The sequence below is a fragment of the Amblyomma maculatum genome, chromosome 4 (genome assembly GCF_055883805.1).
Source record: "Amblyomma maculatum isolate TAMU_Amacu chromosome 4, ASM5588380v1, whole genome shotgun sequence".
NCBI classification, from domain to species: domain Eukaryota; kingdom Metazoa; phylum Arthropoda; class Arachnida; order Ixodida; family Ixodidae; genus Amblyomma; species Amblyomma maculatum.
In genome coordinates this window covers 141,808,202-141,952,380 of record NC_139347.1, presented here as the reverse complement: position 1 = coordinate 141,952,380, position 144,179 = coordinate 141,808,202, and the positions used below count along the sequence as shown (strand labels likewise).

The following is a 144,179-nucleotide window of genomic DNA, read 5'->3' as shown; positions in this document are numbered from 1 at the left end:
TCGTAACCCTTCGCGCTTCGCACGGACGTATCCCCCATAAGACTGGCCGTAATAGCATCTTACATCAATTTGCGCACGCTAGTTGCAATCTGCTGCCCTGAGAAACACGCTATTCCAACTGTAAACGAGAATACGTAGCTCTTCTGTAGGCGGTGCAGAAGTTTCACATTTATGTGTATGGCAAATATTTCACCATCGAGTCTGTTCACCAACCACTCCAATACCTGCAATCCGCGAAGCATATGAACAATCGAGTGTTGCTGTGGAGGTTAGTTCTCCAAGAATAAATCTTCAACGCAGACTGCATCAAAGGGAGCGGTAACGTCGGTGCTTGTTACCTGAGCCGCGTGTGAAATGTGTAGTTGTGTGCTTCTAGTGTCTGAAGAGTCCTTTTAAAAGCACGAATTGCTGTGTTTGTGCGGGAACAAACGTTTTGTGTGGTATCTCAAAATAGCAGCTTGAATGGCAAGCTGGTGCTGCATAGTACCCAGAAAGTGGCGCAATAAACACAATCACATGCGAAGAAACACAACACAGGCGCACACTACCAACTGTAATATGTATCTGAACACACACCTCCTCTTCACCCCTCCTCCTTTTCTACACCCCTGTACATCTCATCATCCTCTTCTGTGCCAAATAGATAGTAGCACTTTCTTCCGTGCAGAACATAAACATCATCCAAGCATGAAAGTCACCAGTTCTACACTCAAGTCCATTTTCACACAACGCTTCTTTGCCCAGCAGCTAATACCACAATCATCCCAGTGTACCACAACCATCATCCAAGCTGGACGGTCACAAAGTCCACCACATAGTCACACACAAGCAAACGACCACCAAACATGTGCAGTAAGACATGTCCATCCAAAACACATCACTTGTGTAGCCCCTATGTAAAAAAACTAACCTGGCCAGCATGTCTCTTATAAATGTCTACGAAGCAACGAAGTACATGTACTTGAGGGACAGGAGGATCAATAAACAAACATGGCCACAGTACACGAGAGGTGTCTAAGCATAACAGGTTTAGGGCCGATAATAAACTCAATTCGTTTCGTTACTCAAGAAGATTCCTCAATAAAAGTAGATTCTTTCCTACGTAAACTCAGCGAGGCTTCACTAACACATATGTCTTCTTTCTTCTGTATCCAGAACGCCTCCAAAATTTCGCGCGTCCCATCTTATCACGACTCTTCCCTAAAATATTAAGCCTGCTAAACAATGGCTCACACTTGTACCTCTGACAGTGCGGGGGGAAATTTGACCCCTTCCCATTTACTATGGACTTCTCATGTTCCCTTATTCTATCATTTATACATCTTCCAGTCAGCCCTATATATACTTTACCGCATGTCAGTGGAATCTCGTAAATCACTCCCACCACACATCCAATAAAACTCTTTACATGCTTCTTATCACATTGTGCTTTCTTTCTCCTCCCTATTAATGCACACACCCCACTCAGTTTTTTTGGTGTAGTTTTATTTTCCCTCCGCCACGCCTTCCCCGGCGCCAGAACAATTGCAAGAAACTGTCTTGAAACAGGGGAAGGTTGTGATGATGGTGATCTAGAGTGCGAGTGCGCGGGTGGCTAGTAAAAAAGAAGGAAAGTGCGGTTGCGTGCGGGCCGAGCAAGTGCGCGTGCGTTCGTTGAAAGCAGGGGAATAGGATCGACGTTCTCGAGTGTCGCTAGGCGGTTTTCTTCACCGTTCTGGGCCTAGCGTTAGAGGCCGGCTCGCCAGCACCTGCCGGACACCTGGTCCGGGGTCTGGTACCGCACAACGTTCCGTCATCCTTCGGACTACCCCCGGAAGCCGCTCGCCTGCATCATCGCACCTGACTGCCGCACTTGTCACGCTACAGCACCTGGGTGTGACACGCCTCAGTACGCGTGGCACTGCGACGTCTGTGTCTGACCCGCCGCAGTACCGAGCATTAGGACGCCTGGGTCTTACCCGTCGCAGCACCGAGCACTGGGAGCCGCGCTACCTTGTACTTGGACGCCTGAATGTGAAAGGCTAGCATCATATCCCGGCTGCCGATCTCTAGGAACCAGATCCAGGGCCCGGTTCCTACACGGCGTAGCATGAAATGAAACTTCTTCCGTTGGTCAGCCACCGCCTCAACCGGACTACAGGGCAGCGTCGGCCTCGCCTGCTCCGGCATCTGGCCGCGAAACAGTAGGACGTTGTTTGGACATCTCCCATTAGATATTAGGGGTTCCCTAGTGAAAAATCGTATCTCGCCAAACGGGTCTTAACCGATCCTGTATTATCCCTATAAATTTCATACCGGTGTGACCAGTCCTGTATTAAACTTAAACAGGTTTATATTGAACAGGTCATGTCCGTATGAATCTCAATCCTGACGGTCCCGTCCGGTACGGAGCTAATAATGGACAGACCATTCCAGTATATATCTTAAACAGCCTAACCCAGTCCTGCATCGAGATAATACCGGACAGACCATTTACAGTATACATCTCAAGCAGGACATCTCAGTCAGGTATGTAAATAAAACTGGGCGGACCAATCCTGTATGCAGCTCACATGCAAGAGAGGTCATACTCGGTTCAACTGAAACCGGACAAGGCCGTCATGAATCGAACTGATACGGGAGAGTATTTCTGCTTCTCAACACAAGCCGAGCGGATCGTGAAGCTGAACCAGAATGACCACATCGGAACATGCCTGCACGCTAAATTATCCTGAAGCCATGCATATTTTACGTTACAACTTTTATGTATATGTGGAGTACGCGTTGTTTCACAAATACCTGGAAGATATGAAGCTGTGGACGTGCACTAGCAAGTACATACGCGTATCGCGTTGCTTTTGAGCGTGCAACAGTCGCTGCAGCTTGAACGATCCTGCGGTGCATCTTCATATCTGCGCCTGACAATCTGCCGCCTTCAACGCGAAAGTGCAAGCAAGAACGTAGTGTTTTGTTAGCGAGGATAAAATAATGCTCGAGAATAAATGGAACACCTCGCTGACCATCGAAATATGTACAGATTAGCCCGATATCGGGTGTCGTTTCCTCGAATGTTTACTAAATACAAACACTTCGTCGGAAGGGAATTCTTTGACGTCGCTGCTCCGCTGGCAGCAGGTGAAGCTAAAACAAGCATCATTACAAATGTTTTGCACCGCATATCTCCGTATGTAGCAAAAGAATACATGGCTTCGAAGACAATGACAAACACATGAGTACTAGTAAATTGCGACATTCTGAGGTTTGTTTGCAAAAAAGCGATGCATTGTAAAGATTTGGGACAAAGATAACCTTTTGTGATAGCCAGGAAAAAGACGCGTGTTTGAAGGGCGATCGGTGAATTACCACCACAAATTCTACAACCCACAAAAATGCACTAAGTACGAAAGAGCCAGGTTGGCTACATAGACAGAAACATAATCGTCACAACCATATCCCGTTGTGGTGTAGTGGTTAGAGTGTGTGCCTGTTGATCCTGAAAACCGCAGCTCGAATTGCGACTTGCCGTAAGTCTTCAGTGTTTTGCTTTTAGTTATTTCTTTTATTTTTCAAATGTAGTCGTGTTATTGTATAGCTCTACATGGTTTCTCCAGCCTGGCGTCGAGTTTTCAATCTTGTTTTTCAGAAACGAGGGCCATGAACCATACAGGAAATTTCGGAATCAGAGCTCCGCGCGTTTTCATGCCGGTTCAGCTTGTATCAGTTAACCAAAAACCGGACGAACCCGTCATTTCTGGTACTTAAAGCGGGCAGAGCGCATTTCCGCTTCTGAACTGAAGCCGGGCCGTTCTATGAAGCTCAACCAGAGTGTCTTGCCGGAGCACGCCAGAGCTCTATATAAGCATGAAACTGAACATATTATACCACTATTCTGTAATAAAGAGCACGCGTCGTTTCACGAATACCTCGAAAATACGAAACCGTCGAAGTGTGCGCTAGCAAGTATGTACATACGCGCATCGCTTCGTTTTTGCGCGTGCAACAGTCGCTGCAGCTCGTACGATCTTGCGGTGAATCTTCATATCTGCGACTGCGTATCTGCCACCTTCAATGCGCGAAAGTGCAAGCAAGGACGTATCGTTTCGCTAGCGAGAAAAGAAATATGCTTGAGAAAAAATTAAAAAAAAAAACATCGCCGACCTTCGAAAGATGCACAGATAGCCGCATACCGGGCGACGCTTTCTCGAATTTTTGCATATTGAAACCACTTAGTTAGAAGTGTGGTCATTGAAGTTCCTGCTCCGCTGGCAGCACGTGAAGCTAAAACATGGAGAAAACTTTGAAAGTTCTTGAAAACAATTGCAAAGAAAAATCAGCAATAGTAAGTTATGATACCTTTTGGTATGCCTGCAATAAAGCGATGCATTATAAAGATTCGGAACATTGGTGACCCCTCGTTATAGCCTGGAAAAAGGTTCAGTGTGTTTAAAGGAAAATCGGTGAATTAGGGCCACAAAAATACACAGCCAAGAAAAATATACAACATGCGAAAGACCAAAATTAGTGACATGAAAAAAATATATATAACCACCGTAACCACAACCTGCCGTGAAAGTACAAAGGAAGGAAGGCAGCCGTAAAAAAATTCTGTTTCAAACTACACACAGCGGCGTTGCCTGTCAAGACAATTCTTCATGATAAGGAGATGTTTGTGCCCTGGACGGTGAATTGCCATCTCTGTAACGTGTCTGAGACAATTGATCATTGCTTTATTCTGTGCCGTGATGCTATGTTTTTTTGTTTTTTTTTTTTTTTTTGGGGGGGGGGGACATACTACAAGGACCTCTTATAAAGGACATTGAAATTACGCCCTCTACTATTAGATGTTTCCGTCTTGACAAAAACTCTGTCGTGTCTTATGATCTATTGGTGTTTACGGACTGTTCAGTCTTTGGATAAGCCGTATGACGGACAGGCATGCCGAGCCACCAATATCGTCTAAACCCGTGTTTCAGTAGCAGTGTGCTTTGGTAAGGAGTGTATATGCGGCACGCGAAGAACCTCCAACCTGGATGTCGTACCTAGACGAATGTGTGTGCCTCCCAGAATTCAGATGCTTTGATAATGATGCAATGTCGGGCTAGGGGTATGGTGGACTCCTATAAAGCAGACCGGTAACTTCAGACATGGACAAGTTTATTAGTGGAGTTTTTCCTCTTTCACGGATGCTTTCCTATGCCATAAAGAAAAAAATCTGCCATGGAGTAGTGTTTAAAGCGTCCGCCTCATTAGCGCGAAGATAAATATTCGAATACCGACTTGGCGCCGTAGGTTTTTTTATATTTTCTCATTATTTCTATTTTTTTAAATGTAGTGGTGTTGGTTTATATTATTGCATGCTTTTTCCAGCCAGGCGACGCGTTTTTTCTGCTAACGAGGGTCATAACCATACAGGAAATTTTGGTATCAGAGCTCCGCGCGGTTTCAGTCCGGACATTCCTGTAATATTCTGTAATACTCCACAATCCTCTATCCCAGATCCTTTACAATAAATCTGTATGCAACTCCCTTTATGGATTTTATGCAAGATTTTTCAGTAGGGTTAGACTGTATACGTGTTGTGATGGTTGTTTACCGGTCAAGAAAAGAAAAAAGTGCGCGTGGCCGTGAGCCTGTTCTGATACCTGCCCAGAGCTCCTAAACATCTGGGTCCAAAACATCGCAGTCACCTTACTCTGACACAGTTTCGCAAAAAAAAAAAATATCTCTGTACGATTACATACTGAAAAGGTTCTGTCAATGGAGGGAAAATAAAAATCACACAGCATTTTATAGCGATGGTTCCAACAGAGCTTCCTATGTTGGTAGTGGTATTCTATAAAACAACCACTGCAAAACGGTTAGGCTGCCTGAATTTCCATCGTGTTCAGTGCTGTATATTGTACCATGTCTTTAGCTGTAGAAAATATAAGAATTTGTTGGAGGCACTCAGATACCCCTTAAGAGTAGTAAGGCATTAGCCCTTATGCGACTCTTTGTACTTCTTAGCCGCGTTACTACTCATTTGTCGCTTCTTTTTGTAGGACATGACGTCCCCATCCACGTTTCTGCGTTTCTGACCGATATTTATCCCAAATAAACGACCTTCACTGAATTGAAATATTTATTACGCCTAATTACATGTGTTTGATCTAATTTGACACAAATCAAGCGTTTTTTACTCATTTTGTGAGATCTCGCACAATATTGAAAACAGTGCAATCTGTACCGACTCCATATGCGTAATCACAGCACTACGCTCCAAACATGCAGCAGAACCCTAAGTGAGATATGTATTAAATAGCATAACAGCCAAAACACAAGGTAACAAATTTAAATTCTCTGGGTACAAAGCCATGTTGGAATCATAGGTAACGAGACAGCTAATGCATAGGCGGCAGCTGCCCGCAATGCAAGAATAGAAAAAGTAAATGTACTGCATAAAGATGTTTTAGAAATAATACAAAGAAACCCCAGAGAAAAATTCAAGGCTTTGTTGAACAATGAACTAAACAACAAACTATACATCCCGAAACCAGTCACTGAAGAATGGAAACCATGCACTAATAAGAAACGCTTCATCGAAGTAACGTTATGTTCTTGCAGTGGACATGTCACATATAACTGCATTATTCAAAATGATGGTAAACTATTATTGGAAGGTTGCACAGATGAACTTACGATAATTGCCACTTTTTTATTATCTAGACAGAAAACTTGAGTCAGAAACACTTTAAACGACTTTACATCGAACATGAACTAATCCATCCTGCATTGCTAATATGACAGAAAACTTGTCGATATGTAATGCATTTGTTATTTCTTAGAATAAGCACTGCATCTAAACAAGCTATGATACTGCCGCGAAACCTTCAAACAGTATTTGTTGTTTTTTAACAGCCGCCGGAATACAGGCTTATCACTCTGATTCTGGACCGCGTATCAGTTCCGTAATCGTTGTTTGTTAATGCTCGATGTCGCAAGTCACACCTTTATCAGTTTTGTTGTAGCGAAAGATGCACCGAGATCTGTCTCGAAGGTTCCGGCCACTCGGGTGTCTTTCCACAATGTTCCAGCCCGTGCTGATAGCTGTTTGCGACGTTATCTAGATTGTTCTGTGCAGCCTTTAAATTGAGCGTTGCCGAGTGTGACGGGCATTCTTTGTTCGACGATCGACGAGCACGTTTGTTTCTATCGCCGCCGCCGAGTTGCTTAGCTCTTTTGCGGGCGCAAGTCAGCCCAAATAAACAGTTTCTTTAGTGCAATCATCGACCCCTTCATTTTTGTCGTCGACCTCGTCACCACTACGTGACAATACGTTCATGTCTAAATCTTCCACAAAGAAAACACGACACGCGTCGTGTTTGGCGCATGATAGCATGACCTACGTATGCGCCATAAAGCCAAACACAAACTCTTTCTTCGTGCGTGTCGCATTTGTCGTGCTGATTGTGAAGAGGTTCGTGCATTTCTACTTTCCGCCAAGCGACATCATGCTACCATGTAATGGTGGTTTCTTCTTCGCTTATCAGACTATTGTTCAGTCCTACAAAACCTTTGTATGGGGCGTTGGCTCTGAACCACTTCCTATCTTGTTTTGAACATGTGTACTTCTATGAAAGTTAAACAATTTACATTCCACTCTCGGATAGTACAAAAATGTCTGACGAATTAAAAGACGCCTACTGGTTTAAGGCTCCTGATGCTTTGAAAACGTATTTGACTTTTCGAGAGTTAGCAATTTTGAAATTGGTGAATAATTTGTAGACCGTGGAGCTCGTGTACGGCGTGTGACAAGATACCGCCATTGATGCGCGACTGGCGGATAGTAGAAATGCAGGAACGTGACGAAGAGCAACTTTAATGCGCTGTCGATAGTTTTTGTTTTATACCGCAGTGTGATGAGGCTCCCGTTCTCATGAAAATCCGGCCCATAGGTCTTGACGCCGCGTCAAGAAAATATCGGTTGAGCATGTCGTGATGTCGCACAGAACTGAAAGCAATTAAAACGCCTCACAGAATTGATAATAGTCCATCTTTAGCAGTTTCTGGTAACCTTCCTGCACAGATACAACTATGTTCAGATAAGGACCTCTTTCGCGTAGCATTCAGGGTTGTATTGCTGGGCGCAATAGAAGGCATAGTCAGCACATCAGCCCCGTTACACAGGTTTCAAAGATGCTACAGCGTACATCTTGAAGCTTTAGTATTATAACGTGCAGATAGAAATCACAGCCGGAAGCAAACCCTGTGCACAGCGGAAAGCCCAGGCAGCCCAAGCCTGTTTTAGTCTTCCGTTTATCTTGTGCTGTGCTACAACAACACGATTTCAGCGACCAGGTTCTCCACAGAATTCTTCGCTGTTCAGCGTCGCAGCGCAGCTCGTGGTGCGGTTACAAATTCCACTACCGGGGCGCATCCTACTTGAAAGGTAAGTCATCGCTTGTACACTTCTGACATTTTCTGCACTTGTAAATGATTTAAGTTGAGCGATAATGATATGGGACGAGCGCATCGGCGGCCACTTTCCAGGCCTGCCTGTCGTACAGTCGTCAACATGCTCGTTTAAAGGACTGGACGGTTGTGTAGCGGTACAAACTGTGGAACCTTGCCTCGGGTGTTAACTGGTATCTCTCACAGAGCAAAGTCCAAGGCCGAACCGTACGTTCGTGCTTATTCAGTTCAGTGCAAGTTTTTGTCTATCCTAATTCGTGCTAGAAGAAGTCACTTCCCTTTGTGCGAAAGAGCGATATTCAAGCGCTCTGGACAAGCGTGTTGGCGCCTGCAGTTACATTTCTCGAAGACAAGCTGCCTCGACGAGCACTGTACCGTGGACGGTTGGCGTTGACTAGTTGCGTTACCTATTCACACCTAGAATGGGACTTAAAAAAACAATACTAGTGGAGCTTTGTGCTTACTGCTAGGAAGTTTTGCACGACCTTTACAACTATTCTAGAGGCGATACTACTGCGCTAACCTAGTTGACTGGAAATTACTACACGTAAAAGTGATTATGATTTGTGTACGAATTAGTGTTTGAAAAAGCAAACGATGCTTAACTGCATACCTCGCTATGATCTGAACGTTACATTTTCTAAGCAGCATCGAAATAGCTCGAATCATTGTTCCTTTGCGGCCTAGAAGCTATCACAATTATATGGGTTCAAGAATACGTTTTGCAGTTTTTATCGGGTTTGGAAGCTGCTTCATACATTGAAGATGCGAGGAAAAAGATTTTGTGGGCCATGATTGTTATGCTCGCGAACTTTACCGAGCAAATGGTGCTTGTTTGCCACTCCATCAGTGTAAAATATAAGGGATAGGCCGAACAATCCTGGTAAGTTCCGGCGCTCCAGTTGTTAGTACGTTACGCTTTAGAGGCACCATGCTTTTCGCAGCACGCATTATGCGATACACACAGTGTTGCGCCAACGGTAAAAAAGCGCTATCGAGAGATAGTAAATCTACTACGCCGCCTCGTACCGTATGCACAATCCAGAGTTCACTTTTTGCTGTTTCGCGATGCGCTGAGAAATAAGCAGTTCAAGACCTAAGGGGTAGCGAGTTCAATAAGTGTTTCTTGAGTATCACATCCGTCCACAGACTTAACACGAATGACAGAACGCGTGACGTGGACTGTCGTCAGCGCCAAGAAGCGGTAGTCACCGGTGCGAAATAATGCTGCTGGTATGTTTAGGGTGGCTGACGATAGCTGCCGTGCAGCTCTTTGACTGCTTTTTCTTTACCTTATTGCCGCGTAGACAGCGTGGACGTCACGGGGCGTCTCTACACTATTTTGTTCCCGAGGCGGCCTCCAAGGCCTCGACAACGCTCTTAACGGTTTTCTTATCGCGGGAGCGAAACATTGCACGATTAACTGCCGCAGCACACGCCGCTAGAGAGTTTGATACAAATGCTGGCGGCGCAACAAAATGTTTTCGGTTGTGTGATGTGCTTCCAAGTAAAGCCCTTATGCACCGAAACCTATATTAAAGGGACACATATTGACGTCGAGGCAAGGGTTTGGCAACTGCACCTGTATTATGGCAATGTTATTCGGGAAGCCTTGCGCCCCTCAAGCCGTTTGTATTGGAATGCGATCGTGTTGAAAATGGAGCAAGTCTTCGGGAAACTGCCCATCCAACATATAAGGCATCAAGATATTCTCCAGGATCTCGATGTGTGCCTCCCATGTCATCCTGCCTTGAATCCTGTGGGTGGGTCCCTTGCCCTGGTAGCTCACGGGCCCCCATTGGTTCCCTGCTGTGCGCTCGCTCGACCACACGTCAAAGATATACCGTTCCTCGCAACTGAAAAAAAGCGAGCATTTCGTTCCACTTAACTGTTATAAAAGTATGCATCAAAAGTCCACCGGTAGTTTTCAGGACGCCAAACGTTCTAGCGCTGGCCCCATTGTGTGCACAAAGTTGAGTCCTCTTTCGACACGACGTACCTCCAGCCTTCTGGCGTTCATTCTTCGTGGGCCTCTGCCATGGAGGAAGGAAAGAACTTAGGAGAGGCCCTGACGTCACATTTTTGAAGCCGGCATGGCCGCGCGGCCGCGCCGCGACCGGACGCTGCAATGCCTCTCCTCCTCCTCTACCCTCCGCATTTTCTATTTCTGCGACGCTCGCATACCTCGGACCCTTAGCAACGCTGTTGCTAGTGGCCCGAGTTTTCATAGCAGCAGCGATGCCGTTGCTAATGGCCCGGCTTGGCTAACTCTAAATTTTGACGTCACTTCCGCCACACTTTCTCCAATGCATTGGGAATGGCAAGGGCCTCTCCTAAGTTGTTTCCTTCTTCCATGGCCTCTGCGAACTCCATTCGCTGGCGGCGGTGCGCAATGTCAAGTCGCCGCTGAGCGGCTTCGAATTCCGTCATGGAGAATTCTGCGCATGGTTTCCTCACTGACGTGTAGGCTGAGCTCGTTGCGCGTTTCTTGCGTCATGAGGAATGAATAAACTCAAGCCATGACATTAAGATCGTCGGGCGTTGGTGCGCGATCCAGAACTCCACATGGAGCGTCTTCCAATCTCCCTGCGTCTTTAAACGCCTGAATATGGCAGTTGATCGTAGAAACCGGCCTTCCCATTATTGGTGCTATTTCACTTTGGCTTATCGTCTGTTGGCTCACCTGTTGGCTCTCTTCGAGGAATCTAACGAAAATTATCATGAAACGCATGGTTCCTGATTACTTAAGGTCAGGCACCACCCGCTAATATTGTTTTTGTTGCCTGCCAATACCGCTTTCATGGCGCATAATGCCAAGCTGGTTTTTTTGTAAGTTGTTTGAAAGAGAGCAAAAGATCGCGTACTTTATTGATTCACTACCGCGCGGTGTAACTGTCAAGGTTGTTTAATGTAGGAGGCTCTGAATCTTACCCTTGGTTTTCTCCCGCCAGGAATTCCAAACGCAAGCAGCGTCATCGTAACCCGTTTTTCCTTGTCGCCCGTCCGCTGCGCGAGTGTAACTCTCGTCTAAGACTACCGGGTAACCCATATCAGTCAAGACTTCTGTATTACGAAGCCTGTGTCGCTATGGGACAATAGCCCCCATATACCGTTCACAAAGCTCCGTGCGTATATTGTATAGCACGCATACGTGTCATTTTTTAAACATGATTTGAATATTGCCCGCGAACGACTGTGTCATTGTAGTAAAAACTTAAAAAGTGCAATAGCCGCTGGCATAGGGCAGCAGACTCCTTCGGAATTTATCCTTATACACTTTGCTCTGAGAGCGAATGCGAATATGTACAGTCTTTGTCAAATATATACGGCCCAAGGGGTTCGTTTCTAAGCACTAAGCGTTTCTAAGCCCCTGGAAGCAATACTGGAATATATAGGCAAGCATAGAGAATAATGGGAACTAGATTTGTCGTCTACTGGATCTCGAACGGTGCAGATGCGTACTGAGCTCCGTTACGGGACTTGGAAGCAAAACCCTTGGGCTGTATATTTTTTGACAAATACTGTACCTAGTTAGCTTAAACAGCGTGCTTATAATTTTTTTCAGTCACAAGTTACCGCTTTTCTGTACTACGACGTCGCATTATTATTTAAATTCATTGCACCCATATGTTTCCAAGCTCAGGAAATGCGCAACTCTTCTCCATGCATTGTCGGAATATATAATTTTAAAAATTTACCCCGCCGTGGTGGCGCAGTGGTACGGCGCTCGACTACTGTTCCCAAGGACGCGGGATCAAATCCCGGCCTCGGCGGCAGCTTTTCGATGGAGGCGAAAAGCAAGGCGCCCGTGTGCTGTGCGATGTCAGTGCACGTTAAAGAACCCCAGGAGTTCGAAATTTCCGGAGTCCTCCACTACGGCGTCTCTCATAGCCTGAGTTGCTTCGGGACGTTAAACCATACAAACCAAACCAAAGCAATTTTAAAAGCGCAATATAAAAGGCTGGACAGCTAAATTGCTCTTCAAGAGCAAACCGACGCGCAGTTTCAAAAAGTGCGAAAATGAAGAAGAATTGGCATAATTTCATGCGGCAAATTTGTTTCCTGCCAAACATTACTGGCTGGACCAGGTAGTTTTCGCCCTGCTGCTTCGTTTTGGTGTTCTTTGTACGACAGATTACCCGTGACCTTATGTGGAAATAATTTATAAGACCATCGAACTTCTCACACAAATATCGTGGGAGAATATAGATGTGAAAAATATAAGTGTCAGAATATACGTGTGAAAATAATGTCCCAAGCATTTGGACCAAACTCCTAAGGGCGCCAATTTCGGCAACGTAGCGTGCAATTTCTCGTTCTCGCGATAAGAAAACTGCAACGATCGTTGCTCGGCATGGGAGTACGCATCGACGTGCAAACAGAGCGGAACACCCCCGTAACGAGCATCCTGTCCACGCAGCGAAAAGACAACATAAAAAGCAGTCAAAGCGATCTGTGCACCACCTATCGCCAGCCGCTGTAAACTACCCCAGAGCATTATCTCGCCCCGGTGACTGCCACTTGGGCGCGCTGACGGCAGACCAGGCCACGTGTTCCGCCATTCATGTTAAAAATATATGGGCGGCTGTACCTACCTTTGAGGCCTTCTAAATCTCTACGCGCAACATTATTACATTCCTTAATTCAGTATATTCATCGGACGACTCGGCTATACCTAGATATGCATTTTAGCCCGCGAATAAGCCCGTACGTTTCTTTCAGCTGTCGATATCTTCTCCATTTGCCACTTGGCTGAAGGGGCCTCCAAGAAGACACGCAACGCAACCTTGTCCGCTATTATTCGAGACTGTGTTTCACTTTAGCAATACGACAAGTGGACCACTCGCGTTGGCCGAGGTAAAGCTAATGCCATTCAGTCTTCTTTACGTAAGGACGCTCCGCGGACACTGGATGTGAAGTGCTACCAATGGCAATGCTAGCAAATGCTTTGCATGGCATCAGTTAAGTCGTGTCCGACTCTTCGCGACCCTATGGACCATATCACGCCACGCTTTCCGGTCTCTCACTATCTTCCTAACACCACATAACTTCATCTGCAGCGCCTCGAGGATGCCATCTAACCATCGCGTTCGCTGCCCACCCCTTCTCTAGTGACCCTCAACCTTCCCCAACATCATATCTTTATCCAGCGACTCCTCTATTCTCATCCGATGACCAAAGTAGCTGAGCTTTAACTTCAGAATTTGACCTTCCAATGAGCAGTCACGGTTTATGGTCGACAATATCGACTGATTTGATCTTCTGGCCGTCCAAGGAACTCTCAAGATTCTCCGCCAGCACCACAATTCAAACGCGTCAATTCTTTGGTGGTCAGCCTTCTTCACAGTCAAACTCTCGCATCCATACATCACAACTTGAAAGACCATAGCACGAGTTATACGGATCTTGGTTGGCAGACTAATGTCTCTGCTCTTTACTAGGCGGTCAAGGCTAGCCATGGCTCTCTTTCCCAGAAGTAGGCGTCTCCTAATTTCATGGCTGCAGTCTCCTTCCGGGGTAATCTTGGAGCCCAAGAAGAGAAATCCGTCACAGTTTCCACTTCTTGTGTCTTGATGATCCAGGACTTGATAGGGCAAGCCGCCATGATCTTTGTATTTTTAATGTTCAGTTTAAAGAGCCACTGTTCAGGGAAGGCCCTTTTAAGAAAAGGAGCCCAGTGTGTCGATCAGGTACCGTAGATAGTCTGTGCAAAATTCTACAGCGACACGCGCGCCGCGAAGCATCGAAAATACAATTCAAAGCTCCCTCATGCTCTCCTTTGAGAAGTTAGCTTCACCGTTTCCTGCGCTGGCCCGACGGGCTCCGATAATGACGTACGTACCGCGAACGACGTCCATTGGTCCGTCTCGCTGACTGGCGGGAGAAGGATGGGTGTCTACCGCTCGCAGCGCGCTTTTCCCTCCCCACGGCCAGACTGATTCCAGCGGCGCGCGCTCCCTCGACCGTTTTCTTTTTTCGCGCTCGCGGAGAGCCACGCCCCACATCCCGCCAAACGCGGAGGAGGAAGGGGAATTTGTATTGCGGAGGCTAGACGACCTCGGGCAGGAGAGTGAAACACCTTTGCGAGGGAACGGAAGGAGAGAGACAGGGTAGAATCGGGTGATTGCGGTGGCTGAAGCTGCGTTATTAGTTACTCTTTTCAAAAATATTTTGCGGCCTTGCGTTCCATTGGCGAAGTCTCACAGTCGCTGGGGAAGAAAATATTTTCTACCGGAGGGTGGACAGTGGGCCTTTAAGCCCAAACTTCTTACTCTCTACTTGTACGCTCATCAGAAATCTCTTGAGTTCCACTTCACTTTCTGCCATTAAAGTGGTATCATACGCATATCTAAGGTTGTTGATACGTTTTCCAGCAATGTTCACTCTAGCTGAACACTCGTCCAGCCCGTCTTCCTCATGATGCACTCAGCAAATAGGTTAAATAGGCAGGGCGACCGTATGCAGCCTTGTCTCACTCCTTTCTTAATCGGGAACTAATCAGTAAGACCATTATCAGTTCTGACTGTGGCCTCCTGCCCTTCATACAGGTTCCTGAGGAGACAGATGAGGTGAATTGGAACTCTCATCTCTTGGAGAGCTTGCCACAATCTGCTGTGATGTACGCAGTCAAACGCTTTCGCATAATCAGTAAAACAGAAATAGATGGGTTTCTGGAACTCTCTTGTGTTTTCCATGATCCAGCGAAGGTTGCCAATCTGGTCTCTGGTTCCTCTTTTCTTGAGAAACCCATCTTGCACTTCCGGAAGCTCCTGATCCACAGGCTGCCGCAGCCTACCTTGGAGGAGTTTCAGCATCACCTTGCTAGCATGCGAAATAAGCGCGATCGTGCGGTAGGTGGAACAATCTTTGCCACTGCCTTTCTTTGGAATGGGGATGTAAACTGACCTCCAAACCTGTGGCCACTGCAGGGTTGTCCAAATTTGCTGACATAAGTTATACAGAACGTTAACAGCGTCATCGTTAAGGTTTTAAAGCAACGCAGCTGGAATGCCATTAATTCTGTTAGCTTTGTTCTTATCATGGCTGGCTAAGGCCAGTTCAACTTCTCTTCAGGATGCCCCACTCGAGAGCAGTGATCACAATCGCCTTATGTTGGGTTTGCACATCCGGGTCCTTCTTGTACAGTTCTGTGTATTCTCGCCACCTCTTTATCTCTGACGCTTCAGTGAGGTCCAAGCTGCCTCCTTTATCCCGCCCAGCTTAGCACAGAAGCTTCCTTTGATATCTTGGATTGCCTTATACAGAGCTCTTGTGTTGCTCCATTGGCTGTTGTCCTCAACTGCTTCGCACTGTTTGTTCAGAAAGGCATTCTTATCTCTCCTTGCTATTATCTGAAAATCCGCATTGAGAACCTTGTATCTTTCTCTGTAACCCATAACGTTTGACATCATCCTTTCTTCAGCTATCTGAAAAGCCTCTTCAGACAACCAGTTTGCTTTCTTGCATTTCTTTTCCTTTGGAACTACCTTAGTAGCAACTTCATGTATTATATCGCGAACATCAGTCCACAACTCTTCAGGCTCTCTGTCTTCTAGATCTAATTCTTGAAATCGATTCCTCACTTCCACAGTATATTCTGATGAAATGTGATCCAGATCATACCTGAAAGGCCTTCTAGTTTTCTACGTTTTCCTCAATCTAAGCTTAAATTTGGCAACAAGAAGCTGATGATCGGTGCCACAATCGGCCCCAGGCCTTGTTTTTACTGCTTGTATAGCTCTTCTCCATCTCTGCCGGCAAAGAATATAATCAATCCGATTCCTGTACATACCGTCCGGTGAAGTCCATGTGTACAGGCGCCTCTTGTGCTGTTGAACATGAGTATTCGCTATTACCAGGTTGTTTTCTTTACAAAACTCTACTAGCCTCTGCCCAGCTTCATTTGAATCGCCAAGACCGAACTTGCCTGTAATTCCGGATATTTCTTCACTGCCCACCTTAGAAGTCCAGTCTCCTATGAGAAAAAGGACGTCTGATGATGAAGTGCGGTCTAAAAGGCATTGCAGGTCAGCATAAAATCTCTGAACATCAGCTTCTTCCGCATAGACTTGGATAAAGGGTGACCTTGGTTCCGAAGTGAAATCATTCGGTCGTTTTTGAGGTTGTACCCTTGCACTGCTTTGCCCATTCTCTTTACTATAAGAGCGACTCCATTCCTTCTGGATTCGTACCCACAATAAAAAACAATGGTTGCCGGAATGAAATTCTCCCATTCCGGTCCAGTTGAGCTCGCTGATACCTAAGATATCAATGTTCAATCTGTCCATTTCTCGCTTGACAATATCCAGTTTACCTTGCGTCATAGATCTTACATTCCATGTTGCTATGTGATATATCTCCTTGCAACATCAGACTTTCCGGTCGCTTCCCGGCACGTCCACAGCTGAGCGTCCTTTTGGCTTTAGCCCAGCCGCTTCATTCGTCCTGGAGCTACTAGGAATCGCCCTTTATTCATCCCCAGTAACACGTGAGCCGCCTTCCAAACTGGGGGGCTCATCCCCAGTAACACGTGAGCCGCCTTTCAAACTGGGGGGCTCATCTTCCGGCGCCCTATCATTAATGCTGTTGTGACTGGCCATAGGTCCATGCACATTTGCTTGGCATGAACCCCATATAATGCTACGCTACTCTGTTGCTTTATACCTGGATATGTAGCAAACTTATCCATCAACTGAGAAGTACATCTCCACTTCGGTGATATATTCAGTGCAATCAGAAGTAGTCTATGAGAGTATAAGGCAGGGTGCACATCTATGTATAACCGAAGACACTTGGCACGAACAAAGGCGTAGAAACCACTGCGCAAAGCGTTCATCGTCGCCAGCCTTCGACGCGCCTGAATATTCTTGCAGCATTATTGTGAATACTTTGTCTCTCTTCTATGAGCAGTCGCGCACAGGAAGCACTTTGAGAAAAGCACAATCTTTAAGTTTATTAACGAACCTCCATTCTTATCAAACCCCGTCAAGGATTACATGAACGGAAGCGAGTTGTACCCCGCCGAGGTGGCTTAGCGATTATGGCGTTCGATTGAATAGCCTGGAGACGTGGGTTCGATCCCGGTCTCAGTGGTCGCGTCTCAGTAGAAGCGATGTGCAATGAGCCCGTGTACTGGTCGTTATCATTGCGCCAAAAAGATTCCCAGAAGGCAGACATTACCATATATATAGGGGGATAGTGCCTGCTGTGACTGAACGCTGTGCTATTTCGCACAATAACGGCCGATCACTCATGACAGCCGTCAGTGTGTTGTACAGTCTGCAAGTGCGTGCGTAGTGAACAGTTTGGACGCAGAGCTATTGCGGAGGCCCGCCCGATGTGCCGAGTGCTCAGTGACCTAATTCATTTGCGGGTGGGCCTAAAGCAAACTACAGTATATTGTTCTATAGTGTATATATTTCTTTTAATTTTACCTACCCTTTTCTTTCTCCCTATCGCTCACCTCCTTGATTTCCTCTACTTTTTCCTCGCTATCCCTTTATTTCCGCCGCCCCTGCAGTTAAGGTGCTTCAGATATCAGATAGCAGATACCGGGGCTGACAAACATCTTTTCTTTCCATTTGTATATACAATAAATAACCACTACCACCACCACTTTGGACCGCTTATGTGCGATGAGGCGGAAGCCTTTATTGCGTGGTGGTCCGCAGCCCTCCGAAACGGCGGCTCTTCTTTCACTACCACCTTCCTCCTTTTCCTCACGCCTCGGTTAAGGTCCCCGCGGAGCATTTACGGAGAATTGTGACAGATACTGCGCCTTTTCTTTCCTGTAAACCAATTTGAAAAGCCGCTGGTAACTACTGTACTGCGTCTGCTTCCATATACTGTGGGGTGTGGCGTTTCAGGAAGCGCCAAGTAAAAGGCGCCGCAATGACGACTGGATCGCGCGCTTGGCTGGGTCATCTTGGTATATGCGTGAATCTCCTGGTGACGTCATAGGTACTCATCTGTCATTATCATCACTTTCCCCATCATTAACTACCACTATCGTTATCACTCACTGGCACTAATTAGCGGGGGCGGTTCCCATGGCGACGGCGCTGGAATGACAATAGACGAGGAGAACAAAGATACGTTTCTCACGTGCCCGGTGTGGCTCTTAGTATGATTGACTGCTATAGTGTGACAGAAAACCGGCAGTATGAGCCATGAAAGGCTTTAGCCCTAATGTTTCAGTGCGACAACCATGCGATATCTTTTTGGGAAGATAAACTGTATATTCTATAGCGTACACGCACCTCAAATCAAATGTAGCAGGGGAATGTTTATGGGGGACTTGGCTTCAACACAGTGTGTTGCGACTGAGCTTCATTTTTCTTTGAAAGAAGAAAGGGGGAATTGTGAGAATTGCAGTGAGGTCTGACGGCGTATTTGTAAGCATCCAGTAGTGCGCTGCCAAAATGTTGATATAGAGAATATTTTTACGTGGTGGCTTGACAAGCGATTAAACACGGCGACACAACAGAAACAGAACGGCGTGATGACATGACGATGAAATCTGCCTTAATGGCCAGCGGGCCTAGCGCGAGCACTCCGCCCTGCGCCACTGCCTGCTTCGTCGTCTTCGTCGCATGACCTGGGGCCACCGAGCGATTGTCCCGATCCAATGCATGATGTGACAAATGAACACAGGCGGAGGACTTGGAGATGAAATGCTTGCCACTACAATGAATGCGAAGGCGCTCGCACTGGACGGGACCCTCTTGTCGTGGCGACGTTCGGTGCGGTACCTGGGGGTGAACATAGACCAGCGCCATTCCTTCCGTCCCGTGGCGACCGAGGCCTGCGTGCAGATGAAGGAAACCACCGTCGCCATACACAAGCTCACAGCTCGGTGTCATGAATGCTTGCCCCGGAGAACCAGGTCCAATGTTCACCGTTTGCGGTAGGCCAAGGCCCCTGGACACGCCGGGCGGGTTGGGCGGGAGTGTGTTTTTCGCTCGAGTGGTCGTGAGGTCGCTTCGTCGTGGTGTCGGTCGGTTCGACTTTGGGCTTTTCCTGGTCTTCGTGTGTTGTAGTCATGGCTGGGGACGGGGCTAGGGAGAGTGGCTGGTCAGGTCTGAGCAGAAAGGGCTGGGGCAGAGCTGTGCACCGGTCTGCACGGATTTTTAGCCGACGGTCTCGGCTTAGATAGCGTCGATGCTCCAATGCGAGGATGGGGATACCCCGCACCTCCACCAAAGGTTATGTGGTGACATGACAAGCAATGAAATAAGGCGACTCAACAGAAACAAAACAACGTGATGACGTGACGATTGTATTGTTCTTTTGTTTTTCCTGACTCAGTGCCTGTGTCCGCTGCCGCTGCCCTCAGACTGGATTTAAGGCCCATCAAGTTGCAGTGCGCAACTTCCTCCTTAAATCCCCCATAAATTGTATGTTTATGGAAATAAAGGCAATTGAATTCAAAATATGCTTTAATGGACAGCGGGCTTAGCGCGTGCACTCCGCCCCGCGCCACTGCCCGCTTCGTCGTCCTCGTAGCAATATTAACAGAAAAGAAATTCATGACACAAAGAGTGAACCTTACACTCAAAGTAGAGAACAATGAGCAAAATCATCAGCACAAATGTTTCTTGACTGGCAGCATTTCAGATTTTAATTTTTCAGCATTCAATATTCGCTTTCTAAAGTACCTTAAATATGCCCAGAGAAAGTCTGAACCTGATACTAGATACAAATTACTGAGAACTCCGAGCTAGAAATTCACCTTTAACTTTCCGCAATATTTATTTCGTTTGGTTTGGTTTGTGGGTTAAACCCCATAAACCACACCACACCAAACCAAACCTTGTTAAACCTGTAAGAATATAATGAAAGTCAAGCTCGAACTAAGAACGATTCATCGAAGTCATTTTATGTCGCCTTCGCATTGAACAAACACACCTTACTCAGTTTTATCCCGCCGGGATGGCGCATGCAGTGGCGCAGAATATATTGTGAGGCAGAAGAACGCACCAGCAAATTCACCTTTTTACTTCAGGTAGGCCGAAGCAGCAGCTACCGACTAGTCACAGCTTAGCAACACTTCGTCTTCTTCGCACGACCCGATGACCGATGATGATTACGCTGAGATGAAGATGAAGGTCACTCACAGTGCTTACAACATTCCCCCTCCCGAACGAAAGCGACCATCCTGGTCGCAAATTAAATCTTAAGGTCGGCGGTTAAAGGGTTTCAAGCGCGACACGTGCACAATCTCGGTGCCGCGACACCGACGATCGCGAACAGGCGATGCAGGTGTGATGAGATAGTTTACAGGGGAAGTTTGTTCCAGAACCGTGTACGGGCCAATAAAACGGCTCAGAAACTTTTCACACAGGCCGGGGATGCGAGTAGGTGTCCAGAGTAGCACTTCGTCTCCAGGGCGGAAAGACACTGAGCGATGAGTCGCATCATACGTGCTTTTCCTGGAAGCTTGAGTGGCTTCAGTTTGAAGGCGGGCACGATCACGGCAGTGGGCGATACGAGACACGAACTGTTCGTGGGAAGGCGCGGCAGAAGGAGTAGAAGCTGTGAAGAAAGATGCTTCGAGGGAGAAGGTAGGATGGCGGGCATAAACAAGAAAAAACGGAGAGTAGGTGGTGGTTCGTTGAACGGCAGTGTTGTAGGCGAAGGTTACAAAGGGGAGTAAAGAGTCCCAGTTGTTGTGCTGAGGGTGAATGTAGGTGGATAGCATATCAGAAAGGGTGCGATGAAAGCGTTCTGTGAGGCCATTGGTCTGAGGGTGGTAAGGAGATGTAGTTTTATGCACCGTGCCTGAAGCATGAAGCACTGCGGCGAGGACGGTGGAGAGGAACGACTTGCCACGATCGCTAAGGAGGAGGCGAGGGGCGCCGTGGCGAAGAAGTATGGTGTGGAGGAAGAAGTTGGCGATTTCGGAAGCGGAGCCGGAAGGAAGTGCTGCGGTTTCAGCGTATCGGGTGAGGTGGTCAACGGCAGTAACGACCCAGCGGTTGCCAGCTGGAGTCAAGGGCAGGGGTCCATACAAGTCGATTCCGACGACTTCGAAAGGTGTGGAAGGACATGGGAGAGGTTGCAAGAGACCGGCAGGAGGCGACGTAGACCGCTTGCGTCGTTGACAAGGGATGCAAGACGCTACGTATTTTAATACTGAGGTTGAAAGGCCAGGCCAGAAGAAACGACGTTTGATGCGGTCGTAGGTTTTGTGGTACCCAAGGTGACCTGCGGTGGGGTCGTCGTGGAAGGCTTGTAGAACTTGAGGACGCAGGGAAGAAGGAATTACGGGAACCCATGTGTGGCCCAGTGGGCTGTAGTTGTGCCAAAATAATGTGCCATCCTGTAACTTGAAATTTTTGAGCCGACGACGGAGACGGGCATTTGGAGGTCTAAGAACACCGCTGAGACTATCAATCAGCTTTTGACAGTAAGGGTCAGCACTCTGGTGGTGAGCAAGATTGCAGTGTATATCTGGCATGGGAGCAATAGAGGCGGCGCTCAAAGACTGCATAACTGTAGGGTTTAAATGGCTTGACTCCGTTGGGACAGGAGAGGAATGCGAGGACATGGGTTGCGACGGCAAAGCAATAGGGCAACGAGAGAGAGCGTCGGCGTCCTTGTGCTTCTTGCCCGATTTGTAAGTGACAGTAAAGTCGTACTCTTGAAGGCGGAGGATCCACCGCCCGAGACGACCGGACAGATTTTTCAAAGTGGATAACCAGCATAGGGCGTGGTGGTCAGTGACGACTGTGAAGTGACGGCCGTACAGGTAAGGACGAAACTTCTGAACAGCCCAGACGACGGCGAGACATTCTTGTTCGGTAATAGTGTAGTTTTGTTCCGCAGAAGTCAGAGTTCGGCTCGCATAGGCAACAACATTTTCTGTAGAGGTGTTTTGGCGTTGCAGAAGGACAGCGCCAATGCCATGGCTACTGGCGTCGGTGTGCAAAATTGTCGGTGCTTTATCATCAAAATGGCAGAGGACGGGACCCGAAGTCAGAGCACGCTTCAGAGTTTCAAATGCTTCTTCGCAAGCAGGAGACCAGATGAAAGGCGTGTCGTTGTGAAGAAGCGCATGTAAAGGTGAGGCAATAGAGGCGAAATTGCGGATGAATCTGCGGAAGTATGATGCCAAGCCGAGGAAACTGCGGAGATCTTTGACCCGAGTTGGACGGGGAAAGTGCAGCGCAGCAGCGATTTTTTCAGGGTCAGGCTTAATTCCTTCGCTGCTTACGAGATGGCCAAGAACTTTAATGGATTTTGATGCAAAACGGCATTTCTTCGTGTTTAGCTGTAGGCCAGCGCTGGAAAGTGCTGTCAAAACTTCATCGAGACGAGTAAGGTGATCAGGAAATGACGAAGAAAAAATGACGATGTCATCTAAGTAACAGAGACATGTTTTCCATTTGAGGCCGCGGAGAACTGTGTCAATCATACGCTCGAATGTAGCAGGAGCGTTGCAGAGTCCAAAAGGCATTACATTGAATTCGTATAAACCGTCCGGTGTTGCAAAGGCGGTCTTCTCTTTATCATCTTCATTCATGGGGATCTGCCAGTAGCCTGATCTTAAGTCAAGGCTGGAGAAAAATTGGGCACCTTGCAAACAATCGAGGGCGTCGTCAATTCGAGGGAGGGGATACACATCCTTACGAGTTATTCTGTTTAGAGCACGGTAATCTACACAAAAACGAACCGAACCGTCTTTTTTTTGCACTAGCACAACAGGCGATGACCAGGAACTAGACGATGGGCGTATGATGTTGCGTGCAAGCATGTCAGCAACATTTTCCTGAATAACTTTGCGCTCGGTTGGAGAAACACGATAAGGCCGGCGTCTAACTATGCTTGATCCGTCGGTGAGTATGCGATGCGTTGCTGCAGCGGTTTGACCCAGTGTGCCGGAATTGACGTCGAACGAGTCTGCGTGCTTGTTCAATACAGCGAGCAATGCGTCTGTCTGGTCTGTTGTCAGGTCGGTGCTGATCGTGTGGCGAAGTGCTGCACTGAGCGAGGCAGGGGATGAATCAGAGCGATCGGAGGTGGAAATGGGAAGAAGTGTGACAGGCTGGGCGGAAGCAATTGATGCAACAGTAGAGTCGCGTCGCAGAAGAATGGGCTCTGATGTGGTGTTGAATGCGGCGAGAAGAGAAGAACCGCTGGAGAAGCGAAGAAGGGACACGATGATGATAATACCTCTTGACAGGAGACGAGGGCTGGGTGTAATCAGGACGTCGCCATCGGTGACGGCGTCAGAAGTCACAGATAGAATATCTTCGTTGCCCGGATAGAGGACGTGATCGGCAAGCATAACTACACGGGAAGAAAGTGGTTCTCTATCGGCAAGAATGTTGCATTCAGTGACTTCAATAGTGGGAGGGGAACACGTAATGACTGCTGAGGCGTTTTGGAGGAAATCCCAGCCGAAGATGAGTTGATGGACACAGGAGGATAGGACAGCAAACTCAATGAAGTGCAAGATGCCATCAATGGTGACTCGGGCTGTACACGCTCCACAAGGGTTAATATTCTGTCCATTTGCAGCACGTAAAGGAGGACCGGTATAAGGTGTGCGCACTTTTCGCAGTTTTAAACACAAGTCAAGTTTCATAATAGAAATAGCGGCGCCGGTATCAATTAAAGCTTCCAGTTCATGTCCCTCAAGGAATACAGTCAACATGTTTGATGGGAGCAGAGGAGGAATTGGAGCGACGACAGGCGGTGCAGTTTTACCTCCGGAAACTGCACAGGTTAGTTTTCCGTTTGGCGGGCAGAAGCTGAAGATGGAGGGCGAAGGGGCGACGAAGTCCGGCGAAAGGGTGACGGGGAGCGACGACGCGATGGCCGTGCTGTCCTAGACCGGTCAGGAGAAGTCGACGGGGAGGAAGAGGGACGGAGGTCATTATCGGTGTTGTACTGGCGAGGAGGAAGCTGGTAGGCGTCGTCACGTCGAACGTACCCATAGCTCGCACGCTCATCTCGCAGTCGTCGGCGACAAACGCGTGTTACATGGCCGCGGATTCCGCAGTAGAAACATACTGGACGAGGTGGGAGAGGCCGCCAATTACCATACACCGGTGGTCGCGGGGACAGGGCGGCGAGGCTGGGTGGGACAGGCGCGTGATGGACAGGAGGACAAGGAGGAGGAGCCGCAGTGACTTCAGCATACGTCGGAACGTTCGGAGCATACGTCGGAGCTGGTGGTTCTGTAGCCATGGGACGATTGAGTGAAGTAAGCTCCTCCTTGATAATGCCACGCAACCCAGTAGATTGAGCAGGTGGGCGTGAGAAGGCAGGAACCGACGAAATATCATTGTGGAGCTCTTCCCGCACCTCCACCACTTGTGAGGCAGAAGAACGCACCAGCAAATTCACCTTTTTACTTCAGGTAGGCCGAAGCAGCAGCTACCGACTAGTCACAGCTTAGCAACACTTCGTCTTCTTCGCACGACCCGATGACCGATGATGATTACGCTGAGATGAAGATGAAGGTCACTCACAGTGCTTACAATATATATATTATATTCTATTTGAACAGTGTCTGCGCTGCAGAAAAGGTTTTATAAACTACAGTGCGCCCTAACTTTACATGCACATTTTAGGCCTGTTATGTGTCAGCTATACCAGCCAGCAGTATTCCGTTCAGTTAATCTAACGAGCTACCAACTTTTTTTATTGGCTTGAGAAAGAAAGCGTCAATGCAAACGTTGTACACCGCCTCGAAAAAGGCCAGCTGTTTGGTTAAATGAAGCAACGTTTTAGGTAGTTCTTTATTGGTTTTCGAAAAAAGCCAGCTAAATACATAAACAGCCACTTGATAAGGCAGGAATTTCAACCTCCCAGATGACCAGTCAAGTAAGAAAGTCCACCTTTCTGTTAAAGCTGCCCCGATCGGTGAGTGACGTTTGTAGAGGTGGCAAGGTATGCGCCAGCAGCTGTCGGAAGTAAGCCCAAACTCGAGCACGGCCATGGAAGTTTTCTTCGCGATGAGTGTTCAGTGAGCAACGTTGCACAAGTCTGTTTTTTTTTTTTGTAGCTTCAAGTATTCGAGCTTCACTCTACCCATAGAGCAAATATATATTTGTATAAGTTGCTTACATTCTAAGTCAATTCCAAGCGCGATGCCAAGTTGTGCGCTGCGCCCTATGTGACGCACTGCGAAAGATGCTCTCTAAAATAATGTGAGACCGCTTGAAAAAAGCGCTTTTATTTTGGCTGCTGTAGGCAATAATAATGCGCTGTAGGAACGATTAGAGGACAAATGAGCCTGTTGAATTGGGTGCGGCTGGTGGCTATTGGAAGAGGACCTCGGGAATATACCATTCGTGGCGCTGTGAAAAGGTACAAAGCGAAACCTCAATGACGTATACGTGGCCCCGAGTTAGTCAGACTTTCAGGAGCGCAAGGCACAGGACGTTCCATTGAGCGGAGACGTGGAGACACGTTTTGGCATTTACAGCTGAGAACCCTCATGAAAGCTTTCGTGAAGTGCTGAAATATAATTGTGCCGAAATCATTTGCGTGAAGGATCATGAAAAGGATAAATCTACACCAGTATCATCTTCAACTTGGCCCGAAGTTAGAAGAGGATGACTTTTAAATTGCACTTTTCCAACCAGCTTTTCAATTACGCTGCAGTCCACGTCCACAATGCCGATATTTGGAGCGCAGAGAACCTCCAAAGGGCATCCCTATCGCAACATCAGTACCAGTGGTCCTTTTAAGTATGGTGCGGAACTTTTGACAGCAAGCTTATTGATTCTATCTTCTTCGGCTACATGCTCAACTAGCAGCGCTAGCAACTAGCACGACACATGATTCCAGCCTAATGGTATGCCTCCGCTGGGCACTATTGCAGGTGCAATCTTGATTAGCAAATTCTTCCAAATGCAATGGGTTGGGCGGCGTGGCCAAATATGGCCTGCAATGTCACCGGACATGACGCACTTTCTTTTCTGGGGATATATGAAGAGATCAGGCATATCGAACTGAGACACGCACGCGAGACGTGTAGAAAGCCAAAATTGCAGACGTTTGAAGTGAAATTCCAGAAGTTCTATTCAGAATTGCAGTGGTAGACGTTTTGAGGGATGTCAGTACTATAACGCGTCAGCGGGATTTGTTTGAGCACATTTTGTAATATGCAAAAGCTGAAGTAATGCTCCCCGTCAGGAGTTTTATCGAATAGAGTATGAAAAAAAATCAACTGACCCTCGTGAAAAGTGCTGGCGATTTTTTCGTGCTCCTCAAAATCAGCACTGATCATCAGAAACAACTGTCCTCGCTGCTGGCTTTGCAATCAGCGAATAAATTCATGTGCAATAAATTTTCAGTCGCAGTTTAGGTGATTACCCATGATATTTAAAACCTATATAAAAAACAATACCTAATCCATCACGCTACGCAAGGAATGCAACTGTTTTGCTCCTTCCTCTGTTCACAGGGAGCGATGGTAAAGCGTACCGTTCCGAAAGCAGTACGAAGGTTCACTGGTGGCGGCTTGCCAAGACCGCCCGCACTGGTTGAACTACGAGAGCCTGGAAAGCGACGAGGCAGTCTGGCGCTGCCCAGCCGTTGCACCGAGAGCGAGGATAGGGTCTGCAACATCACAAAGAGCCTACCAGCGCTCAACGTTCTGCTCTATTTTGTGTCGTACGAGGTGATTGAGGTCACTCCAGGAAAAGTGCTGCTTCGCTCACTCCCGAAATGTGCGCCGAACAAATATGAAGACGATAAAGAATACCAGCGATATGCGGCAGTATTTATTTACTACATGCTGGCTCAACATCGCTGTGTTGTGAACGCTCAGGTAAGATCCGTTTCGCCATCACGAGTGAGCGTCATGGCTTGCTGTCTCCATTGCTGTATACTCATTAGTGACCGTCTAGAAACGAGGATACCTTATGTGAAGTTTAAAGGGTGCTTTACTTCACGTGTTGCATAGTTACTGAAGATTGTCCATTGCCAGTTTTGTAGAATCCAGAGACCACTGTTCAATATTTTCCAACGTAACACCGAAAAGGCACATTACAATAATTATGTCTTGTTCAAAATAACACAAGCGTCGTCAAAGACAAACAGGAAAACGAGCCAAGCAGCAAAATTCAGTACGCATATCTACAGAGGTGAATTGTTTATGACGTTAGGGCGGCAGTTTTTGCGGCAAGAAAATGAAAGATCCTCTACTAACGAACGGCGATCATGGAAACCTAATAAAAAGCGCAGAAGGGAAAAACTCCGTGTGATCTACCTGCTATAGAGTTTTTGATTTATGGTGATATCTTTATCTACCTTGCTATGTTACATCCGCAAGTCCTCCGAACAGAGCCTACTAAAGCAATAAACGAATGTAGAAAGCATAACGTTTCAAAAAAAAATAATAATGCGAAATACTAAATAACGCGAAAAAAAGAAAGGAGCACTTCCCCTACATATATTTTAGTGAGGTAATTACTAATAGAATGTGACAAGTTCTGCATGCCAGACACAAACAGGGACGGAGAGTGGTTTTAGAGAAAAAATATCCATATATATATTTCGAAACCCAAGCGAGAAATGACTCTGCTCTTTATTGAATTCAATGATCACAAGAGGTTTTTGCTCCATATGCGCGCTAATTAGTGCTTTCAGCTGTTTAGCTTATGTACAAAGGTACTTGAAGGAATCTCGTCTTTACCGAAACCACTTTAACAAGTGCACGCATTGATTCCCGTCTTTCAGTGCTAGTGCATGACCCTCCGATTATGTGAAACACCAGAGAGGTTGTTGGGTACAAAAGAAGGTCAAGCAATGCGTACTAAGCACCACACAAGCCACCATGTCACACAACCAACTGATGAATTGATGCCCGGTCATGTTACCTTCTAACCGCCAACTTTCAGTTATGCCCAGGATATATCAGAACGCTGACGCCGACGCTCTAGCCGGATATTTTGGAGAGCGGGTCTTAAAGCTTTCCAGTTTCAGGTTTTTACCCATCAGTTTGCAGCAGGCATCCTTCGGCACTTTGTATCGAACCCCTCTCCTGCCGCTTGCAAGGTGTAGAATTTCGTGCGTTTGCTGTCATTATGGATACCAGGCTGCTTTGGTTACTGTAAACTATATAAGTATCCGAAGTAGCATGTGGAAAAGCGCCCAAAATATTGTCAGGCAGTTCCCGCGGTGGTACATTGGATAAAGATAAGGTGTGGCAATACCGTGATCATGCCCTCATCATGACATACGCCTATCGCAAGCAATGTCAGGCAATGCCAGGCAATGCCGCGCAGTCCTACTGTTGCTTTTTCTTCTCTACAAATAAATGTATTTTTCGGGGTGTTTATTTGGAACAGATGGCTGATGAGAGAAAACACGAACTCCTATAGGGGAATTCAAGTGCACATATACGACTTGAAAAATCACTGCTACACGGGTGAGCTTGAAATATAGAGAAAAAAAATGTTCAATACTATGGGAACAGAATAATTTACTGCAGCAACCGAGGTGTTGGAAATTGTAAGGGGTAAATCCATCACAGGTTGTTAAAGCCGATCCGTACATTGAGATAGAAATGGCAATGAGAGAACGATGCAGAATACGTTTGGGCGGAACTCTAAAGTCACAACGTGTACCAATGGAAGTAAGATTTATTATTTTTTGATGTCTACGGCTCACCTGCTGCGGTGAGACTTAAAGGTGACTAAAACTACTTCAAATTGAATTACCGGTTGCCATATTAACACCGTAACATCTCCAAACCAATGAGAGAGGCAGTGAGCAACAACACTGCTAAAACCAGGTTTGGGCTTTCTCACACTTGCTTTTCCGTCGGCTGCTCTACTGTAGCAATAGTATTCCCTAACCTACCCACCGGATACGCTGAGTAAATAGACTACCGCTCTAAGAACCGCCGGAACTAATTATTGCCACAGCAGCAATTATGCTAGGAGAAAGTACACCGTGAAAGTAGCTAGCACAGGACTGTGCTCAAATTGAGATCAGTGGGAAGGAAAGTTTTTCTTCTGCCGATGTAAGCTGACTGATAGCAATGAAAATGAATAACCAATAATGAAAATGGAGAAATGCAGTCGAACAATTCATTCCATGTTGGCTGAGAATTCACTGCGGGGACGTACAGTGAACTGTTCAAGAGCAAAGGATTGGAAATATTTCTCTTTTATCTAATTATAGCGCGTAATCTCGCATAACTTTTCAGCGATTACCGGATTTTCGTTTTTGGCCACGATAGCGGTAGGGTTCCAAATGTTCTCGAAAAATTTTCCGAGGTCACTGCAGAATCTGCACTGGAGAAATGCGTAAGACTGAGCGTTGCTGTGTTGTCCCTGAGATGTGTCAGTGGGATTCCGTAAGTAACAGATACTGCGTCCTCCCTTATTTTAAAACTAATTGCAGAACCAATTGGAACGTTGGTTGTATTCTACAAGGAGCGCGCGATGTACCGTCTTTGCCAAAATTAACCAGGCTGCAGGATCTGCTTCCCAGCCATGAAGTAGCAGATTGATACCATTTATGAAGCTCGAAATCTCTAATATTAAGGTGAGTGCCTGTCCTCACTTCTCAACTAGTTGGATAAAGTAAGAATCCTTATTTGCTCTATAATACAAGTGAGAAGCAAAACATGCAGCCTGGTTACTTTTGGCAAAGACGGTACCTCCTGCAGCAGCAACGTTCACGCCTTCGAATTTTTGCACGGCAGATGCTGCAGTGCTCTCCAAATTTTTTAGTCTGCAATTGGTTGATTACCTCTCTTTACAAACTTTGTAACCAACCCCACACATTTTTGCACACAAATCACGCCTTTCCCGCTCGTCGATGTTCAAAGATTTCAAATTTTCCTACCCCGGAAGATAGGCGTATAATACGGAAGCGGAGTACCCTGTGATTGGAAGTTGGCATTACCTTTCACGGCTATTTTGACGTCTGAACGTAATTGGCTCTAATGAATTAACTCACAAGCACCTCCCTCACGAGGTTTTTGATGCTTTATCTGAGGCAATCATCCCTTTTTCTTATAAACTCATTATTCGCACATAATCGTGCTGACAAGGTCGAGATGGCACGAAGCCGGAGACATAACCATAAGGCATGGCTAAAAACACGGCAAACATAGCCATACAACGCCCTTTATGATCTCAACATTGTTCGTTTTAGAGTAGCGTAAAGAATTTTTTCCTTTCGACAATGTCAACCCAACTTACGCTTGCGCATTGTCACCGTGGAAATTTTTATTCTAACGTGTTAATTGCTTTCTCAAGCTGTACGCTCGCACTCGTACCAGACTGAACTAGTTACATACGCAGTACAGCAGGATACAGAAGGCACTCTAAGTAGTGAAGAACAATCGCTTGCGAAACGAAGTTAACGCTGTGCACCACTGTGCAGGCCGGATGAGATTGTAAATGAACCAACTGCTTGCCTGGGAGATATGCTCAAGAATTAGTGCTGGTATTGTTTCTGTTACGAAAATATAAAACAGCTTTGTTACTTCTAAGCTGAAGACAGACGTACGTGAATCTATCGGTAGCGTGCAAATATCAGCCTACTGCCAAAGGCCGAGAAAAAGATTCAGTAAATGAAATATTGTGCTTTATCCTGACGGAACATATATTAAAACGTAGGCATATACGTAGATGGCCTTGCATTGCGACATTTACCATGTTCTTTAAAAATATACTTGACAAAGAAAATTACCTGTCAAAGTGAACTGGCACAAAAAGATAAAAAGCATGAATATGAAAATAAGACACCGCAATATAACACCTTACAATATAAGAAATGTTAGTCAATGCTTTTTTTTCTCATTATTGCAAAATTTCTGCTGCATCAGTATTTCTTTGCTCTCGGCATTAATGTCTCTCTTGTAGGTAAGCGCGCAGGTTATGTGCAAGTGCTAAAATGAATTCAGAATATTTTCATTTCATTAGTCACTTTCTCGGCCAATCGGTGCATGTTGTGCAAAGTGCGCCGTTTCGTGCGCAATATAATTATTAATTTCTCCGCAGTTACTCCTTTCTCCTCATGAAAACCGACGCTTCATGCTGCTTTTGAGCAATGGGCTGAAGTCGGCCACCTCGCTCACTCACCTCCACCTTTGTGCGTGTGAACTCAACGCTGAAGCGACGTCGAATGCCTTCACTGCAATCCACCGCCTGTTGACGCTGCAGCTGTATGAACTGTCGTTGGAGAGAGTCCTTTTCGTCCTGCCATCGCGAGTGCAACTGGAGGTCTTCGCACAGGGCCTGGTGAGCACAGAGTCTCTGAAGATTCTGAAGATCATCCAAGTCGACGTCGTCGCCAAGGTGAGGTGATCCACGCTGCTACTCGTAATTCACTCGATAGATTCTTCCTGCTCAGAAAGAATGACCAACACAAAAGAACGCCGGCCGGTCTAAAGCGCACGATGCGAAATGTTGCTGACGACGTGTAATATACTACCGCTATACGGGATGCGAAAGGAACTCTCCGGCAGGCTTTGGGAGGATTTAGGGAACTTGTGTTGGAGGGAAAGCGCAAGGAAGCAGCGCTGCAGCGCAGTTATTTTCCGCTCAAGCTTATGGTTCTCAGTGCTGTTTGTATAGCTAGGTTCTATTATAACAATAAGATTCTTGGTCATCTCTGTTTCGTGATATTCTAAATCTCCCTATTTCCAACAAATCAAGCGCGCTTCGCTAAACATTTCTGCCGCTTGATAACAACGCCGATTTGGCGCTTTGGAGAGCCCTGGGTTGGAGAACTCAGATCAGGTTACAGTGGTATAACAGGTGAGAGTTTTGTTTTTCTTTGGTCCCTGTCTGATCGAACCTCGGGTGATAGTAAATGGCGCTGTCGTATGTCCACGTGCTCCTGTTCCCTATTGTTGGTGACTCGACGCAGATTTCTCTTGTAATTTCTACTTGAATTTGTGAAGGCCAGCTCGCCTCGTCCTCTTCAGCTCTTACAAGCTTACAAGATGATGACGAGGTGAGACCCCGCGGTAAACTTAACATCGATGTTTACTTAGGCCATCCTTGTAAAAATACAGTGGCGAACAGACTCAGAACGAACGAAAACACACACATTAAGAACGACATGATAGGGCATGATAGGAACTCTTGACGTGGCAAGAGTGGCACATAGCAAGCTGTGAGAATTCGTTTATTAATGGTGGAGAATTTTTTTCTCCGGACAAAGCCGTTGATGCGGTTTGTATGCATTGGTTTTAGTTGTTTGAATTTATTAATCTTCTATTATTTGTTTAGTCACCTTAAGACGGCTATCGGAGGAAACTTCGTACTGGCTGAAAATGAAGAAACATGGTTCCTACTTTCTTCGTTTTCTTTCTTCTGTGCCGTTCCTGCAATGGATGTCAAGATGACCGGGTAGAGTGTTTTCCACTTTGTTTTCGTTCAGTTGGCCTCTCATTGAAACATATCTACCAGTTTGGCTCGTATAGTGTTTGCCAGAGGAAAGCAGAAGCCTGTGACAACTTTGTTACTGCAATATTTTTACGTTGTGATCCACATTTCATTGTCGGGTGACGAAAGGTGGATGCCATTTAGTCTGAAACTGAATGGGTGATCTAATTTACAGCCAGCCGAACCCATGGCTGTCTTTGGAAGAGTAATTAGCTTCAATCATAGACAGATTTCCAGCCGTACTAGGCCATTTAGTTAAAATAAAGGCGTACATATACAGGTTAATCATGATCTGATGAGGCAATGATCTATTTGTAGAAAGGGAAGCCTCCCCAGCACACAGTTGTGCCGGACAAGATTCATGGGAGCTAGCACACAATGATGGAGTTACCCCTGTAGTCCTAAGTTAAAAAGTGCTGCAAAAGGTTACTGTATTCTTTTCTTGAGAATGAGCGCTGTGAAAAATAAATTGATTAAAATATGATTTCAACTCCCCACATTTCTTGGAGATAATGGAAACAAGTTTCCGCGCACTTACTTCAGTACAGCGAATTTTTTTTTTCTTAAGGTACTGTGAAGTTCGTTCAAGTGAAGTTTCACTTTACCATGGTTTAAGTTCTGTATGCGCAGACTGGAATGAAGTGAGAGACCTCTGGCTCTTTAGGTCGTAGTGCCAGCACACATGGTCATCACAGAGGCTCAAGGAAAGGTGTAAGAACCTTAATGCCCATTTGGCAGGTAATTCATATGTTAAAGCAAGCGGGTCAAGGCACTTGAAAAAACCGGCGAAATTTTCGAGCATGACGCATCTGCGTTAGAAGCTGCACCTGTCATAAAAGCTGCAAGATTGAAAAAACCGTGCAACACTTGTATTTTCTAGTTGCTATTCAAAAATTTGTTAATCGCGTTCGAGGTGAAGCTCACTTAAGACGCGGAGCTGCACATGATCCAATGCAAAGGCCGTTCGCTCTGATGTAATGCATACTTGTCATGAAAAAATGTCGACTGAAAATAAGTCAGGATTTCAAGAACGTTGTCGTTACCTATGACTGCAGCATCCTGGAAAACTACCGCACCATGACAGTCAGTGCATTCCTCAAAACAAGAAAGCAATTTCTTTTGTGGGAGGGAATACTATAGACCTGCTATATGAGCAGGACAAGTTGAAAGGCTCATTTTGACGAAGCTTCAAGCGCAGAAAAGACAGGGACGACGCTTTGCTTTGTTCCTCTCGCGTCTTTGTCTTTATTTTTTTTTTTGTTCTTTAAGCGTCACCAAAATGAGCAAACTACACCACCTAGTTCAAGAAACAACCTTTCTTAGGCTGAAAAGCCTGTCGTTTGATATTCTTGCGAGAAATAGATAACCTAGTTAGAATGTTTCACCAGAAAATCATCGTTAAGGGATCGTCATTTATGTGCCAGGACAGCTGCTGAGACCACCCGATATAATATATGGAGGTCCAAGGCATGGCTCTGTCATCGGCGAGTTGTTTTTCTTCTACTTGCATTTAATTAACTTTCCTACTAAAATGATTACAATACGAATTGAGTTCAATTGTAAGAAAATTTTTGTTTAATTCTCTACGTCTTTCCTTCGCTGTTTATTGGCTTCTTTCGTTCTGTCTCATAACAAGCCCCTCAGTTTCCCACTCAATGTTTTGCTTAATATCGAGTGAATGTTACATCGAGATAGTTTCGGCTATATCTATTCTTCGAATTCGATGTAGGCTTTCGGTACTGATCTGAGAGATGAGCTGACAGATGAGAGGAACTAGAGGGTATGAAACGGGATGTCATAGGGCTTAGTGAGGTTAGGAGGCCGAATGAGGTATATACTGTACTGAAGAATGGGCATGTATTGTGTTGCCGAGGTTTATCGAGAGGCGACAACTAGGAGTAGGTTTCGTTGTCAATAAATATATAGCGGGTAATATAGATGCATTCTATAGTGTTAGTGATAGGGTGCCAGGCATCGTAATTAGGCCTAATAAGCGGTATAAATTGGAGGTTGCACAGGCCTCTGCACGTACATGTAGTTATGATGACCAGACAGTTAAAAGCTTCAACGAAGATATAGAAACGTCAATGTGAAAAGTAAAGACGCAGTATACTGTACTAATGTGCGACTTCAATGCCAAGGTAGGGAAAAGCCAGGCAGAAGACCAGGCAGTAGGTGACTATGGCATTGGTTCTAGGAATAGCAAGGGGAAGTTGCTAGTTGAGTTTGCAGAGCGCAATAAATTAAGAATAATGAATATCTTCTTCAGCAGGTGAGTACAGGTAAGATGCAACTTTTGTATATTTTCCTCTTGAGCGATATCGGTAAGCTGCTAGTCGTAATCTGCGAGTGCTTGCCAAATTCGCTTCACCCAATCTTTTTCTTGTTATTTCTTTTTCATGGTCCGGGTCTGCGGTTACTAAATGTCCTAAGTAGACATATTCGCCTACTACTTCCAGTGCTTCGCTACCTAAAGTAAATTGCTGTTCCTTCTCGAGGCTGTTGAACATTACCTTAGTCTCCTGCATATTGATTTTTAAGCCTACCGTTCTACTTTTCCTGTCTAGGTCATCAATCATTATTTTCAGTTCATCCCCCGAGTTACTTAGCACGGCAATGTCATCAGGAAATCGCAGATAACTGAGGTATTCTCCATCTACCCTTATCCCTAAGTGCTCCCAAGCGCTCGCGGCGCTTATTTAAAAGCCACATCCGCCATTGTAATTTGCGTCAGCGGTAAGGCGATGAGCAAAAAGTTTCTTAAAAATCCGTGGTATTAGGCGCACAGCCCAAGGAATATGTGCACGGCTTTCTTGTCGGAAGGCTGCGGAAACTTCGCGATCGCAGCAGTTTTCTGCGCGACTGCGCGAACGCCATCCTTGCTCACAATATGGCCCAGGTATAACAGCTCCTCGTAGCCGAAGTGACACTTTTCTGATTTCAACGTCAGTCCTGATGACTTGATGGCATTCAGTATTCCGCAGCATTTTCAGGTGGTCTTCAAACTGACAAGAAGACAACGGCATAATCCAATTATACCAAACAAATCTGCCAGTTCAAGCCAGATAAGGCAGTGTCCCTTACTCGCTGGAGTGGTTGGTGCGGAGCACAGGCCAAATGGCATTACCTTGAATTCAAACGGTCTGTCTGGTGTTACGAACGTCGCCTTCTCGCGGTCTCTTTCATCGACCTCAATTTGCCTGTACCCGCTCCTCCAGTTCATGAACGAGAAATACCTAGCGTTGCTGAGATGGTCTGGTGTGTCGTCGTTGCGAGGGAGCGGGTTGGCATCCTTCTTTGTGACGTTGTTTAGCGGCGGTAAACAACTCAGAAGCGAAGTGTGCCGTCTCTCTTCTTCACTAGGGCTACTGGTGCCACCTAGGGGCTGTTCGATGTCTGAATCACGTCTACTCGAAGCAGTTCCTCAAATTGATCTTCAGTGGCTTGGCGTTCGCTTGGGTATACGCGGTAGGGACTTTGACGAAGAGGTCGGGCTTGTTCACCTGTGATTATCCGCTGCTTTGCCAACGGATTCTGTCGCACCTTTGACGCCGAACAAAAGCACTCGCTGTAGCTTTCAAGAAGATAGCGAATCCGGTCTTTCCTGTCTTGGGGTGATGTTGTGCTGATGTCGAACGTGGGCTACTTAGATAGGTTGGACGTATCGTTTTCCGGTTACTCGTAAAAGGGGCAAACACATCTCGACTGTCGGCTAGCTCTTCGAATAAAGCAATCATCGTGCCATTGTTAAGAGGCCGGGATTCTTCGGAGAAGTTCATCACCAGCACCTGAGCCTGTCCTGCTGGGATATGGGCTACACGTCTTGCGATATCAATCCCTATTTCCAAAAGCAACTTGGTGCTTCCTTCGACGACGCCTTCGGCAGTTTCAATGTCTCCGTTTCCCACGCAATTGACGATGATTGATCAGGGCGGCATGGTCAAGTTTCATCCCCGTCCAGAACGCTTAGACCGATGTGATGCGTCGATGTGGTCATGGAAAGCATGGCGTTGTCCGTCGAGAGCTTGGTGACTTTTGAGCGGAGGTCGATGGTCGCAGGATGTTCCTTTAGAAAGTCCATGCCCAGAATCACGCCGAGGGGACACTGCTGTAGAAGCACGAAGCTCGTGGGGTAAGTGCTTCTATTTACGGTTACTCTTGCAGTGCGACGCCCCGACGGAGTAGAGGTTGCCACCAGCGGTGCGAATCAGTGAGCCATTCCAAACGGTCGTTCTTTCCTGACCTGGGGGGCGAAAGCTCCACTGATGACACAATAGTCGGCTCCAGTGTCCACTAGGGTGGTAACCACGCGACCATCGACAGCAACGGCATGGTCACTTGTTCGTGTCCTTGTATTGCACGTTTACTTCAGTGTTCGATGTCTACTTTGTCGTTTGCTCTAGTCGCGGGCAGTACACACCGCTGTCACTTCACCGGGAGGTGGCGTAAACTTTGATTCTGGTCGTGTTGTCGTTAATGTTGCCATCGTGCGTAGGAGCGGTGTCACACTTGAGTCGGGGCGCGTGATCGTCGAGGGCGCCTTCATAAGGAGCGTCGACAGAATAACGGCATCGTCGTTACACGTCATCGGTGGCGGAGGATCTTCGGTTTTTCTCCGTTGAACAACCTCACCTCTACAGGTTGCTGCCTTTAGTTTCCCCAACATTCCTTGCACGTAACTGTGGCCCGTAGACGCAAATCTGGCGCTGTACGGCGATGGAGAGCGATACCGATGGCTTGGTGACTCTGCCCTGCGCAAGTAGTCGTCGATTTCCTGCGGTCGCTCGCTAGGACGGGGTCATGGGGCATCGATGGCGAAACCACGCAGGCCGATACGCCTGTACCGCCAGTGATGGAAGATGTGTCCAGCGTCACCACAATGCATAGTGGTCGGTTGTTGGACGTCCTCCAAGCGTCGCATTTCTTTAGGCTGGACTGTCGCTCGTAGACTTGGCGGGTGGCGGCCAAGGGGCTGCGTTAGGTTGGAGCTTGTTCGCATCGAGGGGGTTTGCTGGGTCACGTTGGGGTGAAAGACAGCGTGCGGCAGCGGCGTACTTCACAGCTTGGGGTTGCTGCATTGTATCCGTCAAGGTAGGATCGCCAACCGCCTGTTGTACTTCACGGACGACATCAGCAAGTGTCGCTACTTGAGGTTGCTGGAATGATAGAAGCAGTCGGCGCAGATCTTTCCGAACCTCTTCGCGGATAAGGCCTCGTAGGCTGTCTGCGCGTGTAGATGATCTGTCGCAGGGCTTCAATAGACCGCTTTAAGTGGTCGACTGTACTGGTGCATGCGGGCCGCAATAGTCGTCTCGATGGACGATGCCTCTTCTTCTAATTCCGCCACTGCGGTAGGCGTATTCCTAGCAAGGCCTGCAAAAAGCGATTCCTTCACACCTCTAGTTAACAGTTTTACTTTCTCCTCCTCCGTCATGTTTGGGTTAGCACGGAAAAAGAAGCGTTTCATTTCCTCGACGTAAACGAGGACAGACTCATTTGGTTGCTGAATTCTTGATTAAGGGAGGGCCTGTGCTTTCTTTTTGGACGGAACTTGCGAAAGCCTTCATAAACTCCTCTTTGAATGTGTCCCAGACATTTATTTCAAAGTAGACTCGGGCAGATCTTTGAAGAGCCAAGTAGACTTGCCTGAGTTTCGAATCGTTGTTCCAGCCATTGAATGCTGCCAGGTGGTCGAAATCGTCGATCCAGTCCTCCGAATCTTTGCAGGCAGTCCTTGGAAGGTGTGGAGCTCCCGGGGCTGCATGAAGACAACCGGAGATGTAGACTGGGTCAATGTCAATGTGGGGGCCTTCTTCCGGGATCGAATGAGGTTTGGCAGCAGACCCTGTTCGTGTTGGAGCCCTTGAAATAGGCGGCTGGCTCGATGACCTGCAGGCTGATTCCCTAGGGCGACAGCAACGATGCTCAGGTGATCGCGTGAAGGGATAGGCCGGATCTCAAAGGGCAGGACCTCCGCCAGATATTACGTGGTGGTGACAAGGCCGATGGCAACAAATGAAAAGCCTGGGAGTTCACTGAAGAAACTCTTTGTTCAGCTGGCTTGCGCCCGCAAAGGAACCATGTGAATCGGCAACGGCGATGACAACAAACGTGCTCGTCCGTCGTCGAACTAATAATGCCGGTATCGCGCCTCAGCGCTCGATTCCAAGGCTGCAAAGAAAGATCGATATAAACCGCAAACGATGACTAGCACAACCTAGAACATTGCGGAAATATAAGCGAGTAGCCGGAATCTTCGAGAAATATCTCTGAGCATCTTGAGCGACAAAGAAACTGATAACGCTGCGTTTCGCGACGACAATCATGATCAAATAAAGAACACAGAATTGATACGCGTGCCAGAATCAATTATATAGCCGCATGATGGCGGCTGTCGAAAAAGAACACAGAATTGAATGGTTAGCGGCAATATACAACCCCTCTCGACAAAGGCTACATCAGTCACCTTTTGTTTGTTGTTGTTGTTGTTGGTTGGTTCACAGGAAGGGAAATGCGCAGTATCTGTCACACTTGCGATGTGGACACCTGAACCGCGCCGTAAAGGAAGGGAGGAAGGTGGGAATGAAAGTGGAAAGAGAGAAAGGGGAGGCGTAGTGGAGGGCTACGGAGTAATTCCGACCACCTGGGGATCTTTAACGTGCGCTGACATCGCACAGCTCACGGACGCCATTTCGTTTCGCCTCCATCGAAACGCAGCCGCCGAGGTCGGGTTCGAACCCGGGAACTCCGGCACAGTAGTCGGGCGTCTTACCACTGCACCACCCCAGCGGGGCCCTTTTGTTTACGCATTCGGCTAAAATTGTAGCGCAATGGGTGGAGTAGACACCGGACTGGTTGTTAACGATTACCTAGGTTCTTATGCGTAAAATTACTACTTTAAATCTACTCTCGGCTATTGAGTGGTGGTGGCGCGTTCGACCTTTGGAGGTCCAGAATTGTCACAATTCGCGCTAGGAGGGGCATGTGTCTTGAGAACCACTCGTCGTAGGCGCATGCGCGTGGTACCAAATGATTTTCTCAACGAGATCCATGCCAAATGAGGTTGCGAAGGTCAATAACAATGACAGCTTAGAGTGTGTCGAAATCCAGGTTATTCCCAATGACCCATAGATGGCGCTTCACTTGGCGCCGAGTGTTGAATTTAATGATTGCAGTGTTTAAAAAAAAATGGTGCAATCATGCGTTTACGACAATGTCAAAACATTTTACAAAGAAATGTAAAACCTACCCAGAGTCGTGGTGCAAATCATGCTGTAATCTCAAATGCTGCAATCACTAAAAAAACAACGCATGAGCTGCCGCTCTTGCACTTCAACGTCTATCAGACGGTGGCGGAAAATATTTTTATTTTGTGTGTGTATGAACGTCTAAACCCCTGGTTGCATAAATTTTCCGCACTAAGCTATTCGTGTGGCATTATATGGCTAATAAACCTCCTTCCTTCCACAGATATATTCTGCAGCGCACAGAGTAGATTTCCCGGAAGCGGTTATGCGGGCACTCATCAGCATTACTAGCCTCTTAAGCCTCAGCGTGGATTCCTCGTTTCCTGTCCACAAAAGCGGCACGAGCTTTAAGCGGATGCTGGCCAGTCCGGGTGCGCCAGCCGAGCTCACTGTGATGTGCCGCCATCCTCCTCACCGCCGCAAGTCTAACTTGGTCTTCGAGGCACTGATGAGAAACAGAACGGTGAAAACGTTTAGCGTCGAAGGCTTCAATTTAGATCGTACGGACGCAAGGGCTTTCTCCAAGCTCCTTGAAAGAAACGACACCATTTAGGATATCAGCCTGGTAGCGATCAAGTGGGCTATAATGCGACATCGTGGAGAGCTAGTAAGTAGTGTTACCCTTAGTTTGTTTATCGCATGCTTTATAACTGAGATCACCTAGGCTCTCTAGAGCGTGTTTAAATTTGTTTCTGACTTGACAGCTGCACGATAAGTTTCCTTAAAACCTGTTTCGAATCGCTTATTCGATAGGTTGAAGGTTCCTGTGGAGCTTTCAGCCATTACTATGCAGACGCATGCGTGTATTAAAAGACACGCAGAGTTCGAATAGGTTGCCTAATGAAAGAAAATTGCCACTGCATTTTCTCCGCAAAAAATGCAAATATTTAGCTCTCAATTTTTGTTTCTTTCGCTACAGCATTTAATTGATTTTTCAACAACAGACCAGTATTCGCAGCCCATACACGTGAGTGACCGTGTAATACCGCTCATCGTTAGGGAATGTCAGTTCATTTAGTGAAATGTAAAGCACCGTTGTTATCAGGAAGGCACGGCGCAGACATCCGTTTCGCCAACATTAGTAATAATTTAAATAACTTCCCTTTCGTGCGTAGCCATATATAAAATAACTTTTTCATGACCTTCGTGCTTGCTCTGTGCCATTGTTGGCCATTCGATTGCGACGCCGCGCCGCGCAGGCTGAAAGTGAGTGTTGTGCGGTATCAGCTCATTTCAAGGAGCATTCGAAGGTATAAATTAAGGTGCGAGCAATGCAGTGAGGCTTACAGTCATTTAGTCATTACGGGATGTTAAAGCTCAAGATTTGATTTTTTTTTTTGTTGTTGTCAGCATGCAAAAAAAAAGTTGCTTATTTGGTGACTTAGGAAATTATCTGTACGTTGGCAGTATTGAACTATAATCTTATTGGAGGTATAACAATTTCTCTGGACCTGAAGATTGCAAAACGACCAATATGACACGCATTGTTTGCCTCGCCCAGAGGTTTCAGCAGCTTAGCGTTGGCAGCTGCCACAATAGTAAATACTGATAAAGTTACGGCTTCACAAATACGGGAGAAGGGGGCTCATAAACTCTGGCTTTAATGGTATTCATTAATGGCTCAGTCTGCTAGCTACCTATGTATATCCACATTCATCTGCATTCACTTTCTGCTCCCCTATAATCATTGGTCTGATAACTGGGGCCCAGCTGGGGGCATGTATGTGCGTGCACTGTGCGGTACCACGAACCCCAGCTCACATGTTAGCCGTGCATGGCATCGCGCAGCGTCTGGGGAAAACAGGATCTTGGTGGTTGAGCCGATGCTGAGTCTTTCGACCTCTAACGCCTCTCGGCGGGGGCAACACATCACTTTGGCCCGCTCTTACCATAGGTACAGTCTGACAAAAGTAACCAGGCTGCGTGCTTCGTTTCTGAGTTGGATAGTAGAGACTTCATACAACTTATGAAGCATTAAATGTATGAAAACTAAAGGCGAGGTCCTGTCTTCACTTGTCAACAAGCTGTTACATTCTGGGTGTCCATGTTGGCTTTAGAATATAAGCGAGAAGCAAAGCATGCAGCCTGGTTACTTTTGGCAAAGACGGTACCTCCGGGCTGACCTATCCTGAACTATATCTTACAACTATCCGGTCTTCTTATCTCTTCTTCGATTTTTTCCTTCTTGCAGGCAGCTAGGGTTACCGTTGTGTGATGTAACAACCCTAAGTTGCCCATATTAAGTTATAGTTACAGTGTACAGCTTGCGTGGGCAGGACTCCTTTAAGTTCCTGCCCCATCCTCTTGTCGGGCTCGATGGTGGATAGCTGCCGCTGTGGCCGATCAACGTACTTATTTTTATGGCTTCTTCTTCAAGACAAAATGATCGCCTAGCAAAAAATGGCGGACCGAAGTAACCTCTCACTTCTTTCATGGAAATCAATAAGTGATCCCCAAATTTCAAGTCATTCACAGCAAAGAACCAGAAAATCCAGCCCGCATGGTATCTCCCTTCCCCGTGTCTAAATACCTTACACAAGCAATGCAAACAGGATACAAATTATCTCACTTAGGCAGTGGAGACCTGCACCTTGAAGTTCGAGACAAAACCGAGCGTGACAGTATTCGGAAGCTTGAGTCCTTTGGCGACATCCTTATCATAATCAGTGTTTTGTCAGAGATAATAATGTCCGTGGAGTAATATTTGAGGATGTCTTCCTCCACATCTGCGAAGAAATGCTTGAGGGACTCAAAAAACAACATATAACATTTGTCCAGAAAATGAAATTAAAAAAGATGACAAGGAAATACCCATAAAACACCTTGTGCTATCGTTTGCAACCTCTACAGCCCCCCCACCCCCCCCCCCCCACCTTACTGATCGAAATAGACTACAATAAAGTGATTGTCCGACGTTGCATTCCCAATCCCAGGCGCTATTTTAATTAACGACATTTCGGCTATGGTTCGCAGAGCTGCCCGGGCCCTCCTAAATGTGTTAGATGTGCCAGAAGTGTCCATGCCTCTGGCAACTGTGCTGCTATGCCGCATTGCGCCAACTGCAATCGGGACTACCCCGACTGTGAACACTGATTTGAAAGAGCTAAACTTTGAAACACTTTTCTTCAGTACTGATATTTCTGCCGTCGTCCTGCAGATCAATGCGGGCCTGCGTGTTATGTGGGGGAGATGGTACGCCAGAACATTTTCAAGTTGCTATGTACAAGAGATTGAAGGTCATGAGAAATTTTTTCTTGCTTTACGGACCGCACTGCACAATTTTTTTTTTCGCAGAATTGCTGCTTCAGCTTCAAAGAAGGAGAACTAGATTTTCGTAATCTTTTGAACAAACGATTCGTTTTTTTTATTTAGTGACTAGTGTGACCTGATCCCATGGCTTCGATATATTCGTGCGAAATGAAATTGTTTATATGTGAGCATGCGTTAGTTCCTGCAGTTTTTCATTAAACAAGGTCAAGTTTTCATTGAGAGATCGGGAAGAAAGAGTTGGAACGAATGAGCAAGAGAATTCCTTGAGGCCTACGTTAAAAATCACTGGAGTGAGCTTTTCTGCAGTTGAAAATAGGGTGGCACGTCAGATGTTCTGTATGTGATGGGACGTCAAGAGTGAAGCTTACAAGCCTACGGTCACTGAATCCCTCACTAGTGTAATGGTGCTTAAGTTCTCCGGCATGTGTTCAGAAGGAGAAGAATGATATTAGTTGCACGGGTTGATTGTGGAGCAGCGACAGCTAGAAGTTAAGTTCGGTCAGTTGGTATCCGAATAGTTATCACCTTTAATAAATATGTTGGCTTTTGGAAATTTTATCTCATGGCACTGAGGTTACTGTGTAAATGAGAAAAGAAGGCATCAGAGGTGTCTGGTGGTCTGTTAATAAATTAACTGTAGAGCATTTGATGCAGACCTACATAATCTCTAAAAGAGTGGGTAGGTTAACGAGATAAAATGTTATGCACCCTCTGACGGCTCTAAAGACACAACCTCCCATTTTTTTCGCATCTCTTGCTGCGGTAAATGACGCATCGCCGGTATTGGGCAGGACCTCTGGTTCTGAAATATCTGGGATAAGCCATGTTTTAGTCAACGCAAAGACTTCATTCACTGTTTTAGAAATAGGAAATTAGTTTTGATAAAGCATGATAAATATAATCTTGATGACGCACGTGTACGATAAGAAGGCTTGAAATTACTGGTCGTACCAGCTGCTGCTTTCCATGCGACCTCGCTTGATTGGGCCACAGTCCCAGATATCGCATAGTATAGGCATACGGTATATCACCTATGCACAGTTTGTCCACGTTTAGTTTATATGATGCAGGCTGTGACCTAGCATACTCAAGAAGGCATTTTCGAGTCAGCCGAATTCTAAAAGAAACATTTTTTTGCAGCATAGTCCGTGTCCTTGAATTTCTGCCCCTTTTCTAAGACGCGTTGTATATCCCTAAATAATGCAACTGTTACAGTAATTGGTCGGTATGTTTCTCCTCCGTATTTTCCACGACGATGTGCCTGTTCTTTTGAGAGGTTACCACTTTTACCCCGATGGTTTTGTCGCATAACTTTCACACTTTTTCTTCTGCGGATACCCACGTTTCATGGGAGGTGACAGTAAGCCGACAAAAAGTAGGTTAGAGTCGGAGTCTCGACTGGCAAATCATAGTGGCTTCGAGCCGACAGCTGTATAAGCTCGAATTTAACGTATGCCTGCCAAATCCTTAAGGCGCAAAGTTCATTGCGAATACCGTCTTGCCCAGACGCAATTCTTTGAACGTTAGCCAAAACAGTTGCTAGGATGTCTTCACTTCCAGGCCCAGCGCTTGACTCAATTATCTCCCGAAAGAAGCAACAATATCTCACAAAACAAGTCTTTTACTTACTTACTGCAGCTTTGGCAAGGACCCTACTATTAACTGAGGCACAACACCACAACAAGAAAACGATGGTCGCTTTTTTACGCGGCAGTAGGAGCGGTCGAGAGAACTAGCCTGCAACAGCAACATCGGTGAGCTCCCCATGGTAGACTCGGCGCTGTACCCCAACGGAGAGTGTTGAAATGGCTGTAGATACAGGCGCCTTCCTGTAGCGATAGCGATGGCACGTGTCGATCACCTCGGTTGCCAGCAGAGGTGACGGCAGCATTCAGGACGTGGCGTGTGCGTCGGTGTATCAACTGATGCGCTTAACAAAAAGGGGCAAACTGCAAACGTAACATCGATGAGCTCCCCGTTTTAGATGTGGTGCTGTGCATCCAACGTTAAAAGGCGGTAGTCGGCCCACACATGCTCTGCAGCTAGAATTTTAATTTGGGTGAAAACGCGCTTTACCCCTAATTCTGTGAAGAATGACATCTCGGCCAGACTGTACATGGTAAGCGCTGGTTACAGCAGTCACCACACCAGATACAGCGAGAACACAGGCCGCAAAGACCGTTCAAGTTCTGAGCTCGCATCGCCACTGCCAGCGCAGAATTTGGACGGCCGTCTGCGCTGGCACCATCACTGGACCTACCGCGGTGGCTCAGTGGTTAAAACGCTAAGCTACTGGACGGATATTGAGGTTTCCAACCCAACAGCAGTGACCGTGCTTCGATGGGGCAAAGCGCAAGTGCGTCTTTGTGCTGTGCTAGGTCAGTGCAAGTTATAGAACGCCAGGTGGTCCAAATTATTCCGGGGCCTTTCACTACGTCAACCCATCATTGCGTTCTTTAACTCCCACCTTCCTCTCTTTCCTTGTGACATGGTTCAGATGTCCCCCGAGATATGTGAAAAACAATGCCCAGTTTGCTACAAAAATTTACATTTACATACATCACCACTAGGGTCTCGCGAAACACCTCAACATGCCGACTCAGCAAGGAAAAAAATAACGCTTTAGCGTCAAGGGAACCATGTCGCAGGAAAGCCGGTGCCGATTATGTGACTAACAAGAAAATTGGGCGAAAGTAAAGAAATACTGAAGCTTTCCGGAAACCCGTGGAGTCGAACACGGTACCTTCGCGGTGCGAGGCGAGCATGCAAGCTGTCTTCCACAAAACATTTTTTTGTTTTTATTGCTTTTATTTCACAGCCAACACAGGCTGGTCGATTTTGAAAATATTAACCTGTTTACCTGCAATACTCCTAAGTATAAAACTTTCAAATTAACAACTTTTGAAATACATGAATAAACTCAGGTACACAATAGTGAGTTTTTAAAACATCAATTATCTGCCCGATAGAATTGGGGTGATATGAAATTAGCATGGCGAACAGCCATTCGGCATTTGCACAGGACATACAAGCCTAATAGGATTATCATATCATACGGAAAATGGCCATTTTCTGCAGCCGAAAACCCAATTCAACGGGGGTTTGAAAAGAGATCTTTGTGCAAAGCTCGCTGCAGGACACCTAGAAAGAGAACCCCATCTCAAGAATCTATAAACACATGGTCAACAGTCTGCGGCTGCCTACACATAATACAGTTCACACCCCATGGCACAGACATTTCTTTTTCCGGCATCCATGTATTTAAAGGTGGAAACCCTACATTCAATCCATGAAAAAACGTTTTGAAAGCAGGCTGTACAGGCATTCTGTGTACACGCGTCAATATATTTTGCCTGGCCCAGAAGAGTATAAAGACCGATACACAGGAACAGGAACAGCCTTGCCTTTTCCTGTTGTAAAGCCTTTTTCTGATGACATTCGATAAATATTTCATTGAAAATAGGGTACAAACAAACTGGATCTCTTAAGAAACTACACGACAAATAGCCACTTGTTCCACCAACGAAGTGACAAGCAGTTCGCACCACGAACATTGGCAAAGTTCTTGTCGAGCGCAATTGACAAACAGGCCGAAGAAAAGGATCAGGATCCTTTATTTTGCACGATATACAAACTGTTAACAACTTGATGCCAAAATAATGTGCCAAAGACAATCCACCATCGCCTACGTGGCGAAAAAGGTTCGTTCGTGTTGTTCGCACATACTTTTAAAGCCCAGATGAAAACTGCCGAATTCCTGTATACCTTGTCTATATTTCCCCTGTAACAGTGCAAAACCTGCATCATACAACACACATTGCAATTAAACATGACAATTGTTTTGCCCTCATGTGGATCACTGTCGACTCCTAGATATTTTGGAGACAATAACCACGTAATATTCTAGAGTATTCGAGGCCTTGTTTCCCATTCCCCCTGCCAAAACCTCAAACAATTATGCCAATTCACGACGCTCCAACTAAGCTTGCAAAAATTCTTTATCGTATTCCCTGCCTGACTAACGCTTGCTTTGTCTATGCAGAATATGACTATATCATTAGCGTATGCTAAAACTCGTACTTTGCATGACTACAGTGCAAAACCAGAAATTAAATTACTTCCGAGAACACGCCTGCAAAACGACTCGCTTTATATACCGAAGAGCAATGGTGGAAGTTGACGTCCTTGCCGCACTGAGCGTTGAACCGGAATCATCTCATTGAGTTCTTTATTACCAATTAATCTAGTATTGCACATTCTGGACACCATCAATGATTTACCTATCAGTGGTAGTGTCACAGAACCGCATTGCTTCACTCCAAATAAAGATGGACCTAATTTATGCAGTGCGTTATGACTGTCGGCTAATGTTAACTTACGTCATTAGAAAAACTGATTACGGAATTAATAGTTAGGTTAGTAGCAAAAAACATTTCCACTCTGCTTACTTGCGATGCGGCGCTCACTGTAAAATTCCTTCGATCGTACGGCGCTGCCGCAACAGATGCCGTAAGCTGCAGCCCGATTCAAAGCCTTCTGCATCCATCCATCGTCTTCAAAGCATTGAGGTTTAAGGAAAGTGCTGAAAAATAGGCTACAAACCTTAAGCGGGAAGAAATAACGAACCGGAGGTTATTTAATTGCGGGCTACAATCAAGGCATGAGGGAAAGTTCACCCTGCAGAAAATACAAAATAAATGTGGTGTGTCATGAGAAATATGTACTCGTTATGAGACCGAATAGCATGAGAAAGGTGATGCGAACGGAGCCCGATAACACTATCGCATTGAACTCTTAAGGAAAAGCTTAAGCGCACTCCAATTTTTAATAAAGTTCACACCTTGGTAGGGATCGCATAAGCCGCTCTCGCCAAGAGCCAAATGATTAAACCCGGCAGTTGCTTTCATTTGATTACGACGGCCGCATTTCGATATCTTTAAAACTAAGCATAACGACTGTGTAAATCACTGATGTCAAGCCTTAACAAATTGTTAACATTATCTCATGCCTGAAATTCCCATGACACTGTAGCACGCGGTGATTCTCACTGAATCGCAGGTTGACGATCGTCGGATAGGCTGGCACGTCGAGCATTTGGCGCGCGCTCTCACGGCGACAAAATCATTGCGCCACCTAGCCGTCAAGTTCGCCTTCTCCACCCACGAGATGCAGCGACTACTTGTCGCGGCTCTCGCCTGCACTTCATTGAAGGAGCTGCACATCCCGGGCCTTGTAATCATGCAATTTGTTCCCTTGACTTCTTCACTCTTGGAAGTCGGCACCTTGGGAAAGATGACCTTAGGCACGTGAGTGACGGCTTAGTTATGTCGGTTTTTCGATTGCAATTTTCAAGGCACCTCAAAACGCCTAGAATTATTAGTAAAAAAAAATCTGATTTTAGTCTGAATATCATATTGTCACGGAAAGCAGGTGTACTCTTGACGAAAAAGACAGGCGAGGCTTTACCAACAAGCAGTATTCCGCCGACAGCGCGCGAACCCACTTCAACGTCCTCTGCTTTCAGGCGCCACTTGAGAACAAACACCAAGTGGCATTACATCATCATCATCATCAGCCTGATTATACCCACTGCAGGGCGAAGGCCTCTCCCATATCTCTCCACTTAACCCGGTTCTGTGCTAGCTGCATCCACTTGACCCCTGCGAACTTCTTAATCTCATCCGCCCACCTAACTTTCTGCCGCCCCCTGCTACGCTTTCCTTCCCTTGGAATCCAGTTTGTTACCCTCAGCGACCATCGGTTATCCTCTCTTCGCACTACATGTCCTGCCCATGTCCATTTCTTCTTCTTAATTTCCACTAGAATGTCGTTAACTTGAGTTATTTCTCTGACCCACTCTGCACGCTTTCTATCTCTTAATGTTACCCCTACCATTTTTCGTTCCATAGCCCTCTGGGTTGTCCTCAACTTAAGTAGAACTCTCTTGGTTAGCCTCCACGTTTCAGCCCCATAGGTGAGTACAGGCAAGATGCAACTGTTGTATACTTTCCTCTTGAGCGATACCGGTAAGCTGCTAGTTATAATCTGCGAGTGCTTGCCAAATGCGCTCCATCCCAATCTTATTCTTCTTGTTATTTCCTTTTCATGATCCGGATCTGCGGTTACTACCTGTCCTAAGTAGATATATTCGCCTACTACTTCCAGTATTTCGCTACCTAATGTAAACTCCTGTTCCTTCCCGAGGCTGTTGAACATTACCTTAGTCTTCTGCATATTGATTTTCAAGCCTACCTTTCTACTTTTTCTGTCTAGGTCATCAATCATTATTTGCAGTTCATCTCCCGAGTTGCTTAGCAAGGCAATGTCATCAGCAAATCGCAGATTACTGAGGTATTCTCCATCTACCCTTATCCCTAACTGCTCCCATTCCAAGTCTCTGAATACTTCCTCTAAACAAGCTGTGAATAGTACTGGGGAGATTGTGTCTCCTTGCCTAACACCTTTCTTTATGGGAATTTTGTTGCTTTCTTTATGTAGAACTATGGTTGCTGTGCAGCCACTATATATATCTTCCAGAACTTTCACGTACGGCTCGTCTACGCCCTGATTTCGCAATGCCTGCATCACCGCCGAGGTTTCAACTGAGTTAAATGCTTTTTCGTAATCAATGAAAGCTATGTATAAGGGCTGGTTATATTCCGAGCATTTTTCTATCACCTGATTGATGGTATGGATATGATCGATAGTAGAGTACCGTTTCCGAAACCCTGCTTGATCCTTTGCTTGATTGCAGTCTAAGGTTGTCCTGATTCTATTAGCGATTACCTTAGTAAATACCTTATACGAAACAGACAGTAAGCTGATTGGCCTGTAATTTTTAAGGTCCTTAGAGTCCCCTTTCTTGTGAATGAGGATAATGTTTGCATTCTTCCATGCTTCCGGTACCGTCGATGACACCAGGCACTGCGTATACAGGGTGGCCAGTTTTTCTAGCACGATATCCCCCCCGTCCTTCAGCAAATCTGTAGTTATCTGATCCTCTCCAGCTGATTTCCCCCTTTTCATAGTTTCTAGTGCTTTCTTGACATCGTCCTTCGTTACTGGTGGAACGTCTGACTGTTTTTCCCTACCGCCAATCTCATTACGGTCCTGACTACTTTGGCTGCTGTAGAGATCTGTATAGAACTCCGCGGCTACTTTGACTATCTTGTGCATATTAGTGATGACGTTGCCCGCCTTGTCCCTTATCGCATACATCTGGTTTTTGCCTATGCCCAATTTCTTCTTTACCGCTTTAAGGCTTCCCCCGTTCTTTACAGCATGCTCAATTTTCTCCATGTTATACTTCCTTATATCGGCCACCTTGCGCTTATTGATTAGCTTTGATATCTCGGCCAATTCGATCTGGTCTGTTGGATTGGAAGCTTTCATACTCTGCCGTTTCTTAATCAAATCTTTCGTCTCCTTGGACAGCTTACCGGTATCCTCTCTAACTATCCTACCGCCTACTTCTACCGCGCACTCAGTAATGATATCTCTGAAATTATTGTTCCTTGCCTCTAGGGTAATGTCGCCATCCTCAGTTAGAGCTGAATACCTATTCTGTAGCGAGATCCTGAACTCTTCTGCCCTCCCCCTCACCGCTAATTCGTTGATGGGTTTCTTTCTTACTAATCTTTTGCGTTCCTTCTTCAGATTTAGGTTAATTCGGGACCTCACCATCCTGTGGTCACTACATCGAACTTTCCCGATTACCTCTACATCCTGCACAATGGCGGGGGTTGAACACATTATGAAGTCGATTTCATTTTTAGTCTCTCCGTTAGGACTTTTCCATGTCCATTTTCGGTTCTTCCGTTTGCTGAAGAAGGTATTCATGATTCGTAAGTTATTGCGCTCTGCTATTCCTAGAACCAATGCCATAGTCACCTACTGCCTTGTCTCCTGCCTGTTTTTTCTCTACCTTGGCATTGAAGTCGCCCATTAGTACAGTATACTGCGTCTTTACTTTTCGCATTGCCGATTCTACATCTTCATAGAAGCTTTCAACTGCCTGGTCATCATAACTACATGTAGGTGCATAGGCCTGTACAACCTTCAGTTTATACCGCTTATTAAGCCTAATTGCGATGCCTGCAACCCTCTCATTAATACTATAGAATTCATCTATATTACCCGCTATATACTTATTGACAAGGAAACCTACTCCTAGTTGTCGCCTTTCTGGTAAACCTCGATAGCACAGTACATGCCCATCCTTCAGTACAGTATATGCCTCATTCGGCCTCCTAACCTCACTAAGCCCTATGACATCCCATTTCTGCCCTCTAGTTCCTCTAACAGCACTGCTAAACTAGCTTCACTAGCTAGAGTTCTAGCATTAAACGTTGCCAGGGTCAGTTTCCAATGGCGGCCTGTCCAGCGGAGCCAGGCTTTCTTAGCACCCCCTGCTGCGTCACAGGTCTGACCGCCGCCGTGGTCAGTTGTTCCGCAGCCGCTGGTGACTGAGGGCCGGGGTTTTATGGAGCTTATCATAGGAGGTTGTGGCCAATTACTGCACCAGGGTGGCCAACTCCTGTTCTGGTGAGGGAGTGCGTTGCCGGAGGTGTTCACCGGCATCAGGTCGCACCCCAAACCTGTATATGCAATTCCATCGAAACGCGGATTTTTTTTTCATCCGGTGGAGAATTGCGCGGCACCGGGATTTGAACCCCGGTCCTCTTGCATGCGAGGCGGATGTTCTACCGCTACGCCACCGCTGCCCCCCTTCCTAAAAAAACGAAAGCAGAGACTGAGCGCGAGCGATGGGCGATGCAAGCGAAAACAAAGGGATCAGAACAGGAACAGAACAGATAACGGAGGCGAGGTAAGATGCCCTACACGACAAAGAAACAAGCGCATAGCACGCTGCATATTACTGCGTGAAACACGGCTTCATGCGGACTACGGGCACCACCTCGGAGCATAGTTGCCGACGCGAGGGCTGCACAGTACCCGCTGGAAGGACTTCGTATGTCACTTCAGTGACATGGCGCAGAACTTCGCAAGGTCCAAAGTAACGCGACATCAGTTTTTTTTTAGACAAGCCGGGCGTGTCTATACCCAAACTTTCTCTCCAGTTTGGTATTTGACGTGTCAATAGCGGAGGTTGTAGCGACGCGTGTCTTTACCCTGCTGTTGTTGAATGTGAATGCGGGCAAGTTGACATGCTTCTTCGGCGCGCTCAGCAAATTGTCCGGCGTCTGGCATGAGCGGATGATCGTCAGTGCAGCACTGAAGCATGGCATCCGACATCGTCTGAACGTCGCGTCCGTAGAGCAGGCGAAATGGCGTAAAACGCGTGGTCTCTTGGATGGCAGTGTTGTAAGCATATGTGACGCACGGGAGAATCTCGTCCCAGGTTTTGTGCTAAGAGTCTATTTACATTGCAATCATGTCGGCGATCGTTTTATTCAGGGTCGCCATGAGGCCATTCGTCTGTGGGTGGTTCTTTGCGGGCAGTGGTTTTGCGGTGGCTCGTGTGACTAAGCTCAAATACGTCGTGCATTTATTGCGCCGTAAACGTCGTGCCTCTATCGGTGATGACTTGGGACGGTGCGCCATGGCGCAACGCGATTTGCTGCATGAAAAACTGGGCGATCTGAAATGACGTGCCATGCTCCACCGCCTTGGTTTCCGCATACCGTGTGAGATAGTCGGTCGCGACTATAATCCATTTGTTACCGGCCGATGTCAGCGGAAATGGGCCCAGAAGGTCGATGCCGATTTGGTCAAACGGCGTCCGTGCAGGCGTAATAGGTTGGAGCAATCCCGCTGGCTTGAGAGGCGGCGAATTTCGACGTTGGCACTAACGACAGCTTCTGACATAGCAATGAACCGCGTCGGCAAGTTTAGGCCAATAATAGGCTTGACGAACTCACTACCCGGCCGAGTGTGCGCGCAAAGCCCAAATGGCCAGAGGCGGTCTCATCGTGGCAAGCGAAAAGGATATTGGCACGGAGGTCGGCCGGCACTACGAGGAGGTACGCTCGGTCAACAGTGCTGGAGTTCTGCTTGAATAGAACACTATTCCGGAGACAGAAACCAGACAGGTTCCGAACAAATTGGCGAGCGATATCAGCAGCGCGACCATCCAAGTGATCAATGACAGGTCGAAGGTCCGGGTCAGCTCGCTGTCGGATCATTACATCTGAGGCACTCACCAGTCCAAGAAAACCGCTCTCGGGGTCCGTGCTCTCATCGACAAAACCGGCGGGTGCGCGCGACAGCCCGTCAGCATCTTCATGCTTCTGGCCACATTTATACACAACGGTGAACACAAATTCTTGGAGGCGAAGGCTCCATCGTGCTAGGCGCTCTAATGGGTCGCGGAGGTAAGCCCGCCAGCACAAATAATGATGGTCGGTGACCACTTTAAAAGGGCGGCCATAGAGGTAAGGCCCAAATTTCATAGTTGCCCACAAAACCGCAAGGCATTCCTTTTCCGTACTGGAATAGTTTGTCTCAGCGCGGGAGAACGTGCGGCTGGCATACGCGATGACATTTTCGACGCCAGTTTGGTGTTCAACGAGTACAGCGCCGAGGCCGATATTGCTGGCGTCAGTGTGGACTTCGGTGTCAGCGTCTTCATGAAAGTGCGCAACAACAGGGGTTGTTTACAGTCACCTGCGCAGCTCCGCAAAAGCCTCTTGTTGCTCGGCGCCCCACATGAACTGTCTATCATCCCGCGTGAGGCGAGTCAGGGGGGCGGCAAACATGAAAAATTCTGCGATGAAGCGGTGGTAGTGCGCGCAGAGAGCCAGAAAGCATTTCAAGCTTTTCTTGGTGGCAGGAACGGGAAATCTGGTGACAGCAGAAGTCTTGTTGGGGTCCGGCCTCACGCCAGTGGCACTCACGAGATGACCGAGAAACTTCAACTTTTTGTAGCCAAAGTGGCACTCCTCGGGCTTCAGCGTCAGGTCAGCTGACCGGAGGGCATCTAATACTGCGTGCAGGCGTTCAAGGTGTTCGCCAAAGTTTTCAGAGAGCACGACAACATCGTCGAGATAAACTAAACAAATTTTCTATTTGAGGCCGGAAAGAATCGTGTCCATCATGCGCTGAAAAGTAGCCGGCGCTGAACATAGGCCGAAAGGCAGCACTTTATACTCATACAGTCCATCTGGGGTGACGAAGGCTCTTTACTTCGCGGTCCCATTCATCGACCTCAACCCGCCAGTACCCGCCCTTCAAATCAATTGAGGAGAAGTACTGGGCGCGACGAAGGCTGTCAAGCGAATCGTCGATACGGGGCAGTGGTTAGGCGTCTTTTTTAGTGATGTCGTTTACTTTCGATAATAAACTCAGAAGCGAAGGATCCCATCTCTTTTCCACCACGACTGGGAACGATCATGGGCTGTTGGACGGTTGTATGACGCCATCACAAAGCATCTTCTGAACCTGTGTCTGAATCGCTTCCCTTCCGTCGTTGAGATATGGTACGGCTGCTGGCGTATAATAGGGCGGGCGTCGGCGGGAGTAATTATTCGGCTTTTAACAAAAGGTGTTTGCCGTACTTTCGCTGAGGACGCCGATATCATTTCTATTGCGCACTTTAGCAGTTAATTGGGTAATAATTAAACCTATAGAAATATATGGAAATGTATATCCTTCACGGTAACCTTCATAAAACTGGTTCCAGCGTTGGCTTTGAGGGAGGGCATTGCACTTGCATTTATGCGCACTGGGATCAACCTCCTATGTCACCACGCGCCCACAGGTAATGCACTCGGTGCAAGATTTCTCCGTCTTGCATGTGGATCTTCGGGGTTGAAATGATTGAGCATGATGTCTTGTACCATGGTGAAATAATCGAAGGCAATTCTGACGTCCGAAGCGCTTTCCCAAATGAACAATATGCCTATCTAATGAGCTTTACATCATTAACAACCGCCAGTGAGCGCCGCTTATTGAACACGAACCTCAAAACAATTTAACAACAATTTAGTGCATGATCCTTCATCGCGTAGAAGAGTTCTCTAAATCATTGCGAACGTTGAATCGGCGCAAATACTTTTCTCTAACTTCACTCCAGAACTGTACTTTAAGCCTATGTGGTCAAAAGACTGATTTTGTAAGACAAAATAGGTATAAAAACCACATATATCCGTTGGCTAAAATAGGCAAAATTTAACACAGCCGCCGTTACGTCAGAATCTAATCTCAAATTTCTTCTCACTCTCCTCCAGAAAGTGTATGGGCGTGTTTTTGCTTACGTGCTTGCTATTTTTGGTTTAATCTTACGTTGATTATACATATGGCTCCTTAAAAACATGCTGCCGTACGTTAGGTTTGGGCGAAGCGTACCGTCGTTGGGGTTCAAAGACTGAGATAAGATTTATTCTATAATATCAACCATTTTAAGGCTGCTATACGATTCCAGGCTGAGCCTTCGCACCGACATCTGTTCAGCTGAGGTGATAATCTTCTACAGCATTGCACTGCAAGTGAGGCCCAGTTTATCAATCAACAAGCTCTTTACATCGCTGCGCCACCCATGCCGAATGAGCTGCACATGTTCGGGAGATCATCTATCCTCGCTCGAGGTGGCGTTCCTTGCAGAAGTGCATCTGTGGATTGCACCGGCGTTGAGAGCCTACCTGCCGCTGACACGCAGTCTTAGGCGACTCTACTTGTGTTTCCCGACATCGCTTCCACAAGCGCACGCCATCATTCAAGGCATCTCACTGAACAACAGCATCGAGGAGCTCAGCTTGAAATGTAAGTAACCTTGTAAGGGGGGCTTACTAGTGTACCGTTCTCATACGTGGCAGCTGCTGTGTGAAGAGCCAGTTTCATCGCACAATGGCACCACTGATGAGCTTGATGCTGCATGCGCTGGCTAACGGAAATCTTGATATATTACACTGCGGAAACGGGCCTGAAAACTAGCGCTTAATGTCATATCGAAGCGCAGAACTGAAAACTGAAGTTTTATCCATGAATCATGTGTTTATATACACAGTGATAGAAAGTGGAAAACGAGATCAGTCGCAAGATAAAATGTCGCCCTTTCCCTTCCAAAAAAGTCAATTCTTTCGCAAGAAGTATTAGGGAAGTGCTGCTTACACATATTTCTTTACCATTTGCGATGTTTACGGCCTCAATAATTTCTCTTGCTGTTTGTTCTCTGCCTCGGCCTAATACTACCGTCTTTTGGAAGCACGGTTCACACTTGCACTCCTGGCAACGGTCAACAAGATTCCCGCCCTTTTTCTGCTCTAAATTTTTCGTGTGCTCATGGATCCTATCATTTAAGCAGCCAACGTATGTCCTTCCGTATGTCCTTCCACACAACTGCTTTTTCGTATGCGACCGCAGGGGCTTTGTGTTTCTTTTTACACCCACTGACGTTCCTTCCTGGGAAGGGTATCATTTTGCGCAACTTTTCCAACTTGTCTGGTGAGGAGAAAAAACACCTTTGTTTGCACCCTAGCGCCAATTCTCTCCAAGTTATGCGACAGCTAGTGGATGTATGAAATCACGACTGTATTTTGCTTTCTTTCACCTGCTGCCTGGCTGGATGCTGTTTTTTTTTTTTGCGTGAAGGCTTTTGAGCATGCCTTCCGACACTGAGATCAACATCTGATATGGAAACTCTACGTCTGTGAGTCTATCCACTCGCTGCTTCAAGCTATCATAGACAAGTTTTGAGGGAACATTTTCCCAGAGCGTTTTGAAATCATAGACTGACAATTGCTCTCTTCACTAGTTTAGAATGTGCGAAACTAAATGGCAACAAGCTTCTTTTACTTCTTACAGCTTTCTTGCCTGTTCGTCACTTCGGTTTTTCTATTTTCTTGCCGGCTAGGTTTAGCCTCGTTTGGTCAGGTACCCTTAGTTGCCCCACATTTGGTTATACTAGCGGTTTACAGCCTGCGTTGCCGGACGTCTTGTACGTTCCTTTCCCGTCCCCTTGTAGGGCACGATGGTGGCTGACAGGCGCCACTGCTGAACAAAAACATTTTTATCGTTTCTTCACATCAAAGTGATCCCCTTCGAGAAAAAAAGGGGGACCGAATGCACTGCCTATAGTTCTTCCCGAAAACGAAATATTTCCTAATATACCGTGTCCTACGTAGTGTGGTCGGGTCAAAACCACTGAACAGTGTCCTTACTGCTTGTGGTATATGGCGTTTCCGAATGCAGAATGACAAACATCGTGCGTGACAGCAAACTGTTGCCAGGAGAGAGATGGCCAAACATCGTTGCAAAGAAGCACATGTAAAAGGGCCTGATGTACCAGAAATAAAATAACCAAAGTGGCTTCTTGGGCGAGTTGGTTGGACATTATGTTCTGGAGGTTCTGGCCTGTCTCAAATATTTATTTTTAACCCTTGGCTAAAGTTAGCTTAGACACCCGGTATTGCTACTATTAGTGCTACTGCTACTATTGCTACTATTATTAATAATGCAACTACTATTTCTACTACCACTATTAATGCTGAACCTCTCTGCGCATGTCCATCTTTCAACGCATCAAGACATCGATCAAGAAATACGCCCACCAGCATTGGAATCTTGGTGTCTGTATCATCGTTTTTCGGCAACACGTGCTGATTGCCAGGAACCTGGACTGCAGGGGGCATCACAGTGCACTCAAGCTATAAATGGGACTCCCGCTTGTTTCGCAGCCACTGGGCATGGCAGCATCGACAGAATGCGGAGCACTAATCCGTTTGTCTACCTTGTGCAGGTGAGCAAAAAGTACGGAAAATGCTTCCGTTCTAATGACCTATTCCTGTTGGTGCTGCCGTGCCCTCGGCTTTGCTGCTTGCTAGAGGTTTTTACATTTTGTCTGAGGAAATTATTATTGTTAGCAGGTGACATTGAATCAAACCCCGGCCCTGACATGACCCTAATTTTGCAACAACTTAATGAAATCGCAGTTGACATAAAGGATATAAAAGAGAATAGATTACTGAATATAGAGAACAAATTAGATGCCCTGTCCAGGCTTGAAAGCCAAGTAACGTTCTGCCAAGAACAGGTTAGTTGTATGAGTACAACGATCGAAAGGCTTGAAGCAAGGGTTGAGCAGCTTGAGAATTATAGTAGGAGGTCAAATTTGATCATTTATGGTATCCCGGAAACTGAAGAGGAAACAAATGAATCACTTGAAGAAACCGTAAACAAAGATATTTTTCATGATATTTTAGGACTCAACCCTGTCCCTATTGAGCGGATACATAGGTTAGGTAAGCCGGCAATTGACAAAACACGTCCTGTAATCATAAAGCTTTTAGACATTAGACATAAAACTGCGATACTCAAGAACGGAAAGAAACTAAAGGAAAATATTATTCAATTGGCGAAGACTTTTCAAAGAAAGTTCGTGAACTAAGAAAGAAACTATGGGACAGCGCGAAGCTGAATCGAGATAAAAAAGAACGGGTTTCCTTGGTTTTTGATAAGTTATATATCAATAATATCCCTTACGTATGGGACTGCGAAAAAAATGATAAATTGAGGGTTCAAAAAAACGACGAGGTCACCGCAAATCGGCCCGTGACGCGAAGTTGCTCGCAGCTGCGAAACCGCTCACCGAAAAACTGAGCAGTTCATTTAACTCAGCTTCTTTCTTCACTAACACAGATAACTTGTTTTGCCATAGTAACACGGGCCAATGTAGTACAAAATGCTTGAGAATAGTTAACATTAACGCACGCAGCGTTGCAAACAAGAAAGACTCGCTTGAAATTAAACTGCTGCAGTTCGACCCACACATATCAGTCCTGACGGAAACTTGGTTACGTGACGACTTAGCAGATGACCTGGTATTTCCTCCTCATTATAAAGTCGTTCGCAAGGATAGGACCTCAAGGGGTGGCGGCGTAGCCGTTCTCTTGAAAGACTCTGTAGAATGCGACCTCGTATATGACGTTGCTGACCTTGAATGCCTTTGCATGAAAATTTCTTGCTGGGGTCATTCTTTTATCCTGTACGCTTGCTACAGGCCACCAGATGCCACACCCGACTATCTTATTAAGCTACAGCATCACCTGTCTTATTTCCGAAATAGCAAAATACTATTAATAGGTGACTTCAATCTGCCAGATGTGTGCTGGGATCGTTTCCAGGGCGGTACTAAATCTGGGAGCAGTGCAGACGTTATGTTTGATATCATGCTTACTCATGATTTAGCTCAAATTGTAAATCAACCTACTCGTGTACAAGGTACATCTTCCTCTATACTAGACCTAGTTTTTGCTAGCCGTCAATATTCTATGCATACTGTGTCAGTTGAAACAGGCATTTCAGACCATCACCTGGTAAGCCTGTCGATAGATTTAGTTAAGTTCCCTTCCCTCAACAAAAAAGTCAGTCACGTACGATCTTTCAAGGATTATTCTAGGGCTGATGATGCCGCAGTGATTGAACATATGGAAACTTGTTTATCTAGTTTCGATGAAAATGATGTCTGCAAGCTGTGGGAGCGATTCGTCGAAATGTGTCAATACTGTCTAAATACCTTCGTTCCAAATAAATGCAAAAAAGTTCACAAACGCACACCTTGGATGACGCGGAAGATTATTCAACTGAAGCGAAAACTAAAAAGATATAAGAAAAAGAACCGCCAGTTATGTCCGATTGAAACGCTTAAAAATAATCTTGAACGTGCGGTTCGTGAGTCAAAGGATTTGTACTTTAACACAACGTTACCCAATTTTGTTAAAAATGACCCAAGTAAATTTTGGAACTTCCTGAGTGATAGCAAGAAACATATCTCAAAAATAACATCGGAGGGAGATACACTGACCGATCCGATTGACATTGCACGTAATTTTAATTCTTTTTTTCACAGCGTATTCTCTGAAGCAGGTACACAATGTGTACAAAGAGCGTCATATTTTCCTGTATCGGAGGTGGACTTTGTTAGCCTCCCTGGTGTATTTGCTTTGCTTTTAGAATTGAAGCCTAAAACTTCTTCTGGTCCTGATAATTTACCCAATGTATTTTTGCGACGCTATGCCGAAATAATTGCGAAGTTTCTTTTTGTGTTGTTTAAAAAATCTCTCTTGTCATCAAAACTTCCGGTTGAATGGAAGACTGCTCGAGTTGTTCCGATCTTTAAAAAAGGCGACTGCACATTATTACAAAATTATCGTCCTATTTCTTTAACTTCTGCATGCTGTAAAATGCTCGAACACATTATTGCTAAACATATTAACAAATTTCTTGAAGAACACTCCGTATTAAGCGACTGTCAGCATGGGTTTAGAAAGGGCTATTCTAAAATAACACAATTAGTTACAATAGTACATACTTTTGCTAAAACACTGGATATGAATGGTCAAATAGACACCATATTTATGGATTTTAGCAAAGCATTTGATAAAGTTCACCACGGAAAGCTCATTCAAAAACTAAAAAATATTAATCTTCCAGACATTTTAATATCATGGATTGCAGATTACCTCACGAATAGAGTGCAATTTGTTTCAGTCGATGGGTGCAGCTCCAGTTGTCTCCCAGTCACCTCTGGGGTGCCCCAGGGAAGCGTCTTGGGACCTTTGCTTTTTCAGATTTATATAAATGATATTGTCAATGTGGTTACTCCAGGAACGCATATTCGCTTGTTTGCAGATGATTGTGTTGTATTCCGTCAAATTACGTGTACTAACGATCAAAATGAACTTGACCGGTGTCTAGAAAATGTTCTTGACTGGTGCAGTGAGTTTTCCATGGTTCTTAACACTGAAAAAACAGTTTCGATGCAAATAACACATAAAAAGAACCCGATTAACCATGCGTATACCCTTGGATCATCAACACTAAAGCAGGTTAATAGTTACAAATATCTAGGTGTAACAATAACAAGCAATCTTTCCTGGAACTCACATATAGATAACATATGCTCCTCTGCATTTAAAAAGCTATTTTTTCTGAGGCATAAACTAAGAAATTCTCCTTCTCACGTAAAACTGCTAACGTATAACGCTTATATCAGGCCAAAGCTTGAGTATGCTTCGGTTGTATGGGACCCATTTACTAAGATTAACATCTATAAATTAGAAAGGGTTCAAAGAAAAGCTGTTAGGTTTATCTATTCGAAATTTAAAATCACCGACTCCCCCACTGATATCATGGCGACTAACAATATTGAATCCCTTGAAACGCGAAGAGGAAAATATCGCCTTGAGTTTCTTTATTCTTTACTTAACCATAAGTTAGCTTTGGATCCTTCACAGTACATATCCCCTTTATCCACACGGCATACCCGACATCATCACATTCAATCATTGACACCGTATTTTGCGAAGACTGATTGTTTTAAATATTCATTTTTCCCGCGGACAATATCCGATTGGAACCATGTTATGGCACTGTCATAGTTTCGCAAAATTTGCCTGTTCATTTTTATGCATGCTTCTTTTGATTGTGTTCTGTATCTTCTGAGTTTTGTTACAATATATGCCTGTCCTGCTTGGACCCTGAAAAGGGTCTGCAGTATGTACTAAATAAAAAAAATAAATAAAAAAATGCTGCTACAACGACTTCTACTAACACCATTACTACTACAAACAATACTGGCACTATTACAATTACTATTACTATTACTACTACGTTAACTGCTTTTCAACTGAGCCAGCTGCATAAGCTATCGCTTAAAATACGGACCCCACGCCCAGTTCAAAAAGATGCTCGCTGATCCCTCTGAAATGTCATCGCCGGTGACGAATTTACACGGTTTATGCCTCCTTAATCTACCCATAATCGCACTGTTTCGTCAGGGTTTGAAAGTGGTCAGGTTTTCGCGGGAAAAAGTACGGCACTCCGCGTGAAACGATGCGCTGCCTCTTAGCGTGCGGCTGCAGAGCGCTTTTGTCCACATGATGGCGCCATGTGGCTTCACTTCCACCGCACTTTCTCCCCTCCAGCAGTTTTTTTTTTACATACTCCTACAGAAGTCGCTGGCGAAAGATTTGATGTTGGGAAAGGTTGAAGGTCACCGGAGAAGGGGTGGGCAACGAACGCGATGGTTAGATGGCGTCCTCGAGGCGCTGCAGATGAAGTTATCTGATGTTAGGAAGATAGTGAGAGACCGGAAATCGTGGCGTGATATGGTCCATAGGGTCACGAAGAGTCGAACACAACTGAACGACTGAACTGAACTGAGAGCCGTTCTGACGCCCAACGGTCCCTCCCTTACAAGGTGTGTGCCATCCCCTGGATGATGATGATAAACTCTTTATTTACTCCCAGAGCAGGGGAACCAGACAAAAGACTGGTTGCACTGCTTAGAGAAGGTCAGCAGGGATCCCTTGGGACTCTGCGAAAGCGCAGCAAAGATGCTAAAGTTTAGTGGCGCCTATAGACCACGATGCTTGTCAATACAAGATCAGTGACCTACCACCGCAAGGGGAAATAACAGGATGGCCCTCCATGGGCTGGGTTGTGTCGTATACATCTTCACATGGTGTGAACATGTATACGACACAACCCAGCCCCTGGAGGGCCATCCTGTTATTGACAAGCATCGTGGTCTATAGGCGCCGCTAAACTTTAGCATCTTTGCTGCGCTTTCGTTCTTATTGTTTCTTACCTAATACAACTATGCGTAGCTGTTTGAAGTAAATACTTTGTAGAATTTTTGTTGTTGTTTTTTTCAAGTGTCTCAGCGAGAGTGTACTTTTACGATCGTTATTTCTTCTAGGCGTTGAGGGCGCATACAGGTTCTAGTTATTGGCTGCCTTATTCCTCCAAAACTGAATATGAGAATGAAGACACATTCGGTACCAGGTTTCGTTAAAAACTGCAGCCGAATGCTACCCGCGGGGTTTTGTTTTGATATCTTCCGTCATCATCGCTTGGCCGATCGGTTACCAATCATCCAGCATTTTGTTGTCTGGTAGTATTGTCTGGATGCTGAATTGTAATGCAAGCGACAAGTGGTTACATTCTTTATTTGCTTAAATATACAGTAAGTGCAAGTTCCTGCGCACCATTGCAGGGTTCTCGGTGAGCGAAGGAGATGTGGACGTGCTCTGCGACTGGCTGGCCACCAGCCTCCACCTGTACAGCCTGCAGGTGGCGCTGGCCGGCGAAGGGGACACACTGGTTCTGCAAAAGTTGGCCACGGTTCTACAGAGCAGCTACACGCTCACCTCCATCGACATGCGCATATGGCCGGATGATGAAGCTGGCCTGACCGCCATAAACCTGGTAAGTGACTCACCAAACGTTCTAAATGTCTCAAGACTCTCGTATCAGGTGACTTCAGTCGGTGCTTTCCATTAGGTTGTGACAGCAGAGAGGAGGAGAGCGCTAATAATTCACGAATGTTTCACCGGAGCAAGCGCCAGGCTTTAAACTGCGCAGCAAAAACCCTGGTGTGAAAGAAGTTTATACCATTGCAAGGTACACTTAAGACTCCTTAGACGAGGCACAAAGCCGTTTACTTGTATCTTGCCTTCACGATGTCCTTCACCGCAGAACTTACAGAATGCCAATGAGAACGCTACCACAGTCAGTGTTCAACACCGCGCGTGATCGCTACGTAAAGGCGCAGTCATTGATATTCGTAGGCGGATGCCAATTTGTAGATTTAACGCAAACTCATTTTCAGTGTTGGCTTTGCCTTTGACGAAATACTGTGATGGTCAGCGGCGCGCAGACTGCCTGTCGGCGCGATGCCATCGCTGTTATCTCTCGGACTTGCCCACAGCTGCAGCGCGCGGCTACTGAGTCTTCCGTGGCTTTAATTTCATCATCATCATCATCAGCCTGAGTATACCCACTGCAGGGCGAAGGCCTCTCCCATATTTCTCCACTTAACCCGGTTCTGCGCTAGTTGCATCCACTTGACCCCTGCGAACTTCTTAACCTCATCCGCCCACCTAACTTTCTGCCGCCCCTGCTACGCTTTCCTTCCCTTGGAATCCAGTTTGTTACCCTCAGCGACCATCGGTTATCCTCTCTTCGCACTACATGTCCTGCCCATGTCCATTTCTTCTTCTTAATTTCCACTAGAATGTCGGTAACTTGAGTTATTTCTCTGACCCACTCTGCACGCTTTCTATCTCTTAACGTTACCCCTACCATTTTACTGATTGCGCGGTAGAAGTAGGCGGTAGGATAGTTAGAGAGGATACCGGTAAGCTGTCTAAGGAGACGAAAGATTTGATTAAGAAACGCCAGAGTATGAAAGCTTCCAATCCAACAGACCAGATGGAAATGGCCGAGATATCAAAGCTAATCAATAAGCGCAAGGTGGCCGATATAAGGAAGTATAACATGGAGAAAATTGAGCATGCTGTAAGGAACGGGGGAAGCCTTAAAGCGGTAAAGAAGAAATTGCGCATAGGCAAAAACCAGATGTATGCGATAAGGGATAAGGCGGGCAACGTCATCACTAACATGGACAAGATAGTCAAAGTAGCCGAGGAGTTCTACACAGATCTCTACAGTAGCCAAAGTAGTCAGGACCGTAATGAGATTGGCGGTAGGGAAAAACAGTCAGACGTTCCACCAGTGACGAAGGACGAGGTCAAGAAAGCACTAGAAACTATGAAAAGGGGGAAATCTGCTAGAGAGGATCAGATAACTACAGATTTGCTGAAGGACGGGGGGGATATCGTGCTAGAAAAACTGGCCACTCTGTATACGCAGTGCCTGGTGTCATCGACGGTACCGGAACCATGGAAGAATGCAAACATTATCCTCATTCACAAGAAAGGGGACTCTAAGGACCTTAAAAATTACAGACCAATCAGCTTACTGTCTGTTACGTATAAGGTATTTACTAAGGTAATCGCTAATAGAATCAGGACAACCTTAGACTGCAATCAAGCAAAGGATCAAGCAGGGTTTCGGAAACGGTACTCTACTCTCGACCATATCCATACCATCAATCAAGTGATATAAAAATGCTCGGAATATAACCAGCCCTTACACATAGCATTCATTGATTACGAAAAAGCATTTGACTCAGTTGAAACCTAAGCGGTGATGCAGGCATTGCGAAATCAGGGGGTAGACGAGCCGTACGTGAAAGTTCTGGGAGATATATATAGTGGCTGCACAGCAACCATAGTTCTGCATAAAGAAAGTAACAAAATTCCCATAAAGAAAGGTGTTAGGCAAGGAGACACAATCTCCCCAGTACTATTCACAGCTTGTTTAGAGGTAGTATTCAGAGACTTGGAATGGGAGCAGTTAGGGATAAGGGTAGATGGAGAATACCTCAGTAATCTGCGATTTGCTGATGACATTGCCTTGCTAAGCAACTCGGGGGATGAACTGCAAATAATGATTGATGACCTAGACAGAAAAAGTAGAAAGGTAGGCTTGATAATCAATATGCAGAAGACTAAGGTAATGTTCAACAGCCTCGGGAAAGAACAGCAGTTTACGTTAGGTAGCGAAATACTGGAAGTTGTAGGCAAATATGTCTACTTAGGACAGGTAGTAAACGCAGATCCGGACCATGAAAAGGAAATAACAAGAAGAATAAGATTGGAATGGAACGCATTTGGCAAGCACTCGCAGATTATGACTAGCAGCTTACCGGTATCGCTCAAGAGGAAAGTATACAACAGTTGCATCTTGCCTGTACTCATCTATGGGGCTGAAACGTGGAGGCTAGCCAAGAGAGTTCTACTTAAGTTGAGGACAACCCAGAGGGCTATGGAACGAAAAATGGTAGGGGCTTCAATTTGATTTCTGCTTAAAGCATTTTTTGTGTAGCTTATGCAAATTCGCGAAACAAGTCCTTTGGGATGATAGGACATCATTCTGCTCTTTCCTTGTGCACGCGATGTTTTTCCAAGAATGCGGAGATCGCTACGATTGAACCTCGGTGCTACGGTTGTTTGCTAACTGTTTAGAAACAGGTATTGCTGTAGCCAGTCGAGGGGGCACAGTGGTTAGGGCGCGTGACAACTGCGACTACGTCTGTGAGATCGAATCCTTTGCCTCGTCGGCTACTTTCCTGTGAATGCGAAAGGCAAATGTCAGTGCAGGTTAAAGAACCCCAAGTGGTCTAAATTTTCTGAGCCCTCCAGTACGGCCTCTATCATAGCCTGATCGAGTCACTTTTGGGCGTTAAACCAAAGACCAAGATATTGATTTTTTACACGGCAAAAAATGTGAACTGATTTCCTTTAATGTTATATGTCCTTCATCCGCTCGCCGCTAGCAGCATCACTTGTTTTTCACAGCAACTGTTGCCAGCAGCTGCGTGCCAACGTACTATAGGGCTATTGAGTCTATGTGGGACTGGCGCTACCTAGCAATTTTATCACTTCGGCCAAAGTCACCAAAAGTTAACATTCAATCGATTTATTCAGCAGCAAGTTCAATAAAAATTTGCAGTCATTAAGATGGTCTAAAATATCAACCGAAAAAGACTCGAACACAGGTGCTGGCAGCATTTAGCATTGCTCGGCCGATCGGATAACTTTTACCGGTGTTTTCACCAATTGTATATGCGCCTAACGTCTTGCGAAGTCATTATTTTCGTATCACTGTTTCTGGAAGTGCACTCTAGCGATACTGGAAGTGCGGGCGTACGTATAAGTCGTCTTCTATATGTGCGGATGGTGCATTTACATCTGTCCTCGGCGTCGGGTTCAGCAATGTACGCTTCAAGATCAGAAAGCGGAAATCCTAAGCGTGCAGGGACGATGTTATCTTTCGCTGGTGGATCCATTAATTATTTGGTACAAGGGCTGAGCCAGCTCCTGATAACGAGTGGAAGCCGGCAGGCCGTGCCTGGCAATACCTGCTTCAGTCAAATCGACCAGCCTCCTTGTGAAGCCGGTTCGGTGCTGCAGACCGTGATCACACAGTCCTCGTTGGTCGCGAGGCCCTATTTACCTGGTGGTTCAACTGGACATGTTAATATATGTTCGAACGCAGCTTTTGAGTCCCCGTAAAACCAACGTTCCGGTTGATGACAAGACGGGCGGATTGCGGCGTCACCCCAAATTTGCTGAATGAGCGCACTCGAATTAAAGCATTACAAGCAAACTTCGTGGGACTAATACCGGAGCATCTTTCTAAGTTCATAATCATCATCACCATCGTCAACCTGACTATACCCACTGCAGGGCGAAGGCCTCTCCCATGTTTCTCCAATTAAACCGGTTCTGTGCTAGCTGCATCCACTTGACTCCTGCGAACTTCTTAACCTCATCCGCCCACCTAACTTTCTGCAGCCCCCTGCTACGCTTTCCTTCCCTTGGAATCCAGTTGGTTACCATGCGCGACCATCGGTTATCCTCTCTTCGCACTACATGTCCTGCCCATGCCCATTTCTTCTTTAAAATTTTCACTAGAATATCAGTAACTTGAGGTATTTGTCTGACCCATTCTGCACGCTTCCTATCTTTTAATGTTACCCCTACCATTTTTCGTTCCATAGCCCTCTGTGTTGTCCTCAACTTAAGTAGAACCCTCTTGGTTAGCCTCCAGGATTGAGCCCCATAGGTGAGTACAGGTAAGATGCAACTGTTGTATACTTTCCTCTTGAGCGATAGCGGTAATCTGCTAGTCATAATCTGCGAGTGCTCACCAAATGCACTCCATCCCAATGTTATTTTTCTTGTTATTTCTATTTCATGGTCCGGATCTGCGTTTACTACCTCTCCTAAGTAGACATATTCGCCTACTACGTCCAGTGCTCCGCTACCTAACGTAAACTGCTGTTCCTTCCGAGGACGTTGAACATTACCTTAGTCTTCTGCATATTGATGTACGTTATGTACGTCCAGTAAGGTATTAGAACATTTTATTTTCAAGCACATAAGTTCATTCCTAGAGGGAAGCGGTTTTTTTATTGAAAGCCAGTACGGGTTTCGGCAAGGCTTGTCGACAGTGACGCAGCTTATTCATATTACAAATGAAATTATGATGTCACTAGACAATAATGGACAGGTAGATTTATTTTCATTGACTTCGAAAAAGCGTTTGACCGGGTTTCGCACGGCAATCTTTTGTTAAAAATAAGGTGGTGGTTAAATAATCGGCAAGTAGTACAATGGTTAGATTCCTACCTTACACAGCGGCATCAGTTTGTTCAGATATCTGAATCTCATTCCACAAAAGCGCCAGTACTTTCAGGAGTTCCCCAGGGCTCAGTCCTTGGGCCGCTTCTCTTCCTTATTTATTTGAACGACCTGTCCTTCAACTCACGCATACGCTGTCGGTTCTTCGCCGACGACTGTGTTATATACCATAGTATCACATCAGTCGAAGACCAGGCACTCCTAGCTGACTACTTAACAGCAGTTTCTAGCTGGTGTTGTACTTGGCAAATGGGTATAAACAGTTCAAAATGCGGAAAAATGACAGTAACACGAAAGAAACAACCGCTCCAATGCACATACAAAATCAATGGCCTTCCGATCAACTCAGTGACTCAGGTGAAATATCTTGGGGTAACCATGACATCCAACCTGAACTGGAGCGCACACATCCAGTCCATTGTCTCAGCAGCGTCCAAAAAACTTCGGTTTTTAAAGCACCGCCTAAAGCATTGCACGAGCAAAACTAAACTGACAGCATACACATCACTTGTGCGTCCAGTGCTCGAATACGCCGACGCTGTATGGGATCCGCACGCAAAAACGGATATAAAAATTCTTGAAGGCGTCCAGAGGAAAGCACTCCGGTTTATTTACCACGCTTATGGTCGGCAGGTCTCGGTATCTGATTTGCTCAACAGATCTGGGCTTCCCACGCTTGAATCCCGTCGAAAGCAGCACCGACTAAAAATGTTCAATATCATACATAATAAAACAAAACTGAATTTTCAGAATTACATGCAATACAACACAACACGCCCCACCCGTAACAAACACGAACTGACTATCTTGATGCCACGATGCCGAACAAAAGCATATTCTTGTTCCTTCTTTCCACGCACCATTTCCGAATAGAACCGACTGCCAAGCGATATCACCAACCTGGTATCTTCAGAATATTTCTTGTCTGCTGTTTCGGCTCATGTATCGCAGTAGCGCGTCTAGTACACAGTGTATTTCGATTTCCTTGTTTTTATTCTGTTCACTTAGTCTGTTTGACGTCGGATGATTTGCCTGTACTTTTTTGCTTCCCGTTGGTCTTATTGAATTTTGTTCTCTTACTGTAATCGCCCTGTGTTGCTGTTATTTGGTTGTTACTACTTTGTAATTTTTTTTTATTTTTTTCTTTGTGCACTCCTGCCTTGACCGCCAAAGGGCAGTCGGCAGTATTTATGAAATAAATAAATAAATAAATAAATAAATAAATAAATAAATAAATAAATAAATAAATAAATAAATAAATAAATAAATAAATAAGCCTACTTGTCTACTTTTCTTGTTCAAGTCATCAATCATTATTTGCAGTTCATCCCCAGAGTTACTTAGCAAGGCAATGTCATCAGGAAATCGCAGTTTACTGAGGTATCCTCCATCTACCCTTATCCCTAAATGCTCCCATTCCGAGTCTCTGAATACTTCCTCTAAGCAAGCTGTGAATAGTACTGGGGAGATCGTATCTCCTTGCGTAACACCTTTCTTTATGGGAATTTTGTTACTTTCTTTATGCAAAACTATGGTTGCTGCGCAGCCACTATACATATCATCCAGCACTTTCACGTACGGCTCGTCTACCCCCTGATTTCGCAATGCCTACATCACCGCCGATGTTTCAAATGAGTCAAATGCTTTTCCGTAATCAATGAATGCTATGTATAAGGGCTGGTTATATTCCGAGCATTTTTCTATCACCTGATTGATCGGATGGATATGATCGATAGTAAAGTACCGTTTCCGAAAACTTGCTTGATCCTTTGCTTGATTGCAGTGTAAGGTTGTCCTGATTCTATTAGCGATTACCTTAGTAAATATCTTATACGTAACGGACAGTAAGCTGATTGGTCTAATTTTTAAGGTGCTTACAATCCCCTTACTTATGAATGGGGATAATGTTTGCATTCTTCCATGGTTCCGGTACCGTCGATGACACCAGGCACTGCGTATACAGGAGGGCCAGTTTTTCAAGCTCGATATCCCCCCCCCCCCCCCCCCCCGTCTTTCAACAAATCTGTAGTTATTTGATCCTCTCCAGCTGCTTTCCGCTTTTTCATAGTTTCTATTTCTTTCTTGACCTCGTCCTTAGTCACTGGTAGAACGTCTGACTGTTTTTCCCCACTGCCAATCTCATTACGGTCCTGATACTTTGGCTAAGTTAAAGCTCTAAGTTCTAATTTAAAGTGAGAAATCAAGAAACACATGACTTTCTCTGCAGATGTTCAAAACAATGCAGCACGTTGGAAGTGGACTAATTTAAGTCAAATGAATAAAACTGTGTGGTTACATCTCTGAGAATCATTCTTACTGCTGAAATTTATGCCGTTTTAACCACTGCAGAAACTATATAAAAAAGCATGGTAAAAGAGTATGATATTCTCTCGTTTTTAAAGCTTATCCCAGCATTGAACCGCGAAAATGCAATGTAGTCCTTAATTGGAGAGATCATATACAATTTCGTAAAAGCTGATAAACAGATCTCGGTATTGCTACTTGGGACAATTAGGCACGACCGTGTAAAACCTCGCCGCAGCAATATAAAGCTATTACTTCCTCACTCAGCTTTGTGGGAGCCAGTGAGAAGAAGAAAGATGGCGAAAGTGCTGGCACACACTCGTAACGCTTTAACAAAACAAATCAGCATGCCTCGTAACGACTGTGTGAACTTCAGAATAATCAACGCCGGCCAATGTCGTCTAGCTGCTAACACATTCTAGAGTCGCCGCCATTATTTTCCACTCATACAAATTTCGCTAGTAGTAATAATAGATTTCTGAGTTTCACCACTTTCATTCTTCGAGAACCGATCGTTGCCCATTCCAAGCCTCCATCAAGCCAAACGTGCACTACTATCTTTCCGTGTGGACTGTCCCAGGTCCGTCGCAACTATGGACTCTTTCAGTGCGCGGCTGCTTTCGTCCTCGGCTCATCGCTGAAGCGCGCTGCGGCGGCGTTCGAGAAGGTTCTGCGGCATCCGCAACTCCTCGCGGTTGTCCAGCACCTGGGCTCCCTTACCGAGGCAGATGCCGTGCTGAAGATTCAAGAAGGCGCCAGACGACTTCAGAACGAGGTAAATGCGCACCAAATGATCTCGTAAGTCATCAACGTTGAGGGCATGTTCAGGCATATCTGTAATACACGTCTTATTGTTACAAAGAGCATCATTCATTCGGTTTGCGGCGTTGCTTTTTAGCGGCATGACTGACATCGCATGCTTTGTAAAATGCATCCGAGGTTACGAAGTGCAGCGTGGAGTCAGCATAACTCCGCAAGCTTTCGGGCATTTCGGCCGCGCGGTCATATGCAAAAGATAGAACACTGTAAAAATCAATCAATTCGGTAAAATTGTAACTGGATTGCTTGGAGGTAAAATAAACCTACCGTGACCCATTTTCAGACAATTATTGTGATTATCTTACAGCATCGACATAAATAAACACTGCTGGAAGTGAAACATTTTAACACCGGACAATGAGGAAACGGCATTTTCATCCGTATGTCTGTCTTCTAGTTGTCATATAAGATGGCTTCATTCTCCCAGTCCTGTTTACTTGCCGAACAATGCGTTCGGCCACCGAAGTGCCATCAGACACGCTACTGCGTTTGGTCGAAAACGGCACGTACGAACGTTTGCTGGCACGTGCTTGATAGCACCTTCCAAAGAGAGCACATAACCTAAGAAAACGCTCTACCGTTATTATCTCAGTGCAGTTTTTTGCAAAAAAAAAAATAAAAAGCCTCTACTGGACGGCGTATTACCGGAGGCCGAGAACGCGGCGAGGCGAACGATGCCAGCTTTAATGCCTGCAGCAAAATGGAAGATAAAATACGTGCGTTCTCCAGAAAAAAAAATGACAGGAATATTGCAGTGGTGCCTAGTTACCTTGTCGCCTGGTGGCAACTCACCACATTGGTCCACGCTTCTTCCAGACGACACCCCTGGGCTGACCCGAACGGGGGAAATCAGTAGTCACCTTTCCCAATCCTCCCCTCCATCTTTCTTCCACTTTCCTATGTTCTACCTTACAGCTTTCTTGTCTGGTCCTCACTTCGGTTTTTCTATCTTCCTGCCGGCTAGGTTTAGCCTCGTTTTGTGCAGCTACCCTGAGTTGCCCCACAGTTGGTTATACTAGCGGTGTACAGCCTGCGTTGCCGGACGTCTTGTACGTTCCTTTTCCGTCCCCTTGTAGTGCTCGATGGTGGCTGACTGGCGCCACTGCCGAACAAAAATATTTTTATCCTTTCTTCCCACTAAAGTGATCGCCTTCGAAAAAAAAGGTTGACCGAATATATTGCCCAGTTCCCCTGAAAATGAAATATTCCCTAATATACCATGTTCTATATAGTAAAAAAATAGAGACCTGACAGAACCTTGTCCGCCTTTCTTGTATCGAAATACCTAACTGATGCATTTGAGTCCGGGTACATGCAAATCAACAGGGGGGGGGGGGGGGGGGGTTTAGTTGATCTACCATTTCAAGAATTCTAGCGCTACGCTATGTACACAAGAAAGCCGGAACCACGTACACAGGGCAAGCGCACACTGACAACTAAGGTTCATTCATAACAGGGTTACAATTAAAACAGTCCACACGCACACTCTAGGTATGATGCTCACCTCGTGTTCACCGCTCCGTAAACGTTAATGAGCCTGTGCTATCAAATGACAAAAGATCAGAAAGACAGAGTCAACACATGCGAAATTGCGCACAAAGAAAGATTTGTTGATTGTGATACTGGCATCCCATACTGTGATGCCAGTATCACAGATTGCCAGATTGTGATACTGGCATACTCGCACCCCATCGCGCAAAACACAAATGCAAGCCAGAATGGGAAGCAATCACCGTCTTAGGCCGTTAAAAGAACGAAAAGAAAGAGAAATAGTAGAAGCGTTTCAGATATGGGATGCTGGAGAGGACAAGTGCATAAGCACTCCATCAATCATGCTAGCAAGTCACGAGATAAAGGTAATAAAGGAGCGTAGGTGCGTAGGGATGTGACACTGCCCGTTCTATGAGTTTGCGAGATTTCTTATATCAGAGTGTGCGTGTTGACGGTTTAAATGTAACATTGGTATGAATAAACCTTAGTTTTCAGTGCACGCTTGTCCTGTGTACGTGGTTCCTGCTTTCTTGTGTGTCTGTGTATAGAGTAGTGCAAAAATTCTTGAAATCCGGGTACAAGGTGTCCGAAATGCCCAGTGGTGACCTTGTGCTTGTAATCAATGACAATATCAAGTGTTAAACTGTCTAACCTAGTGTGTATCGGAGCGATGCTTATTTCAATCACAACCCATAGATCCCTATGCAACGTCCGTGTTGCGATATCTGGAAATGACTTCCTTGATTTAACTGAGGAAGACATACTTGAATGCCTTGGCGGTCAAAACGTCATATCTGTACTTAGAATAATGTTCAGAAAGGACCACGAAGAAATGCCAACAAAGCACTTAGTCCTCACTTTTTCATCTGGCGCCCTACATGACTTTATTGAAGTGGGCTACTTGAAAATAGATTTCAGACATTACATACCAAATCCCAGACCCTGTTTCTATTGTTACGGACTCGGCCACGGCTCACAAAAGTGGCGCAGCCGTCAAACTTGTGCCAAGTGTGCATCTCCAGGACATCAATCGGACAACTGAAGTGCTGTACCATGCTCTACAAACAGCTAGAGGGAACATTCCGCATAATCACGTTGTATTTCATGGAAAAAGACGAACGAAAACATAACTGTCAAAACAAAAGAGAACTTATCCATAGGCACGAAAACGAATAGCACAGGCTACTTTCTCAAGAAAAGAGTTTTCTGACTACTTCGATGTGGTACGCAGTTGCGCACACCACACTAGAGAGGCCGCTGCTCAGGAAAGGCCATCATCGCCCCAGAAAGACGCTGTGCAAGCTGCCTTGCGCCATCTGTGAAAACCGGCCCACAGGGCTCTGAATCACCACACCACAAGGCTCGCCGCGCTCGGAGAGCCCTCAAACACGTACACATGCGGCTTCAGTAACCTACAGCGCCTCTAGCCAGGCGGTAAAGACCAGTTCACCTTCGCTTCCGCTACAACGGCGCGGCAAGCCTCCCTTGCACAAAAACAAGGAAAATCTCAATAATGGATCAAAAAGACCCACCACCCTCGGCTTTTTACCCTTACCGCAACTAGTTTATAATCACGGCGTTTTTATTTCAATGTTACTGCCGGGGACTTTTAAAAAACAACACAGACATAAAACAATATTTTAAATTCAGTCGCTTTTTTAGTACTTGGTCTACTGGAGATAATCTTAGGGCGACAACTAAAAAACATTCCAAAAACTACAAAGTATTTCAGTGTGACAGAACATTCAAGGAATCTCTCTGGAAGGGCGAACGTTGTAGTTGAGGATACTGTTGCAACACAAAAGATTGATTTACAAACCACGTACGAAGCAGTAGCAGTCACTGCGATTGATTTTGAAACAATAACAAAATGTTTCATATAGCTTGCGCCACGACTAACACTTACATCTCATAATTTAGAATAGCATCTAAAACTACTACCAGAGCCCTATATTTTTGTGGAGGAATTCAATGTTCATTCCACATTTTCGGGAAGGGAGCAGGCAGATATGAGAGGACAGATTTTAGATTTGAATTTGTGCAATATCTACTGCTAAACACAGGAGAAACTTCTCCCCAAGCACGAGAAAAATTAGCTGCTTGGATTTGTCTTTTAGCTCACCATCTGTTGTTTATGGATTTCACACGGGATGTCTTTGGCAGCCCCAAAGAAAAGCGATCATCTCCTCGCTGTAGTCAGTCTAACATCTCTGACTCTAAACAAACCACACAGGTTGAAACTTCACCTTGCTGACTGGGGACCATTTCAGTCAAAAGCTAGCTTTGGAAATGTTTTTTCAGATGATCTCAGTGTAGATGAGCTGAATAAAACTTTTACGATTTGCAATATTGCTGCAGCAGGCACAGCTATCCCACAGTCCTCAGGAGTGGTAGAAAAAGATTACAAGGTTTGGTATTCTCGTGAATGCAAGTAATCTAACATCTTAGTAGAAAAACAAGCAAAGACGAGCAGACAAATATTGTGCGGGAACATTTTCCCACAATTTAATTCTTTTTGCATTTTACGGAATCCTTTACAGAATACGAACGCATGGCTGAAATATAAAAACTTCAAAGTTGAAGCAGAAATGAACAATATAATTTACAGTCCAAAAACTAAACAGGGTTCTATATGCTTGTTAAAGGACAGCACCTGGGCCATTCGAAATTAATCATGAAGTGCTGACTCATGTGTATAGACCTGCTATTTAAGCACTTGTGAATTTTTTCAACAAATATAGATATCCGGAAATATCCCTGATCCTTGGAAGAATGCATTATTATGCGTCCATGAAACCAAGGAAGTCAACGACCTCCGCTGTAGTTATGACCCATAGCCCTCACAAGCTGTGTTGCAAAAATTATACGAAAGTGTTTTAAACATCAGGCTGGACTTTGTATTCACTCCCGAAAAGTGCTAGACATTCACAAATGTGAGTTAAAAAAAAAGCATGTTCTACAACAGACCATTTAGTCGGCCTACAAAGCACTGTCCGTGAAGCATTTATACGCAAGCCACACTGCCTTGCTCTCTGTTTGTTATGGAAAAGGCATAATACACTGCCTGGAGGTTCGGTATTCTCCGTGACTTAGCAGGTTTGAGCATCCGAGGCAGATTATTAAACCGGTTAAATAACTTACTTTCGAACCGTTTATTCTAAATGTCACTAGGCTCAACGTTTTCAAGAAGCCTTGTCGAGGAGAATGGAGTACCTCAAGAATGTCTCCTAAGTACGACTCTTCTTATCGGAAAAATATCCTCTATAAACAAAATATTGGCAAAATCAATAATATATTCAATTTATGGGGATTACCTGCCTATAGCGTACATATTCTCAAATGTGTCGTCATGCGAAAGACAACTGCAGTTGTTTATACATAGACTAGCTGCATAGGCAGACAAAAATGGATTTCAATTTATCCCACAAAACAGTGGCCGATTTATTTTTGCTCAATCAAGGCTTACATTCCGAACCCATCATAGCTCAAATGAAAGAATATTACCTGTAATGAATGAATGCAAATTCCTGGGTAATGTTTGACAGAAAAGTGACGTTCCTACAAACCATAAACAATCCCAAAAAGACTTGTCTGCCCTAAACATACTCATTGTTGTCACAGGAACACTGCGGCTCCGGCGGAACCCGCCTTTTGCAGATATATCGCACTGTAGTGCGCTCTTCCTTGGATTACAAGTGCATCGTGTGCTGGTGAGAAAACTTTGGCCGGCTACCCGAGAGTCACACTGATGAATGCAGAACATCCACTATAGATAGCCTCCATGTAGAGAGCAATAGAGCACCCATCTAATACAGAAAAACAATACTTATGTGTGCTTACCTTCTCAAATTTAGGTCCGTCCAAAAATAACACAGTTACCCTATAGTCACAAAGTGCCGATCTAGAAGATTCCTAAACTGCAAGCCCCAAGCAATAAAGCAACTAATCCTCCATTTTGAACAGAAATGCCAAGAAATCAATATACTGAAAAGGGGTGTAGTGCGTTGTCCAGAGAACTTGAGATGGCGACTGGTGGCACAAGGCGATTCTGTTACGAAGCACGATATAGTTACCTGGAGATGTACGCTCCAATACACGGTAACGGCCATCGGACTTTGCTGGGAATTTCGAATCAATCTGAGAAGACAGGCCAAACAAAAGTGTTGGTAGGAAAGTCAGAAACGGGCTTGTCTTGAACGCTCTCATGTAGGCGAAGATCTTGAACGCTGTCTGTATGGCAGCGAACTATGGCGTCTAGCAAACAGGAAGGCTGTCGACCGTATAACAGAAAAATGGGGAAAATTCAGTCGTTGCCTGAGGCGCAGTGTTGTAGACATGCGTGACGTATGGAGGCACCTGACCCCAATTAGAGGCGTCAGAAGAAACGTACATGGCAAGCATGCCGCCAAGAGTCCGGTAAAATCTTTGTACGAGTCCGTTGGTTTGAGGATGGTAAGTTGTGGTGGTTCGATGTATTGTGTTGCAAGCACCCAACAGCTCGTAGGCCACTTGTGACTAGAGCTCTCGACCACGGCCACTGTAAAGTTCGCGATAAACTCCGTGACACCGCACGGAAGTCACGTATGATGACGGAGGCGACGTCGAGACTACTAGCCACAGGGAGGGCTGCAGTATCCGCGTAGTGAGTGAGGTGATCCACGGCGACGATTATGCAGCGGTTGCCTGGGTTGGAATATGGAAGGGTTCCATACAGGTCAATGCCGACACAATCTAAGGGTCGAGCTGGACAAGGCAATTGATGCAACGGGGCGGCAGAGGGGCACGGAGGCGACTTCCGCTGGTTAGAACAAGTGCAGGAGAGAATATAGCGGCGAACAAAGTTGTCCATCCCCGCCAGTAGTACCGCTGGTGCAACAAGCCAGCATGTGCGCTTTGCGGTTAGGCATGATGATGTGCAGAAATATCTGAGTAAAGATGGCCAGGAATGACTGAGATCTGTTTGCGGTGGTCAGGGCGATAGCTTCTTCGATACAGCAGACCGTCCCGTACCGTAAAATTGGAAACTTGGCGACGGATGTCTCGCGGGAACAAAGGCATAGAGGATGCACTGAGGGCGTCGAAGACCGAAGATATCCAGAGATCCCGGCATTGTTCCAAATGCACGCTCTGGGAAGTTAAGGACTGCAAGTGGGGTTTTCTGTGTCGGCTCCGATGGGCAAGAGGGGGCAGCGGCATGCGTGACACGGCGTCAGCATCGGATGTTTGCGTCCAGTCCGGCAAGTGACATGAAAGCGAAGTATTGAAGACTAATTGCTCAGTTGCTGAGGCGTCCAAAAGGGCCTTTCTGGGAAGCAAATCAGCAGAGGGCATGGTGATCGGTGACGACTTTAAAGCAGCGGTCCTATAAGTAGAGGCGAAACTTTAAGTAAACACACGATTTCCAGACCCTTCTTTTTCCGTGGCGGTTAATTGTATACAGCATTGCTGCGCGCCCGGCTGGCGTAAGCACCTATATATTCGGAAAGGCCGGATTTGCGTTGAGCGAGGACAACACCTATGCCGATGCTTCTAGCGTCAGTTTGCGCCTCAGTAGGGGCAGGGGGGTCATAATGGTGGAGAATTGACGGTGAAGTTAGTAGACGTCGGAGCGTAAAAAAAGTATCGTCGCAGGTTGGGGTCCAGGTAGAGATGTCGGCGGGACCATTGAGCAATTCCGTAAGCGGTGCAATGATGATTGCGGAATTGCAGGCAAAACACCAAAACATATTAGCACAGGCCTACAAAGCTGCGCAGCTCTCTAACAAAAGCCAGTTTGTGGAAAGAATTACCGCAGGTTGCCTGTCTGGATCGGGCAGCTGCAGTCTTCCGACACGACATTACCTAGTATAGTCAGCTTGTGGCCGCCAAAGTAACATTTCTTTAGGTCAAGCTTGACACCAGTGCCCGTGAGACAGGTCAGTATCTGGTGGAAACGCACGAAGTGGATCAGAAAATCAGCTGAGAAAACGACATTGTCCAAAAAGCACAGAAAATGTTTCACTTGACGCCACGTATGATGTCCATCATTCGCCCTAAAGTAGCAGGAGCGTTGCAAAGGTAAAAAGGCATCCCAATGAATTCACTGAGTCTATTAGGGATGCAAAGGCTGTATTGGGTTTGCCACATTCAGCCATGAGGACTTGGCAATAGCGGGAACACGGATCCAATGATGAAAGGAACCGGGCTCCTTGTAAATAATCAATAGCATCGTCAATGTGAGGTATGGTCATACGTTTTTACAGGTAAATTTGTTACGACAATGATGGTCAACACAAAATCTTATGGAGCCATCCTTCTTTTTCACAATTAAAAGGAAGATGACCATGGACATGAAGGCTGAATTACACCGTGTTGGAAGCATGCCGTCGACCGGCTCAGCACTGTAATGGTGCTTTGAAGGCGACACACTGTAAGAGAGTTTGCGAAGAGGCACATCACTACCTGTGTCGTTGTAGGGACCTACCGCTGTCTCACTCCACATGGAAACCGTCTGAATGTCAAGCTACGAACGAACCTGGCTGAGGCGAGCTAGCAGTTCCTCTCGGTGAGTCGAGTAGAAGCCACTGACCACGGAAGATTGAAAAATATCGAAACTCTGTAGATTGGTGAAGCGGTAATCGACGTGAGAGGCTAAGTGGGCATGTTGTGGGGAATACGCATCAACATCCAATGGCGAGATGAGGTCAGCAGCTTCAACATAGCAAAGGCATTTGCCACGAAGGAATAGGACTGCACACGATGAGGCATTCTCAACCCCAACGTCGGTGGTACCGCGGTAATGTCAACGACAGTAATGGGAAGGAGAAGGTAGCGGCGAGATGCGAACATGGAAGAAGGCGCAAAGGGAGCAATCTCGTAAAAAGAAGGGATCACACACATGGGAGCAAACAGCACAGTTGCGGGGATTGTTGGTGTCGGTAGCGATAACACAATTGGAGCAAGAAAAAGGAGCGTCGTCGAGAACCGCATCTCACAGCGCAGAGGAAACGATGCGGACAGGGGCGCAGTCAATACGAGCATGTTGGCAGGAAAGCAAATCCCAGCCAAGAATTACATTACATCATGCGAGCATGGGGCAAGCACTAAAAGCTCAACAATGTGTAAGACGTCCGCGATGATGACGTGCGCTGTGCAAGCAGCAGACGGACAAACGGGACCAGCGCTTGCGGTGCGAAGAGAGAATCTACAGAGCGGGGTGGTGACCTTACGAAGTAAGTGGCAGAAGCTTTGGCTAATGACGGAAAAGGTTGTAGCGGTAGCCACAAGAGCAAGTCCACGAACACTGTCAAAAACATTGAGAACGTTCGTAAAATAAAAATGAGGTCTTGTAGACGAAATGTTCGTGTTCGTGCCCCGTGAACTACGGCTGCTAGTTTTCAGGTTCTTGGGTCACGCTGCGATGCCACCTTGGCAAAAGGGAACGACGTCAAAGGGACTGCAAGCTGTGCAATAGAATGTGCTTGTGGCGTGGGCAGTTGTGGGGCAGCGTTGGAAACGTCACCGAAGGTAGGCGCAAGGTGTCCTTCGAATAAGTTATCTGGCGTAGTGCGTGCAGGAGCAGGACACAGAGCACGGCTACACAGGCGGGTGATGTGGCCTGGAATACAGCAGGCATAGCAGAATGGTCTGGTTTCGTTAGTGCGCCAAGGAATTTAAAGAGCTAGCGTTGACTGGAGCCCTTAAGTGACAGACGGCGGCGCCATAGTCGACACTTACGCAAATGTCTGCTGAGGCGATGGTTGGGCGGTAACTTTGGCAAACGTTGAGGCACCTACACCGGCATAGGCAGAGGTAGCACGAAAAGAGGGGGCCGTTGCTTAATGGTGCAGCGACAGGTTAGGGTGCAGTGGAGCGGGATCGACATGAGGTGCCACAGGTGCCGATTGCGCAAAGGTAGGAAGTGCATCGCCAACCTCCTGCGTGATGTGTCCGATCGTAGGGGTAAGCAAATGAGCTGTGGACGACTGGCACGGGCCAGACAGGAGCCTAAGCCTTCGGGCGACCATGTTCAGGGCAAAATATTTAACGAGAGCCAAAAGGTCGCTTATGTCAGGAAGAGATGGACGCGGGAGGGGGATGAGTGCAGAGGTGTTTCTTGCGGAACTAGTCGAACCTCTGACAGAGATTTCAGACTGAGGTCACCGGGGCGGAGCTCTTTGCAATAGCTTGTTGAATGCATCATAATCGATGCCGTTCATGATGTTCTTTATTTTTTCAGCATAATCAATAGACGGGTCGACACGCTTGCACAAATCGACATCTTCAATGTCACTAGTGAATGCTTCACCTTCATGATCAGCTCTTACCCGCTAGGATTATTCAGCTTGTAGTTTCCGCACTGTGGGACGACCAAAACATCCATGAACGTTGCCCTAAAAGCGGCCTAAGTTGGTATGTTGGCCTTATGATTCTAATAGCACAGGTTAGAAAAGTCGGTCAGGTGGCAGATGTTGATGTTCATGCGGTCCTCCCAGTAGTTGTGACGACTCCCCTGCTCCTACGAGGCCCACCAATTTTGAACCTCCGGGTCGCTCTGCCCACTCAAAACGGCAGGGCGTCGCTGCCGAACGGCCCCGTAGCATGATATCGACATCGACGGGGTTGCCACTGGCTGTTGGCCTACCTTTTTTGTCGCCGTGGGTATCATGCGGCTTCGGAGTTACACGGTGATCGCGTACGAGTCGTACCCAGCATTTTCCACCAAATGAAGATAGATTTATTTAGTTGTCCGGATGAATTCAGGCGGCGACCGGTAGCGCAAGACGATCGTGTTGCGAAACACATCTGGTCCGACCAAGGCAGCTTTGGCTGCCTTGGTCGTGCGTGCGACAGCTGGGCGAAGAAACCAGTAACCTTCATTCTCGTTTGCATTCCCCATCCCCGTCTTTGCAGCACTACACTCCAGAAATGCGACTAAACCCTTATTAGGAAATATAACACATTACATACGCACACGTGAAACACAAGGTCATGAAATGAGATTCTGATGTAGAGATCAGTGGTAATGAACAAGCTGATGTATATGTCAAAGCCACTCGGAACGCTAACATATGAATAGTAAGCATACCGCATAAATATATAATATTCGTACAAATAAAGCAGGAAGAGAAATAGTAAGATTCATGGGTTAAGGAAGTACACAACAATTTACACTTACAGTGATACAAGAATGGAGATCATTAATTCACCAAGAGCGTCTCATTGAAGTCGTTTTATGTCGCCTTCGAATCGGTCGCACTCTTTTAAAGCACAACTTTATTCTTGCAAAACGAGATGTACGTACATTTCATTTCATTTTATTACCCTAAAGGCCCAAGTGGGCATTACATAGGGAGGGGGGGGTGGATAAGTCATCAAAACGTCGTCAAAACATTGCATAGTGTCATCACATGTTAATAATACAAGGAGAATAAGAAACAAACGTGATATGGAGAACTAAAAAACAATTACAAACAATATTATATATGCAGGTCCATGGCAACACGAGCACAAGTCAGAGAAGAAAAATAAACCAGCGTAGAAACTTGAGAGGCGCAACTCACAGTTTGTTGAGCATTTTTGACTAAGCAGGCAATATCGTTTCCAAGACTTCTCTAAACTTTTCATGGTTCCTGAGGCAAACAATTGTTTTATTTAGATCGTTTCATTCACTAATTGGCAGATGAATGATTGAAAACTGTAACAAGTTTGTTCGAGCAAAAGGGGGTTCCACTTTGTGATCATGGTCGCGGTGAGGAAAGATTTGAGTGGCATGTTTTATTTTCTAGATGCTGTAATTTCAAGGCTACTTTGGTCATCTGATGAGAAGAGAGAAGTCGCTGGAGAAAGATTTGATGTTAGGAAAGGTTGAGGGTCGCCGGAGAAGGGGTAGGCAGCGAACGCGATGGTTAGATGGCATCCTCGAGGCACTGCAGATGAAGTTATGTGATGTTAGAAAGATAGTGAGAGACGGGAAAGCGTGGCGTGACATGGTCCATAGGGTCACGAAGAGTCGGACACGACTGAACGACTGAACTGACTGTAATTTCAAGGGTCATAGTTAAGCTTGTAGAAAATTTTTAAGCGATGAATTTTTCACCTAGTCTCTAAAAGCTGGAGACTTAACTCTCGCTTAACTAAATAAATGCTGGAATACGAGGAATAATTGCATACAATAAAACGCACAGCTTTGTTTTGCAGAGATTAAAGTTCGGCTATTACGTATGATTATTGAGGATTCCGAATATTATTCGAGTTTCGGCCGTATGATTGTGTTATAAACACGAAGTTTAGTGTCTTTGTTGCAATGACGTGTTGCAATGACCGTCGCATGAATTTCAGGGTTTTGTAAGTGTTCCCTAATATGTAATCAATGTGTGCGTTCCAAGACAGGTTGGCTGACAGGTATACTCCTAAATACTTATGACTGGGTGTACTCTCAGTGGCTAGATTATTGATCGTATATGTGTAGTAACTGCTTCAGTACGCGCTGTGAAACGAACTAGTTCAGTTTTTTTTAATATTAATAATCATCAGCCATCAGAGCACCATTTGGTCAGGCATTGTAGGTGATTTTATAGTTGTTGGTAGTTGTAGATGTTGTAATCCTAACCACATCTTATTTACATGCACAAAGCGGGAAGAAATAAGACACACTTCCCACAACTTTATAAGGAGCACACCCCACTACACCCAAGCTTACTTGCAGGGGAAAAACTACTCATTGATATTTCCTACGTTTTTCATTCTTTAAACAAGCAAAGCTTTTAAACAAGCTATAAAATCTGTATAATGCTTAATTTAATGCGTATAATGATGGCCTGAGCTGCCTGTGTGCCATAAAACAGAACACAACACGCCGTATCTCCCAGTACAGCCAGTATCACGCTGCTGCTTTAAACGTATACCCCCGGAAGCTCCCTAAACTCACCAGCCCATCGAACTTCCTGCCGCGTCTGTGACCTTTCCTGGTCTTGGAGCCCAGTCCTCTACCTCAACTATGTGCTATCCTGCCTTCGCATATCACGCCCTGCTCTTGACCAGTACGCTGGGCTTGTTTGTGGATTTGCATATTGTCAACTGGCATGTGACGTTCACACTGAGATCTTGAATTTATTGTTGACGTCTCTACAGCTATAAGCGTAAAGCTATTGCAGGTGCTCTATAGAAAAAGAATGCCCACACATCAATTTGTTGTGCCCCGCCGGGGTGCTGCAGTGGTTACTGCGCTCGACTACTGTGCCCAAGGACGCGGGATCGAATCCCATCATCGGCGGCCGCTTTTTGATGGAGGCGAAAAGCAAGGCGCCCGTGTGCTGTGCGATGTCAGTGCGCGTTAAAGAGCCCCAGGTGGTCGAAATTTCCGGAGTCCTCCACTACGGCGTCTCTCATAACCTGAGTCGCTTTGGGACGTTAAACCCCACAAACCAAACCAAACCAAAAATCAATTTGTGTAGTTAGCTTTTATAACATCACAAATGCGCTTCATACCACGCACGACGTTTCGGCACGATTGAACAGTAGAGGGAAACAGAGCGTGGTAGCTTGCCGCAAGTGCGCGGCGAACACGCGCCGTTAGAGCCTCATAAAGCACAGGGAAAACTGCTCTGACTAAACACAGAAGAATAAGCAGCGTATATTTATTTTCAGTGCACTGCAATAATTCGCAGATTGACCTATCCAGGTCTGTAGCTGGAGCATTATAGCGTATACAGATGCGAATTACCATTATATTAATGTGCACTTTTAAGCAGCATGGCGTACGCCGGCAGAAAAAAAGTACTTTCAGTATTTGTACATCTGATCAGCGATATACTTTAACGGTGAGTTAATAAACACAGTATGCTGGCTCACCGCTTGTTTAGGTATAAGACATAGTCTAGTACGTATTGTAACAACTGTAATCGTTTGTAGAAAATCAGTGAGAAAAGCGAAAACTCTAAACACGTCGGTGCATTTACGCAATATATCTCACACTGCATTTGGTGGAATTTAGCATTCGCACTCAGTAAAGAAATAATACACCTATAGCTGATTCTAACTTGGTTCCCACGAGCATCGTAATATTCTCACATATTCGCACAGCCAGCATTGCATCCAGACTTCGTTTTTAACGCGGAACGCAGCAGTCGTTACCTAGCGCAGGGCAGCGGTTTCGTTTAATTGACCGAGCCAATGTGGGTGGACCAGTTCTCAGAGCGCTATAAAAAAATCGTCTCGCATTGGGACGTCTATTGAGGATTAACAGCACAGCGGGCGTGAAGTAGCAATGCGGCGATCACAGTGTGATATGCCGAGTAATTAATGTTACGGGCGAAAGCAACTCGGTAAATTGGCGAGGTATAGAAAACAATTATGTACATCGCTTCAAAATAATATCAAACTCGTTGTGATGCCTCGCCTAGGCCACACAAGCACAGCAAGAGCCCTACATTTGATGGCTTCCAAATCCCAGGCAGCGGTCCACATTTGTAGTGAGGAGTCCGAACTGGATACCACAGCTTCCCTGTACAATGTGTTAAAGTGCAGCTCCTTCCTAGGCTTAACGTGGAGCAGTCACTCAGTTTTTTGTGTTTAATATCTGCTTTCGAAGCACTACAATTTCTGCCTTCACTAGAAAAACAGCCTGGATATAAAATGAAGATTTGTAGGGATTAGAGAAAGAGCCATTCTGCAGCTGCCGCCGGGCATTCTGCTGCATACACTGACTTACCCTAAGTTTGATACTCTTGCTCATACCCCTGCAGTAAACATAAAAAATAAGGATTCAACATCGCTGAACCGAATATGGAGCGAACACATTAGCAGCGGGCGACCGAGCGTTCTTCTTTACGCCATGGACACGGACACGTACACGGCACGCAACGACAAACGGTTAAACTTTACGTAGTATTGCTTTCACAATAATAATTTCGAGAAATTTCAACATGCGATCCCCGCTGACCCGTAGTCATGATCACCGACCACCTAGTAGAGAATCTTATTTCTTCACGACACAATAATCTGTCACCCGATAGTTATTTGTGTCGCGCAACCTTTCACGTTCACGTTGCAATGAACGTCGTTTCTCTGTGAAGTTTCATCTCACCGCTACTTTATTTAGCCTAGGTATATGTGCCGTATATATATTCCATTCCGCTAAAGACAGACCGCTGCCGTGCCGACACATTTATTGTTTGTGAGGCTCAACGACCCAAAGTGACTCGGGATATGAGAAGGGCAGCATTGAAGAAGAAAAACCTTCATTTCCGTTGTCTTCCTGAGTGGAGCCCTCATTCTAGGGCCCTATGCGCCACCGCTTTCCTGCAGGCTCTCTTGAATAGAATCCAGTCTCGTTTGCCACCGCTGTTTGCTCGGCCCATTTGATCATGCGGCATATTGGTTGCCTAGGTGTTGGCCGAGGCTAGTTCCCTGGACCCCTTCATGGATCACTGCCTTGTCGTGGCGGAGGGGCTTGCGAAATTCAATGAAGTCGTGAGCTCTGCTGTGTAGGGCCACCCAAGATAGACAGGTCACGGCAGAGAGTTCTGACAAAATGTGATTCACTGGGGAAGGTAATGGCAACGCACTCCAGTATTTCCTGCCAAGAAAACCCTATGGCCAGTCACAATACCATTAATGATATGGCGCCGGAAGATGAGCCCCCCAGGTTGGAAGGCGTCCCATATGTTACTGGGGATGAACAAAGGGCGATTCCTAGTAGCTCCAGGACGAATGAAGCGGCTGGGCTAAAGCCAAAAGGACGCTCAGTTGTGGATGTGTCGGGAAGCAACCGGAAAGTCTGATGTTGCAAGGAGATGTATCACATAGCAACATGGAATGTAAGATCTATGACGCAAGGTAAACTGGATATCGTCAAGCGAGAAATGGACAGATTGAACATTGATATATTGGGTATCAGCGAGCTCAAGTGGATCGGAATGGGAGAATTTAACTGCGGCGACCATTATGTCTTTTATTGTGGGCACGAATCCAAGAGAAGGAATGGGGTCGCTCTCATAGTAAACAGAAGAATGGGCAAAGCAGTGCTAGGGTACAACTCCAAAAACGACCGAATGATTTCACTTCGGATCCAAGGTCACCCTTTCAACATAACAGTTATCCAAGTCTATGCACCGACCACTACTGCTGAAGAAGCTGACGTTGAGAGATTTTATGCGGACCTACAATGCCGTTTAGACCGCGCCTCATCATCAGACGTCGTTTTTCTCATAGGAGACTGAAATGCTAAGGTAGGGAGTGAAGAAATATCCGGAATTACAGGCAAGTTCGGTCTTGGTGAGCCAAATGAAGCTGGGCAGAGGCTAGTAGAGTTTTGTCAAGAAAACAACCTGACCATAGCGAATACTCATTTTCAACAGCACAAGAGGCGCCTGTACACAAGGACTTCGCCGGACGGTCTGTACAGGAATCAGATCGATTATATTATTTGCCGACAGAGATGGAGAAGCGCTATACAAGCAGTAAAAACAAGGCCTGGGGCCGATTGTGGCACCGATCATCAGCTTCTTGTTGCCAAGATTAAGCTTCGATTGAGAAAAACGCAGAAAACTAGAAGGCCTTTCAAGTATAATCTGGATCAAGTTCCATTAGAATATGCTATGGAAGTGAGGAATCGATTTCAATAATTAGATCTAGAAGACAAAGAGCCCGAAGAGATGTGGACTGATGTTCGTGATAAAATACAAGAAGTTGCTACTAAGGTAGTTCCAAAGCAAAAGAAATGCAAGAAAGCAAAATGGTTATCTGAAGAGGCTTTGCAAATAGCTGAGGAAAGGAGGATGGCAAAAGTTATGGGGGAAAGAGAAAGATACAAGGTTCTCAATGCGGATTTTCAGAAAATAGCAAGGAGAGATAAGAATGCCTTCCTGAACATACAGTGCCAAGCAGTTGAGGACAACAGCCAATTAAGGAACACAAGAGCTCTGTATAAGACAATCAAAGATATCAAAGGAAGCTTCTGTGCTAAGATGGGCGTGATAAAGGACAAACGAGGCAAGGACCTCACTGAAGCCGCAGAGTTAAAGAAGAGGTGGCAGGAATACACAGAACTGTACAAGAAGGACCCGGATGTGCAAACCCAACATAAGACGATTGCGATTACTGATATCGAGCCGGTCATCCTGAAGAGTGAAGTTGAATGGGCCTTAGCCAGCCTTGCTAAGAACAAAGCTAGCGGAATTGATACAATTCCAGCTGAGTTGCTTCAAAACCTCAACCATGACGCTGTTAACACTCTGCATACATTATGTCAGAAGATTTGGACAACCCTGCAGTGGCCACAGGATTGGAGGAGGTCAGTTTACATCCCCATTCCAAAGAAAGGCAGTGCCAAAGATTGTTCCAACTACCGCACGATCGCGCTTATTTCGCATGCTAGCAAGGTGATGTTGAAAATCCTCCAAGGTAGGCTGCAGCAGTATGTGGATCGGGAGCTTCCGGACGTGCAAGCTGGGTTTCGCAAGGGCAGAGGAACTAGAGACCAAGTTGCCAACCTTCGCTGGATCATGTAAAAAGCAAGAGAGTTCCAGAAACCCATCTACTTCTGCTTTATTGACTATGCGAAAGCGTTTGACTGCGTAGATCACAGCAGATTGTGGCAAGCTCTCCAAGAGATGGGAGTTCCAATTCACCTCATCTGTCTCCTCAGGAACCTGTATGAAGGGCAAGAGGCCACAGTCAGAATTGGCATGGTCTTACTGATTGGTTTCCGATTGAGAAAGGAGTGAGGCAAGGCTGCGTACTGTCGCCCTGCCTATTTAACCTATATGCAGAGTGCATCATGAGGAAGGCTGGTCTGGACGAGTCTTCAGCTGGAGTGAAGATTGCTGGAAAACGTATCAACAACCTTAGATATGCAGATGATACCACTTTAATGGCAGAAAGTGAAGCGGAACTCAAGAGACTTCTGATGCGCGTACAAGAAGAGTGTGAGAAGTTTGGGCCTAAACGGAACATTAAAAAGACAAAGATCATGGCGTCTTGCCCTATCAAGTCCTGGAGCATCAAGGGACAAGAAGTGGAAGCTGTGACAGATTTTCTCTTCTTGGTCTCCAAGATTACCTCGGAAGGAGACTGCAGCCATGAAATTAGGAGACGCCTGCTTCTGGGAAAGAGAGCAATGGTTAGCCTTGACCGCCTAGTAAAGAGCAGAGACATCAGTCTGCCAACCAAGATCCGTATAACTCGTGCTATGGTCTTTCCAGTTGTGATGTATGGATGCAAGAGTTGGACTGTGAAAAAGGCTGACCGCCGAAGAATTGACGCGTTTGAATTGTGGTGCTGGCGAAGACTCTTGAGAGTTCCTTGGACTGCCAGAAGATCAAATCAGTCAATATTGTCGACCATAAACCCTGACTGCTCATTGGAGGGTCAAATTCTAAAGTTAAAGCTCAGCTACTTTGGTCATCTGATGAGAAGAGAGGAGTCGCTGGAGAAAGATTTGATGTTGGGAAAGGTTGAGGGTCGCCGGAGAAGGGGTGGGCAGCGAACGCGATGGTTAGATGGCATCCTCGAGGCACTGCAGATGAAATTATGTGATGTTAGGAAGATAGTGAGAGACCGGAAAGCGTGGCGTGACATGGTCAATAGGGTCACGAAGAGTCGGACACGACTGAACGACTGAACTGAACTGAACTGAGTTCCCTGGAAGACGGCATGGGGAGATTGTTTGCTGACACACTACCGTGTGGTGTTGTACAGGCCCAAAATGAATGATATAGTATAACTCTTCGTTGTTGGCATTGGTAGTGCAGCTGGGACATTTCTCTGGGTTGCGGTTGGGAGGAAAAAGTATTTGTGGTACAAGTTAGGATACGTATGAGACTCAGGCTGACTCCATGCCAGGAATATTTGACAACATGGGGCTCTTTGACGTGTATTGACATAGCACAACACACGTCTTGCTTTTCGTCTTCATTGAAAAGCGGACGCCGTGGTGTGGGATTCAATCCCGCATCCTTGTGCGCAGAACTCCTGCCACACAGGCTGCGGAGGCCATCGAACTAAGAGGAGCCTGACAAGCAGGTTGCCGAGTAGTTTGGCAAGCTGGAAGGAAGCCACTCAAGTCAAAGCGGCAGCAGCGGCTGCGTGTAAATTGTTTCAACGATAATTGAATTTCGCAAGGTTTTACCATACCACGAATGTGGAGTAAAACGCTTCCACGAATCTGCCAATCAAAAACGTCTTGCCTCGCCCCATGTGATAGCATGGCTCGACACAGATGTTTTTGGAAATATCAGCGCATTACATTTCTTTAATGCTAGAACCCTGCTAGTGAAGCTAGTTTAGCAGTGCTGTCAGAGGAATTAGAGGGTATGAAATGGGATCTCATAGGGCTGAGTGAGATTAGGAGGCCGAATGAGGCATATACTGTACTGAAAGGTGGGCATGTACTGTGTTATCGAGGTGTACCGGAGAGGCGAGAACTAGGAGTAGGTTTCCTTATAAAAAATTATATAGGGAGTAATATAGATAAATTATATAGTATTAATCCGAGGGTGGCAGGCATCCTAATTATGCCTAATAAGCGGTATAAACTGAAAGCTGTACAGGCCTCTGCACCTACATGCAGTTATGATGACCAGGTAGTTGAAAGCTTCTACGAAGATGCAGGATGGGCAATGCGAAAAGTAAAGACGCAGTATAATGTACTAATGGGCGACTTGAATGCCAAGGTAGGGAAAAAGCAGGCAGGAGACCAGGCAGTAGGTGACTATGGCATTGGTTCTAGGAAAAGCAGGAGGGAGTTGCTGGTTGAGTTTGCAGTACGCAATAACTTGGTAATCATGAATACCTTCTTCAGCAAACGCAAGAATCGGAAATGGACATAGAAAAGTCCGAACGGGGAGACTAAAAATGAAATTGACTTCACAATGTGTTCAATTCCCGCCATTATGCAAGATGTAGAGGTAATCGGGAAAGTGCGATGCAGTGACCAAATGATAGTGAGGTCCCGAATTAATTTAAGGAACGCAACAGACTAGTAAGAAAGAAGTCCGTCAACAAGTTATCGGTGAGGGGGTGGGCAGGAGAGTTCAGGAACTCTACAGAATAGATATTCAGCTCTAACCGAGGATGGCGACATTACCCTAGAAGCAATTAATGAACAATAATTTCAAAGATATTACTGAGTGCGCTGTAGAAGTAGGCGGTAGGATAGTTAGAGAGGATGCCGGTAAGCTGTCTAAGGAGACGAAAGATTTGATTAAGAAACGCCAGAGTATGAGAGCTTCCAATCCAACAGACCAGAGAGAATTGGCAGAGGTATCAAATATAATCAATAAGCGCAAAATGGGCGATATCAGGAAGTATAACATGAAGAAAATTGAGCATGCTGTAAACAACGGGGATAGGCTTAAAGCGCTGAAGAAGAAATTGGGCATAGGCAAAACTCAGATGTATGCGCTAAGGGACCAGGCGGGCAACGTCATCACGAATATCGACAAGATAGTCAAAATAGCCGAGGAACTTTATACTGATCTCTATATACAGCAGCCAAAGTAGTCAGAACCGTAATGAGATTGGCGGAAGGTAAAAACAATCAGACGTTAACCCGGTGACGAAGGACGAGGTTAAGAAAGCAATAGCAGCTATGAAAAGGCGGAAAGCATCTGGAGAGGATCAGATCACTATAGATTTGTTGAAAGACTGGGGGGATATCATGCTAGAAAAACTGGCCACCCTGCATACGCAGTGCTTGGTGTCATCGAAGGTACCGGAACCATGGAAGAGCGCAAACATTGTCCTCATTCATAAGAAAGGGAACTCTAAGAACCTCAAACATTACAGGACAGTCAGCTTTCTGTCTATTACGTATAAGGCATTTATTAAGATAATCGCTAATGAAACCAGGAACACTTTAGACTGCAATTACGCAAAGGATCAAGCAGGTTTTCGGAAACGGTACTCTACTATCGATCATATCCATACCATCAACCAGGATATTGAAAAATTCTCGGAATATAACCAGCCCTTATACATAGCATTCATTGATGACGAAAAAGCATTTGACTCCGTAGAAACCTCGGCGGTGATACAGGCATTGCGAAATCAGGGGGTAGACGAGCCGTACGTGAAAATTCTGGAAGATATATATAGTGGCTGCACAGCGACCATAGTTCTCCATAGAGAAAGTAACAAAATTCCCATAAAGAAAGGTGTTAGGCAAGGAGACACGATCTCCCGAGTACTATTCACAGCTTGCTTAGAGGAAGTATTCAGAGACTTGGAATGGGAGCAGTTAGGGATAAAGGTAGATGGAGAATACCTCAGTAATCTGCGCTTTTTTGATGACATTTCCTTGCTAAGTAACTCGGGGGATGAACTGCAAAGAATTATTGGTGACCTAGACAGGCACAGTAAAAAGACGGGCTTGAAAATCAATATGCAGAAGTCTAAGGTAATATTCAGCAGCCTCGGGAAGGAACAGCAGTTTACGTGATGTAGCGAAGCACTGGAAATAGTAGGGAAATATCTCTACTTAGCAAAGGTAGTAACCGCAGATCCGGACCATGAAAAGGAAATAACAAGAAGAATAAGATTGGGATGGAGCGCATTTGGCAAGCACTCGCAGATAATAACTAGCAAATTACCGCTATCGCTCAAGAGTTAAGTTACAACATGTGCATATAACCTGTACTCACCTATGGGGCTGAAACGTGGAGGATAACCAAGAGGTTTCTACTTAAGTTGAGGACAACGCAGAGGGCTATAGAACAAAAAACTGTAGGGGCAACATTAAGAGATAGGAAGCGTGCAGAGTGGATCAGAGAAATAACTCAAGTTACTGACATTCTAATGGAAATCAAGAAAAAGAAATGTGCATGAGCAGAACATGTAGAGCGAAGAGAGGATACCCGATGGTCGCTTAGGGTAACAAGCTAGATTCCAACGAAAAGAAACCGTAGCAGGGGGCGGCAGAACATTAGGTGGGCGGATGAGGTTAAGAAGTTCGCAGGGGTCAAGTGGATGCAGCTAGCCCACAACCGGGTTAATTGGAGAAATATGGGAGACGCCCTTCGCAATACAGTGGGTATATTCAGGCTGATGATGATGACGATGGTAATGATGATATTTCTTTAACGCCTAAATATTTTAGCAGGTGAAGCATGTCCTTATCGTTTATTTTACAATTTCTGCAACAGCGCAGAGTGTAAATATGCGTTTCTCTGTTATCAGCAGGTCCTCATCTTGAAACTTAGGTTCTGTGTTGTGAAGCTCAGCTACCGACTGTTGTGTAACTGACAATCACACACAATTTCTTTTTCTGGCAGTTCTGGCAGCTTGCCGGCATCGTGAAGAGGGAATTGGTGTGCAACTATCCCCAAACCGGGCAAGAGGATGGCTCCAATAGACAGACTCAGCTCGACATGCTGAGCCCTTATGTGCTGGAGCACGTCTGCTCCTTCTTGAAGATCGGCGACGTCTTAGACGAGGAGGATGGGGTGAAGTCTAGCCTCAGTGGTGCCACCAAGGGTACCGGGACTGCCCGGAGGAGCATGCGCAAATTGAAGCGTTAAACCTGCTCGACCTGGAGGTGAAGGTGTTCAGGATGTGAGGCTTGCAGTTCAACAGCGCTGCTGGTCATGCTGGGGTCGAGCACGTGCGATTCACATATGACCAGAAGTTTCGACTTGATTCTGCTTTTTTCATCCTCCGACGGAGGTTAGAAAAAATGTAGTCGATCCCCAGCCAAAATAATGGCAGTGTCAGTTTAAACTTTGTAGCTTTTTTTAGGTACTGACAGTAGCACATGCTGCTGTAAGCAGCAAAAATGAGTTCTTATGGAATATGCTTCACAGCTCAATTGGACTTCACCACATTTATATATTGACAATTGCTAATTCGACAGAAAATTACACGAAAATGCAATTCATTCTTCATCAAATAAATTTCGCCACTTTTCAATTATTCATTCATTTATGCATTTGGTCTGTTTACAGTTTTAGTCTCCATGTATATTGTAAAACTGTAAACAGACCATGTGCATAAATGAATCTTTCAAGTAGACGGCGCTGTGCAACTAATTTCCTCCGTTATTGCATAACGCCCATACAGGGCAGGTTGCTAAATAACAAGTTGGTCAATTTACTAGCTGCATAGTCTGCACGGCCTTCCCAATTGTTTTGTACTTACAGGCTTCCACACTAGAACACTTGTAAAGCAACAAGCTGAATAGTTGTATCCCCATTTATTTTCAACCATAGTGTGCGAACACACTTTGCTGCTTTTAGGATATGAGAGGGGGCCTGCTCGCCAAGTTGTCATCTTTTACAAAGTGACAGATCCCATACTAACTATATATACAAAACTATATGGGCAAGCCAATTCTTATCTATACTAATTTCCGTGTGCGACTACACATCGTGATTTTGCGAACAATGGCTAATAATGGGGCAAAAAGAACGTAACGAATTGGTTGATTTCTAAATATTTACCCGTTGTCAGAAACCAGGCCGAATTGCTTTTACCTAGTCACAGCGAAACCTCGGGGTAAATCATGGGGTAAAACCGTTCCCCACTCAAATCAACTGCAGTATGCGAATAGATTTTCCACTATTAAAAAACAACAATTCCTAACCAGGGCTCGTTGTAAAACGTGGAGAGTAAGTCAGACTCCACATGAAATAACTCTAAAGCGTTAATATACTTTGACCCTTTTACGCACTCAAATTTCTTCATTATATGTCAGTTTCTAGAAGAGTAAATTGAATATAGAAGCCTCATCAAATCTTTGCACTGCGCTGCTACACCTCGACACTTTTATGTGCTGTCAGTTGCCCATACTGGCGAAAATTGTCACTTTCACTAGCTGCCTGACATATAGAGCGGACGTTATAGGTTATGTTCCTGCTCCTCCGAACATGCTTCGACATGACGCTCCGGGGCAGCAACCGGCAAGCGCGCGTCCTTGATGATGGGCCGCAGCGCAGCCAGCCGAGAGTGCAAAAATGCAGACCGGACCACGCCTGCGGCAGTGCGCTCTGGGGAGGTGTAATCTCTCGAGGAACTCTCGCGACCGCTCGCTCTGGGAAAGTGTGCTTTGTTTTTCATCGCACCCGCGATCAGCTCATTGTTCCTCACCTTGTACGGCCGCCGCTGCCGATCAACTCTGCGACCACGACGCCTCATCGAACAAGAAAGCCGTGAAAATTCTTTTTTGCCACTGGCTGTCGGTTAATTGAATATTTTCGCCTTTTTTAAACCTTTATCTGGTTTAGTATTTTTGCGCCGTTTTCTGTGTAACTTTTGCCTCTTCTTATTATATCCGGAATATTTACTTTGTTATCGATACAGTCTTCTTTTATAGGAGTGTTTGTTAATTGTCGGTTTTCTTTTGTCTTGTCTTTTACCGAGCCGTGTTTTAGCACTATCTTGTCATGACATTTTTAATGTGTTCGGTTATTATGTTGTGTAATTTGGATTACTGTGTGTAAATATCCAATTGTTTGAAGAAAAAAAAAGTGACATTCTTGAACTTATTCCTCAATCAGACACCGACACACGTACTTCATGGGTTGACCAGTCTAGCTTTTAACTGTGTCCTCCAAACTCATAGAGGGACGGCAGGTCACCGTAAAGAAGACCCCGCGCCTCTGTTGACCGTAAAGGCGGGGTATGTGATAAAGAGCCAAGGTCAATAAATCGACAAACGTTGTTTCACATTCAACGTGATGTGAAAGAACTCACCAGCGCACGCGACGGAAAAGTATAGATATCAACGGAGGTATATTATTGCAAACCGCTCTTTCTTTCCCAGGTTGTTGAATAGTACTTTAGTCTCCTGTATATTAAAATTTAGGTCTACCCGTCTGATTTTTCTATAAGCTCGTAGCCTGACATATATGGCACGTTCATTGAGCAATTACATTACAGCCACAGAATGCTCTTCCCGAATAAACCGCCGTGTCCTCCAGCTCAAATTAGGCAGCACTTTTATATCAAAATTTCGAACGCTCGCTTCGTCTATGGCGACGGTGAAGGAAACCAAGCCACAATCCTTGTGCTGGCCACGGCGGCGTCATCTCGTTTTGTTTCCAGCAACACTGGCATAGGGATTCGAGGAAGGAAAGCAGGCCGGCGGCTTTGCTTTCCTGATTAATAAAACGTTTTATCAACTGTTTTACGAATAGCAATAAACTTTAGGCCAAACCTACAACAAATTTGATGTTTTGTTTGTGTACCGCAATAAAACATTTCGGAATTGAGAACGAAGCTAGAACGATATAATACAAGAAGTTGCTAATAAGTTAGTTCCAAACCAAAAGAAAGAAAGACAGCAAACTGGTTATCTGAATAGGTTTTGCAAATAGCTGAGGAAAGGAGCTTGGAAAAAGTTATGGGGGAAAGAGAAAGAAACAAGGTTCTCAATGCAGATTTTCAGAAAATAGCAAGAAGAGATAAGAATGCCTTCCTGAACTTACAGTGGCAAGCAGTTGAGGACGACAACTAATTGAGCAACACAAGAGGTCTGTGTAAGACAAACATATCCAAGGACGCTTCAGTGCTAAGCTGAGCAGGATAAAGCACAAACGAGGCAGGGACCTCACTGAAGCCTCAGAGATAAAGAAGAGGTGGCAGGAATACACAGAACTGTACAAGAAGGACCCGGATGTGCAAACCCAACATAAGACGATTGCGATTACTGATATCGAGCCGGTCATCCTGAAGAGTGAAGTTGAATGGGCCTTAGCCAGCTTTGCTAAGAACAAAGCTAGCGGAATTGATGGCATTCCAGCTGAGTTGCTTCAAAACCTCAACCATGACGAGACTGTTAACGTTCTGTATACATTATGTCAGCAAATTTCGACAACCCTGCAGTGGTTACATGATTGGAGGAGGTTAGTTTACATCCCCATTCCAAAGAAAGGCAGTGCCAAAGATTGTTCCAACTACCGCATGATTGCGCTTATTTCGCATGCTAGCAAGGTGATGTTGAAAATCCTCCAAGGTAGGCTGCAGCAGTATGTGGATCGGCAGCAAGAGAGTTCCAGAAACCCATCTACATCTGCTTTATTGATTATGCGAAAGCGTTTCACCTGCGTAGATGATATGAGATTGCGGCAAGCTCTCCAAGAGATGGGAGTTCCAATTCACCTCATCTGTCTCCTCAGGAACCTGTATGAAGGGCAAGAGGCGAAAGTCAGAATTGGGCATTATCTTACTGATTGGTTCCGATTGAGAAAGGAGTGAGACAAGGTCGCATACTGTCGCCTTCCTTTTTAACCTATATTCTGAGTGCATCATGAGGAAGGCCGGTTTGGACGAGTCTTAAGCTGGAGTGAAGATTGCTGGGAAACGTATCAACAACCTTAGATATGCGGATGATACCACTTTAATAGCAGAAAGTGAAGTGGAACTCAAGCGACTTCTGATGCGCGTACAAGGAGAGAGTGAGACCTTTCGGCTTAGACTGAACATGAAAAACAGAGGTCATGATGTCTTGCCCTATCAAGTTCTGGAGCATCAAGGGATGAGAAGTGGAAGCTGTGACAGAATTTCTCTTCTTGGGCTGCAAGATAACCTCGGAAGGAGACTGCAGCCATGAAATTATTGGACGCCTGCTTCTGGGAAAGAGAGCCATGGCTAGCCTTGACCGCCTAGTAAAGAGCAGAGACATTACACTGCCAACCAAGATCCGTATAGCGCGTGCTATGGTCTTTCCCGTTGTAATGTATGAATGCGAGAGTTGGACTGTGAAGAAGACTGACCGCCGAAGAATTGAAGCGTTTGAATTGTGGTGCTGGCGGAGACTCTTGAGAGTTCCTTGGACGGCCAGAAGATCAAATCAGTCGATATTGTCGACCATAAACCCTGACTGTTGATTGGGGGGTCAAATTCTAAAGTTAAAACTCAGCTACTTTGGTCATCTGATAAGAAGAGAGGAGTCGCTGGAGCAAGATTTGATGCTGGAAAAGATTGAGAGTCACCGGAGAAGGGGTAGGCAGCGAACGCGATGGTTAGATGGCATCCTCGAGGCGCTGCAGATGAAGTTATGTGATGTTAGGAAGATAGTGAGAGACCGGGAAGCGTGGCGTCATATGGTTCATAGGGTCACGAAGAGTCGGACACGACTAAAGGCTGAACTGAACTGAAAGCAGAAAACATGGCTGTGCTACCTTGGTGACATCATCGTCTGTTCTCCTAACTTGCACCCACCTTTACCGTCTGAAACACGTTTTGACCTAACTCTCTGATGCCAGACTGCAGCTGAATTAACAAATGTCGTTTTGCCGTCCACTGGCTCACCATTCTTGTCCACAATGTCTCCAAAGGTGTGTCTGCAGATCCTTCCAAACCTTGTACTGTAGCAGCCTTTCCCAAAACGACTTTCATCAAAGATCTCTTCAGCTTCATCGGGCTGTGCTCTTACTTTCGTCATTTTATTAGAAATTTTGCTTCTATCGCTGATGCCTTAAGCGATCTTCTTCCCGGCAGTTGCGCCTTTTCGAGGTCGACACGGATCTGAGCATGCGCGGTGTTGGTCTCGGAACCGTGATCGCTCAGCCCAAATTATGCTATGCTGAATACGTGGTCGCCTATGCTAGCCATACGCTCACGAAGGCTGAATCCATTTGCTCTGTTACTGAAAAAGAGTGCTTAGCCATTTTTTGTGCTCTTACTAAATTCCACCCTTACCTCTATGGTCTCCCTTTGGAGGTAGTGACGGACATCGTGCGCTTTGCCGACTTTCCTCACTGAAGTACCCATCTGGCTGACTGGCGAAATGGATGCTTCGCCTTCAGGAATAGGATGTCCGCACATTTTACTTCTCCGGCCGCAAGCATCGCGACGCTGTAGCCCTTTCTCGCTGCCCCCTTCCAGCTGAGGTCGCGGGAGTTTCGCCCTTCCGACGACTCCCCGTCATCACTTCACATCAGCGATATGCCGTCAGTGACGCGTAAGGATTCTTGGATCACTTCTCTTCTCGATTTCCCTCTGATCCTACGGCTGCTTCTCCACCGCGTGCACTCTGCCGCCATGCTTCCCTCTTTGTCATTCGTAATAACTTCCTCTATCGCCGCAACTAAAGGGCAGATGGCCGTAAGTGGTTGCTCGCTATTTCAATAGAACTACGTCCGCTAATCTCTGACTATTGCCACGCTGACCCACAATCTGCTCACGCGGGCGTCTTCAAGACATACGCTCGTCTCCGTCTGCGTTACTACTGGTGAGGCATGTACACCTCCGTGCTAAAGTAAGTTGGCTCATGCCTCACCTGTCAACATCGTAAGCTACCTCGTCAGCTTTCTGCTGGAGAGTTGCTACCGTTACCCTGCCCACAAACCACTTTCGATCTCGTCGGCATCGATTTGTACGATCCGCTTCCCTACACTGCAGCCGACAACCACAGGCCTATCGTAGCCGTTGATCATCTGATGAGGCATGCAGAGACCACCGCCCTTCCATCTGCCGCAGCGTCAGAATTAGCGTCCTTCAACTTGCAGTGATTTGTTCTTCGTCTCGACGAACGTAGAGAGCTGCTGAGTGACAGACGCTGCGTTTTCTTAAGAGACATTGTGAAAACCTTGCTCACCAAATACAACATTATCCATACAACCACCTCCGCCTATCATCCCTAGACTAATGGCCTCATTGAGCGCTTCAACCGTACTCCTGGCGACACGCTCTCTATGTACCTCGCCTCCAACTACTCAGGTTGGAACCATGTCCTTCGGTACGTCACTTGCGCTTAAAATACCACAACAGAGTTTATTACTGGCTTCTCTCCTTTTTTCTCCTCTACGGCCGTCATCGTTCCGCTACAATCGACGCCATACTCCCGCATCAACATGACTAATTCGAGTATACTCTTGCTTCTCAAGCCACCCAGCATGCGTAAACTGTCGCCAAATCACCCACGCGCTCACGTCTAACACCCAGTATCACAATAAAACCCACCATGACAACCAGCACTCGATACTATACTTCTTGGCTGGTGCTCTTGTGTGGCTGTGGATACCCTACAATACTCATGGACTGCCCTCAAAATATCTTTCCAAAGGTCTCGGCCCGTACCTTGTTCTGGAGCTCACCTCTCCGGTTAATTATGTGGTGGAGCCTCTTACGCCGCCTCAAGATATACGTCGGTGCGGACGCGAGATTGTTCACGTCCAGCGCCTCAAGCTCTATCACGACCATGCTATCTTGCTTACGCTGCAAGTCGCCAGGATGGCTCCTCCTCATCCCGTGGGTAATTGTGAAGAGGAAGTACGTAGGGTGCATTTCAGTCAGTGGCACTGCTATCGCTGCGCGTGTTCGACCTCACTGTCTACGGGCTGTGGTCGCCGGTTATCTTCCCAGTCCCAGAAACTTTAAATTAACCCCAATGTTACATTATATAAAATATGTAGAATCTGAAAACAGCGATCTCATTATGTGTTTGGAAATACATTGATTTGCCTAAAACATCTACGCTACGTTAAGCATGAAATGCCTTCGAGCTTGAGTTGCTTGAGTTTAGTTTGTATTCTATTAAAATACAACTAGTGTTTCAGAGCGCACTTTAAAGATATCCTGAAATTAGTGAGCTCAATGTAGGAAAAAATATTTAAAAGAACAAACTCTCATCCGTGGTGAACAGAATTCGGTTCAGATCCCTCCTGCAGAGCCAATAACTAATCCCAATCAAAACTATTTATTTACCGCCGTTTGGGGGTTAATCCTTAAAGGCAGCTCGAAGCCGGGAACACGAAGATGTCATATCAGTTTTTCAAACACAGACATTAATTTTCGAAAGTACCGCATAGCGAGGATACACAACTTTTTTTGTCAATCGTAATCGCACGTGAGCGCAAGAGAACCGTGGGAAGCTATGCAGGTCTCTGGTGCTGAATAAAGTTCTACGCCCTGCACGTTTTTTCTTTGCCCCTCAGCTTGGTGCATGGGCAAGGCGAGTCATTATCAGCTGTGTGGTCGTTATGCTTCACAGCGACGAAGCCAAACAAAGGGCATGAAGCGTCGTAGTAGAGCAGTAAGTTCGAAATGATGCCGTTGTGACTGCAACACGTTATCACCTGTCATCACGTGTGCACTAAGCTTCCTGTGCGTCTCTTTAGCTCAGTTTCAGCTTCGGAATTCCTCGCGCTGCAGAGATTTAGAAACCAGTTTTTCTCCGTTTCAGACACAGACGTGGAATCATCTTGTTCACGACTGTCTAGTACTGTCCAGTACTGTCCATTACTGTCCATTAACGTCCATTAAGAAAACTAGAGTGCTTCCATAAACAAAGAGGTAAATACTTGGGGTAAGATAATTTTACAGCAAATTATATTTGATGCGACTTAAGGTTTGTTCTAGCAAGTATTGTATTTTCTATTTCTAATTCGCTTTTCGTAATATTTTGATGTGCAAATGCACTGTTTATAGCAAACATCTTCGCGACATATTATAGCGGCTTCTATCTGGTGTTTTTATGGCAGCGCTATTGCGATTAGTCTCTTTTCCAGCTTTTGCTCTCGGTCGAACGATGCATCCACGCATTACTGAAATTCGTGCAACGTAATTTTGCAGTTTATTTCAATATGTGGTCATATCAGTGGCCATGCAAGAGCTAGGCGATGCTTCAACCCAATTTACAGTTGATTTGTCCCAAGATTTCCTTTCCTCTGCATGACGACGGCTGCAGATGGGCCCCACGCAGGCACGAAGTACTGATTGTAAAGGTGACAGCTTGTTTGTGCTTGATGATACAAAGAGGATACTTTTTGAAGTTTCATAGAGTTTAGCTTTAATCATCGACATCGGCTTCTTCGTGTTTGTGTGACGTTTACTGGATCCCTTCGCGAAGGGATCGTTCCATGCTCAGCGTTCTCATCAAGAGGAAAGTTTGAAGGTATACCGACTATTTAATGACAGATGATGGAAAACATTCTTGAGAACGGTTCATAGGCTGTCGTGGTAACCATAAACTGTGACATGTAAGGTAACCAAAAGGAAACCATGCACTGATTGAAGGGGAGAATATCCTCAGTCCGCTAGCCTGCGTGTCGATGTCTGGGCAGTGGTGTAATCGCTGGTGCTGTTTATATAAGCTCTTTTTATTGCGAAGGCAGTACTACTCTAGATTCCGAGCCTTCAGCGTAGCGCGGCCAGTAGCGACGTCTTAACCACATGACGCTGTGACGTCACACCCCGCGTGGGCAGGCAGTAGCTGCCAACTTGGGTCTCTCGTTTTACATGGCACGGTTATGTCAGAATCAGCATGCTAGGACCCTGGCTTTCACGTTATCCCTATAGGCCACTAAGGCACTTTTATTTTCTTTATTGCATGGAAAAACTGCCGTAAAAAAGGAACAACTCCACTGACTTAAACATGACCATGTCTAAAGTTACCGGGCTGCTTAATACGAGCCCGTCACATCCCCAGCCCGACAATGCACAATCATAAGAACATCAAAAGTCTGGAAGACAAACACATGCGTCTAGATACGGCATCCAGTTTCGAGGCCACTAAGGCACGCTCACACGGCTTGGTAAAAGCGGGGCTTTATATGTGGGCTGAGGAACAAGAAAAAGAGATGAAGAATGCTCGGTCACTCAATATTTGTTTCAGCAGCGTTGAACCCTTGTAACGTTTTAATTAAGAAGAAGAAGGAAAAAAAACAATGCATAGAGCAGTATGTATGTAGAGCAAGGAACGAGATTGTTGCCTTAGAGGAGGCTCTGTGTGTATTTGAAAATCCTCATCCCCTGATCTCAAAGGTCCAGAGCCCTCGTTTAATTTGTTTTGAACGTGTGTAGGCAGAATCTTCACCAGATCCTAGGTTATAAGTTGTGAGTTGTTTATAAAAAATTTTATAAGGTACCATTTGCTTGTGCTCGATATGCATGTGCGGCTACGAGGGCAATTATTTACCCCTGGTATACTTGCATGCTTGCATCTCTTGTGCCATTTCTTCTCATTTTTCCGCAGGGATAGGAATAAGAGCAAAGTGAAGCAAATCAATTCAATTTGCAAGCCTTTTTTCATAAAGTGAAACTTTTATTACGTCATCATCATTTGCTAACACGCGACGTTTGTGAGGTTTTTCTCTTATGGAGTGGTTGACTAAACGAGCGACCTATCCGCCTGTTCAGTTCAATAATAGGAAATTAAATTTCTGCTCAAATGAACGTAAGCGTTGGATGCGCGTTCAGACCCGTCCGGCAGCACTTTTAAGTATTAGGTTTTGCATGTGCGTATTTAGAAATTATAAAGTGGTTCAGTGCTGTAAGTAAATTTTTATTTGGAATACTGCGTTCCGTTTCTCCTATACTCTTAAACTCCGTGTTTTTCGAGCTGAATTATTTTGTACATGAATTTAAACCGTCTGTACAAAGAGTCTAGTTCCCGCAAGAATGGTCTAGTCGTTCTCATTTTGGTGCTACCGGAAGATGGAAGGAAATTAAGATCATTATTGTTCTCTCTACAGCAGCAAGCCTTTTATGTACAAGGGCTGCTCAGCCAGAAGTAGCGAGATAAAATCGCATCGTCGCGACTGTATTTATTCGTAGGCGTAACTTTGAATGCCCTAATACAGTCCGACGTAACTCACGCGCGCTTCTGCGTCGGCCTCCGCCACGTTCATGATCAGTTCAATCCTTCTCCAGGCAACCTCCATGCCCTTTTTGAATGAAGCCTGGCGACAGAAATGCGACTTATTCCCGACAAAAAACAGCTTTCCATTTTGTGTTTAAACGTAAAAGGCCAATGCAACATTTATCATCGGCAGTCGCGACGAAAGGAGTGACTAATAATGTATTTGACACGTTTCATGAAACTGCATTGCTTCAGAAACATATGTTACGTCGTTGAAAAGCCGAACGTCGAGAAGAAAGTTTACCATCGAAATATATAAAAGCCATCGGTGATCTTAGCTGTAGCCAACCTTCCGCTACAGCATAGATCATACAATTTTTTTATCGATACTTATTGCCTCAGGGCATCAGTAGAGTATGAGATGGAGGATGAATAAATTAGATCATACATTTGTTCACAGTAGCAGAGTAATCAAGGTGACAGCTGTTTTCTCCACAGCTCTGCAGCGTTATTCTTATACCCGTGCTCCCTGCATACGTCAGCACTCACACGTAAAAACCCTTTGGAACCTTTCTCAGTATTGTTGGGTATCTTGCTCAGTCACGTGAAATTTCGGCTAAATAGGTAGGGGCTGCTTAGCATCGGGAAAAATAGGCAATCTCGGTTGAGGTTCACCTTCCTGCAGTAAATAAAAGACGTGGATAAGCCTGCATTGGGTGTCAGGTTGCCTAAGCTGAAAGGAGATCTCGAACTTTGACTTGAATAAGATACAAAAGTAATAATGAAAGTTATGATGAATCATGACGTACTTGGTCAGTATATCATGAATTGTGAAATCTCAGGAAGCTTATGCGCAGTTGATAATAAAGCAGTAATATCAGGAATGCTTCTTAAATAGGACTAGAAGAGATAGCTATGAACCTGAGTCGCTTTATGTCTCGTTTTAAGCTAAAAAAAGGAATCGTAGCTTTCGCATCAACTTCACCCTCGTCTAAGCATCTCCGGTAGTCGACAATTTAGCTTGAAGAATAATATGCCTCCAAAGAACATTAAAAAAAAATATTCGACACCTTCAGGATAGCATATATCAATAGCCACAAGTAACTTTTGCGGGTTTCCGTTGCCTAACGAAGAAAATGGTGTATTGGCAGCTTCTTACCGCGTGCGAGAATGTCATGGGTCCTATTAGCTCCAAGCTTTTGAGATAACAGTAATCAGCCTGTAGACGAACAAGTGCAATTTAAATATACGACACAACACCAGACAACTAGAACACGTGGTAGCACAGTTCCACTAGAAGGGTGCTAGGAAAGACAATACATCAATTATAGAAGCCAGTCCGGATGATAGTCACTATCTTCGTAAGTGACTCTCGTGAAACGTGCATTATAAAGCAAAAGCTCCTTGTCTACCGCAAGCATCATACTTAAAAATAAAAAATCCTGTCTCCACTGCGAATGGAACCTCCATCTCTTGGATCCTCAGCCAGTGCTTTAACCACCTGCACCGCGCCAGGTATCATGAAGCGCAAGTCATAATTCTCCCTGTCTACCTTGAGGACGACATTATCGATGACAATGAAGCTGAAATTAGTGATATGACAATGATGATATTAGCAATGAGAAATACGCTCATTTAGTTGATCATGATAATTATAGAGCAAACTTGAAGCCCCGTGTGCACCAGCAGCGCTTAGGCTTTCGCATTTCTGCAGTGTAGATTCCACTGTGCTCTCGGAGGAATTTTTATACATGAGCCACGCATATTCGATAGCTCTACCAGAGCTGCAAGCTCGTACTAGTTGGAAAAGTCACGTGTCTTGTGTAGTTCATGATTACTTGTAAACTAATATGATTTCATTGTTACCTTATTCTAGGACAGCTTACCAGAATAAGGTTTGAGTATATGGTAACGAATAAATGCACTGCCAGAAAACAGCTCCGCAGAACAAGATCTCAAATATCATGTGTCAATCAGAGACTTCCGTATTTGATGGCGGCACATAAAAAGGTTTCAATGAGGAGCGTTCTGTACTGGTGGAACACACACATCGCTGGGAGAAATTGCAAAATATGCTATTGAAATGTTATTATAGATTAGTATTTTTTTTTTCGTTGCATTGAGTTCTAAATGTATATAAACTCTGCGTACGAGCACAGTTTACATACATTGCATGTACGAGCGAAGAAGCTGATTTGACAGCCTTGTGCACCCTCTGTATGGAGCAAGAAGCGAGATATGTGGTGAATAAGTGAGTAGGACGCGTTTTAAGGTTACACTGATATGTTCTGATAGTTTATTTGAAGGAGCGATAACGTGTCCTCCTCACATAAATTTGATTAAGTATGCAAAACTGTACCATCAAGAAAGTGCACAACCTGTGGGCCCATCAACTGAACCAAGTTGTCGGTCAAATCCCCGAGAGGATCAGATATTTTTTACGCTAAGCCAGGCTCTCATGTAAGGCGAGATCACTTTTTGTGTAAATAAATCAAGCCGAGGCAGCTACCAAAATCTATTTGCACTATACAACATAACCCACAATACACCTAAGCCATGCAAGAAATATGAAAGAAAAGCCGCAATATACTATAAAAATACAGTGCACTAGTTTCCGAACACACATTTTTTTAAAGCTCTGTTCTCAAATACGATGACCCAAATAAAGCCCCAAACACGAACTGAAAGCTCGTTTTAGTGTTAATAATATGCAGGTTTTTGTCCTTACTGCTTGAACCCAATATATTGACGTATAATGAAGATGATGTGAGGTGGCAGAAATATAAAACCAATTCGCTAGCATGCTTTGACAGAGCTTAATGCAGACTGCCTGTTTTGCACCGAAGATACTGAGACAATGCATATAATGAGGCGTCATGGCTCTTGTCTGAGCGCCGTGTCTCTCAATACATTGTTACGGCACGGCAGGCCAGTCAAGACAAGGAATAATCGGTGACGATAAAAGTTTCATTATCTCAGCGGTTCTACCATGAGCATTCCTGTTCATGCATTGCTCTCTTTCTGTTCGTCCGTAAGACTACCACAGGCCATCGAGTGATAATCTAGATTGTGAAGAAGTTGAAGAGATGAATTGCTTGACGATAGGCGCGACTTAAAGGGTTAGCACAGAAGAGAAGGGTGGTCATCAACAGGTCGTCGTCATGGCTTGACGCCTCGGTAATGACCGGATGAAGTCTGTCCCATGAAATGCTCAGGGATCAGGTTGCGATGGTGTCAAAGCAGAAGCAAAGCACGCTTCGAACGATATGGTCAGGGGCGATGTCTTTACGTGAGGCGGCCTCACGGGTTGATGGGGGGCTCCGGCCGGATTCCTTTTTTGTGGTGAGCGCGGCATGTAAATTATAAAACAAGGCCTTGACCTACACATTTGTATACCATGCAAATAGCCTACTGAAATAAGTAATCATAAAGAAAATCAAAACACAAACATAAATAACCTATAGATTCTCTACCTCCGGCGTATATATATTTCTTTTAGTTTGTAGCATGCGATCTTGGTTTGATCGCAGAAGACGAGAGCCTCAGCACGCCTGCAATGCACGCGCAGATAGGATTTTCGTGGCTGCTGAAGTGAATGCCGGCGGCGCGCTGTCCGGTTTCCGCCTGACTGAGCGGGCTTACCAAATAGATTTGTGGCAAATTTGGTGACTCTTGATTTCGCGTCTTCACTCTCTGCTCCTTTCCTGCGCTTGCATCAGCCTCTTAACTAGACCTACCACCACCGCCCTGAACTCGAGACTCCGCCTACCTTCCATAGTGTAACCCATAGCCATGGATCCCTCCACTCACCTACCGTCTCCATCGCCTCCCAAGCCCCTATCTCATGAGTCAGCCGTCTCCGCCCTCAAGCTCCCCGACATCTGGTCACCAGACAGGGAACTTTGGTTCCTCATCATCCAGGCTTTGTTCCACCGGCAACGTGTCACTTCGCAGGTGACCATGTTCGACCACGACCTTGGTGCGCTCACACCCACTACTGCTGCGATTGTCCGCAACATACTCTAGTCTCCGAATGCCGATCGATCTTACAATCACCTTAGGGCGACGCTCATTCAGCGAACTTCTCGATTGGAGCCGAATCGTCTGCAGGAGCTGCTGTAGACATTACACTACAGCGCACTCATGCCGGAGCTCCTTTTGCAGAACCTGCCACCGCAGGTGCGCATGATCCTGAGCGCACTTTCATGTGAGGCCCTGGAAACCCTAGCTACGCTGGCAGATAAGATAATGGAGGTCGGTGGTCCTTCCGTGGAAACATTTATCGCCCTCCTTCCCCTCAGTTACCTAGCGAGCTGCTGACAACCGTTATACCCGCCTCACCTGACAGATAGCGCGGCTTACAGCTGAGGTTGCAGATCTTCGTACTGGCCGGCCGCGTTCGTCTCCACACCGCCGTACGAGCCCGAGTACTCCTGACAACCGTTATCCGCCATTACAGACCTTTTGCTGGTACTATGGCCGCTGCAGCTCTCCCGCACTCCATTGCCCCCAGCCGTGTTTCTTCGCGGGAAACGGTTCGGTCGAACACTGAAGGTGACCGCTGTTCTCGTCCCCCGATCCAGTTCGCCTCTTTGACGTCACTGATCGTGTAACGAAAGCGCGTTACCCCATCAGCACTGGTGCCGAGATTGGGTTCTTCCGCTTACGTTAGTTGAGTGACGCCTTCCTTCAGACTCTCCATCTCTGACCGCAATCGACGGATCTAGCATACAGACACACGGCCAGAAGTCGGTCACTCTTGACATTGGACTCCGCCGTACCTTTCGTTGGGTATTTGTCATCGCGGACGTGCGCCGTCAATCATCGGCGCCGACTACCTATGGCCCTACAGGCTCAGTTGACATGCGGCAATACCGCATACTGGATTCTAAAACTAGGCTAGTCGCCCAAGGCGCCTCTTGCCCGATCCACCACTTCGGCTCATCTAGGCGCACAGCACCGTTCCCGACCCTTGTTCTATTGTACTTGCCTAGTACCCGGATGCCTTCTTACCGCCATTCCTTCGTACATTGTGACTCATCATACTGTGACGACTGGGCCTGCCATGTGTTCTCCCACTCGTCGCGCCGGATTGCCACGCTGTCACCAAACAAGAACCCGAGCATATGCTGGAGCTTGGGATCATTCGCTCCTCGACCAGTCTTTGGCCATCCTCCCCCCCCCCCCCCCCCTTGGTGCCAAATATGAACGGTGACTGGCGCCCGTGCGGAGAATGCCAGGTCTCAAAAGAAGACAATCCCTGACCCGTCCCTGGTTCCCCACATCCAAGATTTTACATCGGCCCTTCATGGCTGCACCAACTTCAGCAAGGTCGACCTCGTGAAGGCTGATCACCAGATTCCTGTGTAACCCTCGGAAACCTCAGACAGCCATTTTTGACCGCTTTCGGCATGTTTGAATATCTGCGGATGCCTTTCGGGCTTCTCAATGCGGCCCAGACTTTTCAGCGCTTTGTTAAGCAAGTCCTACGCAGTTAGGCGTGCTCCTTTGCCTAACTTTACAATATTCTCGTCTTCAGCCCTACGGCAGAGGCCCACAAGCTTGAAGTGCTCTAAGTGGTCGCAAGGCTTAGCCGCTTTGGTCTTGTGTTCAATTTACTCAAAAGCGAGCTCAGCATAGCAGATTAGACTTTCTCGGCCATCGCGTCAACGCCCATGGCATTCGCTTGTTACCGGCACGTGTCACCGCCTTCACTCAGTTTCCCCGGCATACCACCAGCCGGCAACTGCGCTAATTTCTTGGCCTTGAAAGCTATTATAGGCGCTTTATTCCTCGCTGCAGGCGGTGCTAAGATTTTCTGGCTCCGAACAGGCTGCCATTGGAAACTGACCCTGGCAAGGTTAATGCTAGAACCATAGCTATAATGAGGCTAGTTTAGCAGTGCTGTTAGAGGAACTAGATGGTATGAAATTGGATATCACTTGGCTTAGTTAGGTTAAGAGGCCGAATGAGGCTGTCACAAAATCGGCGCCCATTTTCATCAAGCCGGCACGGCGCGAGGCCCGCGCGGCGCCGCGTGGAAAGCATGTAGAGAAAGCCCCCTTCCCCGCGCGGGAGAGCGCGTAGCTTTGTACGCGTTGCCGTCAACCTCTTTCCCATTGCCCGGGGAGGACGGTGATTCATCGGACTGGAATCAGCCAGAAAATTCTAGCATCCTCTATGGGACCTAGCCAATGACGACGCGCGGCTCGACGGGAGGAGAAGAGGGAGCTATAACCAGCGAAGCTATGTGTGTGTGCGCACTAGCTTTGGCGCGTGTTAACAAACAGACGCGGCGCGCCCTATTTAAAGCGACCGCGCCGCTTGTTGAGTCAGTCAGTCAGTCAGTCAGTCAGTTCGTCCGTGTTTTGCGACGTATTCGCCTGTGCTTCGGCTGGACTCCCGGGGATCACCCGCTGCTGGCAAGCCCACGGACCTTCAAGGGAGCGGCGCTCGTCTCGTATGGCGGCCACATCGTGACTCTTGAGGCGTCGGACTGCAACAGTGCCCGGTGAACAATTTGGTGCTTGTTTATGTACTCTCTCGTGTTTCATCTGTTGTAAAGCCTCTACGTTATTGGATACCTGTGTAATTGCATGCTTAGCGTTTGTATTCTGTGAACCTCTCGTCTATGTATTTCAAGTGATCTTGTGTATTCCTTTGTATCGTCTCTTGCTGTGCATAAATTGTGTTTTGTTTGTTACTTCTGACTCCGATCCTTTCTCTGGTTTGAACCGGCGACCGCTGGGCACCAAACGACCACCCCCTTCTGTCACCACAAGGTAGTTGAATTCCGGCTGAGCTTGCCACGCAGGTCGAGGGCATCTCCTTTGCGACCGGAACAGCTACCCCCACTCACTCAAAGGGTGTCTGGGAGTGTGCGCACCGTTAAGGGCGCATCGTTAATAATACCCCCTTAATTATTAACGGGTGACAGAGGCGTATACATGCCAGTCCTTCGAAGGACTGGCATGTATTGTTTCATCGATGTTTACCGGAGAGGCAAAAACTTGGAGTAGGTTTTCTTGTCAATAAGGATATAGTTGCAATATAGAGGAATTCTATGGTGCTAATGAGAGGGTGGCAGGCATCGTAATTAGGCTTAATAACCGGTACAAACTGAATGTTGCGCAGGTCTGCGCACTTACATGTAGTCATGATGTCCACGTAGTTGAAAGCTTCTACGAAGATGTACAACTGCCAATTCAGAAAGGAAAGGCGCAGTATATAGTATATATTGAGCGATTTCATTGCCAAGGTAGGAAAAAAGCAGTCAGGAGACTCTGAGGAGGTTCATTAAAACCCACCAATCAAAGAGCTGATTTAGTGGGATCAAACAAACACAGGGCCAGACCGGTCATAGGCACATATCCAAAAAATACAAACACATTCGACTAGTCAAAAAGCTATAAATAACGAGGTTAACAAACAAGACAAAGACGAATACAAACTACTAAATCAATCAAGTAATCAACTTTTATTTCCAAACAGAAATGCACATAAAGTATGCTGATCAATATAAGCACGCAGTGCTTGGGAGAAGACCAGGCAGCCAGTGTTGCATGTTTTAGAAAAAATAAATCAATACAAATTAAATCAATGAAAATAGAAAAAACAAACATGCACACAGAAACACTAAAATAACGCCCAATTTCCTATTAGGCAACACAGTCATGTGAAGACTCATAAGACAGTTAAACACCACTTCCTTATGTCTTTCAGCATTTTAGTTCACGATTTGGTCCATACAGTGTGTAATTTAGTTCATTAAGCGTTTCTGGTATATAATAGTTTCTGGCTTTCTTTCCATAGGTAGTGATTACCCTCGGTTTATAGTATCTCTCAGTTTCCGAAAAGATACATCTTTTTTACTAATCTCTTAAATGCGTTTTAATAGTAATAGCGGGTCAGCAGAGTATATTTAAATAACTCGTGTGCAGGAAGCATTCCTATAATGTGGTAATTTGCTTTCCTCCGTACTTGTTCTCCTTCTCTGCTATAGGTTATACAGTTGACAATTCTTTTAACTACGCAGTTAATAATTTGTTTTTATAGCCAGAACATGTACCGTATAAAATGACACTGTATGCAATACTGATTTGGCTAATGCCTTACGCACACAGTTACAGTAACGGTCACTGTACGCTAGAAGAAAATCAATGCGGGCGCCTGGGCTAGGAGTGTAAGGAACGACCGGTGTCCACACTCGCTTGGGTCAGGCCAGAAGGTGACATAGCGGCGGGAGACACTAGGCCGGGGCGCGAGGCATCAGGATGCCGTCACGAGGCAGAGTGGCCCGATCACGCGGCACGACGTCAAGCGTGCGTGCCGGGTACGTGCTCCAGAAGCACAAATGGTGTCGGCCATTCACAGGTCTGGTCACCTGAGTCAGTGGACAGGTGGGACGAAATCAGCAGGTGCTCCGTGACCACTCCCATGTCTGGTATCCCGGGTCGTAAGCCAGGCGAGACTCGATCAGCCGGAGCTTCTTGACCACCCGTCCTTCAGCCGCACTGATCCGCCGATCTGTCTTACGTTCCACTCTGTGCTCTCCCCCGCACGCGCCACCTACTCGTGTCGTCTTCTTTTATTCTCCCTCGTGCAAGGCTTTGTAGACTCCATGTGGCGCTAGCTCCTTAAAAATGCCCCCTTTTTAAACGTTTTTCCTAAGGTCGAAAAAACTGAGCCCAAGGAGCGTAGTGTATGCATGTTAATCTCGATGATTAGTCCACAACAAGCACAGCACACCGCGCTCATCACACATCCTATGACCGTCACCAGAGCTCAGATCAGTATGTCCACAGGAGATCCACACAAAACACACAACTCATATAAAGTAGTCCACGTCATCTGTGCATAGTGTTCTGAAAACAAGGCGGTCATGCGAACATAAAAACCCAGACAAAAATCAAATGAACGAAAGCTGAACGTGCACACAAAATCAAAACTGTTCCGATCTGCTGAAGTGTTCAGCACTCCGACTTTACAACCATATGATCTTGCATACAGTACTCAACGACAACAACAATGTAAACATTGTTTAATTCACCCCACGAAATCATCACAGAGAAAAACAAGCGATCTCTTGCATCATCCCTCGCACACATTGTCTCCATTTTATTGAGAGAAAACATTCCTTCACACAACGGAAGCATACATGGTTCAATTTCACTACCCGATTGTTTGTCCTGAACCAGCCATGTTCAGCGAATGTGCCAGAGACGGCCCTGCAGTTCACCAATGCTACTCCTTGATTTCGAAGACAATCACCTGTGGAAAGGCTTCGGTACATTGCTGTGATGATGATTGTTACTCTTGGCCTTAATGCTTCTAAAAGAACGGTGCAAGTCGGCACAGCATCCCGTGAAGCTAGAGGTACCGACATGGGATTAAGGCAGTGGCTGTTCTAGCCTTGAATGTAATCCTTCTGCCTTACAACAATGCTTTGTGCCTTGGCTGTTTTCCTGGAACACTTTATAGAAGTAGCCATCATAGCTGCCTCGTAGACATCAGTGCCCAGAAATTCATGCAACGATACACTTCGCTCGCTATTGAGCAGGGTATTCCTCTTTTATAGGGCACACTGGAACGTGCCGCATGACCTGACGAAGCGTGTAACGTTAGCCTGAGCCCCGCGTCAATATTACTCACTGATAACCTTAGCTCTAGTTCTCAGGATCCCATTATAACCTGATGACGAACTCATGCGCCAGCATAAGGACACCAGAACAGAAGCACTTTGGTACCATTATCTGCTTACCTATTCGGATGGGACACTCTTAGTACGACCGGAAAAAGAACCCCATCCTCAAGACGAAACGTATGCGTGATCTGCCTCTCGCCAAAACATGTTTTTCCTAGCTTTCTCCGACACACCTCTAAGGGTGTGTCGGAGAAACCTTTACTTTTCAGGGCCTAACTCCGAAAATGAAACATTCAGCGCATGTTGGGCGAGAACTTTGCGATCATCTAAACGTTCGCCAACATAGTAGGGAAAGGAATATTGATTAATCCTACCGTTACAGGGGAAGTCACCCGTTCCGTACCAGCTGGTAAATCAACTAGAATACAGCCTTTGCACCCGGAACATGGCGAATTATGACATCGTGTAGTGGGGTGGGTAGGCATCATGCAATGTTCTTGCCCGATAATTATGTTGAAATCACCTCCGCCTCTGGAACTTTAATGTTAGCTCCATCCACCAAGGACAATATTGCCTTTTTTTTTTTTAAGGGAATACGCAGGTATCAGAGCCTCACGCACAAAAATGCTATTTCTGCCGGTGTCACAACACGAAAGCTGGCTTTTTAAACACGTCACTGTGCATAACTGACATTTCAGCATAGAGCTGCCTTTCTGGGTACCTTATCCCTGGAGGTACGGTCAGGGAAGAACTCGGAGGAGTCGTGCAATACGCAGGCTCCGCACGGTCCCCTGAAATTTTACACATACATGACTGTGCATCGTGTTCTTACCTATGGCATAATGTACACTAAGGTTGATTTGGCTTCACACGGCAATCTACAAATGTGGGCCAGTCTTCTCGCAAATGAAGCACCGAACTTGGGACTGTGAGCCAGGAGCCTACGTTCGGGGTCTCGCTTCATCTTGTTCTAACGTCTCCTTGAAACCAAGTAGATTACTCTGCCGCTGTGTTTCTAGGAAGTGATCGGCCGCCGCCGTTAGTTTGTCAACCATCTTACAATTCATTCACTTAAAACACAGCACGACAGGAGTGGGAAATGTTTATGAGCTGTTCGGCCACCATCATGTGACAAAAATTCTAAAATGTTCAGCATTTTCTCCGCATTTCGACCCAGCATTCAAAGAAGCTGAAAAGTCTAGTAGCTTATTGCGACGCTCTTTCTCGCAATAACCATGAGTAGTAAGCCGACATCTCTGCAGTATATCATGCTTAGCCATCTCATATTGAACCGAATCCTCAGGCGAGAGCCGACCAAATACTTTTCGTGCTCTCTCACCAAGGCATAAGAACAAAACTGTGCCCCATTTTCACTTGGCCAACCCTGGCTGGTGGCCACATTCTCATACCTTTTCAAGTAGGCATCAAAGTTATCACGAATTGCATTGACTGGTGGTATAAGCTTATGGGGGTTTATGGAGGGGTCTGGATGACAGCATTCAAGCGGTTGCGGAGAAGGAATTGCGCCACCTTTCATTAGCCTGACTTCCCTCTCCAAATTACGTGCCTCTAACTCTAGTCTCTCCTTCGTAGCTTCGAGATCAGCGATTCTCACTTCCCGCGCCTTCTGAGGCTCCTCTTGCATCCACGCTCCAAGCTCAGTGTCTTTGAATCTCATGCTCTCGCCTAAAGCGACCAAGTCTGAAGCGCTCATATTGCCTCAAAACATCTCCTTATGTAGCCGAGACCGGCCTTGACCTTTAGCGGACGCCAAAATTTTAGAAGGTCTTTTAATACCCGCCAATCAAAGGGCTGGTTTAGTGGGATCAAACAAACGACCAGACCGGTCAAACTAGAAATATATATTTTCATACAAGCACATTACACTAGACAAGAAAACAACAAATAACAAATAACGACCTTAACAGACGAAACTAAGACGAATAAAACCTGGTAAGTCACCGGACGCTAGAAGAAGCAAGTTCATGCGGGCGCTACCAGTCGCGTGGGCTCGGAGTGCAAGGAACGCCCGATGTCCACAGGCGCTTATGTTAGGACAGCAGTCGGCTTGGAGGCTGCAGGCGCAGGCCGAGGCGAGAGGCCTCAGGTTGCCTTCACGCAGCAGATACGCCTGATTTCCAGTTGCCTGTATTCACTGCCCCCTACCCCCAGCACGACGCCGAACATGATGCTGGCTATGGGCTCCCGGAGCGCAACAGGTGTTCGCCGCTCCCAAGTCTGGTCATCCGGGTCACTGGACGGACGGGACGCAATCAGCAGGAACTCTATAGGCCACTCTCAGGTCTGGAGCTCAACAGGGGTCGGCCACTCCTAGGTCTGGTCTCCCGACTCGTACGCCTGGCGGGACTTGACCAGCCGCAGCTTCTTGAACACCCGTCCTCCAGCAACGCTGCTTCCCCGTTCTCTGTTTTACGTATCACTCGGTGTTCTCCCCCGCACGCGCCACATACTAGCATGGTCTTCTCTTCTCCCTCGTGCCGGAAGTTACAGATACCGTGCGGTGCTAGCTTTAGGTAACTATGGCATAGGTTCTAGGAATAACAGAGGGAATTGATAGTTCAGTTTGCTGAGTGCCATAACCTAGGAATCATGAATACTTCAAGGAATGTAAGAACCGGAAAGGGATTTGAAAACGTCCTAGCGGGGCGACTAAAAATGGAATTGACTTCATACTGTGTTCAATCCTGTCCATTATGCAGGATGTAGAGGTAATCTGGAAAGTGCCATGCAGTGATCACAGGATGGTGAGGCCTTGAATTAGTCTAAATCTGAAGAGAGAACGAAACAGATTCGTAAAAATTCCATCAATTATTAGCGGTGAGCTGGAGGGAAGAAAAGATCCGGATGTCACTACAGAAAGGATATTCAGCTCTAACAGAGGACGATGACATTAGCCTAGAAGCGACGAACAATAATTTCAGAGATATTACCGAGTGTGCTGTAGAAGTGGGCGGTAGGTTAGTCACAGAGGACATTGATTAAAAAATTTGAAAGTATGAAAACGTCCAACCTACTATATATCTAGATAGAATGACAAGATAGAATGGCAAAGATATCAACGCAAATCAATAAACGTAAGTGGCCGAGAAAACAGAGGATGTTGTAAAAACGGGAGAAGCCATAAAACGGTGAAGAAGATATTAGGGATAGTCAAAAAATCCGATATATGCGCTAAGGTTCAAGGCGGGCAATGGCTTCAAGAATATGGACAAGATAGTCAAATAGCAGCGGAGTTCTATCTAATCTGTTCAGTAGCCAAAGTAGTCAGGAAAATAATGAGATTGGCTGTAGGAAAAATCAGTCAGACGTTCCGCCAGTGACTAAGGATGGCGTGAAGAAAGTTTTAGAAACTATGAAAAGTGGGCAGCAGGTTGAGATGATCAGGTAAATGCAGATTTATTGAGTAACGGGGAAATATTGTGCTAGGAAAACTGTCCACCCGGTATACGCAATAACTGGTGTCAACGGCGGTACAAAAATCATGGAAGAACGCAAACATCTTAATTCATAAGAAAGGGGGCGCTAAGGACCTGAAAAGTTAGAGACCAATCAGCTTGCTACCAGTTACATACAAAGTTTTTACAGGGTAGCCGCTACGAGAAGCAAGCCAATCGTAGACTTCAATCAAGCAAAAGATAAAGCATGGCTTCAGAAATGGAACTCTACCATCTATTATATCCAACCAACAACCCGGCGCTAGAAATATGCCCGGAATATAACCAGCTCTTATACATAGCATTCATTGATTACGAAAAAGCATTCGACTCAGTAGAAAACTCGACGGTCATGCCGGCTTTATAAAATCAGGGTGTAGACGTAGATGATAGTACTTGCATACAGAGCCTGTAAAGCAACCATAGTTCTGTCTAAAGTAAGAAAAAAAGATGCCTACAGTGAAATGCTTTAGGCAAGATGACACGATACCCCAAGTACTATTCACAGCATGCTAAGACGAAGCATTCAGAGACGTGGAATGGGAGCAGTTAAGGATAAGGGTAGATGGAGAATACCTCAGTAACAAGCGACTCGCTGATAAAATCACCTTGTTAAGTAAATCAGGAGATGAACTGCAAAGAATTACTGATGAACTAGACAGAAAAAGAAGCAATGTAGGTTTGAAAATTAATTTGCAGAAGGTTTAGGTAATGTTGAACAGCATCAGGAAGGAATAGCAGTTTACATTAGGTAGCGAAGCACTGGAACTAGTATTTGAATATGCCTACTTAGGTTAGGTAGTAACTGACGATCCTGACCATGAAAGGGAAATGAAAAGAAGGAAATGAGTGGGTTGGACCGCATTTGGCAAGTACTCCCAGATTATGATTAGCAGCTTACCGGTATCGCTCGAGAGGAAAGTATACAGCATTTGCATCTTACCTGTACTCACCTACGGCGCTGAAATGTGGAGGCTAACGAAAGGGTTCAACTTAAGGTAAAAAAATGGCAAGGGTAAAGTTAAGAAATAGGAAGCGTGCAAAGTGGATTAGCGAAATAAGTCAAGTTAGTGACATTCTAATGGAAATCAAGAAATGGATATCTCGCTTAGAGTAACAAATTAGATTAAAAGGGAATGAAAGGGTAGCAGAGGGTGGCAGGAAGCTGGGCAGATAAGGTTAAGAGGTTTGCAGGGGTAAAGTTGATTCAATTAGCGCAGGACCGGGTTAATTGGAGGAATATGGGAATGGCCTTCGTCCAGCAGTTGGTATAGTCCAGCTCATAACGGTTCGTTGCTGCGCTGGAATGCTGCAGCCTATCACTATCTTCTCGCGTGACAAAGCAAGCTGACCGCTCATTTCGCTCGGACAGATACTGTCGATCGCGCATTCAGCGACATGAAAGCGGCCGTTGCCGGCGCGACACTCCGGGTTCATCCCAAATGTGCTGTGCCCTTGTCTGCCATAGTTGACTCATCGAACACAGCTGTCCGCGTGGTCTTGGAACAGTTTGTTGCTGGGGTTTGTCAGCCTTCGCTTTCCTTTCCAAAAAGCTTGCACTCCCAGGGCGTCGCTACAGCACCTTCGGTCGAGAGCTGCTAGCAATATATTAAGCCGTAAATCATTTATGCCATGTTTCGAGGAACACACTTTTCATGACCATACTGACTACAAACCGCTGAAGTCCGCACTGGCATTCAGCAGTACATCTAGAGTTCCTCGCGAAATCAGGTAGCTGGCCTACATTTCCGAATTTAGTTTCAACATTAGCCACGTCAGCGGCAAGTCGAATATTTTTCGACGTTTTTTCTCGTGCCGAAGTCAGTGCGATCGGGAATGTGCGTCCAATTATCGACTTTACGGCTATGGCTGCTGCCCAACGAGCCGATGACAAGCTGCAACAGCTTCGCACGCGCAACACCTCTCTGGTTTTGGAAGACGTCTTGCCCCCTGACTGCGCCGTTCCTCTCGTCCACTGGCCGCCTTCACCCCTACATGCCTCCACCACAACAGGTCAACTCCGGTGGTTTTTCCATCATTCTGTGTTTTGGTTGAATTACATTCCTTGGCACGTCCTGACTCGAACACAAAAAACCGTTTTTCGAAATTCCAATTAGAAGTCTTTCTAAAAAGAAACAGAAAACCGAAACCGAAACTGCTTTCATGGCCAGAAACGTCTCTCCCAGGTGACGAAATGGTGTGTCACACTCATTATTTGAGAAACACTCGTACGTGCGTTGGATGGTGAAAATAAAGTATGGAAATCATGAAGCATTGCATAAAATGTCTGAGGTAGTTCAATATAAACCTCACAATTTCATAATCATGCGAAAAGTGGACAGTAACGCCGGTATACTGTTTGTGACGTCAGAAACTCAGTGTTGCCGGCAGAAATAGTCTCAACTTAAGCCATGAAAACAGCATATTTTAAAGTCGTGTTGCGCTCGAACGGATTATCGTACGGCGCCCACATTTTGTAGAATGCGTCAGGACGGAGAGGAGAATCTATAGTAGAATTTTTTTTAGAATATTCGAATGTCAAACAACCCCCGGAGTTGCCCTTTAACCTGTCTTTGAGGCCCCAAATTCTTTCGCCCATCCTGGCATTTGCGCAGCTCTACGCCTCGTCAAGGCTCGTCATGTTTGACATGAATTTCGACGTTCGTCGCTGCTCGCGCAAATGCCTCACCTCTCAGCAAAAGAAATTGCACCGACAGACAGCGACTCCTCTTGGCCCCTTTTTGTTGCTGGATGTTCGCATCAGCTACTGGCACGTCGATACTTCAAACAATATTAAAAGAAGATAGACGCAATTTCCTATTCTTTTCGTTTTGTTTTTTTCTTCTGAATTTTTCCCTTTTTTCCGAATCTTCTGTTTTCTTCTTACTGTACCCTTAGGTTTTTTGTGATGCTTTCTTCTTCTTCGTATCACAAATAACAGTCAGTTGGTAGTGTGTCCAACCATTCTTCTCCGCGGTCCCAACCAAAATCAAAGAAACATCAGCATACATCAAAGCCAAAGGATAATATTTTGGGGCAGGCAGTTGCGGCTGCCCAGATTTCGAAATCATAGGGGCACTAAGAGTACTCCAGTGGAACTGTCGTTCAATTCTAACAGCTTCAACAGATTTAGTTTACATTTCTTCTCAATATATTCCGCACATAATTATTTTGCAAGAAACTTGGCTAACAGCCGAAAAGCATTTCTATTTACACAATTATCATTCATTCCGACAAGATCGCCAATCAAAAGGAGGAAGTTTAATTATATTTGTCTGTACAAACTTCTGTCACAGGGCTAAGATTTCTTTCCAGCTATCTTCTATAGATTGTGAGTTATTGGTCCTAGACTTTGAAATTCCAGGGCACTGTCCGTTTTCCTTAGTGAATGCTTATTTCCCTAGCGGTGTACAAGATACAAAACCTCTAGATCTGCTATTAGTTAATTGTCGAAACTCAGTTCTTCTGGCTGGTGATTTTAATTCGCATCATGTGTCATAGGGCTACAAGACAGATAGGTGTGGCAAGCGTCTTTGAGATTGGATAACAAATAATAACTTTTCCTGTAGAAATTCGGGTTCGGCCACTTTCATAAGAAAACACAGTAAATCTGTGTTAGATTTAACTTTTACCTCTCCCAGTCTTTTCGTTAATAATTGGTCGACACTTGATTGTGGCACCTCTAGTGACCACATACCGATTGCGTTTGAGGTTAATCGCCCTGTAACTCCAACGGCTTCTCAGTTGAAGTAATTCATCAACTATAATAACTTTCAGTTAACGTTACGCTCTAATCTTGAGTCATTGACTAACACGGATGAAGAACATAAATCAAAACGCTTATGCTCGGTGATTGAGGATTGCCGTAAGAAGTCTGAGATCTTGGTACGGAGCTCAAAGGTGAATACTTCAGCTGTTTGGTGGAATGCTGATTGTTCCCGAGATTACAGACGTAGAAAGGCGGCATGGAAAAAGCTTCTCCACAACCAGTGCCCGAAAAACTGGCAGGATTACAAGTTCATTGCAGCTACTTTTAAACGTACAGTTGCAAAAGCGAAGGACGAGTATGATGCTAAGCATTTTGATTTCCTCTCTAAATCTGGCAATCGAACTGCTCTTTTTGTTTTTTACGCTCGCGGAAAAAGATTCCGCAAGCACAAAATCTACGTTCCTTTATTTTGACTCCCCATGAAGCAATAGACACAATTGAAACAATTGCCAAAGGACTGGAGAAGCGTTTCTCGTCTGCACTTCCTTCGGGCTCGATATCTGTAATGCCAATGAAGCCAGTTAATTATGATTCTCAAATTTCCGTTTCTGAGCTTTCTCCTATAGTTATGAGATTACCAGCCGCTGCTCCCGGTCCTGATAAAGTAACTTCAAAAATGTTCAAAATTCTTCTTGACGAGTCACCTGAGACGTTATTAGAGCTAGTAAATTATTCCATCAAACATGCTTGGATACACCCAGAATGGAAACTTGCCAAAATAATTCCTTTACTTAAGAATAAAGGCGGTGCCTTGTCCATTGATAATATTAGACCAATTGCATTAACATCAAACATTGTAAAATTAATTGAAAGAGTCATACTTATACGTGTATCGGAATTCATGAATAAAGAAAATATCCTCAGCCTTCGCCAAATTGGTTTCCGTCAAAAGTGTTCCATCTGGAATGTGCATGCTGATCTCGAGAGTCTAGTTCTTTTAGCGCGGCGCCAAAAAATGCACGCTGCCTTGATAACGCTAGATATAGCCAAGGCCTATGATAGCGTTGAGCGTAGCATCCTATTGCAAAAATTAAAATCTCTTCAGTTTCCACATTATTTAGTAGCCTGGATATCTGAATAGAGGCTTTACAAAAGTTAGCGCCATCTAGTGAAAGAAACAGAAACTGGCAGGCCATGTTTTGTTCAGTCCGCCCGCGCCTCCCATCGAGTACGCTGTCAACGTGCGCCTTCGTAGAACCCGTGCATGCACCGAAAGGAGCATTGGAATGCTCACAAGCGATTGTTTCATTTTTTTAACATCACAGCAGTCGCTGTTAGCTCCAATCTCTATTCGCAATGATGCCAGCATGTTGTTGCGTGCCCTTCTGCAGCCAGCGCACCGTCGTAGACGCGCACGGAATCAAGGTATACGCGTGTATGCGACCGTTCGTTTGCAGTCCTAATCGGCTTTACAAGGGTCACTTGCATCATGTAAAGCATTACTGCACGTCCCTCTGACTGGGAGCTAGCTCACAGAATGTGCTACCACCTAAAACAGCAAGGTTGTTTTGCGTGCTATGAAGCATTGTCAACTTGAAGGATAAGCTTATGCTGCGATGGAAGACACGGCAGAAGGAGCAATGCATGTATAACGAACGCTATAGTGCAAATACGTTCTTTGAAACATTTTGTACGTAGGTTGCATTTACTATTGTGTATTGGATTTAAGACAAGGGCATGATTACCGAAACTACTTTTCACAGTCGTACGAATGGTAGTGCTTGGTGCAGAGAGCAAAACGGTTGTCTAGTGCGCCCGAGGTGCGTGTTTCACGCCGCAAAAGCAAGCGGCTCCCAAACCCGCGGCGTCTAGAAAAGCAGGAAAAGATTACATCCCATTAGTGTGTTGTAACATGCTCTCGTGCAGCCCGTTTCGACCGTTCCACGTCCAGAGCGCACAGCTCACGTTTTATACCTGCCAGCGCGGTTGATAAAATAACGAAGCGTGCGCTTCACTTTTGTGTGTTTTTTGAGTCACCCGATGGTTAGCTAATTCACAGCTGCCTGAAAATCAGCGGAATTTTTAAATATGTCGATTTCTTGTTCATTCCCTTTGTCAGAAAGTAAATATTTGAAGCCGTAATTACATATGAAAGCGGTGACATTGGAAGCTTCTTGGAGCTCGGAGGAGGGGGAACTCGGCTGAAACGAAAAGAAATTTGAAAAGTCAACTCACTATACTGCGAAGTGTTTGTGCTTTGTGCAACTGGCTGTGTTGATAAAGTCAGATTTATATTATATCATATTGTTATAGAAAAATTAGGGGGTCACTTAAGCTCCGCCGTTAAAGGTATAACACGACAGTGTCTCTCTCTCATACACAAACAAGCACGATGTTTTCTTTCTTCACGTGTTATATTTTAGCTCTTTTATTTATTTATTTTATTTACCAAATACTGCTGGCCCTAACTGGGCCCTAGCTGAAGGGGCGAAAAGAATACAATGCAGTGAAATATGAATTCATCAAAAGTAACATACTATACACAAGTGTAGTATGTTATATCTTGTTATGTATGTTATATTTCTGTTATGTATGTTATGTTATATTTCTATTGAAATGTGGATTTAATGGTTGGTTGGACCGTCTAGCGCTGGCAGTACTTTGGGCACAGCAGGATCGAATTACCAGCCGCAGGGCACAGCTTCAGCGCGAGCGAGATGGGCGCCGGAGACAAGCGATGGTGATGGCGATGCCGCAGCGTTTTCTGTTCTTTGTCTTCTTTACATTTCCCCCGCGTGAAGAAGTCGCCATCCTGGCGACTCAGGGAGAAGAGACGACCAGAGGGTTGTAATATGGCTTGAGGCGGCTAACGTGGACAACTTCGCGACCGCGACGGCGGTGGTCGGAAGAAGGGGTGACTGGCTCGATGACGTAGTTCACAGGGGATGTGCGTTCCAAGACGCGATAAGGTCCGTGGTATTTGGTGTCTAGTTTGTTGGTGGCAGGAACGCATAGCCAAACGAAGCTGTCGGCCAGGAACGTGGGAGCAGGGGTATCGGTATCATGCTGATCTTTGCGATAGCCTTGAGTGTTGGAGGTAAACGTGCGAGCTAGCTGACGGCATTCCTCGGCCTTCTGTGCAATATCTGACAAAGCACTGTACTCAGAGGCATCTGGATGGTATGGCAAAATTGTGTCCAGAGTACAAGATGGTTCACGGCCATATAAGAGAAAGAAGGGCGAAAACCCAGTTGTTGCTTGGGTGGCACTGTTGTACGCGAACGTTACGAATGGCAGTACCTGGTCTCAGTTGGATCTTCCCGATTCAGATGTAACATACATTGCGAGCATGTCCCCAAGCGTACGGTTGAAGCGCTCCGTGAGGCCGTTGGTTTGTGGGTGGTACGCAGTTGTAGCCCGATATCGATTTACAAGACGACAGGAGCTCTTGGACCACTTCGGAAAGAAAGACACGACCTCTATCACTCAGTAGCTCGCGAGGGGCGCCGTGTCGAAGAATGAAGTGGTGCAGAAGAAAATGGGCTACCTCTCGGGCTGTCGCCGCGGGAAGTGCAGCAGTCTCGGCGTAACGGGTCAGGTGGTCGACGGTGACGATGACCCATCGATTACCAGCGGCACTGCATGGTAGCGGACCATAAAGGTCAATTCCCACGCGATCAAACGGGTGAGCTGGATACGGTAAAGGCTGGAGAGGGCCAGCAGGGTGGCGAGAAATCTTGCGTTGTTGACAGGCGGTACAAGAGCGAATGTAGCGACGTACGAAATTGTACATTCCCCGCCGGTAGTACCTCTGACGAATTCGGTCATAGGTTTTGAGGACGCCAGCATGAGCGCTTTGCGGGTCAATGTGATGGTGGGCACAAACCTCGGAACGGAGGTGGCGCGGAATGACAAGAAGCCACGTTCTGCCGTCTGAGTTGTAGTACCTGCGGTAGAGAAGGCCGTCCCGAATGGCGAAATGGGAGGCCTGTCGGCGGAGTGCCCGAGGAGGCGTAATCGCGGAAGTAGTGCCAAGGATATCTAGCAGGTTAGAAACCCAACGATCTTGTCGTTGCTCGAAAGGCATATCCTCAATGGTGAGTGCTGACAAGAATGCTTGAGGAGGGGACGATGAGCTAGGCGAGCGCACCGGTGACCGAGAAAGAGCGTCGGCGTCAGAGTGCTTGCGGCCAGAGCGGTACACTACACGGATGTCGTATTCCTGAAGCCTGAAAGCCCAGCGCCCGAGACGGCCAGACGGATCCTTGAGAGACGCGAGCCAGCAGAGAGCGTGATGATCTGTAACTACCTCGAAGGAGTGGCCGTATAAGTAAGGGCGGAACTTCGTTACAGCCCACACGATTGCTAAGCACTCCTTTTCGGTAACGGAGTAGTTTGACTCGGCTTTGGTGAGAGCACGGCTTGCGTAGGCGACAACGTATTCGGAGAAGTCAGGCTTGCGCTGGGCGAGGACGGCGCCGAGGCCGACACCACTGGTATCGGTGTGAAGTTCTGTAGGTGCAGTAGGGTCGTAATGGCGGAGGATTGGTGGGGACGTCAGAACATTGCGCAGTGTCGCGAATGCATCATCGCAAGCTGGCGACCAAGAGGAGAGGTTAGGGGTGCCTTTCAAGAGCTGTGTAAGGGGGGCTATGATGGTTGCGAAATTCCGAACAAAACGACGAAAGTACGAGCAGAGGCCCACGAAGCTTCGCAGTTGTTTGAAAGTGGTTGGTTTCGGAAAGTCAGCGACGGCGCGCAGCTTCTCAGGATCAGGCAGAACTCCATCTTTACACACAACATGTCCGAGTATTGTGAGCTGGCGGGCACCAAAGCGGCACTTTTTGAGGTTCAGTTGAAGACCGGCGTGGGTTAGGCAGGTGAAGACCTGGCGAAGTCGAGTCAGGTGGGTCGGGAAGTCGATTGAAAAGACGACGATATCATCGAGGTAGCATAAACAGATGTTCCATTTCAGGCCGCGCAGTACAGTGTCCATCATTCTTTCAAATGTGGCTGGGGCGTTACAGAGTCCGAATGGCATAACATTAAATTCGTATAGTCCGTCTGGAGTACTAAAGGCGGTCTTCGGACGATCCGCCTCTGCCATGGGCACCTGCCAATACCCGGAGCGTAAATCGAGTGAGGAAAAGAATTCTGCGCCTTGCAAACAGTCTAGGGCATCGTTGATTCGTGGGAGGGGGTACACATCACGACGAGTGATTTTGTTGAGGCGGCGATAATCAACACAAAATCGTATGGAGCCATCCTGCTTTTTAACTAGGACCCCAGGAGACGACCATGGGCTACAGGAATCTCTAATTACTCCGCGTTGCAGCATGTCATCGACTTGTTGGGCAATAACACGGCGCTCAGTCGGATACACCCGATACGGCCGCTGATGGAGAGGTGGGTGAGCGCCAGTGTCAATGAGGTGAGTAACGGTCGTCGTGCGGCCCAAGGAAGATTGCGGGATGTCGAAGGAGGAGCGGAATTGGTGTAGAAGGTCAAGAAGTTGTTCTCGGTGGCACGGCTCTAGAGCGCTGTCCACAGAATGGTCAAAAAGATCCCGCTGTAGCGGATCTGAAGCCACACGAGTTGGAGTCAAGGCGTCAACTTGGCAAACAGGGAATGACAAATCATCAAAGGCGAACAGAAGGTCCACGGGCTCGATGCGGCCGAGGCACTCCCCTTTGATCAACCTAGCGGGAGACGCAAGAGGATTGGCTACCAGAAGTGTGCTAGCGCCGTTGTTCATGTCAAGGGCGGCAAACGGCAGCGGTAAGTGGCGGCGGCGGCAGACAACGTTAGAGGGCACAAAGAGGACTGTCGCGGCGGTGGTAGAAGAGGCAGTGAGGGGAACCAGAACAGCGCTAACGGGTGGGATGGTTGTGTCATGAGCTACGAGGAGTTTGGTCGCAAAACGAGGACACGGCTCGTGGAGCAGGGCATCAGACGGTGCATCACTCGATTCACTGAGCTCTACTTGAGGACTGGCGCAGTCAATGATAGCATGATGCTGGGACAGGAAATCCCAGCCGAGAATGACGTCATGAGAACATGTGGGGAGAACGACGAATTCGATGATGTACAAGGCTGCAGCAATGACGACGCGAGCAGTGCAGATAGCTGTCGGCTGTATACTGTGAGCGGATGCGGTACGAAGCGATAGTCCCTCGAGAGGCGTAGTCACCTTTCGGATGGAGCGGCAGAGTTTTTGGCTGATAACTGATACAGCGGCACCGGTGTCGACGAGCGCAAGAGTATGAACACTTTCAACGATGACAGGAATAACATTCGCGGGATTAAGACGAGGACTTTGAATTTCTGTCGAATACGCAGTTCGTGTCTCGCGAACTGCGGCGTTTAGTTTTTCGGCTGGGTAACGGGTCGTCGGCGCATTGGCGAAATGGATCGGCGACGTGGTGATGGCGAACGACGAGGGAGGAAGTCCGGACGATCAGGGGGTGCTGTTGGAGGACCCGATGGGACTGGGAACTGGGGGGCCAAATAAGGTGGCGCAGGCCGTGCAGCAAAGGCCATATTTATTCGGCGCCGGCAGTAGCGTGTAGTGTGTCCAGGGATGCCGCAGTGGTAGCAAATAGGCCTGTTGTCTGCAGTGCGCCATGGAGATGGTGTCTGACGCAAGGGGGGAGCAAAAGCTGTTGGTGCGGACCGCATGGAAAGCGAAGCATAGGCATATGCTGGCTCAGGCGGTGGACTTGAAGTGACTTCGGCATACGTGCGACGCAATACCTGAGGAGGAGCCGGCGCGAATGTTGGAGCGTAGCTCAGTGGCGCAACGCCGGACGATGAAACTGTGGACGTGAGTAACGGCATTGAGGGTGCGACCGGAGCTGATTGAGGAACAAGATTAGGGAGGACTTCAGATACATGCTGCTGGATTGCATGGCGAAGCTCCGGAACAAGGCCAGTTGTTGACGACTCCTTAACATATGGCTGTAGGGACAGTTGTCGCTTGTCGCGCGACCTCCTGACGTACAAAAGCCTTGATGTCTTCAGAGAGGCTAGATGACTCCCTCTCCGCGGCTAATCCAGCGAGTGATGCATGAGGCTGGCGAATCAAAGCACGCTCCTTGCGGAGTTCGTCGTAGCTTTGACAGAGGTCGTAGATTTCCTTGACCGTATTGGAGCCTTTGGCGATAAGCATGCTGAAAGCGCCGGCATCAATTCCTGTGAGGACATGACGTATCTTAACGGCCTCGCTCATGGTCGGGTCAACGCGGCGACACAAATCAACAATGTCCTCAATATAACTGGTGAACGTTTCACCGGGCAGCTGTAGTCGCGATCGAAGACACTGTTCCGCGCGGAGTTTTCGGACGGCGGCGCGGCCAAAGACATCAGAAAATTTCGTCTTGAAATTCGCCCAGGTGGCAAAGTCCGACTCGTGGTTTCGAAACCACAGATTAGCGACGTCGCTCATGTAAAAGATGACATTGTTGAGCTTACGGTTGTCTTCCCATTTATTGTGACGGCTGACCCGTTCGTAAGGGGTCAGCCAATCGTCGACGTCGTCATCGCTGCTTCCACTGAAGATAGCCGGGTCCGGTTGACGAAGCGCACCTGTGCAGGTGACGGGCGGAGGCAGGTGCAGTGAAGTCGGCTCCGTCATTGGGGTAGTCAATGTTCTGCTGCGAAGTTCCAGGGCGAGATGGGTACAGGGAATCTCAGATTGATCTTCACCAAGTGAAATGTGGATTTAATGGTTGGTTGGAACGTCTAGCGCTGGCAGTACTTTGGGCACAGCAGGATCGGATTACCAGCCGCAGGGCACAGCTTCAGCGCGAGCGAGATGGGCGCCGGAGACAAGCGATGGTGATGGCGATGCCGCAGCGTTTTCTGTTCTTTGTCTTCTTTACACTATCATTTCTTTCTTTATTTTTATTTTATTTGATGCTTTATATTTTTATACACCAATACGCATGCGTCAGCAACAATCGGCTTTCCATTCAGCAATTTGACACTTTTGAACACATTCTTCAATTATTTCAATTAATCAATTACGCATTCTAAATTTTCTTTCTTAGCATCACCAAGTACTGGTTTTTCATTTTGACACCTTTAAACCCTTAATTTCCAATTTTTCCTGTTTTTTCGTTTCTCTATTTCATTAATTCATCAATTAATTACAAATATTTTATTGACTCGTCCTCGCCTATCGCACACCAATCAATATTCAATCACTGGAAGCACAAATTACCATAGCACTTTTTTTTTACGCACCCCCCGATTATTTCCGAGACTAATGCCAACTACTGTGTCGACGGCATGGGAAGGAAAGTGCTAAGCGCCAGTCCAATTTACGTCAAATTACGCACGATTCTTTTATCATAAAATAAAATGCATCCTCGCTCATTTCACCAACCAAGTATCTTCCAGTGGGATGAGCGACGGTGATTGCGCAAACCAAGCAAACAAACTCGCGATGATCTCTCATAGGCGTTAAAGTAAACAGCAAAGGCGCCCAGACCAAAAAAATATCCATATTACAGAGCTCTGGATCCTGTACCTGTATAGGGATGACGCTGCGGATTGCCTAGGGGCCCATGCACGACTCGTAGAGCAATTTGTAACTGCGCTCAGCACCGCGGCCGGTGGGCCCCGCCCCGTCTCGGCTGTAAAATACGCTTCTAGGCGTCGCTAACAGAAACCGCCAGGGGCCGAAGAGAGGTCCAAGCACAGTACGCTATAGGTTAAAACGTGAAAAGCGCGAACAGAACGTCAAGCGCTGTGGACGGACACGAAGCGAACGGATGGAGCGAACAAAATATGGCGGCCAGCGCGGGATCAGCGTACCGCTCATGGTTGCCAGACGCACTTTTGTAAACCCTCTATTCCTCCAAAACCGAGAGTTTCACTGTGCATTAAATGGCGTTCATTCTGGCAGATATAAGCAAGCCAGGGGAGTGCCGCAAGGAGCAGTCCTTTCACCAGTCCTTTTCAACATACTACTCAGCTCAATACCAGTTAATCATGACGTTCGCACTTACGTATATGCGGATGATATTGCGTTTTTTGCAACTGCATCGGATATTCAATCCCTTTATCTCCACTTGCAAACGTACCTAAACTCTATTGAGAATTGGTTGTGTGGCTTGCGTCTCACATTAAATGTGAACAAAAGTGCAGTCCTCGTATTCAGTATAAAAGATTATGTAAGTCTGTCTGTAATGTATCAGCAGCAAATAATACCCCAGGTTAAATCATTAAAGTATTTAGGGGTCACTTATGATGATAATCTTTCATGGCAGCCCCACATTAACCATATTGCTACGAAAGGGGCTCGGGCCGTGGGCATGTCGCGCCGAATTAGTCGTCCCAGGTCTGGAATGCGGAGAGATGTCCTTTTAATGATGTATGTTATGTATGTGCGTCCAATTTTAGAGTTCGGTTCAGTCTTGTTTTCTGGATCAGCAGCTTATAAAATTCGACCGCTTGTTCTCTTGGAGCGAGAAGCGCTTCGGTTATGTCTTGGACTTCCAAAATTTGTTGCCAACAATGTGCTCTACCTTGAAGCCCGGATTCCATCCTTGATATATAGATTACAAATTCTAACCGTTCAGACGTACTTAAGGATATATGAATCAGAGGTTCATCAATCTATGTCTATTTTTTGCTGTCAACCGACCTTCTTTTTCGCTGTCCATTGGCCTAAATTTTACACCCCGCAGGTTGTTATGGTCAAAAATTTGCTGGACCCTTTAAATGTTTCCCTTCCTAGTATTCTATCCATACAAACCATCGGTTCAGCTATTGAAATTGTCTTTGACGACATACTCGCGAATAATGCTAAAAACTTATCATCCTTTATTCTAAAGGGATTATTAAAAGATCATTTAAGAAGCCTTTCTGCTAGTTTAGTTGTAGCTACTGACGCATCTCAAAGTAATGAAAAGGCGGGTGTGGGTATATATTGTCCACATTTAGACTGGTCTTTTTCTGTCCGGATTCCGGACTTCACCCCATTTTTTGAAGCGGAGTTTCTTTCGGTGGTACTCGCTTTACGGAAATTAGACTCCTCTTTTTCTAAAGTGGCTGTAATTTCCGACTCTCTATCCTAGTGTTCATCTCTCTCTTCGTCGGTGGATTCTGCAATAGTAAAAACCTTTCTCTCCCTGATCCCTAGACATTTGAAAATTGTACATATGGTTTGGGTACCAGGCCACAGCAATGTGACTTTAAAGGGCAGCTGCATCGCTTTTTAAAAAGAAAGAGTTCGGAATGCAGATATACAGTTTACGACCCCCTGAACATGAATACGACGTTAAATTTAGTCATAAGTGACCGCAAACTACTTTTTAATCAGAAAAACGTGCACCAACGCCGTGGGGCGTTTTGAAAGTGGCGCTCTTGCCTGTGATTGGTCAAGCGCGCCGTGACGTCAATGACGGCGTGCCATTCAGTGGTAGCGGCGGTCCAAGCGATTGTACATGCACGCACGTGCTTTTCTGTGGATGTATGCTGCTGAACATGCAACGATCACGCTGCTCAAGGGAATATGATATTGAGCCGTACTTGTTCGAACCAGCGGCGGCTTCGGAACAAGGTCACACTGGCGGCAGCGGCGACATGACGAGACAGGAGACAGCGCTAACCTTTTCCCGCAGGGGAAATTCACACTGTTACGTACCGCTGCGCTGCACTGCTGTATGCGCCTGTGATCCGTTCTCAATTGAACATATCTGCGTTACTCGTGCCCTAAATCTTCTGCCAGACTCGAACGAAGCAGTGTCACGTCGATGTGCTTGATGTGACGATTGTAAACAAATGAACTCATCCACACGAGCCGTCGCCCCAGTTTTGTTGGGTGAATTTAGTCATTTATATGTCAGCAAGAGCAGCAAAAGTCATGCTCTCAGCTCCCGCAACCTCGAGTACTGTTACGTTTCTCCACCGAGAAGTGGGACAGCTGACGCGGCCACCGCATAGCAACAGGCAGAACCGCGAGCGGATCGGCCATTTCGACGCCGTTCATCGGCCGCGCAACGCTTCCTCCCGTCGACAAGTCTCAGCGTGTTCCTGCCACGCGCCAAATGTGTATGCGTGCGTGTGTGTACAAAAGCTGGCCAAGCCTGGAGCTCGAGGGAAAGTGCGTCGCCCTCTCCTGTCTGCAGGAGGTGGAGGAGATGAGGTCGGAACACCTGCGAGTGAGTCATTCGTCGTGAACCAACATGTTTGGCTCTCCCTTTCCTGTGAGGGTTTACCCTTTCCCTGTGAACTGGAAAAACTATAAAAAGCAGCGGCCGACTCCGCTGAGTTAGAGACTACTTTGACGCGCCGTTGGTACGACGCTAGACACCAGCTGTGTGAGAGTGTCTGTAATCTCTCCGGGTCAGCTTCACTGCCCATTTCTTCCTGATGTTACAGTAAAGGTTGTTTCGTTAAAAGACGCCTCGTCTTTGCTGGCACCTTTGCTGTCGTCCGCCGTCCACGGAGCCGCCAGGCCAACGCTACCGAGGGGCCGCGCGCCGCACGTAATAACTGCTGGCAGCGGTACGCTACCACGGCGCTCGCGACCCCCAAACGTAACAATTGGTGAACAGCGGTGGGATGACCAAGCCGTAACCGTGGTACGTGGGACGACGACGACCAAGCCGTAGCCGTGGTCGGAGGAGCCAGGCGATACCATCGTCCAACGTGAACAGCGGAGGTACGAGGACGACCAAGCAGTGACCGTGGTCGGTGAAACGAGCCAGGCCTGACCGAGGTGCAACATCTGGTGGGAAGAGCGAAGATGTCCGAGGCGTGACTCGTGAATCAAAGCAGCTCAGCGGAAAAGGCGGGAGCAGTGCAACGAGCCCTGTGTGATGACTGGTTGCCTGCAGCGGAACGACTGCGTTGGATTCTTGGCTGCGAGGTTTGGTGAGTGCGGGACTTTCTTCTACTGAGTTTTGCCAGGCTTTTGTTAAGTAGAGAACAGAGCTGGTAATTGTGTTGTCGTTGTTGCTGGGTTAATTGCAGCAAGGCAATAGTGGGCAGTAGAGAAGGCAGCACTCGGAACAGCCATGGGTTTGGATTTGAAGTCGTTGCGCAAACCGAAATTGCTGGAGCTTGCGGAGGAGTTGGGTCTGGATTTGTCAGACAGACTCAGAAAACCAGAAGTGTTAAAGGCTATTCTTGCGTTGGAAGCTGAAGATGACGAGCTTTCGGAATGCCTCGAGATCATTGAAGAACGTCACGAGAAAGAGGAACGCCAGGAAAGGCTAGAGAAAGAGGAGGGAGACCGTCAATTCGCTATGGAAATGAAACGTCTCGAAATAAACGCGGGACGCGCTGGCAGTGCAAGTTGTGCTCACGGTGCAGGAGAACGGGAATCGTTCAAAATGAGTGACCTAATGCGGCCGTTTAAGCTTGGAGAGGACATTGGTTTGTTCCTGGTTAACTTCGAGCGAACGTGCGAGAGGCAAGGGTTTTCTCGGGAAACGTGGCCACAGCGCTTGCTCACTTTGTTACCCGGTGAGGCGGCAGACGTAATCGCTCGCTTGGCAAAAGAGGAAGCAGAGGATTACGGCAAAGTGAAATCGAGTCTGCTAAGAAAGTACAGGCTGTCAGCAGAAGCATTCCGTCGGAATTTTCGAGAGTATGAGAAAAGCAAAAGTGAGTCGTATACAGAGTTTGCCTACAAGCTCATGTCAAACATGTATGAGTGGCTCAAAGAAGAAAAAGCGTATGGTAACCACGATAAGGTTCTGCAGTGTTTCGGGCTGGAACAGTTTTACAGTCGGTTACCCGAGAACGTGCGGTATTGGGTCATGGATAGGCCAGATGTTAGTACGGTGGATAGAGCCGCCGAGCTAGCTGAAGAGTTTGTGACGCGTCGGGCTCGTGGAGCTAAGGACGGTCAACAGGTGGAATTCGGCTCTAAGTTTGAGAGGCCGAAGTTCAAGTCCTTTAAAGCTAAGGAGAATAAACGTGGTGCGGATGCGAGTCAAAGCAGTCCGGCCGACGATAAAGCGACGGTGGTAACCGAAGCCGAACGAAAAAAGAGGTTCGAGGCGAGGCAATCGCGCGTCTGTTATACGTGCCAGAAGCCTGGTCATTTTTCGGCACAGTGTCCAGAGACAAAACCAAAGATCGTGTTTTTGTCATTATGCCGAAGTGACGAGAACATGAAGCTTCTCGAACCGTACACTCGAGACCTCCTCGTGAACGGGAAACAGTGTCGAGTGCTTCGCGATTCTGCGGCTACCATGGATGTGGTTCACTCCTCTTACGTAGAACCAGAGATGTTCACGGGTGAGTGCGCGTGGATCAAACAGGCCGTGGAAACTCGCAGCGTGCGTTTGCCAATAGCCAAAGTGCTTATTGAGGGACCTTTCGGGGCACTTGAGACAGAAGCGGCGGTGTCATCTGAGCTTCCTCCTCAGTACCCGTACCTATTTTCAAACAAGTCCGATCACCTCTTGCGCGAAAATGGGCTTGTGTTTGGAAAGGGTAGCGTACAGGCCTTGACCAGATCTAGAGCTCGGGAGCTAGCTGCAAAGGCGGTAGTACCGGAGAGGTGGTCAAGCAATGAGAAAGGGTCGAAGGCACAGCACGCTGAGATTAAGACCACGTACGCCGTAGACACAAGTGAGCCTGAAAAGTCAAAAGTACCAGAGTGTGAGAAACAGCTTGGGGAAGCGGCCGAGCAATGTGACCGCAGTAGCGAGCCGACCGAGCCTGGAACAGAAGAGTATCCTGTTACCTTCGTCGAGCCACTAGCTGAGACGGTTAGCACAGGCTTAATCGGCGAGAAGTCCGAAGTGACGCCGTTAAGCGAGGTGAACTGCATGCCGACCCAAGTAGCTGCAGGAAATACAGTTCCATCAAATGAGTGTGGGGAACTAGTAGTAACTGAACCGCCTCTCGAGTCAGAAGCAGAAGCTTGTGGAGAGCGCGACGGAGATGAGAAAATTTCGGTTTCCGAAGTCAGCTGTGTCGTAGAGCAGGGCACGCAGAAAAACGAAGTGCCGATCAGGGAAACTGCGCAGCCCGCCAGTTGTGATCAGCCAGGGCAGACCGACGAGGAGTGCGCGTCCGCTGTAGAGAGCGAGACTTGCGAAGGCGACAGTGAGCGACCAGAGCAGAGTCAGAATCGTTCGTGCCCTGATACGCTAGGTTGTATTCGCGAAAGCAACCCCAGTGCGAACGCGGACGTAGCACACATGACCCTCACGCAATCCGAAGCGCCCCAGCTATCGAAAGAGCTTGATCGTGCGCCGGTTAGCTCCGAGCGAGGCGACGCACTGAGTGGCGAGCCGCCAGAGCAAATGCCTGGGAGGAGGACTGATGTGACTGACGTCAGTCGTTGTTGTTCGGATTTGAATGAAAGTGAGTCAAGCGATGCAGCCGCGGCGCCGCCAGAGGAAATGCCTAGCTTGGGGGCTGGCATTAGCGGTTGTTGTTCGAACTTGACAGAAAGGGAGTCATGCGCTGCTGGCCGCGAATCAGACGCGGCGCCGCACTTTGACGACACCGGTGTCCTACTCGCTCCGGTTACCGCTAGCTTGCCAGAGCTCGCGCCGAAAGAAAGTAGGACTAGAGTATTCAAGTGCTGCCACCGAAAAACGCGGAAGGGCAGGCACGAGAAAGATTGCTGCCGTCGTAAGGAAAGCAAGCTCAAACGGTTGCAAAAAGAAAGCAGAAGGCTAGTATTCCAGCGCTGCCGACGAAAAACGCGAAAGGGCAGGCGCGAGAAAGAATGCTGCCATCGTAAGGAGAGCAAACTCCAAAGATTGCGAAAAGAAAGCACAAAGCATGTGTTTCAGTGCTGCCGTAGAAAAAAACGGAAAGGCAGGCGCGAGAAAGAAGCGAGAAAGTTGAAGCTATCGCGAAAGAGAAAGCGACTATCCCAAAGGCACAAATGCGCCCGTGCAAAGAAAATGCGTGATTGGTGCGCCACACGTAAGGAGAGGGATAGATTGTTTAGAAAAATGAGCGACTCATGCTCATGCGTTTCTTCGCACAGAAACGGGAAGGTAAGGTTGCTCCGTGAAACGGACAACCGAAGTTTTAGTGAAAAGGGTGATCTCAATGGTAATGCCGATGGCTTAAGTCGAAGCCTATAACGTGAGAAGAAGCCTTTATTCACTAGTTGGTGTTTTTCTTCCTGACATAGGATTTTGAATAGCTAGATTGCATTGTATTATTTTTGTTTGAGAAGGGTGTTTTTGAAAGCACGATTTTCAAATTTCTGGACCCGTTCCAAGTGCTGCTAAGCTGCCCTTTAATATAGATGGGGGCATAAGAGGGAAATAGTCTGGCAAAACTTAGTGAAGTTTGTGCCGTGCTTGCTGGCTGAACGGTTGAGGTTTTAGCGTGGTTGTGACGTTGTGGGTTGCCAGAAATCTCTCCTGAAGACAAGTTGCAGAGTGCCTTGGAAACCCGGACTTGCCAAGGACTTCTTCAGGCTGTTTGAGCTCAAGAGAAGCTGAGTCGGACGACCCCGGCTAGCAGCAACATCCCGATCCCTCCGGACAGCGGATGCAGTCCCCTGCCCTTCGGGATCTCCCTTCCCCGGCGGGGCAGTCTGTTACGTTTCTCCACCGAGAAGTGGGACAGCTGACGCGGCCACCGCATAGCAACAGGCAGAACCGCGAGCGGATCGGCCATTTCGACGCCGTTCATCGGCCGCGCAACGCTTCCTCCCGTCGACAAGTCTCAGCGTGTTCCTGCCACGCGCCAAATGTGTGTGCGTGCGTGTGTGTGCAAAAGCTGGCCAAGCCTGGAGCTCGAGGGAAAGTGCGTCGCCCTCTCCTGTCTGCAGGAGGTGGAGGAGATGAGGTCGGAACACCTGCGATTGAGTCATTCGTCGTGAACCAACATGTTTGGCTCTCCCTTTCCTGTGAGGGTTTACCCTTTCTCTGTGAACTGGAAAAACTATAAAAAGCAGCGGCCGACTCCGCTGAGTTAGAGACTACTTTGACGCGCCGTTGGTACGACGCTAGACACCAGCTGTGTGAGAGTGTCTGTAATCTCTCCGGGTCAGCTTCACTGCCCATTTCTTCCTGATGTTACAGTAAAGGTTGTTTCGTTAAAAGACGCCTCGTCTTTGCTGGCACCTTTGATGTCGTCCGCCGTCCACGGAGCCGCCAGGCCAACGCTACCGAGGGGCCGCGCGCCGCACGTAATAACTGCTGGCAGCGGTACGCTACTCAGGCGCTCGCGACACCCAAATGTAACAGTACGTATACATTTTAATCTGGCGGGATTTAGCAAATTAACGCGGTAGCGTATCGACGCGAAGCCAGGCCGCTACCTTGCTGCGCGCGCGTAATCCCATTTAGAACACCGGTAAAAATACCGAAACGCTAGGACAGCTATCGGCAGTCACGCGCTGCCATGTCGCAAGTTTAGCACACTTCATTTAGCTGCGCTTAACATCGCGACTTCGACCACAGACATCATGCTGCCCCGATTTCTTTTCTTAATTGGGATACTTGAATTTCCCAGGAGCTCTCCAAGAACCTGAAAATAAGAAAATGGCCATAAGATATAAACATGACATAAGAAACTTAATTTAATAAAGCAGAGGCGAGTTTAGGATGTGCGTTCTCCTTTATGACATAGGTTTCTGACTTCCATTTTAAAAAGTTCATACTTGGCATGTGCAAGCAGAATCGGATCGCCAAGCGCAAAACGTATAGAGGTCCAAAACTGCTCGTTTTCCTGAACAAAACTTTTCATGAGCAAATAAGGGCTGCCTTTCCATTCGTCGATTCAGCAGTGTGATGACTCTTTCCGCATCGCACCGATAGCCTAATCATGAAAAAAAAAAAGACTAGCTAATCTCTCACAGTTTTCCAGCCGCGTCAGCGGGCGCCAATGCTGAATAGTTTTACTTCACCTGTGCCTTCATCTGCCCGGCCACCCATCTGCCCCACAGAACAAAAACGTAAACAGAAGAGCAATATGATGTATGGACCTCTCACCTCGAGTTTTCTTCTTTTTGCGAAAGCAGCTCTTGGCGGCGGAGAGGTGCTCTTGTGTGCGAAGACAGAAGGCACAGCACCGGTTTTCAATCGCGCAGATTTGATCGGTATCCCAAAAGATCGCATCAACGACAAGCTTTGGTGATAGTCACTGTCGCGAAAGTGATCTGAGCAGATCACCGACGATTTTGTTGGTTTGAAATCCTTCCTCTTGACCGCGGCAACACAAAGCGCCGATAGCTTGCGCTCCTTTGGGAATTTATGAAACGCGACATCCTCTCGGCCGCCAGTGTTCGTGCAGCCATAGGCTGCGCAGTACCACGGCATGGTCGTTCTTTTCGTGAAGAACGGTGCAAGATGCACTGAAAAAGCTTGCGATAACGTTCGCAAGAAGAAAACAAGCGCGAGACAAGAAAAAGGTTGCACTGCGTAGCCTGCAAGCGACAGGTGATGCTCGGGCAATAAAAGCGGAAGAGAGGTAGACGCCGTCCTTGACGTCACTACCGCCTGTCGTACTCCTGTCGTCTGCTACTGAGATCCCCCCTCCAGCGCTGTGCACTGCGGAGAAGCCTGAACGGGGTAGCAACTTTAATCGATGATTACATCACTATTTCAAAAGCTAAAGCCAAAATATTTCGTATACTTAACATACAAACCCTGCAGATTCGACTCTCTGAAGCGCATCAAAATCTAAAACCGGTACAGCTTCCCTTTAAATGAATATGCTGACAATTTGGCAAAAGAGTCCCTTAATGGCCCTGTATTATCTATCCTTCCGGCGACCGTGTACATCACCGCAGCGAGGTTTCGAAGAAACGTTCTATTGAATATGAAAAATGGACATCATTTAAGATCTGATGACTACCAGCATCTAAATTATTCTTGGAATAGAAAAATATGTCATTCACGGCAACTTGAGATTTCATTAACAAGGCTGCGATGCCGTATCCCACCTTTAAATTTCTATCTTTACAGGTCTGGTTTGGCACTGTCTACCGTCTGCGCATTTTGCGGTGAACAAGAAACATTAGATCACTTTTTATTGTTTTGCCGCCGATTTACTATGTTGAGAAAACAGTTGATGGAAAGGCCATTGCAACAGCTTGGCCTTAGTTTAAGCAGCCCGACATTGTTACCATTTGGCGCCACCATCCTTGGGCACAGTCACAGGTCTGTTTCTTACCGCCATGCAAAATTTTTTACTGGACTCAAATTGTTTGCCTTGCTAAATATTTAAACATCACTTGTTCTACAATTGTAGTGTCAATCTCCCGTGAGTGTTACCACTTTTCATTTTATTTCACTTATTTCCCGTTTTGTTTCCTTTCCTCTACCCCTCAAATATTTTTTTTATGCGAGTATATTAAAAAAAAATTCTTTGCTACCCAATTCTTGGCCGATCCCCCTCGTGGGTATGTGCCATAAGTTATTTGGACAACAATAACAACAATAGTGAGTGCAACATCGGTGTGAACTTCTTGCATTAATCTCTTGTGTGTGCCCTATGTTTGTGTGTAACTATGCAGCACTAAAGGTCTTCAGAGCCTACCCTTTGTCCTGGTTGGTGTCCGCACCAAGCCTCGCAGTTACTGTTCAACCTGTGCAACCGAGCTAACGTTTGGCACTGCTTTCCGTGTCCCTGGGTATTTTCAAGCCTTTGCCACCGATGCCTGCTGACGTCACAGATTAGACCTGTCGTCTACGTAGCGCTATGATCACTGCCGTTCCACGACATCAACGCCAGTGTACTCGTCGCGTCCACGTCCCCCCGACCTTCAGCAGTCGACTCACGTCATTGTTTGCCACGATGCCGTACGCCCACCCTTGCGGCCACCAAACTATGGTCTATTCCAGATTCTTCGGCGTGCTTCTGAGTTCACCCCACCGGGTTTTCGCAGTGGTTACGGCGCTCGACCATTGTTCCCAATGATGCGGGATCGGATCCCGGCTTCGGCGGCCGCTTTTCGAAGAAGGCTAAAAGCAAGGCGCCCGTGTGCTGTGCGATGTCAGTGCACGTTAAAGAACCCCAGATCGTCCAAATTTCCGGAGCCCTCCACTACGGCGTCTCTTATAGTCCGAGTTTCTTTAGGACGTTAAACCCCGCGAACCAACAAACCAACCAGCTTCTAAATTCTTTCTACTGCGCATCAACGGCCGGGAGGACACGATATCCGTTCACCGTCTTACTCCTGCCCACCTTGACTCAGTCATCATCGCCAACTGTGCCACTGCGTCCCCTGTCGACCGTACCGCTCCTCGCCGCGTATGATTCGCACCAACAGTATCCGCTTTTCTCCATTCTCCCCTTCGCAACCCTTCGTTTATAGCTTCTTCGCTAGAGGGAGGCCCTGTACCATGCTATCTTGGCCCGACCGGAGAAAAAGACAACAGCCTCATCACGTCTGCCAAGCCCGCGCAGATAGGATTTTCCTGGCTGCTGAACTGAATGCCACCGGCGCACGCTCCCTATCCCGCCTGGCTGAGCGGGTCCTGCCCAAAGTATTTGTAGAGACTTGACAAGAACTTGTCTCTGTGATTCATCCACGTAAGTTTTTGTTGATCCAATTGAAATGAAACGTTTGCTGGCTAAGGATAGGTATTAATTTTAGTTGACTCCTTTATATCTTCCAGCTTGCTAACAATTATTATTAATCTTCAGTTGATAATATTATGACGTCCTTTAAGCCGTTCCCTCTTTTTTTCTGATTTAACATGATTCTGGATCAGTAACAATGTCATATTAAGGTAGCTTGTAGCCTGCAAACAAAGATCAAAATGCTGACTAGTGCTGGAGGTTTTATTTGCTGTTGCTGTTGGGAGGACGGGATGCTTCAAGAACTTGATACGCGGTATAATCATTAGAATACTGCGTCATCCAGGAATCTTCAAGTCCTTGGGCGGCTCCAGTCATTGGTGGTTAATAGAAAGACTACACTTGGCGCTTTGGGGATTATGGTCGACTTATAATGCCGTAACTAAACCGATGTGTATCCGCTACCACGTATTACAGTGCAATCGACTGTTTTCATTCAGCGTGGTATACTCCTCCTCGATAGTACTGGCAGATACTAGCGGCACCAATTATGTGTATAAGTTTGAAGTTATGAATTTTGGATTATGCAATGAGTCTGTCACATTGAAACAATTACTTGACATCATTCTACGCGGACCTAAGTACAAAATTTGCTTTTACTATTTCAATGGCGTTGTGATATTCAGCAAGATCCTTCACAAGCATAATAGCCGCGACGCCATCGCAGACTCCGGAAATTTCGACCACTTGAGGTTATTTAACATACACTGACATCGAAAAGCACCACTGGAAAAGTACCACCAGATATATGTTATTTAACCTTGTGTGTGTCAGTCGTCCCTCACTACTTTGTTATAGCAACATACTCGCTGTCACAACTCCTGACCAGGGCGCATAGTCTCAGTGTAGCCTCTAATCTGGCTTTCTCCTACGTATCCATTTCAACGCTATAATGTTGTTCGAAAAATATTGAATAAATGATATAAACAAATAAATAAATCAGTCTTGTATAATTCCACCAATCTGAGAATAAGGAAGTCAGCTTGGCTTCTTTATATGTTCAGTATAAATCTCTGCGTGATATACGCGGAGAGGACGAAGAAGCGACTACGAACGGTGACAATTTAATTATTCTATCGATAGTAAGCACTCATCGTGTCTTTTTGTTTGTACCTGTTTCCTTTGTCTAATGAACATACGAGGAATGTGCCGATTCAGTTTCTGGCTACGCAATATGTGATTATGAAGTAGCGTGTTTTATCTGAAACGTAATTCTGCAGTTGTCATGATCATTTGGAACTAGTGCCAGTTTCGTTCAAAACTGACATGTTTTGAACGTAAGGGCGTCTCTGAAAGCAAAACTACCAGACTACCTTGGCATGCCTCTGAGATACTGCTTCGGCTTGGAGCTGCAGCAAATTGCCATTGTATATTTGCCTCATGAAATTGTTCGCTATATTCTACGGTGTCATACTAAGAAAGGCAACCACTCATTTTCTGTTGAAATTATAGTGGGGATATGCAACCGAATGATTCTCTGCTGTCATCGTGAATTGAGACAGTTTTTGATTATTTTTCTTGTGTGTGTGGGGGGGGGGGGGGAGGGGAGGGGGGTTGAAGCATGGTAGGTCCTATAAAAACCTATAAAAGGTGGTCTTCGCCGAATAAGAAAGACAGAATGATGTAAAAATGAAGGAAGAAAGGCAGGACTGAGGTTGTGTTCATTCAGCATAACTGTGCTCAACGGTAAGAAAAAAGCGACAGAATATAAAGCTCATCGTTCACGATACTGTGGAAGCAGGCTAGTTTCGGAACGTCATAATGCTTAGAAACCCAAACACTCTTCTGGACTGGCGCAGAGATGGTGGAACAATTATATAGCTCATCTTTTTGCTCTCAATATGCAAACATGAAACGCTGCCACGAAAACACCCTTTAAATTTTACAGGCATGTTCTAATGAGGATGTCTTTTCGTATAAAAACATCAACTCAGCTTTCTTTGGGTTCTGGTATTTACTGTGCCTGAAGTTCTCAAATGTATTTTTAAATGCTTCCGACAGAAAACAATTAACTGTCTCTAATATGCCAACTTTTCCCATGCAGCATCTTTAACTTCATACGTTGGTTGGTTGGTTCATAGGAAGGGAAAGGCGCAGTATCTGTCACACTTGCTCTGTGGACACCTGAACCGCGCCGTAAGGGAAGGGATGAAGGTGGGAGTGAAAGTGGATAGAGAGAAAGGGGAGCCGTAGTGGAGGGCTACGGAGTAATTTCGACCACCTGGGGATCTTTAACGTGCGCTGACATCGCACAGCACACGCACGCCACTTCGTTTCGCCTCCATCGAAACGCAGCCGCCGAGGCCGGGATTCGATCCCGGGAACTCCGGCACAGTAGTCGGGCGTCTTACCACTGCACCACCCCGGCGGGGCAATTAACTTCATACGTCTTCTTAAATTTTTGTGTGCTGTGCAATGTCAGTGCACGGTAAATAACTCCAGGTAGTAGAACTTTCCGGTGCCCTTGGTGTCCCCTTTCTTGTGTGTGTTTGTGTTGCGCTGAATTCCCTGTAATTATGCGTGACAACAAGCAGTTACTTTTCTTATCAGCATGTAAAATTATCACGATTCTCTTTAGTCGGCATCCACGAACCCTTGCAGCATTCGCAGCAGTTTTAGACGTCGGCTACAAGCGGTTATTTTAAATGCTTTTTCTACCAGTGAAAGTTAATATGGCCAAGGAGGGGGTGGACGCTACACATGCAGATGGGGACGTAAACATCTGTATGTCCGAAAGGAAAGCACGCCCAAATTTGACAGTGAAACGTTTTGAGGTTATATTCAGTGCAGCTTCACCTCTCTACATCACGAAAACCTAACGTATGATTATAAAGACGTTAGAAAAGAAATGCTGCCCTTCGCATGCGGTACAGGAAAGTTTGCCAATCTAATACAATAGGAAAAATATTGTCGGTTATTTCTCGAACAGCAGTTAAAACAAATGATCACAAATGTTCAGTTATTCATGACACTGGTTTTTATTTATCCACTTTCCCTTTCGGCAACACCGGACTGAAATCTTCATTCATTGCAGAGCATCTACATATCAGTTCTGAATGCTTGTCCCGTGCTCACAATAATAGACCGGGCAACAGTCCGGGAAGTGAATTCCTGTTCCATTCGTACTGCCGCAGAAAGGATCATTCAATTCGATTTTCTCACACCTAGAAGAAAACATAAACAGCACTGACTATAGCCATCTAACGTTTCAGCACTACAAGATTTTGCAGAGGCAAACTGAATGTCAGCGTGGTAGCCGAATGACCACAAAGTTCCAGGATGCAGGGGCTCAGCCGCCTGAAACTTGAGAAGCGCATCTGCGCTTCAAGAGACAGTTATGCAAAATTTCTAATGTTGAGGATAAGAAAACAGCTTCTAATATCCTAGAATCCCAGATTAATCGGACTCTCACCCCGCTGGGGCGATGCAATGGTAGGGCGCTCGACTATTGTGCCCAATGACGCGGGTTAGATTCCTAGTCTGGGTGGCTGCTTTCTGGTGGAGGCGAAACGCAAGGCGCCCGTGTGCTGGGCGAAGTGAGTGAACCTTAAAGAACCCCAGGTAGTCGCGATTTCCGAGCCCTCCACTATGACGTCTCTCATAGCCTTAGTCGCCTGGGAATGTTGAACAACAAACCAACCAATCGGTCTTTCTTACACAGAGTTGGTTGCTTTGTAGAGACCAGCGATGTCGCAAAATACTTTTTGCAGTTACTAAAAAAACTTCGGCAGACTTGCGGAATGAACAGTTACCTTTACCAAGCGGAGTTTTCTCTAACAGAGTGGAAAGATATCTAAATGAATATGTTGCAAAAGAAATGCAAGGTAAATATTTTAACGTTAAGTACAAATATGAATAAAGTTGAATATTGCGAAGTACGTGCAGTCAAAAACCGCATGCTTAATAAAATACTTTATTATTAGTCATAGTTACTTATTACGAACCTAACACAAAGTTAATCCTACTAATGCAAAAAGGACGCTGTACGATAAAAAAGGATGTTTTTAAGAGCTCTATTAATCTGTTCGACAGCGTGCTAATAGCAAGGCGTTATCGGGCCACAACAATTATTTAATTTTTCCAGTACCGTACACCACATACTGTGTATATGTGCCTTCAATATGTTTTTTTTTTCTCTATGTAGAAAAATCTATTTCTTTTTAACATTGTAAACAAAAGAGTCTTTTGGCGGGCTAGTTCGTGTAAATCATTCATTTTTAAAACTGCGCGAATAAAACAAGGACAGAGCGAGAAACACAGGAACACACACATGCTTGTGTATGTTCCTGGGTTTCTCGCTCTGTCATTGTTATATTCGCGAAGTTTTAAAAATGATTGTAAACAATATTAGGTAAAATTCAACATTTTGGCACAATGTCTACCTCAAGCTTTACTAAAACAATA

At 46.2% G+C, this 144,179-nt stretch overlaps 1 protein-coding gene, 1 long non-coding RNA gene and 1 pseudogene across 2 annotated transcripts in view; 2 read left to right on the top strand and 1 right to left on the bottom strand.

The window, feature by feature from the left end:
* Positions 1-26,857: 26,857 nt before the first annotated feature.
* Positions 26,858-93,440, top strand: LOC146193208 (uncharacterized). The gene is made up of 8 exons (XM_084600500.1): positions 26,858-27,217; positions 31,410-31,706; positions 40,272-40,595; positions 48,377-48,624; positions 55,701-56,038; positions 63,273-63,484; positions 71,213-71,407; positions 93,195-93,440. Exons 1-8 carry the CDS (start codon positions 26,858-26,860, stop codon positions 93,438-93,440), a joined length of 2,220 nt encoding a protein of 739 aa, XP_084456626.1.
* LOC146193209 (uncharacterized) lies at positions 57,759-58,873 on the top strand (annotated as a pseudogene).
* Positions 93,441-142,734: 49,294 nt separating the features above from the next.
* LOC146193207 (uncharacterized) overlaps positions 142,735-144,179 on the bottom strand; it is a 6,004-nt gene continuing 4,559 nt past the window's right edge. Inside the window, exon 3 of the long non-coding RNA XR_014706414.1 lies at positions 142,735-142,939. This is a non-coding gene — a long non-coding RNA (uncharacterized LOC146193207). The remainder of the gene's footprint in view (positions 142,940-144,179) is intronic.

Coding starts and splice junctions, on each gene's coding strand:
- LOC146193208 (XM_084600500.1), top strand. CDS start 26,858: ATGGTAAAGCGTACCGTTCCGAAAGCAGTACGAAGGTTCACTGGTGGC. Junction 56,039..63,272: donor CGAGGAGCTCAGCTTGAAAT/GTAAGTAACCTT, acceptor GCACCATTGCAG/GGTTCTCGGTGAGCGAAGGA. Junction 71,408..93,194: donor CCAGACGACTTCAGAACGAG/GTAAATGCGCAC, acceptor TTTTTCTGGCAG/TTCTGGCAGCTTGCCGGCAT.